This window comes from Rhamphochromis sp. 'chilingali' (assembly GCF_963969265.1).
Source record: "Rhamphochromis sp. 'chilingali' genome assembly, chromosome: 11".
NCBI classification, from domain to species: Eukaryota; Metazoa; Chordata; class Actinopteri; order Cichliformes; family Cichlidae; genus Rhamphochromis; species Rhamphochromis sp. 'chilingali'.
Window position 1 is genome coordinate 3153203 of NC_137938.1, and position 144179 is coordinate 3297381.

Below are 144179 nucleotides of genomic sequence, written 5' to 3' on the forward strand. Positions count from 1 at the left end.
ACGGCAGGAGAAACAGCCGTGAAAAACCCCCACAGCAAGACCTCCTCCATGACCAGACACCCGAGGCTTGCTGATGAAGAAATAGCTGTGTGGGCAAAGTTCAATGAGGGACAAATAGTCTAAGTCACTCTGCCAGGGCTCAGTCAGAAATAAATAATGATTTTTTGGGGGGAAAATATCAAATAATTCAGCAAGAAAGATTTATTAGTCATGGATAGGCTATGGCCACACCCTCTAACAGATCATTACATGAAGGAACCTTTTAAAAAAACAAGCGCGCTCATGCTCTTACGTGCTGCACAATAATGTTTAATATTTAGTATTTACTGTTATATTCCCATAGATTATCGTGATGTTGTTTATTATATTGCTCTCTTTTTTCCTTGTTTTCTCTTTTTTCTTTCTCAACAGGTGATTTCTCCCCTTTCTTTCCCCCAGTCAAGTCTGTCCCGTGTAGTAAGTGAAAATAAAATAAAATAAACAATAAAAGCAAAGGTGAATCATATAGACCAGGGTTCCCCAATCCCAGTCCACGAGGGCCGGTGTCCTGCAGGTTTTAGATCTCACCCTGGGTCAACACACCTGAATCACATGATGAGTTTATTACCAGGCCTCTGGAGAACTTCAGGACACGTTGAGGAGGTGATTTATCCATTTAAATCAGCTGTGATGGATCAAGAAGACATCTAAAACCTGCAGGGACACCGGCCCTCGTGGACTGAGATTGGGGACCCCTGATATAGACCAATACAGCAAGGCTGGGATGGTCCATTTGGTAAAGTAAATCCGTTGGGCATCTTTCTTTGCCTTTAGACAATAATTCTGATGGCAAAAGAACCAAACGGGACAGGCAGTCTCGTCATGCATTGAAAAGCACCAGGGTGTGCGCGGTAGAAGCCTTATTATTAGCAGGATCTCGAGTTAGGGGGTGCAATTACTCAGGGTTTGGGCCAATTCCACTCACCGCATGATCCCAGAGACCCGAGCCCTGTGTATCCAAGCAGGGGCGTGAAAGACAAATTCCCCTCCATGAAAATTTTCTGAGTACAGGAAACAAGACACCTCGATGTTGCGTACCAGCCACACCCCGCTGCCAGAACAGCCTGAGGTTCACATGGACACCTGCTCTTCTCCCTCGTGGTCTGAGGACACTGCTGAGGTCGCCGGACAAGGATCCAGCCACCGGCAGAGGATGGAAAATGCCGACACAAGAGGATGAGGCCCATCATTGAAGATAAGTTAGATAACAGCGTCTATCATTGATACGGAGCGCAAACAATAGACCAGGACAAACGTAAACACCGGTGCCATCACTCTTATGACCACGTTTTTAAGACTAAGAACTAGGAAACATTTACAGATATGCAAAGAAACTTCTTGGGACACTCACAGCCAACTGGATGCGATTTACACTTTTGATTGATTTCAGCCAGTCACACAGAACGACCATTGCCTGCTGCTTAGCTGATGGCACATTTGAAACTGACGACTCTCACTGGTGGACTCAGTTTTCCTCTCTAAATCTCTTGTATTTATGGGTTTAAAACGTGTTTTCATAACTTGCCTCCCCCTCTCTCAAACAAACATATGGCATTGGCTGAAATGGATGTGCACACATTTTCAAGTTGGGTTTTTTCCCTCTCTCTTTTGTACTTTTTTGCAAAAGTGCTTTAGCTCACCCTCAATCTTTTAATTCCCCCCATGGCTGAAGAACCAGTCTTGTTCTTAAATGGCTACTCAGTTTACTGAATAAGATCAAAGGTCATAAGGGTCATGGTCTGTCGGTCCTCACCATCCAACCCTTTTTGCTATGTTTTGTTATGTTCTCTCCTGGATTCCTGCTTCCCTCTGTGTAACAAGGCAACCTTTTGTAGCTTGATTTACAGTGAAGATGGAGACTAAGACAAAGTATGGTGGAAGCAAGAGGTGTTTATTTGCCTACATATATCTAAACCATGACAGTCAATAGCAGGTCAAGCCTTCTAACAGCAATCACTCCTCTGTCTAATGACAGCCTTAAATACTCTCAGCTGTTAAGGACTAAACCATTATTTACTCTCAGGTGAGTTTACCAAATTCTAACATTCCACAAACATTGTACAGTACACAATCTCAATAAATGAAAATACACATACAGAGAGTGCAGAATTATTAGGCAAATGAGTATTTTGTCCACATCATCCTCTCCATGCATGTTGTCTTACTCCAAGCTGTATAGGCTCGAAAGCCTACTACCAATTAAGCATATTAGGTGATGTGCATCTCTGTAATGAGAAGGGGTGTGGTCTAATGACATCAACACCCTATATCAGGTGTGCATAATTATTAGGCAATGTCCTTTCCTTTGGCAAAATGGGTCAAAAGAAGGACTTGACAGGCTCAGAAAAGTCAAAAATAGTCAGATATCTTGCAGAGGGATGCAGCAGTCTCAAAATTGCAAAGCTTCTGAAGCGTGATCATCGACCAATCAAGCGTTTCATTCAAAATAGTCAACAGGGTCGCAAGAAGCGTGTGGAAAAACCAAGGCGCCAAATAACTGCCCATGAACTGAGAAAAGTCAAGCATGCAGCTGCCAAGATGCCACTTGCCACCAGTTTGGCCATTTTTCAGAGCTGCAACATCACTGGAGTGCCCAAAAGCACAAGGTGTGCAATACTCAGAGACATGGCCAAGGTAAGAAAGGCTGAAAGACGACCACCACTGAACAAGACACACAAGCTGAAACGTCAAGACTGGGCCAAGAAATATCTCAAGACTGGTTTTTCTAAGGTTTTATGGACTGATGAAATGAGAGTGAGTCTTGATGGGCCAGATGGATGGGCCCGTGGCTGGATTGGTAAAGGGCAGAGAGCTCCAGTCCCACTCTGACGCCAGCAAGGTGGAGGTGGAGTACTGGTTTGGGCTGGTATCATCAAAGATGAGCTTGTGGGGCCTTTTCGGGTTGAGGATGGAGTCAAGCTCAACTCCCAGTCCTACTGCCAGTTTCTGGAAGACACCTTCTTCAAGCAGTGGTACAGGAAGAAGTCTGCATCCTTCAAGAAAAACATGATTTTCATGCAGGACAATGCTCCATCACACGCGTCCAAGTACTCCACAGCGTGGCTGGCAAGAAAGGGTATAAAAGAAGAAAAACTAATGACATGGCCTCCTCGTTCACCTGATCTGAACCCCATTGAGAACCTGTGGTCCATCATCAAATGTGAGATTTACAAGGAGGGAAAACAGTACACCTCTCTGAACAGTGTCTGGGAGGCTGTGGTTGCTGCTGCACGCAATGTTGATGGTGAACAGATCAAAACACTGACAGAATCCATGGATGGCAGGCTTTTGAGTGTCCTTGCAAAGAAAGGTGGCCATATTGGTCGCTGATTTGTTTTTGTTTTGTTTTTGAATGTCAGAAATGTATATTTGTGAATGTGGAGATGTTATATTGGTTTCACTGGTAAAAATAAATAATTGAAATGGGTATATATTTGTTTTTTGTTAAGTTGCCTAATAATGATGCACAGTAATAGTCACCTGCACACACAGATATCCCCCTAAAATAGCTCAAACTAAAAACAAACTAAAAACTACTTCCAAAAACATTCAGCTTTGATATTAATGAGTTTTTTGTCTATATATTTGTCTACTTTTTCTATATAATCCATCATACAAAATGTAGACATACAAAAATACAAAAGTCCCTTTTTATAACTTGTTTTATTAGTTTTAATCTTTTAACTTTATGCATCAAGCAAAAATTTAATTATATGCAACATTCTCTGACTGGAAGAAATGTGTTTAACATTTAAACCTATTTTCTGCACATTCCAGCACATAAAATATATATTTTGTGTTTACACTCACTCACAAATAGATGCAAGTAAAACACAGCAGAAAATAAATAAAGTCAAAGACTTTCTGATGGCCTTGTGAGGATTATCACCACTTCTGGTTTAACTCTCCTTGCCTCTGATGGCCCTCAGGCTTTTATTCGAGGCTTTGTCTTGTCTCTCCTGACATCTTCAAGTCTTCCTGAAGCCTTTTTGCCATCAGTTTCAATCTGTATCCTTCTCACTAACTTCTCCTCCCCATATTCTCTTCACGTATTATGTCAGTCTGTCTTTAACGTTGAGCTGCAGCTAATGTCATGTGACTTATTTTTCTTAGAGTTGTTTCTCCCTGCCACGGTATGACTGGTCTTATTTTTTGGCGGAGGGACTCCACTTTGCTCTGTAGCTTCATCAGACTTCAATCAACAGCTACTTCCTTACTTACATCTTTTCCTTTCTTTTCAACTCTTATCAGTCACTCAATGTTTAAATTCTTAGTATTTTTTAAAAACTGCTTCTCAGGTGGGGTATCAGCCCCTAAATGATGCTCAGATCACACTTTTGGAATAGATGCTGCTATTTCTGCAACCAGATTTCCTCAATATTTAATGACTGAGCTGCTGGTCATCATCAAGCTATTTGTCGTACATCAGTTTTGACTCTGATGTCATATTTTTACCTCAAAAAAGTCCTGGTAAGCCATGACATGGAGCTGGTGGTGGTAACAAACTCTTTTCCATTTTTATCCACATTTCTGTTCGTCTTTACAAAAACTTTGTTCTCTAAACTTTGTATAATAGCCTCTCCTGGCCTCCAATTACCTCTGAGCCTTATTACAGGCTCTCTTCTTATCTCTCTTTATGGACTGATAGCTCTCAAGCCTTTGTTTCATTGCTGACTTCATTACTATACTCCAGTCATTGTCTTGCCCACCTTGTGTGAGCTAATCAGCTCCCATTCCATATACTTTAAATCTCACTGCTCTTCTGTCATCCTGCCTGTCAGACTCTCATTTGTGTAACCTTTGTCTCACCGCTTTCCCTCAGAGCTCCATCCAAGCCTCCATCTTCATCTCTGGGGGAGTCCCATCCTAAATCCTATCACTGCTGGGATCCTGTTGTGATTTGTCCTGCTAGAAGGTGAAGCTCCGTCCCAGTCTCAAGTCTTTCACAGACTCCAAGAGGTTTTCTTCCAAGATTGCCCTGTATTTGGCTCCATCCATCTTCCCATCAACTCTGACCAGCTTCCCCGTCCCTGCTGAAGAGAAGCCCCCCCAGAGCATGATGCTGCCACCACCATATTTGACAGTGGGGATGGTGTGTTCAGAGTGATGTGCAGTGTTAGTTTTCCGCCACACATAGCGTTTTGCATTTTGGCCAAAAAGTTCCATTTTGGTCTATTTAAGACAGCACAACTGATCAGATGAGAAGTCAGCTCACCTGATCAGTTGTGCTGCCGATGTGGGCTTTGCCTGGGCGGGGTTGGGTCTGGGCGTGGCAGTCCTTTTAATTTTTGATCCACTGAGTTTTGTAACTTACTTGGCCACTGGTAATATAAAGAAAAATCTTTATATTGGTATTCTGGTTTATTGCCGGTTTACAGGACGGTCCTTTGGGCCTTTGATGATCTTGAGTCTGCTTTCCCTACAAAAACAGAAGAAAAAAATATATTAAATCTTCAACAGTTATTAACAGTGGAAAATGTGAAGGCTAATTTCAACAAACTACTGAATTAAAATCAGTTCATTAATATAATATAGCACCAAATAACAACAACAGTCCCCTAAAGGCACTTTATATTGTAAAGTACCCTACAACAGGCTAAACCCATAGAGAAAGAAACAAAACAATAATTAGATGACCTGTTACTGAGCAAGCACTTGATGACAGTGGGAAGGAAAAAATCCCAGAAGAGGAGGAAAACAGGACAGAAGACACACTATGAAAGAGAACTCTGTTGTGATATTTTGATACCATGGTAGCATTTACAGGATATTGTTTTATAGTGATATTATACAGGAAAACTGTTACTCAATAAGGCCCATTTACTAGTTGTTTTTCTCTTTCTCTGTGACCCAAGAATTGATGTGTAAGAATCACAGGCTGGTACCTCAAGGTCGAAAACACCACAGAGATCACTTCCTTACTCCCATCCTCCCTTCTTTATCTCCTAGAAAAGAGCTTGTTAAAGGCCAGGTGGTTTGTTTCAGAATTCACTAATGAAAGAACTCTGTATTCTGTGTCTAGGAGTGTATTTTGCTGGGATAATCATAAATTGTAGCTGAACTGATAAACTATATACTTCTTTGCTCAGAAGGCAGGAAGACGCTTCCTTATTTGGTCTGTACCGGTCTGAACTGAGAACCTGCTGACACACAAACCTTTTTCCTCTATATAAACTGTTGTCTGATGAATAAACCTTTGAGTTGATTTTGGGAAAGCAACCTGAAGCAGTCTGTGTTTCCTTGTTCTCCCAAGCTACTCCCGGCGCTGTAACTAACCTGCTGAACGGCATACCTGAGTGTTACTTTGAATAATTTTGAATCTTATAGGGTAAAGACAAAACTCTGCTTATAGGTGCCCACGCCTCGGAGGAAACCCGATCCACGGAGAAACCCGGGACCGAGATTTCTTTCAACTTGGTGTCAGAAGTGGGATCCGCTGACAAAGGTAAATACGTGTCTTTTATATTTATATGGGACTGTATTATACCTTTCTCAGTGATCGATCCATAAAGAAACGGGATATGCTGATGAAGTTTTACTTAGTGGCCCAGATAAATGGGATACACTGACGACTTCCTTAGTCCCCGAATAAAGTAAATTAAAAGCAGAGAGACACAGGAAGTTGCCTGTTGTTTTGCGAGAAGTTGCTCGTTAAGTGAGAAGTTGCTTACCAAAAACAAAAAACAAAAATTGCTAGCAATAAAATTAAAGTAACCTCAGCTGTGCCTCAGCTAAAAATACTAACATAAATCCTTCAAGCGTGTAAACCCCTCTGGAAGTCACTGAACATGGGTCAGAATAATTCAAAGATCTCAGACAGATCCAGAAGAAAGTGAGAAACTAATGTATGCAAGAGTACCACCTGCCCCAGCACAGCAGGGAGGTTTCAGAGGACAGAAAGATAAGAGTAGAGATGTGTGTTTTTGCTGTGGAAAGATAGGACATTGGTCTAGGGCGTGTCAATTTGCAGCTTCCACTAGAGCACGCGCGCCTCAACCACAAAATGCAGGACAAGCTCCTGCCACTAGGCGTCAGCAGAGCTCTTCCAGTCAAGGTAACTGGCAACAAAGGGAAGCATGCAATAATGGCCCCACATCTAGGCTGGAGTCTTACAACCTGAATTTTAATCCACAAGGTAGACAAGCTAGAGGTGCAAATTTAGCTCAGTTTTCCAGCAGCCGCAGACACCCAGAGCAAAAATGAATTTGTGTATTTCATTTAACACAAAGGGTGAAATGTTTGCTGACACTGATAACAGCTTATGTTTTTTCTGCCCTATGCACCGACATCATGGAGAAGGAACAGCCTCTGTGTCAGCTGGACGCCTCAGCAGAGAATGAAAGCAACATCCTTTTTGTCCGGTACTCTATGTCACACACTGTGCCAAAAAAACGTGTACAGACGCCACTACCAGGTAATCCCACGACTGGGAGCCACACTTTTGTCTCTCTCACACTGTTCAACAACATGATAACTGCTCACACCAGTGATTTATTGACTGTACACCTTATCACGCACAGCTGAAACACAACAAGCCAGTATATGTCAAGCAATATCCCATTTCCGCCGAAAAAGCCGCAGCCCTTGATGTCATCATAGGAGATTTATTGATTACAGGAGTAATAAAGCCCACAGTATCTCCACATAACACTCCTGTCAATCCTGTGCCAAAGCCTAACAAACCTGGCGTATGGCGTTTCACACAAGACTTAAGGCAAATTAATGCAGTCATTATGCCTCTGCCACCTCTCAGACGTTCCCAGCATATTGACATCCATTCCATCCACAGCTATACATTTTACCGTGGTGGACCTGTGTTCCGCTTTTTTTCTCAGTGCCTGTGCATGAAGACACACAGCCGATATTTGCATTCACACATAGAAATAAGCAGTACACCTGGACACGTTTGCCACAAGGCATGGTAGATAGCCCTGCTGCTTTCTCAATGGTGGTCCGTGCTACCCTGGACAGCTTCACTCCTCCGGAGGGCTGTACTGGATGACCTCCTCCTCTGTGCTCCGAGTGAGGAATTATGTCAAACTGCTACACACATGCTTCTCCAGCACCTCCAACAGACTGGCCACAAAGCATCGGCAAAGAAAATGCAGTACTGTCAGACTTCTGTTCAATATTTGGGATTCACACTGTCTCACGGAAAACGTTCCATGACTGCAGACAGGGTCAAAGCTTTGACCTCCGTCCCTCGGCCCACTACACAGAAGGAAATGTTGTCCTTCCTGGGCATGGTGAACTATTGCAGACCGTGGATACCAGACTGTTCTTTTCATGACCACATTCTGCGTGACTGTTGTAAAAAAAGACAAGCCTCCTCGAATACTGTGATCCACAGAAATGACTGCCTCTTTCAATGCATTAAAAGGAGTGCTGACCTCCGCCACTCAAAGGTGCTGCCTGTGGTTGTTCAGGGGATGCCGGCCTGCCTGAGGGCGGTAGCAGCTTGCTCTATCATGATAAGGGACTGCGAGAAGCTCACACTCTCACATGACACTATTCTACACACCAATCACCAGGTCACGACCATTCTAGCAAACATAACTACACAACATATGACTGCACAACGTCGCTCAGGTTATGAAGCTACACTGACTTCAACAGCAAATCTCACTATAAAAGCAAACAGCACACCCAATTCGCCAGCACACTTACTCATTCGTATGCTGTGTTCTTCTGACCGACAGGATGGCTCAGACAGGCTTGATGTTCATGACTGCATGACACGTATACAGGAATCCACAGCACCACGTCCAGATTTAGAGCAAACACCAATCCCAGACTCAGCCACGGTTTATGTGGACGGGTCCTGTTCAAGGCCGAATGACAACTCATTTCTTTGTGGCTATTCAGTGGTAACAGTGCCTGACATCATACTAGAGGCTCACTCATTACCATTTCACTCAGCACAAAAAGCAGAGCTCATGGCTTTAATACGCGCCTGTGAGCTCCATGTGGATAAGCGTGTGACAATTTACGCAGACAGCCGTTATGCGTTTGGTGTCGTACATGACTTTGGCACATTGTGGAGACAGAGAGGATTTAGATCTGCTGACGGAAAATCAATTGCTAAATTCTGATTTTGTTCAAAGACTTTTTCAGGCTATACAGCTGCCATCGGCCGTTGCAGTCGTTAAAACGAAAGGACACAGTACAGCTGACACAGACGAAGCAACAGGTAATGCCCTAGCAGACGTGACTGCCAAGGCTGCAGCTGCATCACAGCTCCCACCTCCACAGGAAGTATTATCTGTGCCCCTACAGCTGCCACTTGTTACACTCCCAGACTATTTAGAAACAAATGTTGATTTAAACTTTATACAAGAGCAAGCCTCTGCATGTGATTACACCTATTGGGAGGATAATGACTGTACCTTAGATGACAGAGATGGCCTATACAAAATTTTGAGGGTTTGATTGCCCTCCCATATTCCCTGATGCCAGTCCTTGTCCGACATTTTCACTGTGTGAGTCATGTCGGACAAAGAGGGGTAATAGGGGCAATAAAACCAAGATTTGTAATTGAGAAAACATCACATGCAGTAAAAAGCATATTAGCAACCTGTCTAACATGTGCACGAACTAATGTAGGGAGACCAAAAGCGAAACATCAGCATTTATCACAACCAGATTTTCCATTTCATACATTATGACTCCATCCGCAGCAACCAAATTATCTCCATTTGAAATAATCATGGGAAGACCGTTTCCAACACCATGGTCAGCCTCCAGAGGGGCACCGCTATTGGAAGGGGACATAGACACTGCATTGTCCGACTATGTTCACAACCTGGTAGAAACACTGAATAATAACTATCAGAAAGTTTGTCTCTCTCAGCCTCTCCCCTCCACAGTTCCACCAGTGGAGACAAGGAGATGCGGTGTTGGTGAAGTCGCTAAAACCAAGGACACTCGGGGAGGCCGCGCGTTTTCCAGCCCCAGACTGTACTGGCAGTGACGAAGAACCAGCATCCTCACAGACGGACAACCTCAGTGGATTCATGCCAGCAGGGTTAAGACCAGCCCAACCAGACCATCTCAGGCGTCGGATCAAGCAGACGACGTCTCCGGCGAGCCAACGCCCGGATCCAATACACCTACACACACGCAATCACTGATTAACACACAACGCCTGAAAGAGCCAAGACTCAGAGAGCTCTTTGATGCTTCACCTGAACAACAACAAGGTACTCAAACATCCAGCAGGAACAGAAAACCAAAAGTACCACATGATGTCTAATCTGATAAAGCTAGACTCATTTCATCCTGATAATGGAGAAAATGAAATGCCCATTGTCATCATACGACGCTTATTCTATGTCTCTCGAACCTGGGACCAGGCCAGGAGACGACTGAAGAACTGTTTTTCTTATATATTTAGGTTATTTATCATATCTATCGCATTAACCTTAGGATTTTTCTTTGCTATTTTGTATTGTAAACTGCAACCATGTTCACATTTCTGCAGGTCATATTTTGCTGACAATACCTCGTGCTCTATTTTGCGAGACACCTACTTAATACGCTCCTCACAATCAGTAAATAGCAACATAGACGCCACTAATAAACCATTTTATGCGCCCCCTAGAGCAGGAGTTAACTCCTGGTATGAAAATGCCAGAACAGCCGCTCGTGATTTAGGAAACAGTAACTGTTATGTCTGTTCAAAGGCTAATCCAGAACAGGTTATAGTAGGATACCCCATATCCAGTTTCCCCCTCACTGAGGGACTAGAGAAAATTGGCAGAGATAATGCTCTCCTTAAAGACACTTTACAGTTGACTCTGAGCCCTCTCGACTGCTTACTTAGACACACACACCAACTAACCCTGAGACTCCATTAGGCGAATTATTGAAGTTATCTGATGACACCGCAGGGACCTGCGCCCCAATGAAACGCCCCAAGAATAGGTTAAAGCCCTCACTACCCCTAGGACAGATCCCTTTCCATTTTAATACTAGTATGATATGTCTGCACAGACTAAAGTTAACGGGCCCAGACACACACATAGATTATACAAAGGATAACTATACATTCTTCTCTGACTCCCCAGGTGCACGCTGTAATGAGACATGGCTAGCTGTCTCTGTGGCTGAAGTTGTATCATATCTGGAGGAACACACACACAGTTCAAGTTCGAGCGGAGAATCGATCATTGTTCCCCCAGAAGGTGTATTAAATGATACTGACTGGGGGGAGTTAGTTAAATCACACATGGTCACGCGCCTAACTAGACCAATCCCACATGCTTATTGGATGTGCAATAATACTCTTAGATTAGCTCTACCTGTTAATTGGACCGGTACCTGTGGTCTAGTAACTTTAGCCCAAGAACTACTAATACAACAAACCTCTGATCTGCCTGTATCCAGCAGACGTACAAAACGCTCCGCTTACTCACATAACGTTTACAGAGATGTTTGCTGTACTTTCATTCCCAATAATACCGCCCCTAACGATTCATTCACACAAGCTATGAATAGACTTGAAGCATTGCAGATAGAACTAAGAGCCAATGCAGGTCTCGGTCAGTGGCTAGACAAGTGGCTGCAGGACACGTTTGGAAAATGGAAGGAACTAATTGTAGCCTTTGTAACCGTTGCAGCATGTATTATTTTGTTTTCGATGATTATTGTCTGTTGTGTGATACCATGTATACGCTCTCAGAATTTTTGATATTAAGCTTGCTCGAAGGACCAGTTACATTTATGATTTGTTTTATGTTTATGATTTGTCTTTAGATTATGTTATTACATTCTGTCTTTATACTATGTTATCATTTCATGATAAAAGGAGGGAACTGTTGTGATATTTTGATACCATGGTAGCATTTACAGGATATTGTTTTATAGTGATATTATACAGGAAAACTGTTACTCAATAAGGCCCATTTACTAGTTGTTTTTCTCTTTCTCTGTGACCCAAGAATTAATGTGTAAGAATCACAGGATGGTACCTCAAGGTCGAAAACACCACAGAGATCACTTCCTTACTCCCATCCTCCCTTCTTTATCTCCTAGAAAAGAGCTTGTTAAAGGCCAGGTGGTTTGTTTCAGAATTCACTAATGAAAGAACTCTGTATTCTGTGTCTAGGAGTGTATTTCGCTGGAATGATCATAAATTGTAGCTGAACTGATAAACTATACAAAGGATACTTCTTTGCTCAGAGGGCAGGAAGACGCTTCCTTATTTGGTCTGTACCGGTCTGAACTGAGAACCTGCTGACACACAAACCTTTTTCCTCTATATAAACTGTTGTCTGATGAATAAACCTTTGAGTTGATTTTGGGAAAGCAACCTGAAGCAGTCTGTGTTTCCTTGTTCTCCCAAGCTACTCCCGGCGCTGTAACTAACCTGCTGAACGGCATACCTGAGTGTTACTTTGAATAATTTTGAATCTTATAGGGTAAAGACAAAACTCTGCTTATAGGTGCCCACGCCTCGGAGGAAACCCGATCCACGGAGAAACCCGGGACCGAGATTTCTTTCAAACTCTATTAAATTTTCCAATATTAGAGACTACATTACCCACCATGCCTTTCACGTATGATTCAAAGGTGCTTAAAGACACCCTGTCACTCACACTTTGATGGTTCAGGTCTGACTCAGGTGACTCCTGCTCAGGTGATGTGGCTAAATGAAGTTGAGCCAGTCTTTCTTCCAGACAGCTCACTGTACCTGCAAACACAAATCACTAACCATCAGCAAACCCAACACTTTACTCTCAGCTACTACTTTATAACACTGTTTTTCTGCATTCAAACTCACCAAATCGATCGATAATTCAGCACGGACCATCTGCAGCCTGTCTCATTTGCTTTCAAAGTGAAAGACCTAGCTAATGCGTGATAGTGGTCCGATGCCTGGAAGGCAGGACTAATATTGCTTCTAAACAAATGAAACTATTAACACCAAATGTGATCCACTCTCTAACTTTAGAGAGAGGATCAGAGAGAGAATCACATTTCGCTTTTCAAAATAAATATTTTTTCAAAATAAAAGGGTGAAAATGCATTTATACAAATAAAAAGATTTGTACAAATCATTTATACGAATAAAAAGAGCCGTTTGACGATAAAGTTCAAGTCCTCACTCGAAGAAAACTGAGGAAGGGTCTTGGAAATCTGGACCAGGGTGCCTAGGGTCCTAAGGCTGTAGGTTATATACTATTAATTAAAACTTTCCAATCACCAACTTCTCACTGTTTCTCGATGCTGACTGATTCCTACAGCAAACTGTACAACACCAAAATCAAGATGTTTTTGATAGATGATGTACTCAGTGTTGAAGGGGGCTATGTGAATGGGAAGGTTACTGCCAAATGACCTGTACAAAGCTCATGCAGGGTCAACCTAAGAAATGACATGGGGCTGCCTCGCCTTGGAGTTGACTTTGGACTTCTGAAATCCAAGAAGTCCAACAAATCTTGATATTAATCTTCCAAATGCAAAATTGAATATGAAACAACCCCAGATGAAGGGACATATCAGGCCCAAGGGTTAGTGCTCCAAAGGTGGAACTCAACATGCCCAAAGTAACAATGCACAGCAGCATCTGAGATCTTCAGGTCATAGTATTGATGATCCTTCATTGTATTTCCAAACACCCTCACGATCTCCGGAGAACCGCCTCTTCCTCGTCCCTGTCGTTGGTCCAGGCTTGTGAGGGCGGGGGGACAGCGCTCCACGCTGACATTGGCACATATGATGCGTCTTCAAGCCAGTTTTCAAACGTGGAGGAATCGTGGATGAATCTCGGGAGTCAGAAGATCGCCCAGAGTCAGGGTTCACACGAAGGATATCAGTGTGCTGGATTGAGGGCTTATGTATTGTGTTGGGCGTAATAAAGCGCCGTTACTCAGACATCACATTCACACCGCCCTTTTCTTTGATGTTGAATAGTGACCACTGTGAAAAGTTCTAATGTACATAAAGTTTGTCTTTTTCTCAATCTAATTGTTTTTTCATAAAAACATGATTATTGAACAATGAACAAAATGAGATTAAATATTTTATTTGAACAAGCAGACAGGCACCAACAGAGCCGTGTGAATAATCACCACATAACGCAAGATATGCAGCTTTAAAAAGGTTGCCTGTTGTCCTTTTTGCCACTTTTCCAGGTATCTTTATATCCACATCAAGTTTCATGTTTTTTTTTAATGTTTATCTTTAGTTTCCCCGGTTTGGGTTATTGTTTAGCTTCACCTTTGCCTTTGTTTTTTAATCTTTTATCATCCTCAATAAATGGCTTACGGAGCCCCGCAGGGGACATGGGAGAAAAAAAAATTAAGACGGACTTTTGCGAAATCTCGCAAAACTTTTGCGAGATCTCGCAAAAGTTTTAGCCGCCAGCTCGAAGCCGACCGGGAGGTCGAGGCACGATGTGCCAGGAAAGCGGTGTTCCTCCCGGCTGTAGTAGGTCTCGACCTCCCGTTAGCTTCGAGATGGTGGGTGTCAGATCTCCGAAAACGTCGGAGCACTTTTGCAAATATGCGATGTCTTGTAAACCGAGCAGATATCTGACGTTTACACAACTACATTCACGCCTCAAAATATCTTAAAAGTGTATTTTGTGACCCAGAAAGAGTAATATTACAACTAAGTAGCTGCCGCCATTGTTGGAATTCAACTTTTGCGAGATCTCGCAAAAGTTTTGCAAGATCCCGAGTTTGTTTTGCGAGATCTCGCAAAGGTCCGTCTTAATTTTTTTTCTCCCATGTCCCCTGCGGGGCTCCGTAATGGCTCGCTTTCTGTTAACATTTACGTTTTTTTTCCATGTTCCTTGGTGTCTGCATTTTGGGTCCACTCCTCAAAATCATACAGAGTGCTGCTGCTACTGTGACAGATCACACAGCAAATTCAAAAGTGTTAAATGTTTTGGTGTTAATAGTCTCCTTGCAAAAGTAGAGTTAATTTTACTCTAAGCAGAGTCACATTCTTTTAATGTAACTCTGAGGTGTAAAATGATAGTAGTTAAAATCGAGTGTTAAAAATGAGTGTTTCTATGTCAAATCTGGAGGCGTTACAATGGAAACATTAACTCTTGACCTCTTAACTCTGAACTCCTACAGGGGCTATGACACCAACAGAGTAAATTCACAGACTCCGCCCCCAGCACGGCTCCAATCGAAGCTGAAGTGAAGCCGTTTCAGAACATTTTGCTCTACATATTTGAGTTGTTTGCCATGCTTGGTAAGTCATTTTTCAAAGATTGTTTCAATTGTTATTAGCTTTTACTTCTGTGGCTCTTTGGAGTTGAGACAAAGCTGTGTGGAAGGCATTAGCCATGTTGCTCGCTGATAGCATAATATTCTGTTTTAGCTAGCTGAAAGGTATTGTTTGCGGGCAAATACCACAGCCTTGAAAAAAGCTTGCATGTGAATTTTCAGTCAAACTTTTGGTCAAATACGCCTAAAACAATGTCTAGAATGTGAAATGTTGGTATAATGGTGCTACTTGAAGCCTGAAAACGATCGCCCATAAAAAAAAACCGAGCAAACAGCAGTAGCAGGTGTCCTGACTGGATTCTACGTTAGCATAGATCCCTCCAGAGTTTTGTGCCACACGGTTTAGGTAAAAATTAAAAAGGTTGAGGTTTTACATTTAGTTCAGTATTACCTGTTGCCTGTGTCCTTGTCTTTTGGGAAAATACTTTACACAAGTAATGGCTCAAAGAGGATTCCTTTTTTTTTCTGTGCTGCAATTGTTTACTGGATTATTTGTGCCATTAATTAGTGTCAACTAATTTTTATTCAATCTCCGCACAGGATATGCTTGTGAAGATGGAATATGGGGGAGAGCAGAAGTGCGTTGAAGTTCCACAAAGGGATGAATGAAGGACATGCATATTGTATTGAAGAAATAAGTGATGAGATGCTGTTATTTGCATTTACCATGTCAGACCTTTTGACAAACAAAATTCTAATGAAAGTGAGAACATGTATACTGTTACATCTTTCAGAAAATGTTTTGAAATTGTGGTGCACAGTTCAGAATAAATGTTTTTCAAAAACCATTGCATCTTTTTAGTAAATGTTTATTTCCAAAAGAAATTTCTAGAAGTTCAGAACAGTAAAATTCCCGCTTTTTAGAATGAATCAGAAGATAACTCTTACGTAGTTAAACTAAAATACTCTTTGAGAGTTAATATATAAACTCTTAACACCAAGTGTTAAATTATCAACTCCAGACAGATTTGGTGTTTAACACTAAATCAGAGTTAACGTACCAACTCTCCAAAAAGAGTTAAATTAACACTCTCTGGTGTGGACCCATATAGACACTTTAATAGTGTTGAAATCAAATCCGACAGTGTTAATTTGGACATGCTGGATTTGCTGTGCAGGGAGGGGCAGGCATCTGCCGGCACCAGTTTGGGTGAGAGAAGGAAGACAGAACAAAAGACATGCTGTGAGAGCCAGAGATGAATAAATAGTATGATGAAGTGTACCCAGAGGTTGCCCTTTGTTCAAAATTAAAGTCTACAAATCAATGACATCACACTGGCCCATGTTTATATACAGTCTATGATTACATGTCATTGGGATCTTAGAGCTGCCGTATGCAAAGCTGCAGCTTTAGAATTTAGGTTCTAATCCTTTTTTTCTTCCTTTGCTTTTCTCAGCCATATGTTTTTTTTTCTCCCTTCATTTCCTCTTATTGTCCCTTTACATACTCTTTGCCTCGCTCCAGTCTATTGCCAGAATAGCACACCGAGCTTCAAGGAGAGTGAAATGAACGCCATCGCCATCACCTCTCTCTTTCTAGTCCCCGTCAGGACTCTTGCTGCAACATTTTGGATTAACTGAAGTCTTTTCAAGGTGTTTTTAGGACATCCTGATAATAATGAATTACAGTAGTTCAGTCTAGAAGTAACATATGCATGAACTAGTTCTTCAGCATCACTCTGAGACAGGATAAAGCAGTGCTACATACTTGTTTAATATGTGCATTAAAGCACATTTCCTGGTCAAAAATGACTCAGTTTCCTCACAGTGTTACTGGAGGCCGAGGTAATGCCTATATGATTGGCCTATAATTAGCTAAGACTGCTGGGTCTAGAGATGCTTTTTGAGTAAAGGTTTAACTACTGCCAGCTTGAAGGCCTGTGGTACACAGCTGATTATTAGATATAGGTTGATTATATTTAAGAGTGAAGCATTAATTAATGCCTCTCCGTGAATCGCTACCTTATCGTGGTGGAGGGGTTTGTGTGTCCCAGGGATCCCAGGGGCTATGTTGTCTGGGGACCTTTGCCCCCTGGTAGGGTCTCCCATGGCAAATTGGTCTTGGGTGAGGGACCAGACAAAGAGTGACTCAGAAGACCCTTATGAGAAAAACATCGAGGGAACAGTTTACCCTGCCCGGGATAGGGTTACCGGGGCCCCGCCCTGGAACCAGGCCTGGGGAGGGTGCCCGAGGGCGAGCGTCTGGTGGCCGGGCCTTAGTCCATGGGGCCTGGCCGGGCACAGCCCGAAAAGAGGACATGGGTCCATCCTCCCGCAGGCCCACCACCCGCAGGAGGTGCCATAGGGGTTGGGTGCATTGTGTGCCGGGCGGCGGCCAGGAGCAGAGGCCCTGGTGGACTGATCCCCGGCTGCCAAGGCTGGCAATTGGGACATGGAATGTCACCTCTCTGGTGGGGAAGGAGCCTGAGTTAGTGCGTGAGGTTGAGAGGTACCGGCTAGATATAGTCGGGCTCACCTCTACACATGGCTTGGGCTCTGGAACCAGTCTCCTGGAGAGGGGCTGGACTCTGTCTCAGGCTGGAGTTGCCCCTGCTGAGAGGCGGCGGGCTGGGGTGGGTATTCTAATATCCCCTCGGCTTGCTGCCGGTACGTTGGGGTTCTTCCCGGTGGATGAGAGGATTTGCTCCCTGCGCCTTAGGGTCGGGGAACGGGTCCTGACTGTCATCTGCACTTATGCACCGAGTGGCAGTTCAGAGTACCCAGCCTTCTTAGAGTCCCTGGGTGGGGTGCTGGAAGGTGCTTCACCTGGAGACTCTGTTGTCCTGCTGGGAGACTTCAATGCTCACGTGGGTAACGACAGCGAGACCTGGAGGGGCGTGATTGGGAGGAACGGACTCCCTGATCTGAACCCGAGCGGTGTTTTGTTATTGGACTTCTGTGTAACTCACAGTTTGGCCATAACGAACACCTTGTTCGAACATAAGAGTGTCCATAAGTGCACGTGGCACCAGGACGCTCTAGGCCGCAGGTCGATGATCGATTTTTTAATCGTATCACCAGACCTGCGACCATATGTTCTGGACACTCGGGTAAAGAGAGGGGCTGAACTGTCAACTGATCACCACCTGGTGGTGAGTTGGATCAGGTGGCGGGGGAGGACGCTGGACAGACCCGGTGCACCTAAACGTGTTGCGAGGGTGTGCTGGGAACGTCTAGCAGAGGCCCCAGTCCGCGAGATCTTTAACGCACACCTCCGGCAGAGCTTTAAAAGCATTCCGAGGGAGACTGGGGACATTGAGTCCGAATGGACCATGTTCAGCATCTCCATTGCCGAAGCTGCTGCATTGAGCTGCGGCCGCAAGGTGGTTGGTGCCTGCCGTGGTGGTAATCCCCGAACCAAATGGTGGACACCAGAGGTGAAGGGAGCCACCAGGCTGAAGAGGGAGTCCTATCGGGCTTGGTTAGCCTGTGGGACTCCGGAGGCAGCCAACAGGTATCGACAGGCCAAGCGGAATGCGGCTCGGGCAGTGGCTGAAGCAAAAACTCGGGTGTGGGAAGAGTTCGGAGAGGCCATGGAAAAAGACTTTCGGACTGCCTCGAAGAGATTCTGGCAAACCGTCAGGCGTCTCAGGAGGGGAAAGCGGTGCTCTACCTGCACTGTGTATAGTGCTGGCGGAGCGCTGCTGACGTCGACTGAGAAAATTGTCAGGCGGTGGAAGGAATACTTCGAGGACCTCCTTAATCCCACTGACACGTCTTTCGAGGAGGAAGCAGAGTCTGGGGATGAGGGGAATGACCCGCCAATTTCCGGGGGCGAGGTCACTGAGGCAGTTAAACAACTCCTTGGTGGCAGAGCCCCTGGTGTTGATGAGGTCCGCCCCGAGTTCCTGAAGGCTCTGGACGTTGTAGGGCTGTCCTGGTTGACACGCCTCTGCAATGTTGCGTGGAGATCAGGGGCAGTACCTGTGGACTGGCAGACCGGGGTGGTGGTCCCCATCTTTAAGAAAGGGGACCGGAGGGTGTGTTCCAACTACAGGGGGATCACACTCCTCAGCCTCCCTGGGAAAGTCTATGCCAGGGTGCTGGAAAGGAGAGTTCGTCCGCTAGTCGAACCTCGGATACAGGAGGAACAATGCGGTTTCCGTCCTGGTCGCGGAACACTGGACCAGCTCTTCATCCTCTCCAGGATACTTGAGGGTGCATGGGAGTTTGCCCAACCAGTCTACATGTGTTTTGTGGACTTGGAGAAGGCATTCAACCGTGTCCCTCGGGGTGTCCTGTGGAAGGTGTTGCGGGAGTATGGGGTGTCTGGCCCATTGCTACGGGCCATTCGATCCCTATACAACCGTTGCAAGAGCTTGGTTCGCATTGCCAGCAATAAGTCAGACTCGTTCCCGGTGGGTGATGGGCTCCGTTAGGACTGCCCTTTGTCACCGATTCTGTTCATAATTTTTATGGACAGGATTTCTAGGCGCAGCCAAGTGGTGGAGGGCTTTCACTTCGGTGGCCTCAGAATCTCATCTCTGCTTTTCGCGGATGATGTGGTTCTGTTGGCTTCATCGGGTGAAGGCCTCCAGCTCGCACTGGAACGGTTCGCAGCCGAGTGTGAAGCAGCGGGAATGAGGATCAGCACCTCCAAATCTGAGTTCATGGTTCTCAGCCGGAAAAGGGTGGAGTGCCCACTCCGGGTCGGGGATGAGTTCCTGCCCCAAGTGGAGGAGTTCAAGTATCTCAGGGTCTTGTTCGCGAGTGATGGCCGCGACCCGGCCCCGGATAAAGCGGATGAAGATGGATGGATGGCATTAATAATGGCAGGACTTCTTTGAGCAGTCTTGTAGGAATGGGGTCTAAAAGACACGATGATGATACGATGAAAGTAATTAGTGAAGTTAACTCAGAAAGATCAATTGGAGAAAAAGACTCTAAATGAATGTCAATGATACTGAAAGTAGCTGTAGATAATGTTACATCTGTGGGATGATTATGGGTCATTTTTTCTCTAATCGTTAAAATTTTATTTGTGAAGAAGTTCATGAAGTCATCACTAGTTAACATTAAAGGGATGGTTGGCTCAACAGTGCTCTGACACTTTGTTTGTCTGGCTACAGTGCTGAAGAGAAACTTAGGGTTGTTCTTATGTTCTTCAATCAGTGATGAATATTAAGATGTTCTAGCTTTACGGGGGTCTTTTTAAAATTTTAATCTGAATTTCCAGCTGAGATGGACAAGGCTCACCATCAGGCTTTCAAATAAATTAAAACTCTGTATTGATCTTTGTTTAATTAATAATGTGCTTCAAAGGCTCTGATAGTTAGTATGACTCAGGGGTGTTAATTCATTTAAACTTACATAATTATCCTGCTGTAACCAGGTTTCAGTAAGGCAGAGTAAATCGATTTGTTGATCAATTATTAAGTCAAGGTGCTGTTGAGGACACTGTATTGTTCGTTCTTTCTTTCTTTCTTTCTTTCTTTCTTTCTTTCTTTTATTTTTTTACATTTAAGCAGTGTTGGGTAAGTTACTTTAAATTAGTAACTTAGTTACATTACTAGTTACTTCCATCAAAAGTAACTCAGTTACTTCAAGTTACTCGTTACTTTCAAAGTAACTAGTTACTAGGGAAAGTAACTTTTACTCAGACTTCTCTTGTTAATGTGTTGCTAACTGGATACCCAGCAAGAGTGCCAGTCTTCTAGCTTGCTTACTTGCCACAAGTACACTGTGCCACCTACCAACAGAAAGGAAAAGATAATGTGCATATTTCCACGAGAGAAATCCCACGCCTGGACCGTCATTGACTGCTGCCATGATTCTAGCCTACGTCACAGAGTCATGTGCGCCTTTTACATCCAACACAAAAACTGCAGTCGTGGTGCTTTCGATTGTACTCAGAACTCAGAAATTCTGCCTTCTGAATAGGAAGATGTAGGTAACAGCAGACTGCAGATAAGCTGCATACAGAGCTGGACTGGGACAAAAAATCAGCCCGGGCATTTTGACTAGAGACCGACCCACCATTATAGCAAAAATCATAAAGCCTTTGAATGAAAACAAACACTGTTGTGAGAGTGATGTACACTGTTCTGATGGTATATATGCATCAATCTATCAATCGTTTGTTGAAAGATTCAGATAATTATTTATTAAAAGCTAGACATTTGAAATGAGAATAAGAAAATATTTCTTTGTGCCCCCCTCTCCCTGTTAATGCCCTACCTGGCCCCCTGGCAACACTTTGCTAGACCCGCCCCTGCACAGTTACCAGCTGTCTGCTACCTAAAAAAGGATCCTGGTGTTATTTGTCTCTCAGAAACAGTTCATAACTTCCCTTCAACTCATTCATGTCACCTAAAAGGTAAACCTGTTTCTCCATCACCTGTTCAGCTCTGATGATCCAGTAAGGACATCTCCTGGTTTCATCTTCATGTTTCCAAACCGACATCATGACCAGCAGCTTTGCAGCTGTGGCTCCAGCAAACATCAGCTGATACTAGAAATTAATATTAAATAAATTCTGACAACAGCTGATCAAGCTTAAACGTGCTGCTGTTGTTTAGCGCTACATCCGCTGGTTTCCTCTTTCTGGCGCAAAGTGGACGATAAATAAACAAGAGAGAAAAGCCGATCAGCTGATCATTGATAAGTTTCATGATTGAAGTAGAAACAGGAGAGAGAGGGTGAGAGGATGAGAGAAGAAGAGGCAGCTGTGCAGTGTAACGACAGAATAACTCCAGCTTTGTGCCTTTTTCATTGTAGCTGAAGTCCGGGACAAACTGTTCCTTTTCACCTCAATACGAAACGCGTAATAATTTCTCTGAATACGAGACGATTCCGTTTTTTACGGGTATGAACAAAATAAAGTTCCACATCAGTAACATAGCACCACCCAGCTGTATAGAAACTCCGTCATGCTAGCTAGCACGCAGTACGAAAAAGTCAGAATAACGAAAATAAACTCCACCTAAACTTGGTTCATATCTGACACAGATGGACTGCAGGTCATAACTTCTTACCTGAAGTTCAGTTCACACTTGGACCGGCGGCCGCTTCGGGTCTCTCCTCCTCCTGCATCCCCTTTCCCTCCTCCACCTGCTGGCCTCCACCACTTGCTAATGTTACTGAATCTGTGGGAGCTCCGCGATAGCCACCACACGAAGTAACGAGTAACGACCCTATCTAAATCCCAGTAACGACTAACGCGTTCCTGGTTTTGGCATAATAACTAGTTACCGTGCTCGTTACCACAATAATAACGTAGTTACTGTAACGCGGTACTTAATAACGCGTTAGTCCCAACACTGCATTTAACAGTGGCCTCCCATGGACGAACGTGATAGAGCCTGCCTGAAACTAGGAGAAAAATTGAAACGGGAGCGGCATTCAGGGAGGGAAACGTGGGTGTACGGGGCCTGTGAAATGCGACCCAGGGGTACTCTGGGACCCCCGGGGTCCGGAGCTGCCCCGAAGGGGAGCACAAGGGTTAAGTCATGTTTTTGCTGGTTTTTAGTTTGTTTTTTTGTGTTTGGGAGCTGACACAGTCTCAGTGGAGATGGGGTGTTATGGGGATAACAGGAGGAGAGAAGCTGCAGAGGTGTGTGAGACTGCAACTGATTGGGGAGGGGACCAGAGAAAACTACAGAGTCTGACATTGTTTTGGCAAAGTTATACACTGATTCAATATTGATTTTAGTGACATCTGATTGATGTAACCGGGTGTCATTATTGCTGATGTGAATTATACTTTTACTGAATTCAGGTTTACCCTCAGTGTCGCCTGCTCTGGCCCCTGGAAGACAATTGACTATGGTTGCTGCTGTCTTCACGTGTCTCAGAACGGAATCAGCAATTACCAGAGTTTGATCCCTGGCGGGTGTGTCGCCGAGTGGAGGAAACAGTTAGACACATGAACATGTTGGTGGTGTTCCAGGACTTCTGTTTAAGACTATGCTCCCTCCTCACCGTCACCCAGCCATCATGTTTTCCCGTCTGCTCAGGATAACCTGCTGGGGGACAGTTAGCAGGGCCTACGCCACCTTCCACTGCTCCTGCTACAGGGGCCTGACCAGCTACAGGGTTTTCAAGGGTGGGATTTCGAGTGTCCAATTCAGCGATCCAGGCCTCCAGAGCTGCATAAAGGCTACATTTATTACAAGTATCATTACTGCTCATTTAAAAAAACAGAAAGCATAACTCTTCTCCAGAGTCGGAGCAGTCTTCCACAATAATTGGGTTTGACATATCAGGTTAAATAAAGACTGCTGAGGAGCAAGCATGGCTTGGGCCCATCTCAGAGCTCACCCTTGCAGCAGGATAACCATGAAAGAAATTTTGCACAGTCTGAGGAATAAATTCTCCTTTGTTGATGAAACACTAGGAAACACTGTGAGGAAACCTCCGTTCTTTTCACTGGTAAAAACTTCAGGGGCCTCTCCAGAGGTACAACCTCCCTGAGCTGTGCTGCTGACCATGCCCATCGTTTTATGACCACAGTATACTCATTTTATAACAGATGTGAATCCAGCAGATTATCTTTGGCATGTGGTGGACCAGGAGATTTGCAACATGGATGCACAGCCGACAAATCTGAAGCAACTGTGTGATGCTATCATGTCAATATGAAACTGAATCTGTGAGGAATGTTTCCAGGTCTTTGTTGAATCTGTGCCACAAAGAATTAAGGCAGTTCTGAAGGTGAAAGAAGGTCCAAAACAGTACTGGCAACTAATGAAGTGGCCAGTGACTGTATTTAGTGTCTAGATGTTTTTTCAGTATTTTATTCACTTAATAGCAGGACAGAATACCACATGACTGTGGCCTTGTGTTATACCCTCTCTGCTGCAGTGATGCTGCAGACAAACACAAACATCGTGATCAGACTTTTAAGAAGAGCCTCTTGAAGATGAAGGTCTGTGTCTCTTGACCTAAACACATAATCCAGTTAAATCTGATTTATGTTCATCAATGCCCCTCACACTGTAACTTAAAGTAATAAATTGGTTACTGATTAATTACAGAAGTATATTTGTGAGCTTAAAGATGTAAGCCTTGGACCATCGAGATGAAATGTGGTTGGGAAACGTAACAAGCATTAATAAAACTTCATCAGTAGCTCAAGCAAGACCTCAAAACCTTTGCTCACCACATGTGGTTAGCAGACTGTGGTTGAACCATGCAGCCTAACAACATGCAGTAAATTGCAGGTTAAAGCAGTTTGCTTACACGTTGTTAAACGAGGGAAGGGAACTAATGTGGCTGTCACATTACCCTTTTGTCCCATTTCATCCCAGAACTCGATTAAATTGCTGCTCACTTTCTACAGTACTTAAAACTGATCAGTAGGACCTGAAACTGCAAACATTCAAACATTCAGGCCAAGTAAGAATCAGCGGGTGCACGTATTAATCTTCTAAAAGTTTCTGACCAGGAGGTTAAACTCATACAAATTAGCTTCACCCAGGCTCATGAAAACATTTTCCTGCTTACAGATAGCAGATCATTTGTGTCAGTAAGGTTTATATTTGAGCTTCTTGTTCACACAGAACAATTTTTCTTCATTTTTTAACGATTACCAAAGTCTGTGAATCCCCAAATTGTGCAGTTGTTCTATTTGCTCCCCCTGAGGTCACTTTCACCATGTGACAAAAACAACGCCCCGCTGTACACACTCAGGCCACCAGCAACTTTCTAAATCCTCAATAAAAAGCTGACGGGTTGCAATGATGTTCCAAATAACTTATTAAGAAAACAACTAAAGAGACAGAAACTATTATGAAAACTGGTTTATTTTATATCTCCTAGTTTGAAGTGAAGCAATAAAAACATGTATAAAACATCACAAACTGTAATATTTTACAAATGCTTATGTCCTGCTGATCCAATGGAGACATCTTCCAGTGACAGTCTTCATCCGTGTGTGTGTGAGGAGGATCCTAAACCCACCGACACAGAAGTGCATGTTCACAACTCCCTCTGTGCAGGCGGGGTCAGGTGGTGCTGTGGCCAGTCAGGCATGAAGTGCTGAGAGTGGATCTTTGGTCCTCTGTGCAGCTCTGTCCACTCTCAGCTTCCCTGCAAAGCAATAACACAAGAAAGACGTAATTTTAACACAAAACAGCATTTCCATAGTAGGCAGCTGCAGCATGTTGTTAAAAAGCTATTTTAAACTCAACATATACACACAATAAATAAACTTAGACCTACAGTCCTGTAGGACGATGATTTACACCAGCTTTTGGAAGGATTTAGTCTTCAAGACAGTTTGTAGCCAATGTGAGGTGATAACTTACATGGCTGGAACACAGCACCACTCTCCCGTTTGTCATTTGCTCATCCATCCTTCTCATCGGGTTGGGGTAAGGCTGTCTTCTGGGTGGAGCATCTCTCTGTGTTAGCGCCGTCTAGAATGCTGGGAGGACAAGTGTAAAGCACCTGAAGACAAAAAGACAAAGACAAAAGGATGAATTCACAGATCACAGAGTTGTTCAATTTACTTTTCTTCTGTTATGTGTTTTTACCTTACCTCTGATCCCTGAGCCACAGGCTATACCTTATGTATAAACAAGAGACTACAGTCAGTTCACGACATCATTTTTAAACCTTTTCTACTTATTTGTGTTGACATTAAGTACGGACTTACCTTTGTCCTGCATGGTGAGCTAGAGCTTGAGAAAAAATATGCAAGTCATTTCAACAGTTACCTGTGATATTAACAAAAATAGAAGTAACAACACCTAAAACACTACCTTACAGTCACACAGGCAATGTCACATATTAAGAAAAAAACAATACATTTCACATGTGTTAGTTAATATTCTTTAAAAGTCAGATATTCTTAGTTAGCTGTGTTACAAACATCACTAGACACAAAGGCTTAACTTAAACATTACAAAGTTAATTAAAAAGTAAAGCATATTTACAAGAAGCTGTCCTCAAAGCAAGAAAGTGTCTTACAAACACTGCAAGACGCAAAGACCAACTTAAACGTTTAAAGTTTAAAAACAAGTTCTAACATTACCTATTCAGTCACTGTCATCAAGTGAAAGGTTAAAAGGCCTTTCCCAGAAGCGTCTGACACCAAAAGAACCTGATGATGTTGAAGGGCCACAGAACGTGTCATCACTTACCTTGCACCTCTTCAGTGCAGATGTCTTCTCTGCTTCTCTTTGCTGAGGAGGTGAGAACTGAGGTTGAAGGAGAAGCTTCGTGAGAAGAGGGGGAGGATGAGAGAAGGATATACTCACCATAACTGACACTCTGGGTATCAGTGTCCTGTTCTTCATCAGAAGAGATGGTTCTCGGGAGACTGTCATCCAGGATCCTGATGACTTCAGGAAGGCCTTCTTCTGCAGGACGTTCAACCACGTAGTCAAGACGACATGTGAGGAAACAAGTTTAAAATAACATTAGGAATGTGATAAACACCAAGTGCTAAAGGAACAGAGCTACATCTGTTAGTTTCAGCAGATGATGAGAGAAAAGCATTTTAGGCTACATTTATGTCAGACTGAATGACACAAGTTTGACTTCATTTGACCTTGAAGGAGAGGTCAGAGGTCAGATGTAATGGGATATTTTAAATCTTTACACAGTATCTTTATATATTGACCACAGACTCCACACTTTTAAGAATCATAGCTTCTAAATTATAAAGGTTTTTGTTCATTTTTGACCAATAATAAAGTTAACCTTGAAGAAGATGTAAGCTAAATTTACATAACCCCACTCTACACCCCTACAAAGTTTGATCAGGGTTAATTCAATTTTTTTCAGCTATGATGTTTACAAAAAAATAACAGGCAAGCAAAAGTTACTAAAAACATAACCTCCTTGGCAGAAGTAAAAATTGCAAACACACAAAGCTGTGCAGGTATGTCTCAAAACCATGGTCAAGCAAAAAAACAAACAACTAAAAACTCTTAACACAAAATCTGCATTATTAGGAATGTGCACAAGGACTGTATCTGCCATAAGGACAGATACATTGAATCTTTTTACCACATGCTATCCCTGTGTAATACAATATATCTGTCTGCTATATAATAAGATATATTATAAAGTAATACCATAACATAAGGTCTTAATACCATTATTACTACTATACTATGATTACTGTTTTCATATTCTTTTTTATATTCTTTTATTTTTATTATTTTTTATCATCACGTTTTGTAGCAGGGAAAAAGTTATAGTTTATTTCAATAAAGCCTTTGATCCGGAGAAGAACAGGATGTTAGGAGAAGACCGGGATCTGGTGTGTTTACACCTGTGTGTTCTGACGTCATGACATCCTGAAGATGCTGTTACCACAGAGACTGATTTTGGAGCATTTTACAAATTTTTGTCCATTAAGCTATTTTTAACCATTCACGTGATACAACTATATAAATGGAGCTCACCGCAGTGTAATTTACAGTTAATTCATGATCATTTACACTTACTGCCTTTGTCAGCCTTTATGCAGCATGTATACTAACCACGTAGGTATAGGTATACCAGGAAATAAACACAGATATTAGAAAGCAGCAAATCACTCAAGCAAACATCTGGTGACTAACATTAGCATATAGCTCATGCTAATATTACATCTTCACATTTTTCTTTTCAAAGCTAACAATAACTTAGCGTTCTCGCTACTCCCCATGCTTTTAAACAGTTATATGTTAGCAATGACAACATTTAACAAATGTTTTTAAAATGCTAGCCATGCTAATTAGCCTTAGTAATTGCTTGAGGTCTTGTTTCCAGGTCTAGCGGTCATAAGCGAGCCAGCCTTTGGCACGAAAATCAATCTTGTAAAGCTCACTATTAAACTGACAAAAAGCCTTAGAACCTAGAAACTATGATACTTACAACTTTGCTATGTTTGTGTCATAACATATAGCAAGACCCCATAACAATAACTGACCTTTGACCTCTTCTCAAGATTAATCTTATGGTTAAAGAAATAATGCTATATAGAGCTAATGTAACACTATGTTTTTACTGCCATTGTTTGACAACATATAAGCATAAAGGAAATGGGGATTCTAAATATCAGGTTATTATGACTTCATTAGGTTGACCCCGAAGGAAATTGGGTTAAGGCTGCCGACCTTTGCCAGCGCCGACTTGCCCTCCAACCATACATACATTACACAAACATCACATGGGGAAGACAGGTCAGAGAGGTATAACAATGGAAAATGCACAGCATGAGGAGAGACGAGGAGAAAAAATAACTCCCCCCAGACTGAGCTCCAACAGGGAGATCAGTTTGAGAACAGAAAAAAACACCTCTGCACATGTGTGAACATATGTGGCTTAAGTAAGAAAGTAGCCGCTTCTGTCTTCTGTCTAATTTAACTATTTTTTTTTAAATAAATTATTATTATTAACAAACAGGAAAAATGTAAGTAAATACATTTTCTTTTGGCAATTCACCGATCCAGTAAAAGAAAATTAAGTTGCGTGGACAACAACGTGCCCAATAACAGCTTATGTCTTAATGTGATTAACTTGAGCACAGCCTTTTTGCTAAAATAAATGTACAGGTTTCATCTAACTTACCTCTACATGGTTGCGCAGGTTTGATGTGGAATTTCTAAAAGCTGCTAACTCGGTCTCTCTGGCAAACACAGCTTGCACTGCATAATAAAGCTGCTGCCTTTCTTGCACTTGAAGCCGAAATGGTCCCTTAAACACGGCCAGGGGTTCACATCGGTTTCCTCGAGTTCAGGGTCAGCAGAATTCGACGGGGTTTCTTTTTTCGCTGGATCCGTACCACCGATGTCAGACTCATCTTTATTGTGACCCAACGCCAATTTGTTCTACTACCCATCATTCCCTGCAGTATTTCCGAAGCGCAATGTTGGTTTTTTTTGTTTGTTCTTTTAATTTACTCAGTAACTGGTGTGATTGAAAATGTAGTGAAGTACAATACTTTTTAAAAAAATATACTTAAGTAAAAGTAAAATTACCGACTTGAAAAATGACTTTAAAAAGTACAAATACACAAAAAAAACTACTCAATTACAGTAACGCAAGTAAATGTAATTCGTTACTTTCCACCATTGGTGATTGGCCACACCTGAAGACCACGACACACCTGCAGCTGATCAGCCTGATCGGAGGAGCTACTTGAGGATGTGGTGGAGCTCTCTCCGACGCGGGATCATTGCGTGGCTTCACGTTAGTCTCTTGACCAGTTGCCTAGTTTAAGTCTGTTGCATTATGGTGTGTCTGACGGCTGCCTCTCTTTTATGTTCCCAGGAGTAGTGGGGAGACGAGAGGACAGCGAGCACGGGGTGCTCATCACGGAGAAGCGGAGACAGGAACACTAGCACTGGGAAAAGGACACGTCACGGGAGTCGGGAGTGCACAGAGGATTTATTGTTATTTTCCTTATCACTGTAAACAAACGCACTGCTTATTCACAGAGCTCCGCACCTGGGTGCTCCTCCCTCACACCCCCACGGTTTGCCCTGCCAGGTTTTCCCTGGCAAACTGTGACAACAACACTGTCCAATAGAGACACATGAATGAAATGCAGTGTCAATAAAAACACAGATTTTTTTTCATATTCTTCAATGATATTTATTTAAAAATGTAATATTTTTACATCTGAATAAACTTTTGGGCATTACGCTGACTGATGGATGGACAATGAATGCTTCCTCATCCTTCTTGTCATGCACCGTGGAAGTGTCTGAGGAGCTTTTCCACTTGGATTCTGTGTCCACACTTCACAGGTGGAGTTTCCAGCCTCTCACCTGGGCCTCATCTGCAAACAATCAGCAGGAGGGCTTCTTAAACCGGCGCTGCCTGCTACTCCTCGCCAGTTTGTTCTGCCATCTCCAGTGGTAACTAAGCTTCACCTCTGCTCCAGTTCTCACTTGCTCCTTCCCTGTGTTTAACCTTGTTTCCCCTGTGTTTAGATCTCTTCTGCAAGCATACTCATCCTACCCTCAAACTCCCTTACTCGTCCAGCAACAACTTCTCCCTCTGTTGCAGAATTCCCGTTGGATTGTTCCATCAGGAGCCAGATGATCAGTCTCTCGATAGCTTTTCCTCTGGTTCCTGCTCTCTGCTGACACTCCTAGCTCGAGCCACGTTCTCCATTCCCTCTCTTTAAACAAAGTCTCATAAATAGTTTAACCATGTGCATTGAATCTGCATTTGGGTCTAAGCCTTCTATGGAGGGAAGAAATCATCACAGTGACATCTATTCCATTTTCAATTCAATTCAATTTTATTTATACAGCGCCAAATCACGGCAACAATCACCTCAAGACGCTTTATATTGTAAGGTATACTTACAAAGAAAAACCCAACAATCACATGACCCCCTATGAGCAGCACTTTGGCGACAGTGGGAAGGAAAAACTCCCTTTTAACAGGAAGAAACCTCCGGCAGAACCAGGCTCAGGGAGGGGCGGGGCCATCTGCTGTGATTGGTTGGGGTGAGAGAAGGAAGACAGGATAAAGACATGCTGTGGAAGAGAGACAGAGGTTAATAACAAGTAAGATTCAGCAGAGGTCTGTTTACACATAGTGGGTGAAGAAGAAACACCCAGTGCATCATGGGAATCCCCCAGCAGCCTAATGCTGGGCATACACTGTGCAATTTTTGGCCCATTTTGAGACGATTTTTCAGTCATGTGACTGTTTTGGGGATCGGCCCGAGTTAATCATGTGTTGTGCGTCGTATACATGGGGTAACGAGACGCGATTAACACCTCCCAATCAACAATCGTTTGGTCGTAAGAAAATCAAACCTGTTTGAAATCCTGTCGGCCGTTGTGAGGGTGTCACCGCAGCACGCACAAACACAGAAATGAAAGTGAAAGGATGGAGCTACACGGATGTGATCTGGACACAAGCGATGGAGGTTTGTAGAACTTTGGCAAGCTCGTCCGAACCTTTTCGATGTGGCCTCACAAAATTATGGACTGATTCTTATACAGCGCTTTTCTACTCTCCCGGAGTACTCAAAGCACTCTATACAACACGCCTCATTCACACCCATTCTCACAAACACTGTCTCTATACTTAGTGCTTTCTAACTACATTCACACTCCAATGGATGTATCAGAAAGCAACTTGGGGTTAGTATCTTGCTCAAGGATACTTGACGTGCTGACTGGAGGAGCCAGGGATCGAACCACCAACCTTCTGATCAGTAGGTGACCTGCTCTACCTCCTGAGCTACAGCCACCCCAATTATCACGACCGCAACAACCGTGAAAATAGTGTAAAATTTTGTGTCATAACCTTCATGCTATGGACGCACAGTGTGAGCACTCAGGTCGCACAGAGCAGCGGGCCGTATAGTGTGAGACCCAGCATTGTGACCTACTACTCACCTCTGAGTCAATCGTACAGTCTGAGCAGGAGCTGAATAACGCGACTGTACAAATTGCACAGTGTATACCCAGCTTATTGCAGCATAACTGAGGGAGGAATCAGGGTCACCTGAGTAGGCCATCAGCCTACTAAAAGGACAGAGAAAAAACCCATCGAAATAGTGAGTCGTCATCACAGGTGCTGGTGGACTCATTTGAACACCTCCGAAATTTGCAAACATGCAAGTATTCCTCTTCTTCCTCAAAATCCTCTTGGGAACGCTTCCTCGAGCCTCCAGTTTCATGGTTGTCAAGCTCTTCCTGCGCATCTTCAAAACGTTCATCACTACTGCTCTCAGAGTGATCGTACACAGTTGAGCTGGTCCCTGAATCAGAGTTTGCAAGCCTGGAATTTTTGCTATCACGCTCTTCTTCATCTACATCTTCCTCTCTGGACCTTTTCGTGGATCCACCAGCCAGCGGCCCTTCTTCTGTTACCTGCTGATTGATGTCCTCATCAGCAATATTACCAAAACAGCCCTCGCCATCAGTGTCACAAGCAGAAAAGAAGTCAGAGTCATCATCAGAAAACTCCTCGCTCCATCTGATTCTTTTGTTTGGTTCCACATCTTCTTCATACAGCTCTCTAGACCTCCTCCTGGATACACCCGGCTGAGGATCCTCTTCTGGGATGTACTGGTGAACATCCACACAGTCTTCAAATGCCTCATCAGAATCCTCATTTTCAACACCAACAACAACAACAACAGCATTGTGATCATCATGCAGTTCATTGTTGTCAACATTGGCATTATTGTCTCTCACATTAATATTTTGAATGTTGACATTGTCATTGTCAAAGTCAGTGTCAGTGTAATCATCATATCGTTCCTCTAATAATCTAATAGCTCATTCAGCCTCCAAAAAATTATAGAGAGCAAAATAAAGATTGTTCAGGAAGCCAAAGAGTCCACCTGTCACGACTGGGGCCGCAGCCGTGTGAAGTGTAGAAAGGAGGACTCAAATGCAGCACTTATTCAGATGTGAGGGTGATTTATTAAGAATACTGAACATAAAGTGGGGATGGCAAAACAGGACTAAGGATAAACTAAACTGGGAGAAACTAAACCAAAGAGTAGCAAACTGGACACGCAGGGAGGACACGCAGGGGATTCACGGAGAAATGCAGAGTACGCAGGGTGACACAGAGGATGAACACAGACGACGCGACAAGGAACAGAGGCAAACACACACTATAAATACACAGAGGGACACTGGGAAATCACACACAGGTGGGAGACACAGCTGGACCTGATTAACCTGACGAGACAGGGGAACACTAACACCAGGGACCAACAGAGGGAGCACAAACCCAGAAACCCAGTATCTAAAATCCCAAAACACAAACCATCCCAAAACAGCCCACACAGAATAATGAAAATAATAACAATAAATACACCAAACACAAAATCACTGAGTCACGGACTCAGGATCATGACACCACCAATAGGTTCATAAGCTGGTTCCTGATCTCCACTTGGAAACATTTCTGGGTTAACCTGTCGGCCTGTAAGATCATTTAATCTTTTAATGAGCATTCATAAATATCTGCTGAAAATCCGTTTTTCATCAATTCCAGGACTGAGTACATGTGCTTATACCATTACGGTTATTTTGTGATCCATCTCCTGTCCTCCAATAGCCAAACCCATCTGTTCTCTGATTGGATAGTTAAATTTGTGATTGACATGACATTGGCCAATCAGATGAAAGAAGAAAAATAGGGTCAAATTTCATAGCTGTACCTTGAAACTTGAGTGCAGAGCAGTGTTGCCAACTTAGCGACTTTGTCGCTATATTTAGCGACTTTTTTTCTAAAAAGCGACTAGCGACAAATCTGGCGACTTTTTCTGGTGTTATTGGAGACTTATTTATGACGACTTTTTGACGTGAAAGCGAGTATCGCTTTTACTCTCAACAAGCAGCGGGTGCTGCCGTGGGTACCTCGCCCCTTCCAAAGCGCTCACGGGCGGAGGATAGTCCTCCCCCCGCTGCTATCAGGGCAGGAGATGTTCACACCTATGCGTCCGAACTGCAAATGAATCGCGCATGAGCGAAGCCGCTGCTCCCGCACTGACTATAACGCAGTCAGTTCTTCTTTTACTGTTGTGCTGTTTTGTGGATCACAAGGTTTAAAACTACTTATAAACACACACACAGTAACTCCACCAGAGTGCCCATTTCGGGTCACTTTTGCCGGTCCAAGCCCGGATAAAGGAGCAGGGTTGGAATTGTGACATTAAAAAATCAATAATTGCTAAAATAAATTTAATTTGTAGTTCTAAATAAATTCTAACTGCATTTAGGACGTTCTTTACTCACTTTGTCTCTTTCATGATGTTATTTCTCTCTCCAACAACATAGGTTACAATTATATTAGCTGGACCAATTATGCAAATTAGGCGATGACGTCATTTAGCGACTTCTAGCGACTTTTAGGACAGCCAATAGCGATTTTCCTTACTGAGGAGTTGGCAACACTGGTGCAGAGTTTCACACGTATTTTTTGGCTAAGTCCACACAGAAATCTTTTTACACATACAAATCCTGATTTACAAGTACAAAATATTTATGACCACAATTTGAGCCCATACAATGTCCAAAGATTGAGCGGTGACCCCGACATCCTCGCGCTTAAATCCGCGCAGACAGCCTCATACTGGAGGACAGACCTGTGCAGGACGGCGGCCCTCTCCTGGTCTGTGACGTTTCCACCAGCCGCCCTCGCCCGGTAGTTCCCGTTTTATGGCGTCGTCGGTTTTTTGACTCGGTACATGCTCTCTCTCATCCGGGGGTCCGGGCCTCTGTTAAACTGGTCAGCTCTAAGTTTGTTGGCCGGGCCTTCACAAATCGGTGAAGGAATGGGCGGCGTGCATTCCCTGCCAGCTCGCGAAGGTTCATAAACACACCAAGGCACCCCTGGAGCAGTTCTTCATCATCATTCATGTACAAGTTGATCCGGTGGGTCCTCTGCCGCAGTCACACGGTTTTACGCACCTTTTAACTATTGTTGACCGCACCACCCGGTGCAGTCCCCCTGGCGTATACTACCTATACTACCGTTTTTGTCAACCTGGGTCTCGCGTTTCGCCCCCCCCCCCCCCCGTGGACATTACCTCAGACAGAGGCCCCCAGTTCGTTTTAGAGCTTTGGTCAGCTATGGACTGGGGGCCAAGGTCCACCACACAACCGCATACAACCCGTAAGCTAATGTGAGCGGTTCCACAGGTCGCCCCCCAGGAGCATCCCCCCAACCCCTTTCCTGCGCGCCTACACCAGCCTCGTTCACAGGATGGACCTTCCTCTGCCAGTTCTCTCCCTCACAGGTTCAGTTGTTCTGGCCGTTTGCTTAGGCCCACACTGAGACCTCTCCTGTCATCTTTACACACCTCCACAATATTATTATAATTTATTATAATTATTACCATAAGTTAGAAATTGTTGATGAATCACTGAGGATGTTACTCTTGAACTGCAGAATAATTTACCAATTCTATTCAGAATCACAGTCCAGAATGCTCACATATAATTCATCACATTAATCCTGACACACTGCTCTCTCTTCCACCAGCTACCTTTACATGTTAAAAGTATGATGGAAGCAGGAGTAAGGCGAGTCGGCTCACAGTCAGGGTGTGTTTTCCTCCTCTCAGACTGTGCGCGCAGGTGACGATGAGTAACGGCGGCCACATGGGGGCGCTTTATCAACCTGCTGTGGTGGGTAGCTTGGTCAAAATAGTGTTTCCGATGTGACTTCGCTGTGATAGGCAGATGTCTGAACGCACTTTTCCTTTACTAAATATTTATTTTTATTGGGCGATCCGAGTTTACTGAAAAACACGAGGAGGCAGAGAGGAGAACGCCCAGGACCAACCACGCGCCTGAGAGGACGGCGACAGTGATAGTTGTAGTTAATCAAATTAGCAGGCCTGTTATAAAAGAAGCCCCATTTCAACTTCAGCTGATATGCAATACAATACATTGGTCATAGTGTTGACTCTTATTCAAGTTGTAACACATTTATTTCATTTTAAAGATTTTAAACAGGGGCTTATTTACACATGGATTTATGGATTTATGCATTCATTCATAGATACACTTACACGACGTGTGCAAGGTGTACCACCACCCCGTCACCTCTCCTCCAGCAATTGGATAAGAGAATTAAAAATAGAGAGAGATGGGTGGACATACTAACGTGCAGGACTCCACAGCTTTAGCGGGACCTTGAACGCAGCACGCATAGGTTGAGAAACCCCGTGAAGAAATGACGCATCCATTCACAGCGCTTTTACTTCCTGCATCTGTGGCTACAGCTGATGCTTTCTAAGGGGCGCGGCACAGGCACTAACTGTAGCCTAATGGCTGTCGTGCATTTTAACAGAAGCTTTAGTTTTCTTTTCTAACCCGGCTGTAACTTTGGTGTGGACCCAGCACAATGGTAGGATTGATTTATGGTTCTGTACCTACGATACCGTCCAGTACGGGTAACTCTTCTGTGGGCTGCAATGAACTTCGGAGACATCATTTTTTCTTATTGGCACCTTTCAGGTGCTCTTTAACAGGGTCAGCACGGCTGAGGGAAGAGAGGTAGAGGCTAAGCGTTCATGCCAGTTACGGACTCTTCTTCACTAGGTTTGTATTTCCGTAAACAAAACGGAGCCATTCCAGGATTGAGGGTAAAAGCGGGAAAATACGCCCGAATGTTGTGTTACTTTGTGACTAAAGGTGGGAAAGATATTTGTAGCACGAACTTCGGAAGTGATAAATCTGTAAACCGCGTTTGGCGAGCTGCAGGTCAGACAAGTTCTTGCCAGCCTTTGTGTGTTTACAGTATTTGTGAAATGCAGCCACCGGTACTCATGCACTCAGTGTTTCAGACCGAGCTCAGAGATGCAGGCTGCTCACGTGTGGTCAGAATCGGAAAGTTACCTCGCAAACGGTAACCTCCAGGGAACGGCCCCGTGCACGCGCACACACATTTTTAAAAACCTTTTTGCGTTTACGTGTGGACGAGGAATACAGAGTTCATCACACACCGTCAGAGGTATGTGCCTTTTTCCACGCCACGCTGTGTGCACGTTATTGTTTACATGGGATGAACTGCAGAATAGCAGATAGAGACAAAATACTGTTAATCTGACTGTCTGCAGGTTTACACGCAGTTACTGTCCCTCCATTTACAAAGGCAGAGGCGTCACGGTGGGATTATTTTACGTGTAGTTGTTTTTTCCTGTGTAATAATATTCAACATTGCATCAATACATTTTTCAAAAAATCCTCTCTGTGCAAAATGGGTTTAAAAGAAAGGAGCCAATAAAACAGTCCTTACATTCACACAAAGGTTCGGCTGAAAGCACGAACGAGACCCTGCTGTTTGTACTCGAGCAATTTTGTAACTAAATTGTCATCAGTTTCAAATGATAAGAAGTGAACCTGTGTGAGTCCTGTTGCTCACTTTGTTCATTTGATTTAGCAAAAATCGTGTCACAGTGGTTACATGGTTAGCGCGTGTTCCAAACACGAAGGGTGATGACAGGGTTCAAGAAATATCTGGGATGGCTGTGTCAGGAAGGACATCAGGTGTGACCATCTGTGTCATGTGCAAGTCACAAAGGTGACCCCCTTGAGAATAAGGAAGGAGAAGAAAGAAACTTACCATGTGATGTTGAAATGCTGTCAGCAGTGTCGTTTCTGATCTTTTGTTCCACAGAGCTGACTGTTGTCCTGTAAATATGGATCAGATAAAAGAAGCCAGGGTGCCGTGCTCCAGCCTCCTCACCTACCACAGAGAGCTGCTCGTGACCAGGCTGAGGAGCATTCAGTGCATCCTGGACAACCTGTTCACCTGTGGCTTCTTCTGTCAGGAGGATGTTGAGATTGTTCAGCAAACTGCCACCAAGGCTGATCAGGTAGAAAAAAGAAGATCCCAGACAAAAACTGTGCTCAAAAATCTCTGAATACGACTCCTGACTGCCTCTCCGAGGAGGTGATGTTTGTGATAGTGTCTGCATGTGTGCGTGTCATCACTCTGTGTGTAAACGTGACAGCTTGAAAAGTTTGGATTGTGTGTTTGTAAAACTCTGTGGAGGGTGAGGTCATGCTAACGACCCACGTCAGCTATCGTCCATCAAGGTCTTCAAGGTCAACTTAGTAATTCATTGGTGGACAGCTATCATTCCTACAGGTGTTGTGTGTTTTGTGAATATATCGAAAGTACTGTATAAAATGACATTTGACCTCTGACCTCTCCTTTAAGGTCAGTAGATTGCATACATACTTCACAATTTAAAAACTTTAAATATAAATTTGAATTTCTTTCATGATTTTTTTTTTCTTTTTCTTTTTTTTTTTAGGTGCGCAAAGTCCTGGAGCTGGTCCAGTGCAAAGGGGAGGAGGCCTGTGAATATTTCATCTTCATAATTTATAAAGTATGTGATGCATACATAGACCTGCAGCCATGGCTGGAAGAGATCAACTACAACCCAAGTGAAGATGTAGCAGTGATGAAGGTGGTTAACACTGATCCAAGTAGGTGTCATTATCTTTGACCTCTTTCATACTTTACAGCTCTCACATCTGTAAGAAGTCAGTCTGCTGTTACCAGTTGAGCCGTTATGGTAGAATATAAGAATCTATAACAAGAGTAACAGTATATTTTCTACATGATTATACAGAAAGTGTAGTTATATTTCAAACTGTAATTGTAGAAACCAGCGAGGTTTTTTTGAGTGACTGAAGTTATATGTAGAGTATGTGGGTGTTTTAAATGAATAACGACAGTAACCATCAGGCTGATGCAGCAGGATTAAAGGAGTCCCTGAATGTTATTGACTTAAAGCTGTTTTATTTGTTATTTTTTACTTGAACTTGTAGAACTTTTGTTTGTGAGAGCATGAAACATGCGCAGCCTTACCACCTCCTCAAGTCTCAGAATATCTTAAAAGCACTTGAAAAGCAAAATATGTTCAGTATGCAAAGGTCTTAAATGTTAATAGTGATGCCACAATTTCAGTGCACATTTCTGCCCACTTCACAGATTTAAATGATGTAACATGCACTGTAAAAGTAAATGATTTAGCTGGACATGAGACAAACGTTGTAAAGCAGCTCTGTCAGCCCTCACAGTTTATTTCTGTGTGGATAAAACAGGGTAACAGATACAGTAAGATAAGCTAGAGTAACTAACGCAGTGGTTAAAGCCAGTATCTAAGAAACAACTAATAACAGAAGGCAACCTGCACTCTGTCGCAAAACAATATTTGATACAAAATATCCAGACAGCCATTTTTTAGGTGGGCACACTATTCTTTATGATTTCTTTTCACATTATTAAACACATTTGGACACATTTGTAACATTTTACCTTATTATTCATTTGAACTGATATCAGTTATGTTTAACTTTTGTTTGTATACTTTCAGGCTTTTGGTCTAAATTTCATGTAAGTTTAACTAAATGTAATTAAGCCACACAAAAGCTTCCCTACCTGGAACCAGTCAACGTCACGCTGCAATTCTCCCTTAAATCATGTGATGACCAATAAAACACGGTGCACCGAAATCATAAAGAACACACTTTTTTTTCTCTTTAGAAACCCAGAAGAAATCCCGCGTCTGTAGCTACAGATAACACACACACGCACGCACGCACGCGCGCACGCACACACACGCACGCACACACGCGCGCACACACACGCACGCACGCGCGCACGCACACACACAGCAGCGTTGCAAGATGAGCAGTCAGTCTTTATTTAAACGTTTGGAGCTATTTACACTGAATATTCCACTTTTGGAGCTTTCTCACACTGGGCCAGTTGCTCTTGTGTTTTCTTATTTAATCTGATACGTTTTTCTTGCTATTTTTGGTCATTTATGAAACAGCTGAGCAGTGGCGGCACTCGGGTTGTAAACACTCCACTCCCTCAGTTCTCTCTGCTTCACTTTTTTTGTAGTTCTTACAAAGAGCAACACCTCCTTATAAAACTCTAGATTTCCCCCATGCTTATGTGTTCTCTACCCTGTAAAAACGTGAACACATGGAAAATTGAATAGCTATGTTAGTGCGCATAATTCTTTTTTGCCTTTCTAGAGGAGTTTTGTCTTCTACAGTTAGATTAGAAGATCATAGTGGTATTGTAAAGCGCTTTGGGTGCCTAGAAAAGCGCTATATAAATCCAATCTATTATTATTATTATTATTATTATTATTATAGTATTGCTGTGCTGGGATACCTGCTGTTATTGTGGTAGTGTTGTGAGTTACAGTGCATTTGGAAAGTATTCACAGTGCTTCACTGTGCAATGCTGTCTCAGAGACCTGATGATTCGTTCACTGGACTTCATGGCTGCCACTGACATGCTTATACAGACAGCCGTGTGCCAAACCATGCCCAATCAGCTGAATTTACCACGGTGGAAACAGGATGCACCCGAGTGTCATGGAAAAAGTTACACATGTCAAGTTTTGTTTTTTATTTTCAATACATTTGCACCAGTTCTGAGTTTTTTCAGTCATTATGGACTACTGTGTTCAGGAATTTGAGCTGAACTTGACTGGAATTTACTTCGTTATCAGGCTGTAACATGGCAGCATGTGGAACCAGTGAAGTGCTGTGAATCCGGCACAGATGCACTGATCTAGATCTGTTTAAGAATGAGTTTGATCAAAGCTTTGACACTTTTTAATGTGCACTAAGTCAGCAGATACTGTGAGAAGTTAAGACATGACATGAGCCGGGACACCAGCTTCATCATGTCCTATGGCCAGCAAGAGGAGACGCGGCTGGAGGACCTCTACACTGACACTGTGATGGAACTGCTAAATGACTGCAATGAAAGCCTGGGCTTCTTAGAGAGTGTGGACCAGCTCCTGGGAGATCACGCAGCTTTCAACCCCCAAGGTGAAATCATCTACGTAATGGGGGATGCTGGTGTGGGAAAATCCATCCTTCTGCAGAAGCTCCAGAACCTCTGGTCCATAAAAGAGTTGCAGATGGATGCAGTCTTCTTCTTTAAGTTTCGCTGTAGGACGTTCAGCACCTTCAAGGACGCAGAACAAATCTCTCTCAGAGACCTTTTGTTCAAACACAACTGCTACCCAGATCACGATCCAGACAATGAAGTGTTTGATTACATCCTGCGCTTCCCAGAGAAAGTCGTTTTTACCTTTGACGGCTACGATGAGATTCAGGAGGACCTCGACCTGATGAACCTGCCTGAGGTGGTTTCACCGGAGGATAAGGCCAACCCGCTCCAGCTGCTTATCAGCTTGCTCTGTGGGAAATTACTCAAGGGCTCTCAAAAAGTGCTGACGGCCCGGACAGGGATTGAGATCCAAAGCAGGGTGATCAGAAAGAAGGTGGCTCTGCGTGGGTTCTCCCCAGATCACCTGAAGACTTACACTGATTTGCACTTTAAGGAGCAGGAGCACAGAGAGCTGGTGTCCATTCAGCTGGATGCCAGCCCCCACCTCTGTGGGCTGTGCTCCACCCCGCTGTTCTGCTGGATTGTATTTAAGAGCTTTGGACACCTGCACACAATGCACGACAGCTTTCATCTGCCCGAAACCTGCATCACGCTCACCGACATCTTCCTCCTGCTGTCCGAAGTGTTCCTCAGTCGCTCTGCTACACCTGCTCCGTCTTTGCTGAAGAAAAGCACCCGCTGCACCTCGGAGACGTTCAAAGCAGGGCTCAGGCCTCTTGCTGTGTTTGCCAAGCTGGCGCTGCAGGGAATGGAGAGAGGCAGCTTCATTTCCAGCCAAGAGGAGATCAGTGAGTGTGGTGTGATGGAGCAAGATCTGACTCTCGGCTTTCTCAGACCTGTTAGTGAGGAGGGTGCCAGCGGGAGCTCCGCTACCTTTGAGTTCCTCCACATCACCCTTCAGTCTTTCCTGGCGGCTTTTGCTCTGGTGTTGGACGAGCAGGCTGCTGCCAGCTCCATCCTCAAGTTCTTCACAGAGTGCAGCAGGAGAAGGAAGGTGTCTTGTCTGCCTCTTGATTCCTGCATAAGTAGCTCTTCAAAGCCCAGCGAAAAGAAGCCGTTTGCAACCAACGAACACCTGCAGTTCACTAATCTGTTCCTGTGCGGCCTGCTGTCCAAGAGTCAAAGAGGCTTGATGGGACATCTGGTGTCTCCCGTCTTACTGAAGAAGAAACGGGCCCTGCTGAAGTCGTACCTTTCCACTAGTGTCAAGTTGCACCTGCGTGGCTTACCCCACTACGACGGCCAGGAAGGCAAGAAAGTTCACGTCTTGCCCAACTTCCTGTGGATGCTGAGGTGCATATTCGAGACGGGAAGCAAAGACATTGCTCAGATGACGGCGAAAGGCATCACGGCCGGCTTCATCAAGCTGGGTTACTGTAACGTGTACTCAGGTGACTGCACCGCCCTGAACTTTGTGCTGCAGCACCGTCAGAAAGTCCTGGGGCTCGACATGGATAACAACAACATCAGTGACTATGGGGTGAAGCAGCTCAAGCCTTCCTTTTGCAAGATGACCGTAGTGAGGTGAGTACGGCCGTGCTTTCAAACACCTGCTTCGTTTAACTCTGAGCTCTAATACAACTGTTCCCCTGCAGACTGTGTGTGAATCACCTGTCCGACAGCAGCATCGAGATTCTTGCAGAGGAGCTGTGCAAACACAAAGTTGTGGAGGTTTTGGGGTGAGTAAACGTTGTAAAGCCAGTCATTGTCGTAACAACAGACTATATCAGGGTGCTGGATGTGATTACATCAACATTTGGGAGCGACTGATCTGATTTTTGGATCAGATTGGGATCGGTGACACCTCAGTAGCACCCAGGGGCCCAGTCTGTTCAGTTCAGTTTTCCATTGTGTATGTTCACTCCTTCACACTTCAGCAGCAGTGCACTGTTTGCTAATGATGTGGAAGTGCTAACACAGCATGGAGGAATCTGAGAGTAAAGGCTCAGCACTGTCTGCTCTCACTCAGCATTCAAACTCTCTCTGATCCAGTTATCTGGGTGGTAGTTGTATAAAGTTATAAACTGATTTGTGTCATTGAGCGAAATAAGTAAGTCAGAATTCAGGTGACCCTGAATCCTCCCTTAGTTATGCTGCAATAGACGTAGGCTGCCGGGAATTCCCATGATGCATTGAGTTTTTCCTTTCCAGTCACCTTTCTCACTCACTATGTGTTCACAGACCTCTCTGCATTGAATCATATCTGTTATTAACCTCTGTCTCTCTTCCACAGCATGTCTTTTATCCTGTCTTCCTTCTCTCACCCCAACCAATCACAGCAGATGGCCCCGCCCCTCCCTGAGCCTGGTTCTGCCGGAGGTTTCTTCCTGTTAAAAGGGAGTTTTTCCTTCCCACTGTCACCAAAGTGCTGCTCATAGGGGGTCATATGATTGTTGGGTTTTTCTCTGTATCTATGAAGCACCTTGAGGCGACTTTTGTTGTGATTTGGCGCTATATAAATAAAATTGAATTGAATTGAATAGAAACGCTCTGTGCTCGACACGTCTTGTTTCACATTGCCAAGGTTCAGAAATGTTACTAAACAACGGGTTGGCTCACTGTGCCTGCAACGGTCTGTAGGTTTTGCTGTTGTGACAGGATTTGTTCAGTGATACATTTTTTCCTTTTAGGATCCACTTCCATGTTCTGCGTTGAGCAGGCCACAGTGAATAAATATCCTTGGTTTGGTTTGTAGGCTCTGAGCTCATCACTCCAGCCACGTGTGGCACATACAACAACAACAACGTTATTTATAGAGCACATTTAAAAACCAACGCTATACCAAAGTGCTTAACAAAAAAGACAGAAAATAGAACATAAATATTATAAGACCAACAAAGTACCAAATATGCTAACAGGTCAGTGTCACTGATACAGGAATAGCATGAAATGCAAATCAAATAAAAACATAGCAAAAGCACAAAAAAAGATATGTATAAAAGAGAAATAGAGTAAGTCAAGAAATCAGATAGGCAAGGTTAAATAAATAGGTTTCTAACCGTGATTTAAATGATTGGATAGCAGTAGGTTACTCCACAAATCAGGTGCAGCCAAGACAAACGCACGGTCAGCTCTAGACTTCAGCCGAGATCTTGGCTGCACCAAGAGTAACTGAGTAGATCATCTTAGTGCTCTAACAGGAATATACAATCGAAGGAGTTCAGTAAGGTAGCTCAGCACTGTGTTGTTGATCATTTTAAAGTAAGCAGCAGTATTTTAATTTAGATTTAATGGGTAGCCAGTGCAGGTTAGCTAGAACAGGCGTAACAGAGGCAAACCTCCCAGCTCCAGTCTGAAGGCGTGCCGCCGCATTTTTGAACAGTTTGCAGTCTGTGAAGAAGAGCAGACTGAAGACCGAAATAAAGGGAATTGCAGTAATCCAGCCCAAAGGCCTGAATAAGCTTTTCCAAGTCTTTATGCGGAACGTAATGCCTAGTCTTGGAGATGAGACGCAATTGGTAGAAACTAGATCTACAGCAGACACTTGTTTATCAAATTTAAAAGAGCTGTGCAGCAACTCGCTCAAATTGCTAACAGTAGATCCAGGCGGATGGTGGAGGGGTTGACGCTGATGCAGGCAGCAGCAGCACTGCTGACGTTTCTGAGGCAGTTAGAAAACTGCTCAGTTTGGGCTGGAGTGTTTGGTGTCAGCGAGGACGTTGGTGTTTATATAGACACATATACTTTTACAAACAACTATGGATGTCTTACAGTGTTTGGAATAATGTTTTCATCTTATCTTCTGTAATTCTTTTTATTTGAGGATACTATCCCTCTGTTCAGCACTCCGCCGACACTTGATGTCCTTTAAATGTGCTATAATGCACCGCAGCTTCAGTTGCCTGCATGAAGCAGCTCGCTATGTTATTCCACTTTCTCCAAAACCTGTCTGAATCACTTTTTAAAAAACCAAAAACACACAGTGATTTATATTTTTACATTTGTGTCCTCAGGCTTTACAACAATAACATCACAGATGTTGGAGCCAGGCTTGTTGCTCAGATCATCGAAGAATGCCCCAAACTGCGAGTTCTCAAGTAAGTTAAACATATCTCCATTTGGGGAAAAAACCAACATACCTTACTAACATTACTAACCTTGAATACTTGGACATTACTTTGTAGGATTGGTAAAAACAAGATCACCAGTGTTGGTGGGAGGCATCTGGCCAACGCCATAAAGAAGAGCTCGTCAATATTCGACGTTGGGTAAGAATTCAGTGTTCATCCAGGAAATTCAGCAAAGTGCTGAGGCGTAAGAAACAAAGTAAAAATGCAGCTTTAATGGTGACAGAGGAAGTTTCTAGCATTTATTCTGAGCGTTTGGGTGACTGAAACCAGATGTGACAAAGAGAGAAATCCCACCGAGAGGCATTTTTAGCTGTGTTGTTTAGCCCAGCTGCAAACATTTGAGGAAGGACTTGGTAACAAGGTGCCTGATCAGGCTTTCTGTGCATTTTTGCAGGATGTGGGGCAACAGTCTCGGCGATGAGGGAGCAGAAGCATTTGGAGAAGCTTTGAGGAACCACCCGAGCCTCACCAACCTCAGGTAGGAAGTTATAAAAACGGCACAAAAATAAAAACGCCCATTCAGACTTACTGATTAAAATCTTTACTCTTTTTTTGTCTTCTAGTCTGTCGGCCAATTGCATTACATCCAGAGGTGGGCGGGGCCTGGCTGAAGCACTGAAAGAGAACACGGCACTCAGGATATTCTGGTACGTGCAGTCTGTATTATCTCAGTCGACATCAGTAATGTAGGAGAGCTGGGATGCGCCACCTGAACTCGCAGCGCAGCGCTTAAATGCATGGTTGACCTTATGGATGTGGAGCTACGTCACAGTCAATGCTGCCTCTCCAGAGTGACTACAGTCTCAGGGCTGTGTGCCATTACTGTTTGTGCTTTTTAGGTTGGTGGAGAATGAAATGACCGATGATGCAGCTCCACACCTGGCTGACATGATTCAGGCAAACACTGGTCTGACCCACCTGTGGTGAGGACAACACAGCATCAGTCTGCACCCTGTTTACACAGCATGGATCGGAGCTCTTACACAGCTCAGTGTCCTTTGTAAGTCACTGCTTGTTGGTCTGCAGGTTAATCAGCAACCGGTTCACTGTGGAAGGGATCAGGCAGCTCGCTGAGGCCCTCGCTCACAACAAAGCACTCAAAGAGATATGGTGAGCATCAGTTCAAATTGACATCTTGGTCTTTTATTCTCCCCTCAAGGTTATGTCAGACCAAGCAGAGGGTGGGTGATTATTTGAAGTCCAACTTATTCCGGACACAAACTTAAGCTAGTTAGGGACTGATCGGTAACTGTGAGGCTGTTGAATGCTCTGCTATCACTTCCAACATGAACGAAGACAGGAAACTAAACAGCAGTGATGTTTGCAGGGTTACTGAAGTTGGGCTAGCTCAGACCTTCCCAAAGTGTGGGGCCCGCCCCCTAGGGGGGGCGCAGAGCCATTGCAGGGGGGGCGCGGTGTGAAAAGGGGAAAAAAAACAAACAAGGCTTGGACACTGCTAGCACAGGCGCCCACAGAAACGCAAAGCAGGAGATGAAACGTCGCTGAATATGTTTCCAAACCAACTTCATTCTGAGCCAAAGACTAGAAAACATGGTGAAGCAAATCTTCCCTTTGGCTTCACCTGCACAGGTGCTGAGGTAGGTCTCCCTGCAGGACTGGTTTCCCTGCGTCGGGAGCAGCGCTTCAAATCACGGACAAACAGGATCCCACATTCTTGATCTTTAGTTCACAAACACTTGTTGTAATGACTAACTGCTCCTGACATGTTGGAGATGTTTGCTCTTTATACAGTAAAGTTAGAGCAGGATGCAAATAATATCAGGCTGATCCTGCTACGATTTGTTCCCTCGGTTCAAATCACAGACAAACAGGATCCCACAGCTGTTTATGTTTTTAAACCCATTTTGCACAGAGAGGATTTTTTTGATTTGATAGCAATGTTGAATATTATTACACAAAAAAAACAACTACACGTAAAATAATCCCACCGTGACGCCTCTGCCTTTGTAAACAGAGGGACAGTAACTGCGTGTAAACCTGCAGACAGTCAGATTAACAGTATTTTGTCTCTATCTGCTATTCTGCAGTTCATCCCATGTAAACAATAACGTGGACACAGCATGACGTGGAAAAAGGCACATACCTCTGACGGTGTGTGATGAACTCTGTATTCCTCGTCCACACGTAAACGCAAAAAAGGAGTTTTAAAAAATCTCAGTTTTCGGTGATTGGAAACGCCGTTTAGGTGGATGAAACAGCTGCGTGTTCAAAAATACCCGTGTAGGTGCGGACGCAGCGTAACAGAGTTAGTAGTTTATTTTATTACTACCTGTAATTTATTGCAGATTATTGTATTTGCTTAATTGTTTACTAAATGTTTGAGGAGTGAAATAAACCGCAGTGGAGCAAAACATTTTTCATGTAAAACAAAGGGGGGCCCAGCAAAAAAAGTTTGGGAACCACTGACTTAAAGATTGGATATCCCACCTGCTGTGATGGTTTAATGCGGTACAGATGTTTTTATTATCATTACGTCACATCCTGTTTATGACAGTTAAGATAAATAATATTCTTATAAGAAATAAAATTGTCTCATGTACACACTACTGTACTTTAATGCGGGTCATAAGGGTGGTACGTTAGAATTTATCAGGTGGTACTCATTGTGAAAAGTTTGAGAACCACTGATCTGATCATCAGGCGCCTCTACTGTAAGGTAGACCCTACAGTAATGGACTAGTGCGTAAATAGGCTCAAAGGGTGTAGCTCTGCTGATGGCCCTTATTTCTCTGTTGAAACCGACAGCGAGCGAATAAAATAGAGGAATGAAGCTGTCCCAAGTCATTTCAGGTTCAGTAAAAAAACAGGAAATTTCTGCTTTCTGTATTACTGAGGAGGAAGGAAAAACATCATTCAGATGTTCAGCGGAGACAGAATTTATTGATTCGTCAGTAAAAGGTCTATTGAGATATTACCGATGATGAATGAAAGAAAAACACAGCATAATCTAAAGTGTCGGGCCAGTACGTGCCAACAGAAGTAACTGGTGGTGGGGACGTGTTGATCTCCTCGATCTGGAGCTGAGCTGGATCCACATTGGACCCAGACTAGCAGGGAGATGCCCTCTACAACACTAGGTCCAGCTTCTCCCCGTCACCCGTCTTTGACAGCATCCACAGAGTGAATTGCAGGTTACGTGGGGCCGTCGTTAACGTTGTCCCTGTGAATGCATGACTGGAGTCTGATTGTATTTCTGCAGCGTGAAAGGAAACCGGCTCTCTGAAGAGGAAGAGCAGCAGTTTGTGTCGGAGAAGCGGCTGCGGTTCCACTGACTGGGCACCTCACATGACGCATGCACGGAGCTGAGTGAAGGAGGAAGTGCGCTCGGTCCGTGTGCTGGTGTCAGCAAACAGTTTCACCCGATGCTGCGGGGATAAAGTCGCACCACCTCCATTGTCTGTGTTTTTATCTATTTAATATTCTTAAGCGAAAAACCCAGAATGTTTCTTTTTGAAATCTCTGAACGACATCACCGTGTTTCATTTTGGGGACTTTCCCCTAAAATTTCAACAAGTGTTTCACAGTTTTCCACAAAAGTTAGGAAGTGGGAGCTTAAACAAGAAGTATACAGCATGCTGACTTCCTCACATGCACACCTTGTTTTGAGTGTACTGTAAATGCTCTTTTATATTCATCTTACTGTTACACAAATGCTGTTTTTCACTTGATGGTGTTTCAAAGGTCTCGAACTCTTTCCTGTGTTCCTGCATAGATGTGACCTAAAGTGTTAAAAGTGTTACAAGAATAAATAAGTGGAGCCCAAACACTCCTGAGTGGCAAATGTGTGAATGCGGTTCCTGTGTCGAACACGGGCGAAGACTTTGATTCGACTGTTTCAGACGTGGCCAACACGTCAGTATATCACTACCAACGTGTTTTACACATGGCCTCAAGTCCTTGTGTTGGAATGTTTGTGCGTGTTTGTTTAGGAAGAAAACAAAGCAAAATGCTTCATTGTGGTCGATTCAGTTAAAAAACATTGTCCAAGCAGCCGTCTGATTGGTCCAGGTAATCTTTAATAAACAAACAGGCAGCGTGGTCGTTTCAGAGAGCCGGAGCTCCTTACACACAGGTGCCTTGATGTGCTGTTCAGTATGAACATTAACCCAGGCTGCTAGCTGCTTGGACCCCACAGGCTAACAGACCTACATGCTGTGAAATCCTGTTTCTATGGATGCACATACAGAAATATTCAAGCTTGCTATGATTCTTTTGTTGTACAGATTGTTTGTCGGGGCTCAGACCCCACAGTTTGCAGATAAAAAGCATGCTGGGACTGTTTCTCTCGGTGCACACTATCAAACACAGCAGCAACCAGCAGCTCTCAGAGCCTCTCGTTTGATCTTTGAGTGATTTCTTCTTTTTCTTATTGGTTTATTTGTCTCAGCTTTCTGCCACTTACCTGAGTTCAGGTATAAACACACCACACCTTCCCTCAGCAGGCTGTAGTCTGCACCACCACTTACTGTTATTTAGCTTCAGGTTCGTTCTCCTCCCTCGCTCACCATGTGTGGTTTCAAAATGAGAAGATGATGATGATGATGATGGCCAAAATGCTGGGAGCGTCATGAACCCAGCACATTTACCTTGTGCTTCTTCAGACAGTAGAGACCTAATAACTGGATAAAGTCTGAGGCAGGACCGTCTCATATATTCACATTAGAACTGTTTTATTCTTTGGAATAAGCAAAGGTCCAGTATTGATCAGCCTCCATGTGCCTACAGTAATAAGTGCCAGATTTTCTTTTCTTTCTTTCCAGCGAGTTGCAGGCTGTGCAGGGGATTTCTGCCTGCCAGTGCAAACAGGGGAAGCCCCATCGTGATGACCCAAGTTACACAATAATGCAAAAAGCCATTGGAGAACTGAGAATCTGAGGCTGGTCACTGAAAGAGTTCACCCAGCTCCCATCATGGTGTGGACTGTCATTTAGCATCTAATGGGGCGTCACTGCAACTAATAACACCTGTCATTAGTTTAACTTTATTAATCACTCTGTAAGACAGATTTACAGGGCTCTGATTGGATGGCGTTCGGCTGACGTTAGGGTAGATCCTGGCTACAGCCTGGGCTGTGACACACCTCCGTCAGTGTAAATGTATCTAACCATGCAATGAATCCCTCACATATGTTCATACATGAAAGAAGAAGACGACGTACGTCAACATTATGTCTCAGTTCATCTATACGATCTTTATTGTGGCCTCTTAAAAATTTTGGAACTTTTCTCTTATTTAATTATCTGTGGAGGTCTTTCTGAAACGTCAGAAAACAGCCACAGAGTCTGAATCGAGATTAAAGTGTCATCAGAGTATGAAAGGTCACTGACACTGGGTGACTTCGAGTGACGATGGGTGAAATGACAGCTGGTGACTTTGACTCCTCAGCTTGCTCTTGTACCAGCTGTAAAGCAACGCCAGGCGTGTTTACGCGTGGGTCTGTGGGCTCTGATCAGGAACGAGCCTCCCGTGACATTTACAGGAGCTGTAGTCTTTGGATGTGTGCTGATGTAACCAAAGTCCCGTACTGAGCTCAGATATAACGTCATCTCCTGAGGAAGACCGCGCCACGTGGCAGAAAGCTCTGGAAATGTTTTGCTACAGAGTTGCAACTATAATTTAACTGCACTCGTAACATGCTCTCATTTAACGCCAGCCTTTCCCGTAAAAGTTCAAGGATTCAGCGTGGTGTCAGAGCCACTGTGGTATTAGAGGTGTCTGTGTTATTGCAAAATGATGGCAATACAAAAACCCACACGGACAGGAGAGTGAAACGTCAAAGTCATCTTTTAAGGCCAGATTTGTTGCACATTTCCTCATAAATTCACAGACAGAAATGAAAAGACAGGCGGACCTGCTCACAGGAATCAGCTGCATGATCAGTCAGGGGAAAGTGGTTGTAATCTCTTGCAGAATTCAGATCAGAGAGAGAGATGACGGTACAGTCAAAGCCCCGTGAGATGTCCATCAAGCAGCCACGTGGTCGCTCTGTCGCTACAAACGCACCGATCCTGCCTCCACGCACTGTGCGAAGGGAGCGTGTCACCGGGCTCGGTTAATCTCCGTGTGGCCGTCCGATTTCCAGAATACAGTGTGACGATTCAGCAGTCATGAGTGCGCCGGGGTGGATCCCAAAACTCCAAACGCCCACCAGAGAACCACACTAGCTTCAATACATTCAACAACGACTCCCAGCTGACTCACGAGACGTGTGTGTGTTCAGTGAGGGACCGTGTGAAAATGGTCAGTGAGAGGAGGGGCTACAGGGGTCGGCGTGTTCTGCACTTCTGTCATTTGCTCATGAAAACTTTTAATGATGTAAAAAGTTTACATTTCACAGAGTCCAGTGTTTCATCTTAAAAAACGTCATACTTTCACAGAATACACCCCCCAACACACACATTACATGTCATGGAAGACACGGTGAACGCAGCAAGAGTCACAATAAAAAGCAAAGTTAGCATGATCATAAAAACATCATTATAAAATCTTTTCAGCCATTGAATCATTTTTGGGAGATACAAAAACCAAACAAACTGCTGCCTGTGATTCTTTTTACATATTTATATAAGCACAAAATGAATGTTGACTTCGCACAAATCAGTGAGCGTTTGAGGAATGTGTAGGAAAGCAATAATAAAACGTAAACCATGGTTATTCTATTAAAACCATTTTCCCTCCCTCCGCACCGCCATCATTTTCTCACGGTCTCTAAGATCACAGACGACACAGGAACCTTTCATGTCCTGCTTTCATGATAAAAATCTCAAAAATAACGTCAAGCACATCAAGATCATAAGTGAGAGCGCACTGCCTCCCAGTGGTGGAGAGCAGCAACTACAGAAACTGCAAAACAAAAAGGATCCTGTCTCTACAGACTAGAAGGCACACATCTAAACAGACATGTTTCTGTCTCCCATTATTCTCATATTTAAAACAATATATTAATGTTTGATTTCAAACACTTTACTATGTAAATAAGTTCAATTACCAAAATGACAAATCTTAAAAAAACCTCGGGTTCGTAGCCAGTCTCCACCTCCATAACACGATGCAGCTTCTGCATGATTTCAAGCATAAAAAGAAAATCCCAAATATCACTTATAACTGCATATTGTTCATTTAATGATGATAATTACAAGATGAGAAACTAGTCACAGAAGCCTGGAGGTCACTGAGTGGCTGCCTGGTGTTGCGAGAGAAAAACGTGTGTTCTCTGATTGGTGGGTGAGTGGTAGTGGTAGTCAGTGGTCACAGAGAGGTACAGGCTGCTGCTGTGGTCACTCGCAGTTTGTATGGAGGTCGCTGACTTGTCTTCAGACATTCACTAACGACTTACCGATCATCTAAAGGTGGCCACGGCAATCTGCTCGCAACCAGAGCAACTGGAAGGAGGTTTTTGGTGTAGCATCCTCTTTGCAACCCCCAGCAAACGCTCACAGACTGACTGCGCAATCAGGAAGGGGTGCATTTAGTCTTCACAGGCAAAAGAGACTGAGGGAAAAGGATGACAAGTTTCAGGTGTTTTGGAGCTTTGGGATCCACACAAGCCCTGGATCAGTAGATGGGTTTGAACTTAGCTCGTCCTCCAAGGCTGAGCGTGAGCTTGTTGGTGAAATCAGTATCAGGGACTTGACTGGTTCCTCAGCGAGGTCTTCAGGCACACCTAACCCCAAACAGACAGGTCCAGTTAGTCCCTCCAGTTCTGTTTAGCTTACGTTCCCTCAGCCTCAGCACCTGGACTGCTGCATTTGCCAGGATCGAGATCAAGTTGCTGACTCCCAGTGTGACGGTCAGTGCCTGAAAAAGCTTCACAGAGCTCACTGCTTTCCTGGGACCTTTATAGTCCTGCAGCTCCTCACAAGTAAACTGTCTCAGTCTGGTGCAACACTGTACCGTGAGGGCTCGGTTTACCTGCAGCTGCTACGGTTATGATGCAGAAATGAACACGAGCTGACAGAAGTGATAAAAAAAAACTGAAGCTCATTTTTACAGGAAGGAACACAAAGCTAAAAACTGAAGGTCTTGAAAGGTTTTCCCACATTGTCTCGTTACCAGATCCCGTCCATGATGGAACGAGACATTATTTATGTCCAGACATATTCTGTTCACGTGCTCTTTACCCTGGTGTTGAATAAGCAGGTTCATGCAGGTTCTGCAGCATGCACTGGAGCCGTTTGCAGCCACGTGTACGGCAGCCTGGATGTTATACCTCAAGATCCTGGTGCTTTGTTGGAAAACTACAGACTGACATCTGCTGGTGGGGACAAAGTATTTCAGGTCCTGATGAAGTTGGGTCTGGTCTGTGGAGGTGAACGTGATGTCTGAAAGTGAAGCTCCAGCTTTACTAGCAGAGGGTTAAAATCTCCATCCATCCATTTTCTTAACCACGTATCCAAAAGTCGGGCTGTAGCCTTTTCCAGCCAGGAATGTGGGCTAACTTGAGGGAAAGAAGAGACTCGGACGGGGAAGAACTGCTCCCCGTGTGGACGCTGCTGAAGTCGGATAAGCAGTTAAAAAACAGGATGGGTGGATTTTTAATTTAGTCTCATTTTGCCACATGCTGTCGTGTCCCATTGTTCTGGCATGCACAACACTTATCGTGTCAGAGAAGTAGCAGCAATGTGCTGCAGTGGGTTTAGGCTGGTGAGTGATGGACTGGGCTCCTGTACCTGTGTGGGCGGGGTCTAAAAAGCACTGATGACTGAGTGTTTGACAGTAGTCACAGTTGACTGGCACCGTTTTTGCAGCAGCACTGTTTCTCCTGCTCGGGTAGAATGGCAGTTGTGGTAAGATGGTCCTGGTGGTGGTGGGGGTTGTAGGGCGTTGGGTGGAGGACAGCCGGCTCGGCCGTAGTCTGGACTCCCCTCTGTCCTGGCTGCTGCGTGCCGAGCGTCGCTACAACAAGGCACTGGGAGACACTGATGCTGACGGAGGAGGGGAGGGGGCGAGTCGGAGCGCGTCAGCCAACAGTCTCCCTCCTCCTCCTCCATACTGGTGTACTGGTGTATACTGGTGATGCCCCGAGCGTCAGGGCTGGAGGAGTCTGTCAACTCTGATGCTGAGTGTAGATGTGCAACTTAAACATAAAACACACAAGTTTGTATCCCTGAAGATTGCTTAAATGACATTTGGCACACTGTGGTACTACATTATTGGGTGGGTGGGTTGTGGGAGGAAGGGTGCTAACTGATCACAGTGGTCATAGAGTCCAGCAGAGTCCCTGAATCCAGGGATTTCATTTTTGCAGATCCCTCTGGGGACGTCTCATGTTCCTGAAATCACAGAAAAGAACCAGATGCTGACATTTAAAAAATACCATCTTTACGTCTGTGGATGTGGATTTTACCTGTGCAATGAAAGCTTTAATCCGATGGATGCTCAGGACAGGACCTGTTCACCTCAAACCACTCGTCGATACAGCTGCAGGAGAGAAAACAAGATGGGAGGAGTCAGTGAGACAGCGTGAGAAGAGCGATGCTGCCCGAGTCATTCCGCCACGATGCACCTCATCAGACTTTACACCTACGGCTATTTTCACTTGTTCGTGTGGTACAAAGCATTGTTAACACTGGAACATTTACCCGTGCACCTTCTCCCTGGCATTAATAAAGTAAACCTCGTAGAGCTCATGAAGTCCATTTTGCTGCGTCTGGCGACACCTGCTGGTGTGCAGTAGTCTCGTCACATGTACATGTAGTGGACCGTGTTGGACTTGACCCACTCAGGCTACAGAAAGCACACGTGTTTCCTCTTTCAGAGCACCACAGTGGGGTCTGATGTAATGTATCGAAAATGAAAGAACAAAGCAGTTAAACACTTTCCTCCTTCAAATGATTGGAATTCAAAACATTATTATTAACTATCAGCAAACATGCTTTACATACTTACAATATCCTCATGTATTTATGTATGTAGAGCCACACTTTAAAAGGAACCAAACAGCTGTGTCCAGTTCATTACAAACACAGATAGCATTCATATGAAAAACAGCTGAAACAAACTTCCTGTTGGATAGTGAAGCCTCAAAACCTCAGGCTGACGGTTTTCACCACTGCTCTTGGTGCCTTGAAGTCTGATGCAACCCTCGCATTTCATTAGCCAATGAGCGCTCCCCGGTTTATCCTGCTTTCTGACTATAACTTACAAAATGAACCTCATGTTTTCTACAATCTGACCTCAAACTACCAGCCGAGACCATAAAGTCACCTGGGCAGTGTTTGCTGAGGTCAAACTCGGAGAAGGAGTCACCCATCGCTGGCCTTTAAAGCATTTTAGCATTCATAGGTCAGACTTGTCCATCTTTTAAATACAGTCTTTGCCTGAAACTACTGAAAGCTCAAAGGTGAAGTAATGTTCAGTGGTGTGGGTGCCGTCATATCAAAGGATGTCTGTGTCTGCTGGTCTACACTTTAAGTTTGTAGCATCTCTGAAAGGGCAGCAGCCAGAAAAGGCCAGATTCATGTTCAGTTATTAAAGAAGGACTAAAATTACCACGTGGCTATAAAACTGCAGCCAAGACATGATAAAGTGTGGGGTTGATTTTAAAACAGTGAGCTGATACCAGCTGACAGGCCAGTTCAGTAAATACTGAAGGTAATATCAATAAATCCACTTTAAGCCCAATCTAGGCCCTCTGTGAAATAACGTGACAGCGCCACAGTGTGCATGACTCAAGTGCTCGTCCCTCGCTGTCAGCATGACTGTTCTTTTTAACCCTGAACCTCATTTTTGCATCAGTTTAAACTGACACTGCTGCTTCCTCTTTCTGTTATAGCCGTGTTTGCGTGCTGCTCTCATTTCATGATGAGTGACAAGAGCCACACACCACTATGCAAAACACATCCCTCCTCTGAAGCTCGCTTAGGCTTCAGCAGTCAAATCAAGTGGGTATCTTCCAAAGTTAGGAGTGCTCGCTCTTCTGTTTTACCGCCTCTCTGACTGATCTCAGCACAGGAACACTTTTAGGGAGGGAACTAAAGAGGGTTTGTTCATTGCAGCCAGATATGAGCGTGAGACTGGAATCGGTAAGATCAATAAGAACATCCCAGCATTTCTTTGCCTAATCTTCACAAGTCGTCACTGTGATGGAAATGCAGACAGTGAAGTGGCTGAAGCAAGCTTGTATTTCCTTAAAAAGACCTCCTGGGACTGAACTGTGTCGCTAAGGCCACACCTCAGCTGGGACCACTATACTGCTACTGTACTATTAGATGAAAAGGAAAACAAACGAGGTTCTAACCCTTTATGGTAGATGCAGAGGCAGGGCAGGCGAGCGATGGTGTCTCCCTGTTGCAGCTCCTCCAGGCAGATGGCACATTCTCCTGCATCCCGAGGCAGGACATCCTCTGGAACACACACACACACACACACACACACACACACACACACACACACACACACACACACACACACACACACACACACACACACGATTGGGATTATAGGATGACTCATAACACAACACACAGCCTCTGTTGGCAAAACAGAGCTGCAGTAAAATCTAGTGTGTTTAAACCAAAGTGACCATGTGATCTTTCTTAATTAGTGGTTGCGTGAGTGTAAAAGCAGAGACGGCGTGCAGGTTTCTGTTGTACTGTACGTTAGTATTACAGCGCACCCACACATGTCCATACTGGTTTTGACAGTTCAACAATTATATTTACATAAAAAAAGGTCATCCTGACAAAACTGTTCAGAGATACCGACAGTGGGGACACATTTCAGTGTTTCTGTTTACTAGGTGTGCACGGTGCTACTCTTATATCTCAGTCAGGACCGTTGTGTTTTGGGAAACGCAGCTCTGTCCTGTCCTCCCTGTAAGAAGATCTCAGCACAGAACACAGCAGGCATCAGCGGTAATGATATTATTACTGACAGCATTGAAAGAGGTGGAGCTGGGCTGCAAAGTGGCTTGCAGATATGCAACAACTCCTGGTAGGCTAAAACGGCTTAAAAAGCCCAACCTGTGTGAGGTTCACGCAGGAGGGGATCAGCTGATATGGGCAGGCTCTGGGATCAGCTGATCTGCCGGGACTGCGTGGAGCTCGACTTCATGACCTGTTTGAACTGAAGCGTTGCCTGATTTATATAACGTACAAACGCATCGTCCATGAGGTCACTCCATGTATTCCTTTAAAACTTTTAAGATCTTGACACAAGAAATACGGGAACGCAAACACATGAGAAGGGTTTTTGGTGGCAATCAGAGGCAACGTGATTAGGATGTGTGTTGCAGGCTGTTCTGGATGATCGTGATGTGTAGAGAGCTAAAGTCATACTGTTCAAGCAGCTGAAATTTCTAGATTTCCCTGAATGCAGCACGACTTTGTCAGAAGCATTTAAATCTTTATCTATCAGTGTTTCCACACTCAGTTTTGTACTGTGGGTAGGAGGCTGCCGGATAGCCTCCACCTCTGCTCAGGTTACTGTGTGTGTGTTCATGCTATGAATAGCATGGGTCCGGCTCTAGAGTGGAACTCAGCATGTGCACCATTAAACCCATCACCTGCAGCAAAACACGCAGTCATTAGGATTGGCCTTATGTAACAGTGGATTAACCCACATAGGCCTGCAAAAGCCTGTTATTATGGGCAGCAGCACATGGCATCCAGCTCAGCTGAGGGCAAAAGCATCTTTAACACACTGACAGTCTGGGCCGGGCAGCCAGTCAGTGAGAGGTTTGTAATACTCATGCAGATGATGTTTGCTTCAGCTGCAGAGGGCCTCTGTCCTGCCCCATCCGTGAGGCCGCTGTCTGTCTGTGCATCCACATGTATGTTTGTCAATTCTGCATACGCACGCAAAAGAGTGTGGGCGAGCATGAGAAACTAAAATCAAAATGCTGGTAGCTGTCAGTTCTCCCTCTCAGACTCCTGGCAGATGACCTTATTGAATCAATGTGAAAATCCTAGAGGATGAGATGATGTCTTTTTGAGTTGTCGGACATCCTGCATTTTCAGACAACTGATATTTGAACTCGTTTAGTAGATGCAACTATGGTTTCAATGTGAAAATCCCACGTCACCTTGTTCCTAAGTTATGATGTTCACAAAGATGGTTTCCACCCAATGAGCTCACATTAATACCCCACCAGGCCTTTACAGGTGAGGGGCAAAATCTGCACACCGTGTCGAATCAAAACCAGTAATCTGTTGTTACCATGCCCCTGGGACTGTGATGCACACGACCCCAAAACAGCTGCCCTTCATGTCATATTCCATTTACTGCTGATAGAGCAGGGCGATGTAACCAAAAATATTTATCACGATATACATTTGAAAATTTGTGATGACGATATAAGTGACGATATAATTGACACAAAATACTTTACAACTCCACAACTTTATTAGTGCAAAATCCATCACTGTATTTTCACTTAAACAAGCAGCTGTTTTTTATGTGCATTAAAGTTATATAAAAATGTAACAGTGCAAATGCAAACTCCTCACTGACAGTTCAACCAAAAGGCATTTCCAGTGGAAACTGGCCGACATATCCTCAGCATAACCATGTATAATATCCACAAAACTTAAAGAGCTTATACACACACAATACGGTAATATTATGTTGAAGCACAGTACGTATCACTCCGCGAGGCTCCGCCTACGATAGCCGTAATGCTCCGACAATCCATCAAGCGGTGCGGCTTCGTAGCTCAGCAAAGTCGTACTGAAACATCTGACAGATTTTCGAGCGCCGTGCACATAAAATGGTTTCGAGGTCAGTAAACACAACCAGAGTTCATACATAAGGCACACGGGATTATAAGGGGGCTCTGTTGATTTTCAGAAAAATCAAAGGATTGATTTTAAGTGCGCCGTATTTTCCAAACAACGCGGTAATAACGACGGCCCGCTAGCATGCGCTACCAAAAATAGTGCTTTGTTGTGTGTCTGACGGACGAAAGCTAAACCAGTTCCACACCAGTGAAGCTGCAGCATTTTTACAAACCAGTTCTGGTTCATGGTTTCATTCAACGATCCGCTTTCGACCTTCTCATTCGCCGCCATGCTTTTTCCGCCATGTGCGTATGAAAACAAAGGCACTGCGCATGCGCGTTTTACCCATATTCTATCGCCATATTTCATTTTCTTATCGTTGCCCAACATTATACCGGTGTTACCGTGAACGGTATGATATGGCCCAGCCCTAACTGCAGACATACCCTTTGCAAAGAAGTCAAAACGTTCCTTCCAGCTCTTCCTCCTCCAGCATTAACGTCTTTAACTGCAGAACTGTCTATTGTCTTAATATTGGTTTGCACACTAGGATGAACCACAGACTGTATCTAAAGGTTGGAGGCAGCCACCGTGCTATTACCAAGGGGAAATCTCTAGAGCTAAAACATGAGCCGTCGCAGACACAGAACACAGCGCAGTTCCTTTAGTGCCACTCAAGAGTGGCTCCTACAGAGAGTGGGTCTCCACAGGGTTAAAATGCATTAAAAAGCATTAGGGCAAAACAGCTAAAACAAGACACGAAAAACACTTTAGCCTCCGAGGATAGTTTCCCCCTCTAACATGCACAAGATCCCCAGTTTGAGACTGTGAGGAAACACAAACCCAGATAAACAAGAGAGCTGTGTGAGGAAGGGCACGCAGAGTAAAATCTGTGCCAAATCAAATACGCAGATCCATCCGCCGTGGCAAGGCCTTGGACAAGAGGAGGTGATCAACAGAGCAGCTTTCACTGCACCTCTGAGCTGCAGCTTCTGTCTGTCGGGAGTTTAGAACGAGCAGCTAGCGACAGGGATATGTGCCAAACATAACATCACGATATTTCAGAGGATTCTCACAATAAATTTGGGTGTTATTAATTCGACAGCATAAACACAACAGGCTGCCTTGAAATATTTGATAAAAACTTAAAAAATATATATGACACATGTAACTTTTAGTGGAATAGTTTATTCAGCAGTGTATTCAAGTATGAAAATAAAAATTCTCCCTCTGTTCTTTGAATTGAAAAAGTCAGCATAAAACATAAATAGTATTACAAAATAAAATCCATCCATCTTCTGCTTATCCGCACCGGGTCACGGGGGCAGCAGCCTAAGCAGAGAAGCTCAGACCTCCCTCTCTCCAGCCAACTCCTCCAGCTTGTCCGGGGGAACACCACGGTGTTCCCAGGCCATCTCTGCAGCGTGCCCTGGGTCTGCCCCGGGGCATCCTCCCTGTGGGACCTGGAGGCATCCTAGTCAGAGGCCCGAACCACCGGTTCCTACAAAATAAAATCCACTACCGAATCTAAAATGTGTGATCCTCGGGAAAGTAGCTGGTCTCACGGTTTGAGGCGCACAGCTCCCACCTGCTGTTAATATAGTGCACAGTCAGACTGAGGTATAGTGTTCTGTTCTGTACCTGCTTTGATATCCAAAATCATTTCCCAAACAGGGAAGTAGCTGCTCTTTTGGGGTTTAAATCTTCGTCTGTAACGCTTCCAGACAGATTTGCCTTCACCTTCACAACTTAAATAACTTTGTGCTGCATGACCCACGTGAGCGCAATCCACTGCTTAATGGGGTGACGTGTTTATGCCATGAAACAGCACATGATGATAGAAGTATATGATGTGAATAATATCATATGGCCCATGCCTACGAGCACTTTCTCTGACAGCGTCATCAGTCTGTCTCACAGCAGGTTAGAAACCAGGACCGAGGTCAACGGAGCATCGCCGGCTTCAGCCAAGCCGCACCTGTCATCTTATAAACATGCAACAGCTGCTGTGCTTGTGCGTCCATGTCTCGAAGCAGCGCCACATACATTTAGGGAGCACAGGTCTGTGTGCATGTGTGTGAAAATAAATAGCAGTTCAAGGCCAAACCCCAGCGTGCAGTGACACGAGGCCTTCACCTTTACTCTGTCTCTGCTGTGCTGCTGCTTTCACAAAGACACACTCACAGCATCAGAGAACAGACTGGTTACACTATCGTTACCTGCACCTGCTCGTGTGTGTTTGTGAGTGTGTGTGACATAATGAAGGGTTGTCCTTGAGCGACCAAAAGCAAACAACTGAAAGGAATATAAACATGCTGATTACAGATCTTCACAGTCATGTGACTGTGTGTGAGTGTGTGGTAGGAGTGGAAAGACCTGAACGGCTTATTATTTTCCTAGAAAGGCCACAAACAGCAGGGAGCGGCTGTGATCACTGAGACAAAACCACACAGGGTAATAAGAAACATGGCAAGCTTAGCAGAGCTGCTTTGCTTTTCTTTACTTTTTGATACACGTGTAATGTCACAACATTAAAATATTCCCTGCTCAGGCTTTAGACCGTGCCTATCACACTGTGATCATTTTAACATCGTATAAAAATGTCATAATAGAATATCACTGCTATAGCAACACCATGCATTTACTTTCCCCTGTCGGTGCAACGAGACAAGCTTGGGCATGTCTGAAAGCAAGAGCCATGTTAGTGCCTAAAAAGGCAGCTTGTTGTGACTCTATGCAGCGATCTCCTAAACGCACCAGGCGATGCCACCAGCTAACAGAAAACAGCAGTGAGCAACAACCAGGCCCCGTCTCACAGTATCCCAGTAGATCACCTCGCAGCTTCATCACCATTTTTCTGGCACCTTCCACTGGAAAAAGATCCCAGTGGAGAGATTATATATCTTATCTGGCCTGGGAATGCTTCGAGATCTCCATTTCCTGAGAGCGAGTGATCGTCTGGAATACCCTGCTGCATTTTGAACCCAACTTTGGATCAATGGAAGAAGACGGGTGCATGGACGCATGGCTGTAGGAACAAAGACAGATCGTGTTCATTGTTTGCATTCCTGCGTTAGCTGACAGTGTTCTCCATATTGCAGCAGTCTGCTCAGACAGGGACCATCACATGACTGAGAGACAGGAAGACAGAGAGGAATCAGTCCCAGCAGAACAGGAAGTGGGCTTACTCAAAGAGGAACTCAACTTGGCCTGAAAGCACTCAGCTGAAAGGGAAACACCGAGCAGTGTTGGTATGAGCTGAAATGTGTTCAGACTTAGAGAGAGAAGAAGTGAGAAACAGGCCTTTGTCAAACAAAGACATGGCATGAACACACCAGAGATGCTGCTGCACTACGCTCACTGCGCTTGATGCATGTTAAACGTCACTACTGTCAGGATCCTGAATCAGGAAATGAAAGTGGGTCATCCATGCTGTGAAACGAGTACGAGATGAGGTTTTGTTGTGTGTAAGAAGAATGCTCTTATAAAACAGACACGATCCCTGCTGCTCTCACTACACTTAGGCGTTAGGGCTGGGACAGACTTGCTCACGACCACGATGCACATGCATACAGCCAGGGCGGCAGATCACAGAACAGTCTGCGTGATTAACTTCTGATTTTGCATGAAACAAAAATAACTCAGAAGTCTCAATCAAGTCAAATCTCAGCCAAACCGATTTACTCAGGAACAAATAAAAGACTGAAAAAAGCCAAACAATAACATTTTTAAGTTATCTAAGTGACTCATATATCGTGTTTAACCTGAGTAGCAAAAGACGGCGGTGGGTTGTGTTCACAAAAATTATTTAATATGAAGGCAATAGCAGAGTGTTACAGGCATCGCCCTAAAGCATGTAGCCTGATGGGCGGTGTAGTCCGTGCTGCAGGGAGGATGGACTGCCATACCCGTGATGTGTCTGTGAGCGAGGAGGGAGAGAAAGGAAAAGTAGGAGCTGTCACGGAGCAGAAACGGGAGCTGGAAGCATGTAAATATAATAATAACCACTGCAGCCAAGAAGAGAGCCTGACGAGCCCAGTTGTAAGTAAGCTGTTAAGACTCGGCTGTACGCTGTGTTCATGTTTTCCTCTGAAACAATAAGTTTGGTTGCAGCAGCCTTTCAACGCCTCTCTCTGTCTCTCGCTAGCAAAGTTGAGCCAGACAACAAAGTAAAGCTAGTTTTCAGCTACGAGCCGACATGAACCCGACGTATCAGCCAGAGGTCCCCATACTACGGTTCGGAGCCGCGGACCTGTTTTATATACGCGCTGAATAGTTTCTATACGAGATCGCTGCAAAAAGTGCAGCCTTACCTAATGTCCACCTACTGTTACTCATTTATATTAAGATTTAAACATCTAGTTGGTGTTGGTGTGGAGAGTAACCTTCAGTAATACTAATAGATCACACAGCAATAGTACATTCATGTAGCTGTAAAAAGCATGATAATATGTTAAGTAATCCAAAGTATTCAGAATACGTTACTCTTGTTGAGTAACGTAACGGAATACGTTACAAAATACATTTTAGGGCATGTAATCTGTAATCTGTAGTCTCTCAAAGTATAATAGGGCTGTGCGATATGACTAAAGTCTCATATCCCGATATGAGACATCTATCGCCCGATAACGATATAAATCACAGAAATGTAACATTTTCTGTAAACTCTGTGAATCTCGGGCAGCTCGACCTGCGTGAAGTGTTTCCAGCTGTGCGTCATGTAGCTGGAGTCGAGTTTTAACCGATGCATGAAACGATACATTTTTAGACATAAGTTGTAACGGCGCCATTTCTTTGTGAGTATTTATTACACGGCGTGCTGCGGGGGAAAGCCTGTTCTAACGTTTGAGTCTAAGGTTTATTTTTTAGCACCTGGCGGCTCTTTTTTAATTCTCATCCATAAATAATCTGCATCTTTCACGTGATTCGGTTTATTTTGAAAAGTCTCAGCAGGATCTTGAGCTTTATTGTGAAAGGTTTATGTGGAACATAAACATGCGGACACGCGATGGTGTTACCGTCGTGGTTGCTAACCACAACACATAAAAAACAGGCGCTTGTCCGTCCGTGGTGTGGTTATATTAAATATAAGAGAAAGAGAGAACTTTAAGAAATTAATATAACCACTACAGTGACATCAAAACCATGAACAAATATTGCCGTAAACAGTTTATTTTGCGACACCACGAAACAAACAATGTGTAAAAAAGCTGAAGCGTAAAATGAAACGATAGACGTTTTTATATCGTCATCCGATATATATCGTTATATGGAACAGCCCTACAGTATAACATTTCATTTATGCAAATCATTGCATTTTGTTTTTATTGACATTTTAAACAGCACTGGCTTTGCATCATGGGGGGGGGGGCAGAGTTTTTTTTGTGGATTCCCATGATCCACTCCTATGGGTTTCTTTTTACTGGTATTTTTATAGTGCCTATCAACTCTTAGCTGTGCATGCTTCACTACAAGCCTCATTAGTGCCTTCTATGAAGCAGTCATGAAGCCATTCAGTTCTTAAGTTGTTATTTATTTAAGAACTTTCTATCTCTAATGGATGCATTGGGGTTCGGTATTTTGCCCAAGGACTTTTTGACATAATGACAGTAAATGGCCTGCATGGCCTGCATTTGTATAGCGCTTTTCTAGTCCATAGGACCCCAAAGCGCTTTACACTACATTCAGTCATTCACACACAGGCGATAGCGAGCTACATTGTAGCCACAGCCACCCTGGGGCGCACTGACAGAGGCGAGGCTGCCGGACACTGGAGCCACCGGGCCCTCTGACCACCACCAGTAGGCAAACAAGGTTAGTATCTTGCCCAAGGATATTTGGCATGCAGCCAGGAGGCAGCCTGGGATCGAACCACCGACCTTCTGGTTAGTGGCTGACCTGCTCTGCCACCTGAGCTACAGCCACCCCCAGTAAGACAGTAAGAGCTGACCTCCGACCTCCAAGCCACATATTATCATCGTTCCTCTTTATTTTGTATTCTGTTGCTGGGCTAACACACAGAGGCAAACACCATTCACAGTGGTTGTCAAATGGTGCTATATAAAAAAACTGAAGTGAACTAGAGGTTAAGTCAGTGGTTCCCAAACCTTTTTTGCTAGGCCCCCTTTTGTTTTACAAGAAAAATGTTCTTGTGCAGGTGAAGCCAAAGGGAAGATTTGCTTCATCATATTTTCTAGTCTTTGGCTTGGAAGGAAGTTGGTTTGGAAACATATTTGGCGATGCTTCATCTCCTGCTTTGCGTTTGTGTGGGAGCCCCGTCAAAAACCTGTCCATGATGCTAGCAGTGTCCAAGCATTTTACACAACCTAATGCGTTTTTTAAATTTTCATACCGTGCCCCCCCCTGCAATGGCTCTGCGCCCACCCTAGGGGGCGGGCCCCACACTTTGGGAACCTCTGGGTTAAGCGATTAAATGATCATTTAAATGTAGGCAATGCTGTTACATAAAGTGAGTTTTCATGTTTATTTTGGAACAGTAATAAGATCCTCTCAGCTCAGAAAACCAAATTAAGAAATCTATCAAAACAGATCACCATTTGCTGACAGTGGCAGCAGAGCACATCTGTCAAATCTGCAGGGAAACATGACTGCATCTCGTAGCTTCCTGTAACTTCACTGTGGGGAGTATTTTACAAGCCCATACTCATGTTTAGCAGAGGAAACAACGAAACATTTCCCCCAGCCACACTAACTGTGGCTGTGATATCCTTAAATACAGAAGAGATCTCTGCTAAATGCAAGGAGAAGCAGCCCTCAGGCAACCACAGCTATGTAGTTTGGGAAATATTACATGAAGATTATACTAAATTTCTCAGACTGCAGGAGGAAGAACCTGTTACATAAGCAGGGAGCTGACTGGCTAATTCATATAAAAGTTTTTTTTAACGTTATACTGATGATCATCTTGAGGATAATTATAAGCCTTCTGGAAGGAAGAGAGTGACGTTATTAAGCTCACATAACTTCAGTTAGGTTCTTTTAGTTATTTCAGTCTGACAGCTCTATTTTGGTTTGGTACAGTTAGTTTAATACACATTTATGTACATGATCATTAGACGTCAAAGCAAGAATCAGGCTGCAGGAACTCTTGTTTTTTTTTATCTATGGGGTGGAAAAGTGACATCTTATAAGCGGCCACCTCAGCTAGGCTTATGCACTTGAATTGTGAGAGGTAAGAAAACAGAATTCAGTTTACTGAATCTGCAGTCTACTGACATCTAGTGGTGACATTTTACGCACTGTAACTTTAAGAATCTCTGGATCTTATTCACGAGTGATGAGAAGCTAGTAGAGAGGTGTTGCATCAGCACGTGTAGCGTTCAGATAGCTGCTCTGCTCTGTGTTGGTACAGGGCACTGAAGATGATAACAGTGGGTGGATTATATTCTTAAACTTAGTTACAGTGCTTTCAGAAAGACATCTACTGTGATAAAGTCTACTCTCCACCGCTGTGTAATCAATTATTGTAAATGTAAATGTTATCAGGAAATGATCAGACAGGAGAGGGTTTTCAGGAAACACTGTTAAATGTTCAGTTTCTATGCCATATGTTAAAACAAGATCTAGAGTGTGATTAAAGTGGTGGGTGGGTTCTTTTACATTTTGAGAGAAGCCAATTGAGTCTAATAACAGATTAAATGCCATGTTGAGGCTGTCATTTTTAGCATCTACATGGATGTTAAAATCACCCACAATAATTATTTTATCTGAGCTGAGAACTAAATCAGATATAAAGTCTGAGAAATCAGACAGAAGCTCTGTGTAAGGCCCAGGTGGACGATAGATGATAACAAGTAAGACTGGTTTCTGAGTTTCACAGCTGGGGTGGACGAGGCTAAGCATCAGGCTTTCAAATGAATTAAAAGTCTGTCTGGGTCTTTGGTTGATTAATAGGCTGGTGTGAAAAATTGCTGCCACACCGCCCCCTCGGCCTGTGCTTCGAACACGAAGTTCACTTTTGTTGCTTATGGTCATTATAAGAGGCAGACAGTCAGGGCCGTGCAGAGAGGTTTAAAGGGGCGGGTGCTCAAAGTTAAAAAGGGGCACATTGAACCAGGCTGAATAACAACAACACACATTCATCAAGAATCTAATATGGGCAACAAGGCAAAGCAAACGTCGCCGATGTTTTACCTGATGGGTACATGGTAAATGGCCTGCATTTGTATAGCGCTTTTCTAGTCCTTAAGGGCCCCAAAGCGCTTTACACTACATTCGGTCATTCACACACACAGGCGATAGCAAGCTACATTGTAGCCACAGCTGCCCTGAGGCGCACTGACAGAGGCGAGGTTGCCGGACACTGGCGCCACCGGGCCCTCTGACCACCACCAGTAGGCAAACAAGGTTAGTATCTTGCCCAAGGATATTTGGCATGCAGCCAGGAGGCAGCCTGGGATCGAACCACCGACCTTCTGATTAGTGGCTGACCTGCTCTGCCACCTGAGCTACAGCCACAGTACAATGTTGCTGTTGAGGGGTTGCTGTGGATAGTGCTGGAGGGCAGGGCTGTGTTGATCTGAGACTGTAGACATTAAAAAGTCCATAGGAGAGATGGTAGCTGATTAAACAAGTGTCATGAGATAATAACAAAATGCAAAGATTGGTGACAGCGCTTGGAACCATAAGGACACAAAAAACTGTGAGAAATAATTTAGGCTCTGCCTGTGAATCACTCTTTGCTTCTCTTCTTCCTTCCATCCCATCATTTCATATATCACTCTCCACTTGCTGTCTATCTGAGAACAAGGCACAACTTGCTATTGCAATAAACTATAATTTAATCATCCACACCTAACAACTCCTGCACTTAATCTATAATAAAATGATGACAGAAAAATGTTATAGCCCTGCCTTTAGTAGCCTCACACAGCTCTGCTGTTTCCTCCTCATGTCTTTACCAGGCTTGTCTGCACAATATTATATCATGAGTAATATTTTTTTTAAAAATCCATCTAAATAAAACACACACATGCACGCACACACAGTGACATTTTAGACCTTCTTCAGAATACTGTATATACTGTGGGCATCACTGTGCTGATCCAGAATCCTTACATTATTATTTATTACTAGAGCTACAATAATAAAGCAATGAGGAGGGGGAAGTAATAAATATGAAATAATGTATTTATGATGATTCCATTTGTTTCACTATCCACTCTGTGCAGGGGCAAAGCTTATTACATGTTTAAACTGTAGAGATACAATCATTTTACTGCTGTAAAATCCACATTTTGTCTTATTTAAAATATAAATCTAATATAATCTGCTTCTTAATGTATGTTCTTTAAAATACAGAGTGTGTTTTTTAAAATATTATAATAATGCATAATTATGTGGACATGCATATTAGATCGTTTTTTAGTGAAATATAATCCCTCCAGAAAGGCAGGAAAAGCCCGGAAACTTCCTTTAAAACTAAATATGTTCCCTGAAACGGTGACAGAGCTACAGACCCATGACAGCCAGGTAGCTAGCAGCTATGACCAGCACTACCTGTGCAGTTAATAAAAGGACAGGTAATGTTTGTCGCGCTGTTGCACACACAGCACGCTCGTTTGTTTCAGTTCGTCAGTCCAACGTGTACGTAATAAGCTAATACTCCTGTGTGCTACACACTACAGTGTGCGCTGTACACCTACTTACTGGTTGTGTCGCATCAGTCTGTGTCTCTGAGTTAACTTGTGTTTCTCCTGCAGCTCCGGACCGCTAAAAATGCGCGTGCTCTTTGTGAGCTCGTTCCCGGCTCGTAACCAGCGCGTTCTGCCGTCGAGGGCGATCATTGGTTAAATGTGATCATGTGACTGATGCAAGCCAGATCCTTTTATTTAGCAAAACTGTGATTAATAGTTAAATATTATTGCTGAGGGGCACAGACAGGACTCCGCACGGACACACACATAAAAAAATAAATAAATTATTTTTAAAAAAGTTGCCTCAACAAAAGGGCACTTTGGGCACCCATCGGGAAAGGGGCGGGTGCTCAAGCCCCTCTAGCCCCCCCCTCTGCACGTGCTTGCAGACAGTAGAATGATCCGGTACGGTAAGTTGGCTGCTAAGTTGTCAAAAGGTGTTAGGCAGTGAGCGTGCTTTGTCAGTGTCACAGTCAGAGCCACTCCTTAGTCATTATATCTGCTGTCAAAACACCGAGACGGCTGATAACGCTCAGGTCAAGGCTTTAAAAACAGGTCTTCACTGACCAGCAGGTAAAATCATGGTGCCTACTTGCATCTTCTAAAATACTCATGAGGCCATAGATCATCTATTATACTGAGCTCTAGGTAGAAACAGAATGTGGCAGAGGCTGAAAAACTGGGCTCAGCCTCAGACGTTAAACGAGGAGCTCAAACACGCACAGGGAACTTGGACGTGGGAGTCATTTAACACACAGAATCTGCTGTAACTACACAACAAACAGGCATGGTTAAACTCAGTTCAAGGCACTTTTGTCTACTTTCAGATTTCCCCTTATTTTGCCTGTACATTGAAGGTAGCCATGAGATTCTATAAAATGGCCTAAACACTCACTGCAGAGCAAATACATGTTTTGATACGACGGTTTTGTGTGCTGAAACTCCAGTGTGAAATCCAAAAGGCTGCCTGCCCAGAAATGGGATGTGTCTACTAAGAACAAGGGTGTCCAACTCCAGGCCTCACAGGCCGGTGTCCTGCAGGTTTTAGATCTCACCCTGGGTCAGCACTCCTGAGTCAAAAGATTAGTTCATTCCCAGGCTTCTGGAGAACTTCAAGACATGTTGAGGAGGTGATTTAGCCATTTAGATCAGCTGTGTTGGATCAAGGACACATCTAAAACCTGCAGGACACCGGCCTGCGAGGCCTGGAGTTGGACACCCTTGTTCTTAGTAGACCCATCCCATTTCTGGGCAGGCAGCCTTTTGGATTTGTCCTTGATCCAACACAGCTGATCTAAATGGCTAAATCACCTCCTCAACATGTCTTGAAGTTCTCCAGAGGCCTGGTAATGAACTAATCTTTTGACTCAGGAGTGCTGACCCAAGGTGAGATCTAAAACCTGCAGGACACCGGCCCTTGAGGCCTGGAGTTGGACACCCCTGACTTAGACCCTTCATAACTGCTTGTTCTTCTTATCTAGGGGAATTTTGCATTCAGCTACAGCATACTTTCAAATGCTAGTATATGTTGTAAAGGCAATAAAGGAAGTCCTACCATTGTATGTCACTCTGGGTTTAGTTAAACACAACACAAGGTGAAGATCCATCTCATCTGAGGCCAAAAACTTGGAGCACACAGGGCACTTGAAGCCTGGAAGAGAGAAAGACACCAGCAGTGAGTAAAACATGGAAGGTGGAAGATGAGAAAAAACGAATGTGCAACAGCATTAAAGTGGCAAACACTGAGTCTTTTCTTCTCTCCTCACTCAGCACAAGTTGGTGATGTGTTGTTGCATTTCATTTCCACTTTGCCCAGTGCTGTGAAAGAGACTGCGAACACTCTTTTTCTGCCCAGACTGGGTAGAATGCATTGCTACAGCCAGTTCTTGACTTTACTGCAAAGAAACCTGCACTAGCAGAAGATTTCACCTAATAACGCATCATCAGACACGTTTCTGCACTAGATGACCAGTGTGTTAGAGCACACTGTGATGGTCGGTGCACCTGATTATTAAAGAGGGGGTTGTAATCTTTCAGCAGTGACATATAGTTTCATACATTTGATTTATTTCTGTGCACAGACTGCTAGTTTTCATTACATCACTGCTCCCACCCAGGATTTAGTCCAACCTAAATTATTGCACAGACATACAGACATCACTGTTAGACTTTTACAGATATTTAAAGGCCATCCTTTACAAACACAGTAATAATACTGAGTTGTGGGAGTGACCTGTTTTTTTCTTGTTATTGCTTTTCAGTTGCGGTACCAGAATGCTGCAGCATCATATTGTGGATGTATGAGTGCTTTTTATCTTTCTCTGAAAACAGAAACAAAGGTTTGATAAGACTGAAGTTTCCTGGCGCGAACACTAAAGCGGTAAGCTGAGAGGAACAGAAATGCTATTTAGAACTCAGGAGAAAAGCACAGTTACTGTAGGTGATAACTCAACAGATAAATGAGTCGCAAGAGCCACACATGTATTTCAGTAATAACCCCCACTTAATAATAATAATAATCATAATATTGATGGAACAAAACACTATTTGAAATAGCGAGGCCAATTGTTTGTTTGAGCCATGCACCGAAGACATTTGAGTGTGAGATTAAAGGATGTACACGAGGAAAGAGTTGCTTTGCGTCACTTTGTGTGATTGGGTGAATGAGGCATGTTGTATACAGTGCTTTGAGTAGAGTAGAAAAGCGCTTTATAAGAATCAGCCCATTTACGATACAAGATTGTTTAATTATTAAGTAGCCCTAAATATCTATTCTCAGTTTAAACTGTGGCTTTCACATGTGACGACGGCATTTGTAATTTGTAAAAAAAGGGCAGCAAGGTGAGAGAAAAGCTAAAGCTGTGCTGGACTTGCAGCCCTGCTCTGTTTCCCCCAGTGTGAATGTAACACCAACGGAAGTTCAACTGAAGATTGGCTAAACTTCTGTGTAATATCACATGGCACCATGAGATAAGATGGTGCAGAATCAAAGAAATGTTTCTTTATCCATGAAAGTGGTTACATGGTGGCTTGGCAAAAAGCCAAAGGCCAATTAGGAAATATATATAATTCCCCTCTTGCCCTCTTCAAGCTCGGGTCCTCTACCAGAGGCCTGGGAGTTTGGGGGTCCTGCGCAGTATCTTAGCTGTTCCTAGGACTGCGCTCTTCTGGACAGAGATCTCACATGTTATTCCAGGGATTTGCTGAAGCCACTCGCCCAGCCTGAGGGTCACTACCCCGAGTTCTCCGATTACCACGGGGACCACTGTCACCTTCATCCTCCACATCTTCTCGGGTTCTTCTGTCAGCCCTTGGTATACAGGACTTTCCTAACTCTCTGCAGGTATTTGGTGGTTGCAGCTTTCCTAGCAGCCTGTTCGTGGTTCCCATTTGCCTGTGGGATTCCCAGGTACTTGTAGCTGTCCTCAGTGTCTGCAATGTTGCCTTCTGGTAGTTCGATCCCCTCACTTCTGCCTACCTTTCCTCGCTTTGTTACCATCCAACTACACTTCTCCAGTGTGAATGACATCCAATGCCATTGCTGTAGGTCCTAGTGGTGTGCATGCGGGAATCGATGTCTCGGGTATGGGCAGCTTGCAGGTTCCCTTAGTACTGCCTTGCTCTTGGCCTCTAGTCTCCTTCTCCGTGGGGGGTACTCCTCCTTGTGGCTGTTCATCTTGTAGCCATTCATCACTGCTGCCATAGTGTAGATCAGCTGATTAGTCTCAGTGATGGTCGCAGTAAGGATTGTCCGTGATGCTGCATTCACATCTTCTAGTAGACCTTCAGAGAGTACGTCACGTAGCCTTGGTAATTGGCTACGGAGGGTCCAGGCTTCCAGCTTCGCCATGAGCCTATCTTTCAGTACTTGGGACTTGGTACCCAATCTCGAGTGGGGGTGATATTATCACTCCCCCTAACCTGATGTCCTTGCTCCCCCTTGCTGTAGCATTTGTGTTGCCCCTCAATGATCTGAATGTTGGAACACAGTGTTTTGCGGTCGGTCTCTGGGCACAGAGGATTCCAGAGTTGATGGGATTATTTTTATGTGGTGTATACAAATGCCAGGTGACTTCTGCTGCAATCAAACTTCCCCTCTGGGACAAATAAATGTCATTTATGTGCAATATGTGAACTGTATAGCAGTGACAGCAGTGTTTACACACAGACAGCCATGGATTCAATCACTAAATGTATTAATAAATGATTAATCAGAGACAGTTGGAGGCAGATAATTACATAAATTATGCTGCATACTGTACATCACACTCCCCACATCCAGTAATTATCCCTTTGTTCCGACGTCCATCACAATCTTGCTGTCACAATCTCAGCGGAGACAGCAAATTCTGCAGTTTCCTGTCACATTGCAGATTTCCTCCTCCACTATCCATCAGCAGTTCTGCAGCAGGGGGCAGAGTGTGACATATCACAGCCAGGTGTGTGTGTGTTTGGAGCTTCCTACAATGTTAAAATCTGTGCAAAGGATAAATGGATTAAGGCAGGCAAAAAAGAACACTGTTTGCCTGACCTCACAACACATGCACAGTGTCATCTTTTAAGACCTGCTGGCCATATGCTGACAATTAGGCATGTACAGTCTAGGTGTGTCTATCTGAAATGGAGAAATGCGGATGGATCCAGCTCTGCACGGCTCCACCGCTCATTCTGAAAAATGCTCAAAGCCCGAGCTGAGCCCTCCCTGTGAGGCTGCGATGACTCATCCGCTACTCTATATGGGCTGCTCTCTCCACTACATTAAATTGCTGCACATGTCCTCGTGCGTGTCTTTCTGAGGTCATACCTGCTGTTGGTCGCATTAAAACTCTCAAACAATATGCCTCCTAGTATGAGGCGCACACACTGAAATAATGACATGAGTGTTATTTATAACCCCGTCCGATCTGCATCTTTTACTTTCCTGTAAAGTGCTGCAGTCAACAAAGTCACATGATGTGAAACATCTGTTTCCTCCAGATAGGAAGTTTGAAATTTCTGAATTCCCCAAAACAAACCAGAAGAGAAGTAGAATTTACATATATATATGTATATATGAAAAATCATCATCATCAAAGGGTGTAAAACAGCTCTAACACGTTGTTTCTGCATGCTGCTCCTGCTTAAAGCCACAGCACAACACTGCTGTAATACGGATGCCTGTAAATGTTAGTTTGTATGCTTTTTTCTTTCACTATCGTACGATATGTTTGGGGAAACTGTTCGACTGCTTTCTCTGATGAAACCCTCAAACTTCAGCTACTTTTCCTCTTTAGTTCAAATAAGACTGGATGACTTTGATCTTGAACACCCCCCCCCACCCACCCACCCACTGTGAAATATTTTACAGTGGACCCATTAGGCTTTACCTTTTTTGTTACTTTCACAGAGGTGGATGTTCATATTAAACATGGCAACATTTCAAATAATAAAGCCAGTGTACAATAATCCCTGTGAGCTCAGGCTTCACTGTTTTTTCTACTCTTGACTCTCTGTGATGTCAGAGAGAGGATAGCCTTAATCAGCTTTGTGTATCTTCTGTTATAAAGTCCTGATCTGTTACTAGTGTTTATTTAAAAGGTTGCATTTGTCACTGTGAGGAAGCTGCTTTATATTTAAGGCAACATCAGGCTTGACAGAAAAAATGCTCAAATAACTTTAAATAAATCCACCCAAGAGTCTTTATTTTCTGAATTTGTGCATTTACCTTATTGACTTAATAGATTTGCTCTTGTGTTATCACAGCTCAGTGTTTCTCCTGTAGCTGCTCTCCCTCATGTATGTGAGGTGAAATATGCCAGGTGAGGTCAAAAACCGACCAAATGTTAAGTTACACTGGCTGCAGTTAAGGTGTTGTCAGAGCTTTGCAGTTGTGTCATTTGACTTGACCACAAACATACAGTGGCTTGCAAAAGTATTGGGCCCCCTTGAACTTTCCCACATTTTGTCTCATTACAGCCACAAACATGAATCAATTTTATTGGAATTCCACGTGAAAGACCAACACAAAGTGGTGCACACGTGAGAAGTGGAACGAAAATCAGACATGATTCCAAACATTTTTTACAAATAAATAACTGCAAAGTGGGGTGTGTGTAATTATTCAGCCCCCTGAGTCAATACCTTTTGCTGCAGTTCCAGCTGCCAGTCTTTTAGGGTCTGTCTCTACCAGCTTTGCACATCTACAGACTGTAGATGTGCAAATCTTTGCCCATTCTTCTTTGCAAATCAGCTCCAGCTCAGTCAGATTAGATGGACAGTGTTTGTGAACAGCCGTTTTCAGATCTTGCCACAGATTCTCGATTGGATTTAGATCTGGACTTTGACTGGGCCATTCTAACACATGGATGTGTTTTGTTTTAAACCATCCCATTGTTTCCTGGCTTTATGTTTAGGGTCGTTGTCCTGCTGGAAGGTGAACCTCCGCCCCGCTCTCAAGTCTTTCGCAGACTCCAAGAGGTTTTCTTCCAAGACTGCCCTGTATTTGGCTCCATCCATCTTCCATCAACTCTGACCAGCTTCCCTGTCCCTGCTGAAGAGAAGCCCCCCAGAGCACGATGCTGCCACCACCATATCTGACAGTGGGGATGGTTCAGAGTGATGTGCAGTGTTAGTTTTCCACACATAGCGTTTTGCATTTTAGTCTCATCTGACCAGAGCAGCTTCTTCCACATGTTTGCTGTGTCCCCCACATGGCTTGTGGCAAACTGCAAACGGGACTTCTTATGGTTTTCTGTTAACAATGGCTTTCTTCTTGCCACTCTTCCATAAAGGCCAACTTTGTGCAGTGCACGACTAATAGTTGTCCTATGGACAGATTCCCCCACCTGAGCTGTAGATCTCTGCAGCTCGTCCAGAGTCACCATGGGCCTCTTGGCTGCATTTCTGATCAGCGCTCTCCTTGTTCGGCCTGTGAGTTTAGGTGGACGGCCTTGTCTTGGTAGGTTTACAGTTGTGCCATACTCCTTCCATTTCTGAATGATGGCTTGAACAGTGCTCCGTGGGATGTTCAAGGCTTGGGAAATCTTTTTGTAGCCTAAGCCTGCTTTAGATTTCTCAATAACTTTATCCCTGACCTGTCTGCTGTGTTCTTTGGACTTCATGGTGTTATTGCTCCCAATATTCTCTTAGACAACCTCTGAGGCATCACAGAGCAGCTGTATTTGTACTGACATTAGATTACACACAGGTGCACCGTTTAGTCATTAGCACTCATCAGGCAACGTCTATGTGCAACTGACTGCACTCAGACTAAAGAGGGCTGAATAATTACGCACACCCCACTTTGCAGTTATTTATTTGTAAAAAATGTTTGGAATCATGTGTGATTTTCGTTCCACTTCTCACGTGTACACCACTTTGTGTTGGTCTTTCATGTGGAATTCCAATAACATTGATTCATGTTTGTGGCTGTAATGAGACAAAATGTGGGAAAGTTCAAGGGGGCCGAATACTTTTGCAAGGCGCTGTATAAAGTAAAAGCTGTTATTTTCTGCTGATCCTTATCTATTAGCTTCCTTCCCACTAACAACTGCTGTGTGACATTATGGTGGGCATTCCAGCTGTGACCCCTGAAGCTGTTGTTTTGTTTGTTGGCACAGGCCAATCAAAAAACTAAGTTTTAAGGGGAGAGAAGCTCAAACTGCTTTTTTGAGGCAGGGAATGAATTCTGCGGTTTTATTACTGTACGTGGAAATGAACTGTCTCCTTTTATTATTTCATTATATGGACAATGCTCCTGTGGACACATTTGCAAAGAGGACATGTAAAGGCATATAACGCTACCTATGATACAACTTTCAAACTTTTATGTGCATGTATATTTGTCCAACTAACCATCTAGCACTGCACGGCTCTCTTAAGCTCACCTGCCAAAGTCTTTCAATCAGGTTGAGGTCTGGCCTTTGACTGAGCCACTGTAACATCTTGATACCGTAGCTTGTTTGTGGATCACTGTCCTGCTGCCTAACCCAGTTTGGTCAAGCTTTAGCTTTTGGACAGATGGCCTCACATTTGGGTCTAGAAAAGTTTGGCATACAGTTGATGGTCAACTCACTGACTGCAAGTTGCCCAGGTCATAAATCCTTACCCCTGCACCACCATGGTGTACACCTGGTATGAGGGCTTTGTGTTGTTTGTTGTCTCTAATTGTGACGCTCTGCCTTATAACCAAATAGCTCAACACATAAAACTCATTGGTATAAAAAGATAAAAATATGAAATTGGGGTAATGACATTCATCCTTTCTTAGATCACCATATGTAAATATGAGCACTGGAAGTATCCTTGGGCAAGATGCTCTCTCATCCTCTCTCCAAGTTTTCTCTCAATCTTTTTCTCCAATGCATCCATCAGAGTATGAATGTGTATGAAGGTTAGCTAGAAAGGGCTTAAACAGAAAAATGAGGTAAGCTTAATAAACAGCTTTGGGTGCTCAGGTAGAGTAGGTCCATATCTATGTATTTTTTTACCCAGCATCTGAGCTGACAACTGTATACAAATATCTGTAATGGTCAACAGGTTAGCCTTTTTCACTGAAATAGTTATGAGTCTCATGGTATAAAAGAAAAGGTTAAATGGCAACAAAAGTCGCAGGCTCCTGCGCTTCATAATAAAGACATAAATGGTATCTAGTGACAGAGTTTTATTTGCAGAAACACAAAAAGAATCTGCTTTCCTGACGCACATAAAGGTAAATAAATGTAAAATAAAGGGCAACCTCTTTTACTTCACCATTCTCTGGGCTCACTGACACACCTACAAGAATAAAGCAAACAGGACTGATATTAATTAGCCTGTTAACCTGCTTAAATATTTTCAGGACACACCACTGTAAATAATGTATTTATATTTGTAAATGTCCACATTTGGTGTTCAGTGAATTAAAATTAGCAGGTTGAAAAGGGCTAAAAGCAGTATGTTAAAATGCATCAGATAAAACTGGGTTTGTGCCTTACTCACGTCGTCCTTGCTGGTTTTAGTTGCCACTACATGAGCTCACCTCATGTCATATCATTTGGAGAAGGACCTGCTCTAGCTGTTTCTCACATTTTGTGTGTTTCTTGGTGTTAGGTTGTGTGAATTTGATGAATACAGTGTTACAGATGACACTAGCTCATTGTTTTTAACAACTGTTAGTTTTGCTGTGCTCACCGTTCTTTTGATAGAAATTTGTTAACAGCCAACTTCCCTCAGTTGCTTTATTTCATATGATTTTGCTTTCTTAGAGAAAGACATGAGTCACAGTGCACATCAGCATGTCGGCTAGAATAAATTCATAACACCTAAACGCCAGTCCAGCTCCGGATGGACTAAACCAACCTGGGTAAAAATGAGTGTCTCCACTACTTCTTGGAATTAAAGTTCATTTACACGACTGATTTATTGCGGAAACTTCATTATGACACTAATTACTTTGAAATGAAAAATGAAAACAAACCCAAATTTTTCATTCTAGGCTTGCAAGGGCCCTTCCCACCATTGGGGCCCCGGGTAATCAGTTCCACTTTTGTCGCCACTTTAATGTTACGAAGGTTAATGTTATGAGGGCTTGTGGTGAGTGAGGGAGCAGACTGGACTGAAGTCCAAAGACTACCATGAAAAGCTGCGAGCCAGCAGCTTCTTGGCTACAGACTCAAAACTTCACGCACTGTTACCCAGAATGCTTCACACTTTTGACTATATAAGCACCATATCTTTGTTCCCATCTAATCTGCTGTTTGGAGAGCATCCCTGAGCCCTGTGTTCATTACCCACTGTCCTTAACTCGGCTCTCCTGTAGTCCCTGTGTCAGCACATCTTGCACACCATGCTATTAAAAGGGATTTATGAATCGGCATTTTATTGATCACTTCACTGATTGTCCAACCGGTGTGGCTGCACTTCAGTAGCCCAGCTCATTGTACACAAACGCCTTCCATGAATCCATCAGCATATGCATGAACACCACTGCTCACAATCCTTTTAATATTAACGTCAGGTTTTCCAGAGCTAGGCAGATTCTTAAGCTGAGAACTGGCAGGGATAAGAAACTGGTAATCAATCATGACCAAGTAAATCCCCTTTGTCTTTTTTCACTGCTCTTCTTTGCCACCTGAACTGACAGTTTGGGGAATGAGGCCAGCATACAGATTCATAAATACATAGAACCTAAGGCTCGTGAACCAAGGCCAGAGAAAAGGTCTGCACTCGATAGTTTGATTTGGATCCACTGAGGTGTTGTACACAGGCAAGATTACAAAAATGGTTTGTTTAAACACTTATGGGCCCGGCTGTACAACACAGAGACCGCTCTCTAACATCACTCTGTGATCACAAGCAGCCTGAATTCCACAGAGATTACAAACTTTAAATTAGCTTTTTTTTTTGATTTTTGCTTTTTATGGACACAGTTGCAAAACTGTTTGACTGCACCATGAATTTTGGTGATTTAACTTGCACAGAAAGTGCATTTCAAGGAACGAGCAGCAATTACAAAAACAAAAAGGAAGGAAACAATATTAGCCTTGTGAGCTCCTTCATGCTGTTAACATTAATACGGATCTAGTTGCACTGACATATGATAATCACCTGCTGTTTTGCCCATCTCCTCATTGCAGTAACCATCCTCAGTAATGGAAACATACTTGACTGAAATAATACTTCTGCATGAATCAATAATGAAATAACTGAATGAGGAACTTACGCCGGCTCCAAGTAACAAAGTAGCTACAGGCAGTCTGCATAAGACAGGCTTTGATTCTCTCTTGGCCAACAAATACTCAGATCGTTTGAAACCTTGGGTTTATGTCTGTGGAAGTTCTCAGTCATCCAGGTCATGATAGTATAAGCGCTTGGAAAGAAGACATTTCATCTTTCATCCCAGCAGCTTTTTCCGTTCTAAAACCAAATGGTGGAGAGTCCCTGTTATATAAGGGAACTGTCCTTAACAGGGTCATTAACCCATATTGATCATGTACCACCTGCACCAGGGTCATCGATCACCTGAGAGGTGAAATGTCTTGAAGAAAATACAGTCGTTCCCTTAGACTTCGGGGTTTAGGTATTTAAAACATGCAGAACACTAAAAATAAATTGATGTGATCGGGGAGTCTAAATGTTTCAAAGTATGTAAGTGGATCTAGATAAAATGCAAGGGAGTCCTCCTGAGACAGAAAGCTGTGAGGGAGCAGAGCTGTACTGATGCTGGACACCACTGAGGGTCATTCTTTTGATAGTTGGGCTGAAGAATTGTTGACCCATTGATGTATATATAGTTCATGTTACTGGCACTTTCACTCCAAGGCAGAGGGTAAAAAAGGAAGTGACTGGAATAAAAAGAATATAGAGAAGAGTGGGCAGGAGAGAGCAGCAACAACAGGGGTATAAATAAACATGCTTGCTGAGGAAAGAGCTGGATGTAGTGGAGACGATGCGAGGCAGTGCTCCTGTCTAACGCAGCACTGCCTTCTTGTTACGTCAGCCTGAGTCTTTCTGTCCTCCCCTCAGTAAATATTAGTATCACACGCAAACACAGAGCACGAGGAGGACTTGGCGTCGGGTCACCGTGTAAAACCGTGGTCAGGTTCTTTTTGCTCAACTATTGTTGACTTGATTTGGCTAGCTTTGACGATAGCAAGCAAACTAGAGTTAGCCAGCTAGCTGGATTACGCTAGATGAATCTGGCAGAGTTAGTTGGTTAGTTAGAGTTAGCAGATTGAAAATGGCCAACTACGTTGCCAGATCGGCCCTGGAAGTTTGGATGAACTAGCTGAGCTTTAATACCGTATGTTGTTATGTGAGATAGCTTCTGTGTTGGCTTACACGCTGCATTGAGCTAACATCAGCCAGCAGACAGACGGGTCAGAACACTGAAACTGTTGTCACAATGAAACAACTAAATAAAGTTCTCTAAACCAGGAGATTTTGTGTCATAAAGAACCATTACATGTATGTGAAACAGCAAAAAAGAAGCTCTTTAGAGGTCAGCATCGTAATAAAAGTAAGTGACTGCTTCATAGATGGAGTACTGAATGGCTGCACTTATTTCCCATCTTGTGAATACATGCAGTATTTGCGAGCACCTGAGACTGTCTTATCTGTCACAAACACACCACCACTACCATAAACCTCTGTGGGCTTTAAGGGGCTTTCCGCTGTTTCCACTTACAAGTCAAAGTGTGAGGAAAGGTTTCAGCAGGTGCTGTGTGCTGTTAATCATCTGCCCTCTGAGATCAGCAGATGGACTGCCCTCAGAATAACAGCATGAGGGGGGGTTAAAAGAACAACACAAAACCGTGGCAAACACTGTCTCTTTATGCTTCACATGTGGAAGGAGTATGAGGGGAGAACCGTGTGTACTAGAAGAACAAGACGGTTAAAAGCCACTTTCATTTTCTCTGTGATTTCCCTTCACACACTATCAGATGCAGTATAGACTGTATAAATCATGAGCAGTAAGATATAAGATCATCTTCACTGTCACTGTTGCAGGAGCAACGAAAAACTGTTCAGCCACATAAATCCAAAATGTAGACCAAGTAGGGCTGCCACGATTAGTCGACTAGTCACGATTACGTCGACTATCAAAATCGTCAACGATTAATTTAATAGTCGACACGTCGTTTGAAGCTGAGAGTGTAATAACGGACTGAAACAGAAGATGGCAGCACTGCATGTACAAGGATGCCAGCTGCCGTTAAACACCAAAGAAGAAGAAACTGTGTCCCAGAATTCATAGCGCGGCCCATCGCAGCCCAGCTCAGTTTCCAACAATGGTGGCAGTTGGTTAGTTTTAATATTACTCTTATTATTCTTTCTGGGTCACAAAATAAACGTTTAACATATTTTCAGCCGAGAATGTAGCTGTGTAAACCTCAAATATCTGCTCTGTTTATCAGGACACCACATATTTTCAAAAGCGCTCCGACGTTTTCGGAGGCGTCTGCTACCCACCAGCTCGATAGTTAGCCGGGGGCTAGGCTCACTAGAGCCGGTGACAACACCGGACTCCCGGCAAATCGTTTTCAAACCCACCGCCGTCTTTCGCTATTCAGGTTAAACATGATATATGAGTCACTTAGATAACTTAAAAATGTTGTTTGGCTTTTTTCAGTGTTTTATTTGTTCCTGAGTAAATCGGTTTGGATGAGATTAAAGTTTTTACACAGCTGAATAAACGTCAAGCAGACAGCTGATTATCAGAAGTGTGAGAATCTACTCCGGTGTCCTGTTATATTTTAGACAGCAAGGAGCAGACGGCTGAGTTTATTAAACTCCACCGAAACAATCTGCAAATTTCATTAAAATTTAATAAACTATCATCTTGTCTTTATTTTTAGTTAGCACCTGAAACACTTAAAGCTGTAAGCTAATGATAGTTATATAAGAGCAGATGCTGCTGGTGCAATAAGCTGTACGTTTTACGTTGAATGGATGATGATCTGATTAGTCGACTAATCGCAAAAATAATCACCGACTAGTCGACTATCAAAACAATCGTTTGTGGCAGCCATAAGACCAAGAACAATATAACACAGTGCAAAGTGGAGTCGGTGGAGTGTACACTACCTGCTCTACTACAGTCACAATGTTCCCAGGTCCACCACGGATATGTTTCTGAGAAATCACTGCCACTCCAAAGAGAACTCGAAGGACAATGAACCTCTGATTTGCATTTATCGAGTAGCCAGAAACGTCACCCTAAGTTAACATTCAGTATTTAGAGGACTATGCATCAGCTTAGAGATTACAGGTTGTTCAACTACTCAAGGTGAAAGGACAACACTGTGAAGCAGTACACCCATATCAACGATCTTCAGTGAAACACTCGTACCAGTATTATAAATATATTCCTCTAATCTATCCACACTGCACAGCTGTGCACAGATGTGGCAGTTTCACACACATGATGTTGCATATTTCTCCTGTTTGTACAATAAAATCTATTTTCCACGTGTTGGACTTTAAAGTTAAATGTGTGGTTCTTTTATGTGTGTTTAATAAAGGCTGGCAAACACTGCAAATACTCTAAGCTCTGGAACCGTGGATGGTTGTGCTGACAGAATAGGCTGTTAATGACAACGAAACAAGTTTTATTCCATGTTGAACCATAGCCTTGATTAATGTGATTAGTCACCTGAGTTTATTTATTATTAAATATTAACATGGCTGCTGTAAAACAGATCTAGTGGCTGGTCACAGATGTACTGCTGACATGCAGTGATATGAAAACGTTTCTTTGCTTTACTGAAGGAAAAAGTTGAATTTACTTGGGTCGTAGACTATGGATCATGAAAATGAAACAAACAAACAAAGACATTACTACTCTGGTCAATCTGTGATAATATTGCAGGTTGATAACACAGCAGAGACATCAAATATATTATCCTGGTTGAAGAATAAACCTATTCTTAGTGAAACAATAAGTCCGATTATTAAGGTCATCACTTTATAGTTAAATAGATGACAAAGTAAATGATTCTGTTTGTCAAAGACTCCACTGTGAAATAACAGGGCATAGGGTTACATTCATCATAACAGTTTCCTTTCAGTTTCTCTTTATGTGCAGTTTGCCTCTCTGAGTAAAATAAAACAAAGAGTCTGTGTGCATGATGCGACTCAAATGTGGCTGTTCTGGGGTTTTTGGCCTTTAAGTGCTCGTCTTCATGCAGCAGGAGGTACGTTGAGGCACAATGGGCAGAGATTGCAGGATCGGCACCTGTCCAGCTGACACCTGCCTATTTATCGAATAAGATGGCGAGGAGGTGCAGAATCTCTGCAGGAAGAAGAGGCTCGGACATTTACAAAATATACTGATGTGGGGTTTGGTCACGCTACCATGCTGCTGTGGAAAAAAATGTCTTGCTATTGCAAATGTTTGAAGATTTCAAGAAAAGTTAACCTGCCTAAGCTGAATGACAGAATGAGGCGTGTTTTCTGAAACTCTTTGTGTGTTCATGCAGAGCAGCAAGTCCTCTGCCCGTTACAGTGTGACTAGAATCATTGGAAAGTGTTCTGAATGGTGGAGACGTTTACACCCAAACTACAAAAATGTTCCAAGTTTGTTCAGGAGAAACTGAGTAACATAGCTCTTTATCCCACTGTGGTTGCTCTTTCTAGGTACAAAGTTCTTCATGTAGGCCAGCTTTAAACACCGAGCGGTTAGCAGCTGCTAATCCCAGTGACTAAAGTATTTCCAGCATTTCTAACTAGAGAATTTAGGAAAGGCAATACATTGCTCCAAAGTACCCCAGCTCTGCAGCCAGAACTATGCTGTATTTGGAGATATTTAAATATTTTCAGTCAGGTAATGAGTTTTGCTGTTCAACACAACCAAATGCCAGGATGCAAATAGTCACTGAAACGTATAAAAAAAGCAGAACTCCACACAGAATTCAAGGTCGGTGAGAAATCAGCTGCGTGCAGAACAAAGGTTACAAAGTCTAATGTTAGTTTGTCCAGTAGTTCTTCACAGAGGTCACAGCTTGAAGCCAGCCAGACGAAACCTTATGTGACATCTCACAAGAATCCAGCTGCTTTCTAAGTATATGGTACTAAGCTAACGGTATAGATTTCTGGTACTATGAAACCCTTTTTGTGAACGATATGACTAACAATCAAATCATGTCAATAATAATAATATGTAATTTTATATGTAATTGTAGCACAAACTTGCTCTGACTCTTCATTTTGAAGCCTTAACATTACTGTTTTGGCTTCTGCTTGATTTTTGGATCCAGAAGTTCCCATATTTACACCAGAAGGGGGGAAAGTGCCAAGTTATCAGCTAACAGTCACAAGGACAGTCCCTTCTAAAAATGAGACCGTTATGACTCTTATCATTGTGGAGATTACAAATTATACAAAATCACTTCAACATGAGATGATACCTTAAACTTCCAGATGTTTATTTCATCAAGGTTTCAGTTCAAGAGTCTCCTGGATAAGAGTGTGGAGAAACTCCTCGTCCTGTGGACATTTTACAGCGTAAAGGTCAGCAGGAAACCCAATCCAAGCTTCACAACACCTTTTTACAAACCTGTGGCTGACGTCACATCCATGCAGTTAATCACCAAAACACATCTGCTGCTGTATTCAGATGAAGGCGCAGATTAAGAAAGCAGGTTAAGTAGCTGATAGCTTATCTCTTCAAGGTAGATTTCTGCTAACCTGGACTGACTTGACCACAGAACTGAGCCCCTGTGATGTGTAATCATCTGAACCTTCATGCTGACATGTTAAACATTTCTCCAGAAAGACACAATATTATCAATCTCGGGAGCAGAGAGTGTGTAGGACTTAGATCACCGTGTCCTTGTGCATGAATAATGACAGCAAGGATGGAAAAAGATGACTGTCAGGGACTGGTCTGTGTCTGCAGGGGTTTCTCTGTCAGCTCCAATCTGGCTTTAGGTCTTTGCAGAAAACAGATGAGCAACAAATGGCCTGACTCTCTTTGTCATGGTGCGGCCATGAACACTGAGGCAAGTGAGGTCTGCAGTTTGGATGATGTTCTGGGGTCTTTTGTGAACCACTGTTCCATGTTTTTGGCATTTGTAGAGAACGGCTCCCACTGTGGTTCACTGGAGTCCCACAGCTTTAGAAACGACTCTGTAACCTTTTCAGTAATGAATCCTACCACTACTTCATTAGATCTGTGTAGTTTTTACATGGATCGAACCTGGTGGGAAACAATGTCTAAATCTAAGCAGGTAGTGAAAGCCACAGTTCAAAGCACACAGTACCTGATGGGAGGCAGTTCAGGGTCTCCTGGCCAAAGGGCTTATTGTCCTCTTTAGGACAACAAGACCTTCATCCCTCTGCAGCTAAAGATGTCCCAGCAAGTGCATCAGGCCACTGACAGCAAAGGAGACTTTGTGTACAACAGCAAGACAGGAGGCTTCTGTCAACACTAATCATTGCTAGTTCCCAGAATAAGAATGTGATGTCCTATTAGAGGGATTTCTTCAGGTAACCTATTTACAGACAGAGTCAGCAGCATTGTGAGTGGACATCAGCTGGATCGTAAGCACATCTGAAAATATTAAGTAAACCCGAAATGAAATGACTTCATTAGGAATCACCAAACATCAAAGAATCTTAGATTGATTGAAAGCACCTCCTCCTCACAGTCGTCACGGCAACCTCTGATTTCTGTCATGTTTAGCTTCTGTGAACTTTAACTACAAACAAATCAAAAAACAGTTTGATCACATTTTATAACCACTGATCTTACCGGTCAGAATGTGACTAAAGTGACTCTCAGTGTTGCACAGGAGCGCAGAGATACTGTGCTGTTTAACCAGGTCACACAGGGACAGATCAAATCAAATCACAAATCAAATCAAATCACTTTTTATTGTCACATCACATGTGCAGGCACACTGGCACAGCACATGCGAGTGAAATTCTTGTGTGCGAGCCCCACAAGCAACAGAGATGTGCAAACACAACAACACAAACGAGCAAAATACAAGAATGGCCAACCTGAAACTAATAAATATATGTACAATATATAATAGTGTATGCATTTCTGGATGTGTATACTAAATATTTTCCTACGTGTGTGTGTGTGTGTGTGTGTGTGTATACACATTTTTACAAATTAAATAGTAAAAAAATAAAATAAAATAATAATAATAATAATAAAATATATAAAATATACAGAGTTGAATATGTGCAAAACAAGTGGCATTTATATACAGTGTGGAGTGCATAATGTTAAAGTTCCAGTAGTGAAGCTGAGGTGTCTATGACGTGTTCAGCAGTCTGATGGCCTGGTGGAAGAAGCTGTCTCTCAGTCTGCTGGTACGGGACCGGATGCTGCAGAACCTCCTTCCTGATGGAAGCAGTCTGAACAGTTTATGGCTGGGGTGACTGGAGTCCTTGATGATCCTCCCCGCTTTCCTCAGGCAGCGCTTCCTGTAGATGTCTTGGAGGGAGGGAAGCTCACCTCCAATTATCCGTTCAGAGCACCGCACTACTCGCTGGAGAGCTTTGCAGTTGTAGGCGGTGCTGTTGCCGTACCAGGTGGTAATGCATCCAGTGAGGATGCTCTCAATGGCACAGTGATAGAAGGTCCTGAGGATGCGGGGGCTCATGCCGAATCTTTTCAGTCTCCTGAGAAAGAAGAGGCGCTGCTGCGCCTTCTTCACTGTTTTGTTTGTGTGTACTGACCACGTAAGATCTTCAGCCAGGTGTACGCCAAGGAACCGGAAGCTGCTCACTCTCTCCACAGCAGCGCCGTTGATGGTGATGGGGGTGTGTACTTCTCTGCACCTCCGGAAGTCCACTATCAACTCCTTTGTCTTTGCGACGTTGAGGGTGAGATGGTTGTCTTGACACCAGTGGGTCAGGGCGCTGACCTCCTCCCTGTAAGCCGTCTCATCACCATTGGTGATAAGACCCACCACTGTAGTGTCGTCCGCAAACTTCACAATGATGTTGGAGTTGTTAGTGGCTGTGCAGTCGTAGGTGTAGAGTGAGTACAGGAGAGGGCTCAGTACACACCCCTGTGGAGCACCAGTGTTCAGTGTGATGGGGGATGAGGTGATGCTGCCCAGTCTGACCACCTGGCGTCTGTCAGACAGGAAGCTAAGGATCCAGCTGCAGAGGGAGCTGCTCAGTCCTAGATCCTGCAGTTTCCTGTCCAGCTTCGAGGGAACGATGGTATTGAATGCTGAGCTGTAATCTACAAACAGCATCCTCACATACGTGTCTCTCTTCTCCAGGTGTGACAGGGCAGTATGTAGTGTCAGGGCTATGGCATCATCAGTGGACCTGTTGTGGCGGTATGCAAACTGTAGAGGGTCCAGTGAGTCGGGTAGTGCAGAGCAGATGAAGTCCCTGACCAGCTTCTCGAAGCATTTGCTTACGATGGGGGTCAGGGCTACAGGTCGCCAGTCGTTCAATGAGGAGATGGTGGAGGATTTGGGTACAGGGACGATGGTGGCCATTTTGAAGCAGGCTGGGACTACAGACAGAGAGAGGGAAAGGTTGAAGATGTGCGTGAACACTCCAGCCAGCTGAGCCGCGCATGACCTGAGGACGCGGCCGGGAATCCCGTCCGGACCAGTAGCTTTGCGTGCGTTCACCTTCCTGAAGCACTTCCGCACATCCTCCTCAGACACAGTGTGCGCACTGACGTCATCCGCGGTGCGCACACTGTCCGGTCTCATGGTGTTCGCTGTTGCTGCATGTGCTGTTTGCAGTCGGGCCTGCTGTAACAATGCACCTGTTTCATTTTAGCACTTGTTGTGGATTCACAGCTACAAAGTCGTCCCTGCTCTACTTAATATCTAGAAAGACCAAAGTTTCTTCTTTAAAATGTTATAAAAATCAGCCTGTGTTGATATGCAGAGATCTGACTAATGTGTCTTGCGGTTGTTAGACCAAATTTAAAAGACAAAGTGAATCATTTATCGGAACAATGCTGCAGAGGTGAGACTGGCTCTTATAGGTTTTTGCAGACATACAAATGCACTGTGGACAGTAGCTGGCATTTCTATTGTTGTAAAGAGACAGGTAGAGAAGCAAAGAATTTACAACCCCGTGCAATATTTAAGACCTTTGACCCCACTATAATTGCTTTTCACTGGCATACAGGAAGAAGCAGGAGAATAGCCGAGTTGGAGATGGGATATCTTTGATTGCCCACATAAAAGTCTCTCAAAGGTCCTAAAATCCAATTTCTCCACCTGGTCACAGTCCAGTCAGTATCTGCATGAAGCTAGAGATTGGTACAATTCAGAACTGTGCCTCTCTGCTGCCAAGCATGTTATCAAACTGATTGAGAGTTATAGCCACACTATAATCAATAGGTGGCCATTTCCTTCATGAGTTTACAGCTTGCACATAGTGAGAGAAATTCTACAGATGCCTCAAACTATATAGGTACGCACTACGACTATGTCAGGATGTCTCTGGACACACTGAGTGCAACCACTTTCAGCAATAAGGTGTTTTTCTCTAATTTGATATAATGTCGAGTTCTGGACCTTTCTATGGCAGCCTTACTGCACACAAGCGAGTGCACTCCTAGTGCCAGTCCTAAGCCCGGATAAATGGGAAGGGTTGTGCCAGTAAGGGTGTAAAACAATGGCCAGTGCGGATCATAAAGAATGACATTTCAACATTGGATTGGTTTGAGCCCAGGTTTACAACAACCGCCTCTGGTGCTGTTGGTTTACAGGTTAACGGTGGAAACTGTGCTACTGTTGGCAGACAGGGAAGGGATAGTGGATATACTGGCCAAAGGATACTGAAGATGCAGCTATGAGACAGGAGGAAACGAGGAGGACCACAGCAGACGTTCATGTTTGTAGTAAGAAAGGACGTGCAGAGGTTTAGTGTGACAGAAGAGGATGCTAGGGACAGAGTGAGATGAGACAGCTGAGCCGGTCTGAAGAGAACAGCCAAAAGAAGAACAAGTAGCAGCAGCCTAATGATGGCGTGGAACAACTGTCCAGAACTGCTGTAGAGATGGAGCATACCTGGTGGCTTCTTTCTCTGTCTTTGCTGCTTCAGGAACTCTTACACACAAGAAGGGAACCTGAAGCCATGCACATATAAACGCCCTCCTGTATCGAGTCTGTGTCGACCAACAATGGACCTGTGCTAAGAACAACAACAAAACTCAACACAAAAAGGAGCATTGCAAAAGTGTGTGAGCATGTATGTGTGTGTGTGTTTGGGGGTGCGTTTGTGTGACCTCCTGCTCACCAAAAGGGTCATAAAGGCAGGAAGTTTACTAAACAAGAAAACAGAAGCCTCACATAGCTGTGCCTGTAATAAAACACTACAGCCTCCCCACCATTCTACAGACTGGGGTTTGAACCAAGACTTACAAATTTAAGTAACACAATGACAACATTTAACAATTTCAACCTAACAGTGGTAAAATCACACCAATAGTCACCTCAAGGCAGGTTATATTGTAAGACTCAACAATACAGAGAAAATCAGACGACCCCTACGAGCAAACACTCGGTGAAAGTGGGATGAACAGAACCAGGTTCAGGGTGGGGCAGCCGTGCTGCAATAGCTCTGACAGACAGGATAATAGTTTCTAATGATTGATAACATCAGCCTGCCAATAAATCTGTCGGGCTCTAAAAGTTCATGCTCAGGATACTCAGACGAGTAAGGCTAATGCTATTAAGGTGAAGTAAAAGTCCGACAAGGTGCCCGTGCTGGTGGTGACAGAGGATGGGGGGAAACATGTTGTGGGGACAGGAGAATACACCCAATACATCAAAACAAAGACTCTGAGACATGTTAGTGAAGTGGAATAACAGGAGCTTTGTAGTTGGAGGAGAATGACAGAGGACAAAATGGGCAATGCAATCCGTGTAGGTCACAAGTAGTATCTCATATTTCACGGCTCTGTGTAGCTGAAATATGAATATTGTTATTTTTTTACTCCCATAAAACCTGCATCTGCATCAGCCCCAAAATGCCACAAACCAGCGCATTAAATGCCACTGACAGATGCTGCTGGTGTGTCAGATATCAATGTGTTCTTTGGCCGTACACAAGTAATACTGGACGTTATACAGACTTAACACACAGACAACCACAAAACAAACAACCACAGCCATGATTCTAGTTTAAGGTACTCTGCATATTGTTAAATGAAATGTGTGTAAATGTGTGTGAGGCATCCTGTTTGATGAAAACTGTACATGTATATGAACTATATGCAGAAATTTACAAACTGACATCAGGAAAAATAAAATGCTCAAATTGTAAAGATTATGACTTTGATATTTATTATTCATGTATCAGCTGTTTAGTCATTTTATGGTAAAATGGATTCTGTCGTTATATTTTGGTATCGTTTTTGAGTTGAGAAGAATAAAAGGATATTTCACATTAAACACACGAGTCATGTTGTGTACTAAGCACAGATTAATTTAAGGATTTTTGAGCAAAGGGTGCATTAGGTTGTAACTGTAATGTATATTTAAAGAGTTACAGTGAAAGGAAACAGCTGTAAATGGTAGTATTCACATTTTACTATTACAGAAAGGTCCGTTAATGGTACAGAAAACATGTTAAAATTAAAGGGACTATCTGTAAGCAGCACAGACCAACATGCTGCCAGTCTACAGAATTTTCTGTTTTAGCATTTAAAAGTCTGTAAAATGGCCTGCATTTGTATAGCGCTGTACTCCTGGCAGAAAGTTACAGGACTTTTGAAAAATATTTTGTAAAAACAAATATTTTTTTCTTTCTTTTCTTTTTGCAGTGAGGATTTTAATATATAACTGAATCAGCCGCACAGAAGTTCTCAGTCAGTAGTTGTGCTGTGGTTTGTGAAAAATGACCGCTGCTCGTTGGAATCGAGAACCTTACATGCACTGGATAGTTTGAGCCATATCATCTGTGACAATACACATTTTTAAATAGCATAGAAATGTCAAATTATTATGTCATATGGCTTTGCACTCCCTAGTGCGCTCAACAACAACACAAGTCTGGGCATGTCTGAGAGCCAAGTATCAGCTTGAGTACCTAAAAGGGAGCGATCAACAGCCTCCAACAAAGCCCAGCAAAACATGCAAAGTATTTTACCTTTAGGTGGAAACAACAAACACGTTTGACCACTTCAGGCAAAAACACAGTGACGAGTAAAACCAGGATACAAAGGAGACACTAGCAGCTGGTGAGATGCAACCAAAATGTAAACACATGACCAAACACCGCTGGAACCCTCGCTAGCTGCGCTCCATATCACAGGAGGAGCAAAGGGTGGATGGAAATGACTGACAAACAGGACTTTAAGCAGCTGGTTAAGAAGCTTCACCCAAGACAACATCCCAGGTAGAAACCCATTTTTAGTGTTATTATGAGACAATATTGTGCAGATCCTGCAAAAATAGAAGATTATTTTATTTTAGCTATTGTTAAATGTTAAGCAGCTACTGCTGCTGGCACCTGGTTCAATCAGACTCAAATTTCAGATTAAAGTGCAATCACTAAAAGTAGCTTATTGGGAAAAAAAGGATGCACATAAAGGCTGCTCTCTGGGAGCGTCAATAAAACGTGTGCTTCAACTGAGACCAGGCTGGAATATGCAGATTTGCTGGTAGGTGTTTCAGCTGGGATCCACTCTAATCTCTTTTCCACTAGAACCTCCTCAGCTGTTATGGCCGCTTTCCATTAAAACTGAGTAGCTCATGTGTGCGTGAGGTCATCATAGCAATGTGTCCAAAAGCCTGTGATGAGGCTGTGCGATATGACTAAAGTCTCATATCCCGATATAAGACATCTATCGCCCAATAACGATATAAATCACAGAAATGTAACATTTTCTGTAAACTCTGTGAATCTCGGGCAGCTCGACCTGCGTGAAGTGTTTCCAGCTGTGCGTCGTGTAGCTGAGTCGAGTGTTGTAACCGATGCATGAAACGATACATTTTTAGACATAAGTTGTAACGGCGCCGTTTCTTTGTGAGTATTTATTACACGGCGTGCTGCGGGGAAAAGCCTGTTCTAACGTTTGAGTCTAAGCTTTATTTTTTAGCACCTGGCAGCTCTTTTTTAATTCTCATCCATAAATAATCTGCATCTTTCACGTGATTGGGTTTATTTTGAAAAGTCTCAACAGGATCTTGAGCTTTATTGTGAAAGGTTTACGTGGAAATGGTTTTACCGTCATTGTTGCTAACGACAACGCATAAAAACAGGCTCTTGTCCGTCTGTAGTGTGGTTTTATTAAATATAAGAGAAAGAGAGAACTTTAAGAAATTAATAATAACCACAGTGACATCAAAACCATGAACAAATGTTGCCGTAAACAGTTTATTTTGCGACACCACGAAACAAACGGTAGCGTAAAATGAAACGACAGACGTTTTTATATCGTCATCTGATATATATCGTTATATCAAACAGCCCTAGCCTGTGACATCTTTGTATGCAACACAAACACACAACAAAGCAGGAGCTCGAGGCGATGGTATACCTGCTGCTTGGACACAGTGTTGACTTTCTGCAGCTGTTTCCCTTGTTGCCGGGATTCAAAAATGGCGGTTCTGATTTCTGTAAAGAAGTCACTCTCATGAATCATCGACTGACGCTGCGTACTGGCCAATCGGTGGCATGCAGTCTCTTGAGGTCACATTTCTGGATCGCCTTGGAACCCCAGCTGAGTAGGCTGGTACTACCACCTAATGCAAACCCTGAAAAAACTGAGTTGAGCTGAGCAGAGCAGGTACTGAAAAAAAAAAAGAGCATACATGGCAGCTTTTATCTGCTTGCTTGGATTGGCAGAAAGAGGCTCCATTACTGACTGATCCCACTTTAAAGGTTTTCTGCAGGAACACAAATAATGTCAGAATGCTGCGTGGTGTTTGTAATCGGGGCAGGAAACAGCCACTTAAATTCACAAACTATTACACCACACAGTCTGGGACAAAAAACAAACACGGGTCACTACACAACAGCTAACTTCTACCTCCATAGCACAAGTATTCACAAAGTGCAATTCCATACAACATCTAGGCAATGTCGTACTCTAGTCCTCACCCCGACGGCTTTTAGGGGTGAATATGCTATTCAGGCAAATGCCAATTAGCAAAGATGTTATGAATGCAGCTTGCTAACCAAGATTGACAGCATTATCAAATTTAATTTTTAATATCTAATCTCACCCACTGGCCCAACAGTGACATTCAAAAATACAGGGGCCAAAACCATCGGCTCGTTTCATAGTGCCACGGCAGCTATGTCCATCTTTTATATACAGTCTGTGGTTCTGACACTAAGAAACAAACACATCCGTTTGTGTTTGAGACAAACAGCATGAATGTGTTATGCTGCTCATCAGACCACGTTATTTAAAGCTCTCTTCCTCATTTGCATTACATTTCTGTCAGCGTTGCATACTCTTCAGCAAAAACAGACTCTTCCACACTGTTTTTGGCTTGAGTGTGGCAAAGCTGCTCTGCTGCATATCCACCAGTCTGTTCTTTAAATGAAGATCCAGCACCTTTAATAAAGCCATCACGCCACCTGCTAACACAGCCTGCAGACAAGTTTAAATGTGTGTGCATGTGTGTGCACACTACTGATCCATGCATGCGGCCATCATAGAAGAAGGATACTGAACGAGCCAAGTTAATTATTACACTCCTGTCTGCTGACTCACACTCGCACTAACAACCTGTGCACACAACCTGACACGTGTGTGTGGTGCTCGGTGCATGAATGTGTTTGTTTTAGTAAACACGCTCACATGCACTCACATACAGCGCCAAAATAATAAAGACTAAAGGTACTACGAAAAATGTACCGAAATGGTAAACGTTTGGTTCACAGGTTTTACAGATACTGTACCGTTTGTTTCGCTCCTCCCGCTCACAGACAAATTCAAGTAGGAAGTCGGTGGGAAGGCGGGTTGGCTCAGACTCATTTAAAATGAGCCAAGCCTGTGCAGAAAGCAATGATCACCACAGTGTGTGTGCTGTTTTTCTTTCTCTTCGACTCTCTTCTATTTTGAACTAAAACCTGCGAGTCCAAATAAATCAGTTCAAATTCTCTGATACATGAACATGTTCTCCCTGTGGATGATAATGAGGGAGTTCTTTCTTTAACAGGTTCAATCTGCTCCTGTGATGTAGGTCTGATTGCTGCTCTGAATGAACTGCAGGTAAACACCACAGCATGTTATGCAAAGCCCACATGTCATCCACTCACATCATGCAACAATCACCTCCTCTTTCCTAATAACTGAAATATACGATCGCAGTCTGAAGCACTGATGCAGACACAGCTGGTAGTAGGTGTAGGTAGAGGTGGTGAGACAGCCTCCAAGTTCTATCACGATCACCAGCTTGCTGGCGTATCCTCCTGGTTGGACCTGACAGCGATTCCACCTCAGTGGATGAAACAAGTTTCCATCTTTAACGTGAACAATTTTCTTCCATATTGTGCACAAATCTTTGTGCTTTGTTGGAAGTTCTTGGAGTAGTTTAATAATTCATCAGAGCCGCTGCTGACTGACATGCATGGACTTGTCTGCTATCTGTTTGTGTTTGTGCATCCAGAGAACGTAAACACATGGTCACTCTGTAATTAATATATTGATAAGAAACTTTTATATCATGTAAAAGTTTATATTCAGTATTATGGATGAAATGATATGGAACAGCGCTAACTTGCAGTAGAAATTTCAATGCAGACACGACAGGTTTCAAAGAAGTGTTTCTCTGCTTCCTGCCATGAAATCTCCCAGTCTTTGCACCACTACAGGAAGGATGTGTACTATTCTTCCAGAGGATGTTCCTCCATTTGGTCTTTTCATGAAGAGCACTGTCAAACACAATGACCAAAACATCCTGATTCAGTTCATTCAGTACCCTGGCATTATGACTCTCAGCATTTCCATCCTCAGCACATTGGTCAATGGATGGAGAGACAGAGTGGCATGCTGTCTTGAGGAGAAAAAGCCTTTGTCAAAGCTAAAGCTTAGAATGGTGAAACACACTGGTGCTATGTGTCAAAAGTTGAGGGAGTCTCATGTAAAAAGATATGCTTCTTGTATTACTACGAATGTGTGAAGTTGCAGTGTTTTATCTCTTGGTTTATTTGATAATAATTTATGCATATAGATATGTTTCATACCTTGTAAACATTTGATAGCTCCCATTCACTAACAGATCGGCAACTTAAAGAAGATGGAAACGTATAATCTGTGAACCCTCTCCTCGTATTTATCTGTTTAATGCAGACTTTTCCAACGGTAACATTAATATTATCGTTCATGTTTAGATACAAAATCATCCATCATGTTATCCACCTGCTGCTTACAGTCTCAGGTAAATTCTTGGATCCAGTGTTTAAAAACAGCCTCGACTATAACTGCTGTCTCTTTAAATATTATTGCAACACACTTTTAATATGCTTATAATGTGATTACTAACTCTACTATTAATCAGATTAAATAATAATCAATAATATTATTATTAAATAGAGTCTGATAGGTGGAACCACCTTGTGGGTGGATCAGCTGACAGCAGGTTTACCAGCATTAGTGTAAATGTCAGTGACAAATGTGCCAACGCCAGGCTTTCAGACAGTAACGTGTCCACAGGAGGGGTTGTTTTCTGACACTGTCAAATTCAGTTGCTCAGTTTTTCCTCTTTCAAATCAAATAAAAACATTGATTTACATTAAAGGCTGTTATAATCAGATTGTTTAAAGTGAGTCTGATCATTTCCACCTCCATATTTTTTTACTTGGACTACACTAAAACGCTTGGCCTTTAGTCTGAAATAGCAGGATTGTTACTGACCCGTCCAGATCCAAAATACACACTGTACCTTTGTACTGGTAGCAGTGTAAACATTCTCTAGATGTTGAAGTGCAGATTTGTTTCATTCAGTTTGATTTATATAGTGTCAAATCAAAACAAGGGTTGCTTCAAAGTACTTTATACTGTAAGGTAAAGACTCTACAACTAGGGCTGAGCCATATCATACCGTTCACGGTAATACCAGTACAATGTTAGGCAACAATAAGAAAATAAAATATCGCAATAGAATATGAGTAAAACGCGCATGTTTTCATACGCACATGGCCGAAAAAGCATGGCGGCAACGGAGAATGAGAAGGGGGAAAGCCGATCGTTGAGTGAAACGGATGAACCAGAATTAGTTTGTAAAAATGGTGCAGCTCCAGTGATGTGGAACTGGTTTGGTGTTTGTCCATCAGATACACAACAAAGCACTTTTTTTTTTGTACAATATGCAAGCAGGCCGTCGTTATTGCCGTATTTGTCGGACTAAGGTGCTCGTAAATCTGGGTCCAAGACTCTGTCCGCTTCATGTCCCAAAGTCAAACGAACACTGCAGCATCACAGTGTTGCTGCTTTACCAGGTGTAACTATGAAGTTTAACATCCAGGCATCCATGAAAACAGAATTTATTACATTTAACGGAGTTAGAAGTTAGCAGGAAGTTAGCGGAAGTTAGCTTGCTAGTTTTGCTAGTTACCTAAGCATGATATTGCATGTTCTGACTGAGAGATTTCTGAAAAAATTCAAACGTACAGCTCTGCTATCACTTCCAACATAAATGAAGACAGGAAACTAAACAGCAGTGACGTTTGTAGGGATACTGAAGTTGGGCTAGCTGGTATATAATGATGTGCTACGTGATCGCTAGCGACACAGCTATGTTAGCATAGCATAAACAGTGAAGCTGCAGGATGAATGCTAACTTTTTTCCACTCGATAAAAGTTAACATGAAGGTTCCTGATAGTTAGAGACAAATGCAATCGCATGGCAGGATGCTGTAAACGGACCAAACTTCAGTCAGGAGAACAACTGAGATAATCCATCCACAATACGAGGTTAGTCATTAATATACTGCAACAACATGGGAATAGAGCAGCTGTGATAGAATCCAGCATTAATGAATCAATGGCACAGAAGTGGAGGAAGCAAGAAGAATGAGTTTAATAAAGTTTGATTTATCTGACTGCTTTGTTTCTTGTGCCTTATAATCCCGTGCACCTTATGGTCTGAAAAATACGTATTTGACTTTTTTATTTGGCACACTGCAGTTTAATGTTGCAAAGCACCTCTTTTTAACGTCAGTGGATATTATACATGGTTATGCTCAGGACATGTTCTTCCATCCCGTATAGTCAAGGATTGTTTTAATGCAATTGGACCTTGTTTATTGTCCATATTGAACTTTTCCTTGCTTTCTGGCTATGTACCTTCAGCTTTCAAACATGCTATAATTCAACCTGTTCTAAAAAAAAGGAACCTTGATCATAGTGATTTTGCCAACTATAGACCGATTTCTAAGCTTCCCTTCCTGGCTAAAATTCTTGAGAAGGTGGTCCTGCTTCAATTGCAGACCTTCCTGGATGAGAATAATATAAATGATAAATTTCAATCGGCCTTCAAACAACATCACAGCACTGAATCAGCGCTGCTTCGTGTTTTCAATGATCTTTTACTAATGGCTGACAATGGACGCCCCTCTGTCCTAGTGCTATTGGATCTTTCATCGGCATTTGACATGGTTGACCACAACATCCTATTGGCGAGACTAGAGCACACTGTAGGCATTAAGGGCGCTGCCTTGGATTGGTTTAAATCTTACCTCTCCAATCGGCTCTCTTCGGTACATTTGGCCACATCCTCTTCTTCGGCTGTACCTGTTTGCTGTGGTGTCCCCCAGGGATCTGTGTTAGGCCCTACCCTTTTCTCATTGTACATGCTTCCCTTAAGTGCTATCTTTGAGAAATACCACATTGCTTTTCACTATTATGCGGATGATATCCAGATCTATTTTGAGTTAAACGATGATCTTGCTCTGTCTTTGAATAGCTTTCGAGAATGCATGTGTGAGGTCAAGAAATGGCTTTTGGCAAATACTCTTATCCTTAATGATAAGAAAACCGAAATTATGATTTTTGGTAGTAATGCCCTTCGTGCCAAACTTCGGGATGCCTTTGGTTTTCTCACTAGTTCTTTCTCTGACACTGTTAGGAATCTGGGTGTCTTATTTGACAGCTCATTTAAACTTGATAAACAAGTGTCTGCTGTTGTCAGATCCAGTTTTTACCAGCTTCGCCTTATTTCTAAGACCAGGCACTATATCCCGTATAAAGACCTAGAAAAGCTCATCCACGCCTTTGTAACGTCAAGGCTTGATTACTGCAATTCACTTTATTGTGGTCTCCACTCTTGCCTTTTACATAGATTACAGACAGTTCAGAATGCTGCAGCACGCATTCTAACTAAAACCAAGAAGTTTGCCCACATTACTCCTGTCCTTGCTGATCTGCACTGGTTGCCTGTCAAATATCGTATTCAATTTAAAATTTTGTTGTTTACTTTTAAAATTACCAATAACACTGCACCAAGCTATCTTAAGGAACTTTTAAACCCATATGCTCCTGCTAGGGCTTTAAGGTCATCCTCACAGTTACTGTTGGTTCAGCCCAGATCTCGACTGAAATCTAGAGGTGATCGATCGTTTGCTCTAGTTGCACCGGAGCTGTGGAACAATCTCCCGATTGGCATCCGGGCGTCTGATTCTATTCATTCTTTTAAATCACAGCTAAAAACATATCTTTTTAAACTTGCCTTTTCTACCAGTTAAATGCTGGCTTGCTTGCAGTGACCTATTGACCTATTTGGCTGCCCACTGCTTCACTGAGTGAATGGGTTAAATGCAGAGAGCAATTTCCCCACGGGGCTCAATAAAGTACAATAATGTACACACTTTCTTCTTCTTCTTCTTCTTCTTCTATTGTATTGTATTGTATTAAATTCTCTGCTATCTTTCCATTATTGGTGTCTTTTATCATGGTGGTACAGTCTTACCTTGCTATAACCTATGTGCTGCAGTTTACTCTTATTGGTGGCTTTTATCTGTGAACATAATCCGTTACTCTTATGTATTTGATGTTAATGTGTGAACTGTTTTATTTTTTATTGTTTTATGTAAAGCACTTTGGTATGCCCAAGGCTTTTAAATGTGCTCTATAAATAAAGATTGTTGTTGTTATGCTCAGGACATGTCAGCCCATTTCTACTGGAAATGCCTTTTGGTTAAACTTTCAGTAAGGAATTTGCATTCGCACTGTTAAATGTTTATAAAGCTTTAATTGACATAAAAAACAGCTGCTTGTTTAAGTGAAAATAAATGGATGGTTTTTTTGCGCTAGTAAAGTTGTGGAATTGTATTTTGTCTCGCATCAATTACATCGTCAGTTATATCGTTATCGCAAAGTTTCAAATATATATCGTGATAAAATTTTTGGCCATATCGCCCTGCTCTATCTACAATAATACTGAGTAAATGCCCACCTCCTATGAACAAGCACCTGGCAACAGTGGGAAGAAAAAACTCCCTTTTAACAGGAAAAACCTCCAGAAGAACCACTCAGGGAGGGGCGGGGCCATCTGCTGTGATCAGCTGAGGGGAATAAACAGCACAAAAGACACACTGTGGAAAAGTGTCAGAGATGAATAATAATGATAAAATGCAAAGTGTTGCACAAACACAGAGAGTGGAAAGCAACAGTTGCACCTGGATCAAACGATACCTGCGAGTTTTATCACATCGGTTTTTCCCTCCGTTTCAGAGGTGATAAGAATGAAACCAATGAAATGTTGGCATGCTTCAGCTTCTACAAACTGTCAGGGTCCAACAAGTTGCAGTGTTGTTTTTGCCCTCCGGGGCTCAGCGCTCATTATGTGACTCACCAGCCGAATCATCTGAACACTTCTGAGCAGCACACCACAAACATCTGTTTCACAGACAGGATCTATTTTGACTGTTAAACATACAGAGAGCGTTTCACACACCTTCACAGCAGCAATGATTTAAGCTGCATGAACTTAACATGCATTGATCTGCTTATATCACTGACGTTAAACTTTCCGGCTCTCAGTGTCAACCACGTTATTACTTCCTCCTTGGCCTTTTTCAGTCCAACATTTCTGACCTCACACACACAAGACGACAAGCCAGCATGTGGTGAGTAGTCCTGAGGCAGAGGTCTTTTATCAGAGCATTTGCAGCCGGAGCCCCCGGGCCTGCCTGAGGACACGAGACCGGCTGAGTCTGGGACTTCTTTTAAATATCTTCTTAAAAGGTACTTTTATCAGACAGATGAATGATTTTATTTTACTTGAGGTTATTTTCGCCTGGATTGGTTTGATCTGTCTTAACATCTTCAGATTCTGTGAGCGTGCTTAAGCTATAGATTATAAAATGATCAGATCAAGGCATAAAACCTGTCACTGTTCTGACAGACAGCAAACACAACAGCAAACGCTAGTAAATAAATATAAAAATGATGCCTTCTGGAAACTGTCCAGCCTGAACCGCCTGCTGCTAAATACTCTCCAGGAGAAGGGCAATGCATCTCAAATGGCTCTATTGTCTTCCCCGAATGAACTCAGCGTTTCTGTCTTCCTTCTGTGAACAGACACAAGCACACACACTCACTGTGCTCGTGCTGGATGATGTGCTGCGCCATGCGAATCGTTTTCACCGAGAGCATCACCCAGCCGATCCTCACCTGCGCTGACGATCAGCTCCCAGACCGACTCCCTCTGTGCCACATGCCGAGCTGTGTATCTGACCTCTGCCCCAGTTCCCCGATCAATCTCAGGTCACGAAGCATTAGAGCGCTTGAAGATTAGTCACTACAGCCCTCACAGCAGATCAATGAAACCAAGAAGAGCACATTCACAAGGAGGCTCGCGCTGTTTATCTTAGCACTTGGCTCAAATGAGTCATCATCACCATCACACATTATTTGTTATTAAAGCCAGCAGGAGCCGCTCACTCAGGGGCCAGCATCTTCATCGCTGTCTGTGTCTAATTCATAGCGCTGCTTTGAAGCTAAGCTAGGCTGTGGATCGCTTTTTGATCATTTTTCTATTATCACTGTAACAACGTCGAGCTTAGAATAAGGCGCCGTTTTACTTCATAAAACCATTAACGCTGACACTGTTCAGAGAACTGCAGTCAGCTTTCTAACTTGTGCTCAGTCAAAACTGTGACACAAACACAAGACTGTTCAGAAACATATTTGGCAGTGAAGTTACAGCTGGGTGACCAACTTCCTCCATGTTGGCCCTTACAGTAAAAGGAAATGCTAGCTGCACAGTTTGATGTGTGCCACGGATCACATTAACTAGTCTTAACAAGTCGTTTGGGGAGCTGGTCAGATCACCGCAGACAGTTTAGAAGGTGAACACAGAAATGCCAAAAAGCAGCACTTTTTTAATGGCCACACAGTCAAATACCTGTGGTTTAACAGCACTGCTGAGAAAACAGTGGTTGGCCGTGACCTTTGGAAACACCTTCCAGAGCCTCAAACTTTGATTTTGTATCATTCTGAATAAAAAGTTGTGATATTTTTGTAGAGCTGGGCAGAACATAAACGAGTAAATAAATAACTGCAATCACGGGCATAACTTCATGGCTATTACAAATGTTAGGCAAATATGTTTATGGTTTGTGTGTCTGTGTGCTTCATGTGTCTGACAGAAAGAGAAGAAGACACCCAACGTATCGGAATACTGAAATGCTATCGCTCTTAAAACCCCTGTATTAGTCTGGCCCAACATCGCCAGCTTTAACCAGCATTCCCAACCCTGGTCCAAAACACCCATGACTGACATGTAATCAGCCAATAAATGTCCACCCCTCCCTCCTCACATGGCAAGCAGCTTTAGGCTTCCTAACTGGACATCACTAACCAGTGGGTGACATCTTGATGGCTACACACATACTTAGCTAGTCTGCAGGTATCTGCTGATGGTTTCTAATGTTAGCTGATAATGGGAGGATTTAGTTGGCAGGCTTCACATTCACAGGCACCACTGACAATACTGGGTAACGACTTGTGACTGACACACAATAAGCCCATTTCTGATAATTCTTCCTCACTCTAATGACGACCACTTAATGTTCCACCTGACCGTAACTTTTGGATTCACCTGTTCATCGCATATTGGAATCAAACCTTTGAATGCATCTTTTTCATTCATTACAAACATTCAATACTGAAGACTCAACAGTAACACCAGAGGAACAGTTTGTAACATCAATGCAGCTCAATTAATGTCATCATTTATTATTATTAGGGCAAATTATTGCTCCTGTCACTTATAATTCAAAGATAACTGCGTAGCGGCTTTACCAAGACAGATGTGGGCATTTATTTGAGTCTTGCTTCTAGAGCGACTGCAAAAGTAACCAAACAAACATGTTTTATTTGAGCTTCACATTCACTTAAACCTGCTCCACGTTTAGTCTGATCATTTTTCTTGGAAGGAGCTGACCTCTGGTTTTCGTTAATCTTGTAAAGTTTCGATGAGGTAACGAACACGGTGTGTGTTCATCGCCTCTGCGATCATTTGACTCTCCCTCGGATTGAGGAGCACCTTGGCATAACGCTAACTGGCCCATATCAGTTATGCTTCGTGTAGTACCAGCTGACTGTAATACTACGTTTCTAGCGATCAATGAACCCTGTTTGATTACCACTGCCCCCCGTCCTAACCTCTCCGCTGTACCCTGCTGTAAACAGCCGTGCGTCAGCGTCACCGCAGCAGCGGAGCGGCTCTGCGCTCTTACCTCCGAACAGATGAGGCGAAAGGTGTGCTGGTAATGATCCAATCAACAGCCGGGGAACTTCTTGCCCTCCGCCCGAGCGCTCCCTGTCCGCCGCCTCCTCTGGGCTGCTGCCGCCGGACTCCGGGGAGCTGTAGCCCCCGCCGCTGTTGGGAATGTTAATGCCAGAGTGGGGTCTTAAACTCGAGCCCCCAACAGACCTGGCCCTGGCTCCGATCTGCTGGCTGGTGCTGGGTCCGGAGGCTCCGGACGCACCGTGGTACCTCGCCCCCCGGGCGGCAGTCCTGCCAGCGCTGCTGCCGGACGTGCTGGAGGGCAGGTCCGAGCCGGAGTAGGCTCTGGTCCGTCCGTTAGCAGCTGGGTTAGCAGTGGGGCTGCTCTGCTTTGCCCCCATGTTAACCTCTGATTCGGCTATGAAATATTAACGAGGCGCTGTGCGAGCTCGCTGCGGGACAGTACGCCAGATTCCCGCCCGAGGCAGATGGCTTTACAGGACACAGGTCCTGGAAGAAGAGAAAAGCACACCAAACTCCGCGTCGCTACGATACCATCGAGAATCGACAACTGCCAGTTGGTGAAAAGTTAAAGCGGCCGCGCGTGACCAAAGCTGGGGATGTGCGGAAAAGTTTAGCAGACGTCACCATTGTATTCCGTCAGTAACGGTTCTAGAGGCTGAGCTGCAGGTGAGAACGTGGGTCCTTCCTTGTGCGCTGAGCCGCTCCTGGTGACCCGCTGTGCTCCGGCCGCTGGGTCGTCCTCAGTACCCCCTCCGCCATGGCTCCCGAGCCGCGTGAAGCAGTGAAGAGTGGCGCTCCTCACACCCCCCTGCCTCACAACACATTGCTCAGTAGAAGGAAGTGATGGAGGAGAAAGTCCTGCACTGAACCGTTTTAGCGGCGGCGGCAAGGAGACTTGCTGCGCAGGCTAGCTGCCAAGCTAGGCAGGCTCACGGGGACTTCCGCCCAGAAGTTTCAAAATAAAGCCTCTGCCGAGTTTAACTCCCCACTGCACATCACAGAGGCACCAGGCACCAAAGCCTCTTTAGCAGTAGTTTAATGTTATTAAATAGCCACAAAGTGGCAATTTATGCATTTAAATAAGTAAGCACAAATAATAATATACATTTCAGGTATCTCAAATAAAAGTACTTCTTATTCAGAATCACACAAGTTATGTTATAATGACTGATTAGTTAATGTAAAACTCTAATGTTGATTTTACATGCTGTATGTACTTCTGAGTAGCGTTATCTGTAACACTATAGACTGAGTGTATCAAAAAGAATCATCCGATTTCAAGAGGTGCTTACATACAGAACTTACAACGTCCGCAAGCGCTCGATGTATCCCCCTCTGGACACACAGCATATGTCCAAACTTAGAACTTTTGAGAACATGTCAGGAGTCACTGCAGCCACCGCTGTTGTTATGCTACCTACCGGCAACCACGTGAAACTCACAGATCCCCTCTTTCTCAAAGAACATATTTAGATTCATCAGTGGAATTAAAGTTATATTTCACAACTGGTCCTTTCCATCCTCATCTCTTGGTTTGGGGCAAACTAACAGGAACTCACTAGAAGCAGAGAATCCTGAAGTTCATCAGAGATGACGGCAGATGATGGCATTTTTTCAGAGATAGAGTCAGAGTGCAACAAAATGAGAGTTTTGCCTACTTTTGTAACCTGCTTAAATGGGCATGTGGCACGTGTCAGTGATATAGCAGTTTTTTTAAAGTGACCCCTTTGGGGTTAACATATTCTTATTCAAATGAAAGTTTAGATAATGCTTAAAACAGGTTTGTTTCTAGAAAAACTGCAAGAGTAACCAATACCCCCAGGTTTTATCCAAGCTTTGTATTTATTTTTAAGTATTTACTTTGAAGATGAACACTAATAGAGTGATACTTGGAAAAAAAATAAAACAAATATTTCTGCTTGAAATGTTACTTTCCTCATTATCTATTTCCAAGTTTCTTATGTTTATGACTCAGTAATTCAGTTAAATAAGCCAGGGTTGTATTTTATTAGACTGAATTCCAGACAAAGACATGAATTTTGATATGTGGCAAGTTGAAGCGTTTACTGTTTATTTCACACTGAGCCTTGTTTTCACACCAAACAACTCATCTTCATGTCATTTGCAATGTGTGCTATAATGCAGAGAAAGTAAAATATGTGACGTAGCTCTAAAGCATATACTCGCCTTTCCAGCACGTCACACATAAAGCCTGAAAGACCCTTAAATTACATTACATTACAATCTAGTTAGTAACATACAACATATTAAGCACACATTTAATGTGAATATAGTGTTGCCTTCTGTAAGAGTCATGTACACTCTGCACTTACAGTTTCACATCACATAATGAAATTGTTGTGATTTCTGCCTGATGCCTGACCCTTCATTGATCCTGGATGAAGGGGCGTAGCTGCCTTTTGTGTCAGGTGTGCACTAGGCCTGATCAGATTCACCCAACTAGATCACTGGGACTCCATAATCTGGTTTTAGAACTGAAGAATCCTCTTCAATGAGAGGTGAAATGTGTTCACAAGTGAAAGGAAGCCCGGTTTACAACATTCAGAAAATAAGTGCTACAGTTTTGGTGAGTGAAATTCTAGAATTTTACTGGCCGGTTACTTAAGCTGCATCCACATTGGAAGTGATGAGACACTTGGTGGTTCTTTGTGTCCGGGGATGGGCGTCCAGGTACACACCGGCTCACTCCTTGGCGGCCACTTATCGGGGCCTGGAGCCTGGGGCTCGCTCGGGCCACTTCGGAGGTGGGGTGCCCCCGGCCCATCGGCCTGGGGCTCGGTCACTCAGGCACGGCTGGCTGCCGGCGGAGCTCACGGGCGCGTCACTGCAACTCCCCCTGGCTTCTGCTCCGCGGCTGCTGAGTGAGCCCTCATCTGGGGCTCTCCTCAGCTCTTTCTGGGACAGTGGCGCGGCTGCCCCTCTGTTGGTCTTCCTTGGTCTCTTGTGTTCTGGGGGCCTCTGGATGTCTGGAGTTTTGATCTCCTCCATACCTGCTTCATGCCCTGGAGGACGGGGCTGTGGCCCCCCCACATCTGTTGATCTTATGTGCTGCACAATAATGTTTAACATTTAGTATTTACTGTCATATTCCCATATATCATTGTGATGTTGTTTATTCTATTACTCTTGTTCTCTTCTGCTTGCTTTCTTTTTTCTTTCTCAGCAGGTGATCCAGGTGATCGATATATGCATTTTTTTTTCTGCCCATTCTGTTGGTTTTTGTCTTTTGCCCTTCTCCCCCGTCCCTCTTCTCAGCTGTTTCTCTTTCCCTCTTTCTTTCTCCCCTGCTTTCCTCCAGTCAAGTCTGTCCCATGTTCAGTAAGTGAAAATAAAATAAACAATAAAAGGTGAATCAAATGGACCATTACGGCAAGGCTGGGATGGTCAATTTGGTAAAGTAAATCCGTTGGGCATCTTTCTTTGCCTTTAGACAACAATTCTGATGCAAAAGAGCCAAACGGGACAGGCAAAACAAAAAAAAAAAAAGGAAGTGATGAGACAATAAAAATAAAAGCTTCAGCAAAATAACTGCAGGTAAAGGGAATAAAGTGGCACCAAAGAAGCCAACTTTTCCCAGCTTTCAGGTGTGTGATTGAAGCAACTACGAATGAGGGTGACATACACCGCTGATCGACATATGACCTGGTAGTAAATACATTAGAAGGTTACCTAGGCAACCGGAGCCTGGGAACTCTGTAAGCGACTGAGGGATGTGTGTCTGTGTGAGGCGTCCACACAGGTTTTGGGTGCAGCTTGTGAACTAAGATTGGCAGTGTTAAATAAACTTAGTTTGGTACCCTATTGTCTAAACAGGGTCACAGCAGTCACACGACATGCTGTCAGCCAAACCATGAATGATAATGATTTCAAATCTAGAGGTCACAGTCATGTGAGTGATGTCATGGTGGCTACATTGATCTTTTGTCCCACATGATTTCACCTGCAGACTTTAAAAGACGTGACCTTGTGAAATCATGACAGGGAACCCATTCCTCTTTTGATGTGACTGTGTGTTAGACAATTTTACCTGTTTTATTGTTGTAATTTTGAATGTGGATGTTAGTGTTTATGTTGTATCACTGACTTCTCCTGAGGCTTTTTCATCGTGGCCTTTCTCAGCTTCCACAGCTGACCGGGAGTGGCATTTTGGCACAGCACACAGACACATACCAGTGAAATTAGATGCAAGGAGCAGGACACTATACAGCATCCTCTAAATAACCACGAAGGATCTCTGTTGGGTGGTTGATGGAAAAAACGGTTGTTGTTTGAGTCTCTTTCTATTGTAGGGTCTTTGTCTTATAGTACAAAGTGCCTTGAGGTGACTGATGTTGTAAATTCGGAGGTTATAGTTCTATGAGAGTATAACTGTTAGTGTGTGTGTAGATAAAATTGAAATACACTGCTAAAAAATCACAACAACAAAAAAGAAGGGGACACTTGAATAATCTTAGCTTTTAGTTTGATTTTGAATCCGGCCCTAAAGGGACTGAAGCTCATCTGATGTGTGATTTAACTGTTTTTTTTCTAGCAGTATATACTCAGTCTCAGGTAATTCTACCTGGATACACTATTTGCAGTTCTTCTGGCTAGTTTGAATGAAATAATATTGATTGTACTTACTTTGAGTTATCAGTATTTTTTTGCCTGGATATTAAGAAGTAAAGTGGTGCATCTTTGATTTTCCTAAGCAGAGAACATTTATCTAATGGCAGGTGCAAAGACTAAAAGTTCATGTTTGACTTAATGTGGCTAAGCTGTGCTCATTATTTCCCTTTGTGTGTTTGCTAGAAACACGCCTAAGCTGAGACTCATGTAGTGATTAAAATGCATTTTTACTATAATTTCAAGCTAATTTGACAAATCCCTTCTGCACATGCCAAATAAAAAAGTCAGAAGCTATAAGGCGTTCTTCTTTTATTATTGCTGTTGTTGTTGTGATCGTTATTTCTAAGGTTATTTTACATGTTTAAATGTTCTTAAGAAAAGTTAACTTATCAAATTCTAAAGACATATTTGCAGCATTATTATACAGTGTGCAAGTCTGCCCAATATACTACAGTATGTGATGTTGTGCATGTGTGCTATCTGCTGAGCTATCAGCTGTCAATTAAAGAGATTAAATCAGCCAGCTGAGACTGAATCTTCTGCTTTAGTGAAATAATACAGCACACACGTCATAGCAGTGTCATCTTTGCTTAAGACTTTATGTATTAGTCGGTACATGTACTAAACATTTCCCATATTACAGTGTAGACAGTCACACGACACTATGACACTTCCACAGAATAAGAACTACAGAACTGTTTATTCTGTTCAGCCTAGGCATAACACACGGAAGTGGTGCTTTTATTTTGAAAACCAATGAGCTTGTTTTGGGTCTGACGGCGTAAACAAAAGAAGGCTTTAATAAATTCAGGACTAACACGTCGGGCGACGTCAGCAGCAGCGCAGCAACGTCATTAACAACCTGAGAGTGTCGTGGTACATTTATGGTCTTCCTTGTGAATCCCTCGCTCACGTTTGCAGCAGCATGCAGGTGGTGTTTGCCACTGAGACGCTTTTTCTGTAATTAGCTTGCTTCATGTCCGCCCTCACAGCTCTCACTGTACAGATACAATTAGACTGTGGTCATAGCGCAGAAACAGTCGTGTGTCATACAATTTAAGTTATTTGCCAGGAATTACCTGCAGATGTTCAGGAACGTAAACCTGCGGAAGCAAAGTGAAAACACAAAGATTCAAGAGCAGGCAGATATATAAGTTCATACAGGCTCCTTTAAAAATGCAGTAGACTATTTATTATTTACATTCAAATAATTTATAGCACAGGAGTGTCAAACACATGACCCACAGGCTAAAGAAATGAACAAAAACACTTCTGTTCCTGGTGTGGTCAAGCTAGCATTACTACAGTGGAGTAAGTTTGTTTTTTGTACTTCTTGATTTTAATAGTTTGAATCACAAAAATGAAAACAGAAATAAAATGAATACCATACACTCTTACATTGTGCTTGCACAGATTAAGCTGGGCTGTACAGTGAGTTTGATACTCTTGGTTTAAAGGAACCTTCAGGTTATTTTGACATGGCAGTAGATATGGTGGCTCTTGGTCTTGCTGAATTTTGCACCGAGAAAGCAATCAGTCCCTCTGTTTCATTTCAGATCAACCCTGCGAACCTTAAAAGCCACGCTGAATGGAAACAAACCAGAATTATCTGTTGACTTCCTGTCTTTGAGATGATTGGTGATCAGGGTGCATGCATGCAACAGTGTTTTGGATAAAACTACATTCTGTTTGTTGACATTTGATTCGGCGCCGGACGTTAACATTTACCACGAATGACTAAGTGTAGTTCGTTCAAGCTGCATGGTGACATGATCGTGTGATGGTAAGTGATGTTGGCTCATTGCAGGAAGGTCGGCCGGGGTCCTTCTGTGTGGCGTTTCCATTTTCTCCTCTTGGGTTCTCTGGCTTCATCACAATTCAAAGACATATGTGTTCGGCTAGTTGGTGCTAGTATGGCTGTGGGTGTGAGTGGTTGTCTCTGTGTGTTCGCCCTGAGACAGTCTGGGAACCTGTTCAGGGTGTACCCTGCCACGCTCCCTGTTACAGCTGTCAGGATTGTGGATGGTCGTGTTTATATTGTGACACTTTGTTCTCTTCAGCCTGTTTCTTCATGGCGTTTCTCAGCTTCCGTGCAGAACTGACAGCGCACAGACACATACCAGTGACATTAGAGCAGGAAGGAGAGGAATGGCACAAACTATACATCCTCTAAACAACCATAAAGGATCTCTGTTGGGTGGTCGATGGAAAAAAGGTTGTTGTTTGGCAGTGTATAGTTCTATTGCACTATAACTGACTGTGTGTAGATAAAATTGAAATGAATTGAAACATGCTGTTAAGACACCAAAAAAAGGGAATGATCTTAACTTTGACTTTTCATATGATTTTGATTCCAGACAGTTGATTCTGGTTTCCACTGAAATGGAGCAACAAATGTTGAGTCTCGGGTAATTCTACCAGGATACAGCGTTTGCAGTTGTTCTGATTGGTTTCAGTTGAACTGAAAGCAGAAGAGCTGTGCAAAGATTCGACTTCCCTTCAAGTGCTTGTTTTGTGTGGTTAACAGTGCTGCGGTTTGTTTTCGAGAGACCTAAACCACCAAATGAATGTAAATGTAATGGTGGCGAGTGCATCTTCTGAAAACACATTAGGGGCGATTTGTTGAGGTTTTCTGAAAGCCTCGAGTGTCGAATATGCTTCTGCCCACAACAGCGGTCTCTTTATGCACAGAGCATGGAAGGTGAGTCATGTTTTCAACCTCAACCGCATTAATCCTCTTAATCAATAGGCCGGACCGACGGTTGATCAGTGGCCACAGCATCCATCTCCACCTGCATAATGAAGAGGAGGATGAGGAAGTGTAGCAGCCATGCAGCAAATTGCCGTAATGGGATTGTTTCCATAAACTTTCAAGGTGGTAGTATTATTGTGCTCCAAGCTAAACGTGTTAAAAATGTTATGGATCAAGCATGCCTATGCACATATGCACACCATGTTCCATTTATGAATCACACTCCATATAGAAATATGCACACGTGGATTACATCCCATTCTTTACCTGATAATGCACCAGATTAATGTTGATGCACACTGCAGTGATGCATTATGTGGTACTGTACAAATTAGACTGTATATAGAAGGTGGGTGTCGCTTATGTAAAGCTAAATTGGAAGTGTGTTAAACCTGCAGTATTTCTATTGGCCAGCATGGTTGTAGAGGGATGTACAGCCCTCAGTTCTCTGGATCTATGACCTCAGAAATACTTTGCTGATGAGTTCAGGGGTTCAAGTCTTGGTGATTAAACCTTAAAATTGATTTTACAGGATAAAGCGAGTTGTATTTAGAGGTGGACACAGCTGTGGACCGATGGTGATTTTTCGTTTTTATGGGCCAATGTTTTTGTTTTGGTATAAACAATGAAAGGTGGTGGATTGGCCAATTGGTCGTGATCGACATGGGATGCACCCTCCCTCTTGCTTGGGCAATGCTCTGAAAGCTGTCGTATCACAGACAAACAGAAGAAGAAAACGAGGTGAAAAGGAACAGTTTGTCCCGGACTTCAACTAGAATGGAAAAAGACACAAAGCTGGAGTTATTCTCTGTCTTTGCTGCACAGCTGCCTCTTCTCCTCTCATTCTCTGCCCCTTCCCTCTCCTGTTGCTACTCAATCATGAAACTGATCAGTGATCAGCTGATCGGCTTTTCTCTCTTGTTTGTTTATCGCCCACTTTGTGCCAGAAAGAGGAAACCAGCTGATGTCGCGCTAAACAACAGCAGCAGGTTTGATCAGCTGTTGTTAGAATTTATTTAATATTAATTTCTAGTATCAGCTGATGTTTGCTGGAGCCACAGCTGTAAAGCTGCTGGTCATGATGCTGGTTTGGATATGTGGTGAGAGGGAAACATGAAGATGAAACCAGGAGATGTCCTTACTGAACCATCAGAGCTGAACAGGTGATGGAGAAACAGGTTTACCTTTTAGGTGACATGAATGAGTTGAAGGGAAGTTATGAACTGTTTCTGAGAGACAAATAACACCAGGATCCTTTTTTAGGTAGCTGACAGCTGGTAACTGTGCAGGGGCGGGTCTAGCAAATATATCAAATATTATCTGAAACTTAAAACCAAAGTGTTTATCTGTAAAATGTGTAAAATGTATAGAAATCATACATATACCAACAAGACTGTACATCACTGTCACAACAGTGTTTGTTATCATTCAAAGGCTTTATGGCTTTAATACCTGGTGGGCCGGTCTCTGGTCAAAATGCCCGGGCCGATGTTTTGTCCCAGTGCAGCCCTGGAGGTGGGTCTACCTTCAGATTAAGAAAGTTGCTGCTGTATCATCGTTCCTGGTTTCTAACCACCAAAATGTCAAAGGACTCAACTCAAGGCTTCCTCACGAAAGTTATTTTGTAACTGAAGGCATGAAACAGCATGTGTGATCACCTGTACCACTGATAGACTAGTTACAAAGTCTAGGCTTCAATAAAAACACTTGTTGGAATATTGAGACCATCACATTTTTGCTTTATCAGTGGACTAATTGGCTAATTTTCTCTTTCAGTGATTTTAACAGGTGCAAATACAAATGGCAATGCAATGGAAGGACTGCTACCAGTAGGGAAGTTTCTGGAAAAGAGTTTTCCTTGAAAGAATGGTTGAAAACCTCCATCCTTTCTCATTTTAGAATGAGTCAGGGTCTGGTTTGCACTCCCAAAGGACACTTTTACATCGGACCAGACAAACAGGATACAAAGCTGTTGTGTAAACAGGTTTCTTTCAGTGTATAAAGTGACAATAAGCAGTATTTCAGCCTGACCTTTTCCAAGAAAACAACAATAGAGGTGGAAGGTTTCAGGATTCCAATAATGGCTGTATTGTGTTAAAACTGCCGTTTTTTATTTGGTTCTTATTATGCAGAAACAGAAAATTCTCAAGAGTTCACAAACTTTTAGGGTAGAATGTGTCACGTTGGTACAGTGATGTTCAGCTGTAGCATTTGCTAATCTAAGGTTTCCCTTACTTACAGACCAAGGCGTTTCACAGTAACAGTAAAAGCCTTCCCTCCCCAAATGTCCAGGGCTGCCACCATCACCAGCAGCAAACCTCCTGGAAACTGTTCTGGAGTCAGTCATCCTGTTTTGTTACTTCCATATATGAATGTGATGCTGTGCCTACATGATCCAGTACAGCTGTCACAACACTTTTATTCCTCTCTGTATATTCTAACCCACACCTTAAACACACACACACACATGTTTTAATACTTAACAAATATGCACTTTTTTAAAGAGTATACATGCATTAATAGAGTGCAGCATCCATGCTGAATGGAAAAATCATGGCCTAATGGTGTGTGAATGGAGCCGTGGAATTCAAATATTTGCGTCTCCACTGATGATAAGCATTTGGAACAGAAAGAAAAGTAGGATCAAGGTATCAGGAAGACATTAAATAACCCAGCGTTTCATCATATGGAGCGGCGTGGAAGCGGGTTTCTGTGAATCCTCACATCCGTGTGATCCTATCCGCTCTTTGACTGAACCGAGCAGCAACGCTTCGAGATCGTGAAGCGAGTGCAGATACCTCTTTTCAAATCTTTCACCTAATCAGGAACAGAGCGCAACTTTACTGAGGCAGGAATTTCAAGTTGCATCACACAACAGCACAACATTGCATCATTCATGCATCACACAATGGAAGCCTTTGTCTCCGCTGGGAGTTAAAGTGAAATCTGTGCTGTATTGTGATTCTTATTGTTGATGTTCCTAGAATAAAACTGAGCAGGCACTTTTCTATTACTTACCCCTGCTGGCCTAAAGAAGACACTGCAGCTCACCCAGCAGCAGTACTTCTAATCCTTTACCTGATCAAATCTCACCTCATTTAAACTCTTACCAGGGAATGAAAGCGTTCACGCTGGCAATTAGATGCAATTTGTTTGTGATAATTTGGAGATTTACTGTGATAAATGGGTGAAAACTGAAAATCTGTTACTGCCTAAAAACACAGGATTTCACTTTAAACAGAAATTCACATTCAGTGTTTACATTCAGAGTCCAGGCAGAACTTCATGGATTTGAAACAATTGCTCCAAAACAGCGATTGAGCTGCAAAATGACAAAATGAGCTCACTTTGATGGAGGAAATCCGACCAGTTGAGTTGAATCCACTATTGCAAAGATTGCAGATGATATTGGCTTATTAACACACACTGACTCCAATGAATTACAACATTTTGCAAGCAATTTCCTGCAACTTTTTGGTCCACTCCACAACAGCCTGCAATCTAACGTGAAAATAATTCAGTTCAGTCACCGGACAACCACATTTTTTTCCCAGTTTCAAGAAGGTTGCTGTCTTATTTATACTTTAGCCATAAAGTAGACAAAGGCTTTGGTGCTTCCAGGTTCGGCTGGGATTTGTTTCATACTGACAGTCAAAGTGGAAAAAAGATAAACCTGCACTTCAAATTGTTGAGGGTGAAGTCAGCACATAGTGCTACCACTTATTTCACTCCTGTGTTTCTGTGAAAACTTGCAATTTTGATTTTATATATGAATCCCCACTCCTGTGTCACCACAGCATCAAACTGATGTGAACCAAAGCGGAGCTAAAGGTTGGGTTATATAATCGAAATACTCTAAATCGATTCATGTCACCTTTGAGTTAAAAGAAAAAAAGGAAGCACATTTTCTTTTCTTCTTTTCTGTTTTTGACAGTTGTAATCCAAAGTATTAAGACAGGTACCCTCTCCACCACCCGTACCCATGTCTTCTCCTGCAGCTGCGTCCTCTCACAGGTCCAGCCTGAGGACAAAGTCTCAGACAGGAAGAAAAACATCCTCCAGGCTCCAGCCAGTAATCGTGGAGACAATGCCAGAGAGAGCAGACAACACCTGAATGCAGCTCATCCAGCCAGTGTGGAAATATCTCCTCGAGGCTATGAGAATCTCCTGAGCACAGTCAGTGGAAATGTGCGTGCTATACTTTAAGTCACCACCAGGTGGCAGTGTTGCTTTAATTAAAACAAGCTCGAAGACTGGCACGAAACAAAAGAATGCCTCTGTCTGTGTTTAGCCATGCCCCAGTGACAAAGTACAGTAGCACACCAGTTACTGCTAAGCATCTGTCACCGTGGTGATGGTGTTATTGTGTGCAGCAGCGAGAGTCAAACACAACGCACACGGTGCATGGCTTCCACTCAAATCAACAAAACGGCTGTGCGGTCACTATTATTCTAAAATGATTTCACGTCCATATTCATGGAAAACTGAATCTTAAACCTACAAATGAAAGTAGTGCAACAGCATCATATGACATTCACTACAGAGCATGTTGGCAGCATGGTGATGAGCACTGCTGCCTCACAGCAAGAAGCTCCCGAGTTTGATTCCACCCCTGGCCAGGGGGAGTTTGCATGCTCTCCCTGTGTTTGTGTGGGTTCTCTCCAGGTGCTTCCTCCCACAGTCCACAGACATGCAGTTAGTGGGCTGTGTGCTTAATTGGTCACTCCACATTGCTAAATTGTGAGTGTGAATGGCCGTCTGTCTCTATGTGTTACCCTGCAACAGACCGGTGACCAAGTCTGTCAATGCCAGGATGCACCCTGCCTCTGGGATAGGCTCCAGCCCCCCGCCTCCCCACAACCCTGACAAGCACAAGCAGAAGAGAATGGATGGATACACATTTCTGAGGTTTTGATAAGGCTTTTAGCCAGACAACCTATCTGTCCTTTTCTTTTAGGCTACACTTGCATTAATGTGCCCTTCAGTTTCTAGTTGTTTCAGGAGACCAGTTTGGGTAAGAGGCTGGGTAATATTAAAGCTCTTTTGAAAATAAATAGTTCCCGACTTTGGAATAAATAAAATGTACCTTATCATATCTTATGTATGCGTCCGCGTTTATATCTCCAAGCTGACTGTTGTTGTGATTTAGCACTATATAAATAAATCTGACAATGACACACATGCATGGTTATAATATATATACAAATAAATAAATTGTTTTTGCCTTTATGTGTTATTCATTTTTTCCTTTTTCTAAACTCTCTTAAAAACAATTTCATTTTGGGGTTTCTTCTTTGGACTCATGCTAAATAAGCAGTTTCACAAGATACAACATGTTATCCTGCAAATTATGTTTCTTACATATAATTGTTTTTTGAATAATATGCTAACGGCAAAAACAACATTTAAAAATGTGTAAAAAATCGAACATGTCCTGGTAATATCAGCTGGTACATAATCTCACTCTACATAATCTCAAGACTATGAATGAACACGTATGAAATTATGTAGTAAACAAAAACTTGTGAAATAACTCAGAACATGTTCTATATTTTAGATTCTTCCACGTAGCCGCCCTTTGCTTTGATTGCTGCTGCACACACTCTTCATTCTCTCCATGAGCTTCATGAGGTCGTCACCTGAGACAGTTTTCCAACAGTCTTGAAGGAGTTCCCAGAGAAGCCGAGCACTTGTTGGTCCTTTTGCCTTCACTCTGCGCTCCATCTCATCCCAAACCATCTCCATTCTGTTTAGGTCAGGTGACTGTGGAGGCCAGGCCATGGTGCAGCACTCCATCACTCTCCTTGTTGGTGAAACAGCCCTTACACGGCCTGACGGTGTGTTTGGGGTCATTGTCCTGTTGAAAAATAAATGCGGGTCCAACTAAACACAAACGGGTTGGGATGGCCTGATGCTGCAGGATGCTGTGGTAGCCATGCTGGTTCAGTGTGCCTCCAATTTTGAATAAATCCCCATCAGTGTCACCAGCAGAGCACCCCCACACCATCACACCTCCTCCTCCATGCTTCACCTTGGGAGCCATGCATGTAGAGACCATCGTTCACCTTGTCTGTGTCGCACAAAGACACAGTGAGAGGAACCAAAGATCTCAAATTTGGACTCAGACCAAAGCACAGATTTTCTAATGTCCATCCTTCTGTTTCTTGGCCCAAACAAATCTCTTCTGCTTGTTGCTTTTCCTTAGTCGTGGTTTCTTAGCATCTGATTGACCATAAAGGCCTGATTCACACAGTCTCCTCTGAACAGCTGATGTAGAGATGTGTCTGCTACTGGAGCTCTGTGTGGCATCTATCTGGGCTCTAATCTGAGCTTGCGGTTTCTGAGGCTGGTGACTCGGATGAATGCATCCTCAGCAGCAGAGGCGACTCTTGATCTTTTTGTGGGGCGCTCCTCATGTGAGACAGTTTCATTGTAGCACTTGTTGGTTTTTGCGACTGCACTTGGGGACACATTTAAAGTTTTAGGAATTTTCCAGACTGACCGACCCTCAGCTCTCAATGTAATGTCAGACTGTCATTTCTCTTTACTTAGCTGGTTGGTTCTTGCCATAAAATGAATTCTGACAGGCACACTTGTGACGTGAAACCATTCCAGTGGTATAGCAGGTATAAAAGTAGGTATAAAGTGTTATAGCATCGCATTGCTACAGACACTGCTCCAGTGCAGTCTGATCCCTCACACTGTTCTTCCCTAACTTATAAGCAACACTTGAGCCCTCTGCCCCTTGACTGCATTTAGAAAATCTGTCCATGAAAAAATGAACAGAACCAGTAAAAAGGGTGAAGTCCAGTACCACAGGACACGCCAAGACCAAAATGTCATCTCCAAGTCCACAGAGCACATGCAGACCGGTTGGACAAACTTCCTGTATCCTCAAGTATTCACGAGAGGATAAAGAGCTGGTCCAAGATTAAAACCAGATTATTCCTCCTTTTCCTCAGAGGCATGTTAAACTTCTTCCATCTACATATTTGCTGGGGTCCGTTTGGGGTCTTGTTTGCAGAGACTTTAGATGAAAATGCACCAAATGTGCATGAGCCCCGCGAGGCCTTCAGGTGCACTTCAGCTAGACTTCATTAATATTAACAAAATGACTGCTGGTCTTTTGTGCCTGCAGCTGCATATGCAAGTGAGTGCGCTTAATGTGCAGAGTCTTGTTCCCAGTACTCTGGTATAGCTCAACACGAGCAGGTAGATCTGGAATGCATTTGCCTTCTCAGTGAGATTTTGTCACATTGCTTTCTTTCTGGCTCTTGTGTTCAGATTCACTCACCTTTGTGTACATTTTGAGAGTGACATGTACTGACCCCTTCATTCCTTTGGTCCTCACCTCTAAACCGATAATGACTGATGGATCGGATAAGGGACAAAGAAAATCATCAAATTAATCCTATTGATAGAATAATGATGATTTGGGCTTATTTTTCTCAGAACCTGAGGAACTTGAACTCATTGAGTCAACTATGAACTCAAGTACCTGTATAACATGCGTCCAACAGCTAAAGCTTGGCTGAAACATTGTCGTGCAACACGATGATGGTAATGAGCTCAGCAGTAAATCTGTAACAGAACTGCTAAAGAACAAAAAAGAATGAAACTTCGTTTTTAAAGAGTCCTGTGAAAACTGTATTTTTTGATTGAACCTCAAACCGCGGTCGCACAAACTTCTTGATCTCTCTCTCGTTTTCACTCTTATGTTCAACATTTGCTGAATACTTGTTGGGAAGATGGTTTTGCTCTTACATAACTTGCTGCCATCAATTTTGATTCATATCGTTTCTCTTTGCCTGTTTCTTATGAGCTTTGGTCGACACCTGACATGCAAGCTGTGAGGAGGTGGTCCCACAGAACTATCATGACCATAAATACCAGCAGGGCAGAGTAAAGCTGCTGCACATATCCATGCTCTGAATTACTAGATGTTAGACCCAAAGCAATATACTCTTTCTTAAAATTTTCCAACAGACTAGCTAAACCACAAGTGGACACAGCAATGATTGGGTGTGTCGATTGATCAGCTGCTCCTGGGTCTCACTTAAAAAAAGAAAAACTATATACCAATAATCAATATCCGGTCGTAAAGTCTGACGTCACTAGCCGTGTCTGGACCTAAACTCCGCTGCAGGTCCATATATCAAACGATCACTGTGGCATTACTGAGAGTTGAAAAACTGTCTAAAGTCTTTCATCTTTAATAAAATGATCAGCGTTCTGCTCTACCAGGTGTAACAATTGAGTTTAACATCCAGGCATCCATGACAACGGAATTTATGACATTTAACGGAGTTAGAAGTTAGCAGGAAGTTAGCTCGCTAGCTTCTATCTAAATACAATATAGCATGTCCTGACTGCGGGGTTTTGGAAACAAATTCAAACGTACAGCTCTGCTATCACTTCCAGCATAAATGAAGACAGAGAACTAAACAGCAGTGACGTTTGTAGGGTTACTGAAGTTTGGCTAGCTGGTATATAATGATGTGCTACGTGACCGCTAGCGACACAGCTATGTTAGCATAATATAAACAAGCTAACTTTTTTTCCACTCGATAAAAGTTAACGTGAGTGTTCTCGGTGGTCAGGAACAAATGTAATCGCATGGCAGGATGCTGTAAAAGGACCAAACTTCAGCCAGGAGAACAATACGAGGTTAGTCATTCATATACTGCTGCGTGGGCTGGGCTGTAGTTACATCCTAAGGTTTTAAAAACTGAGCTTAAATAAATGATTAGCGGTAATAAAAGCCGAGGGAGGTCAACAGGGATCACTGACTGTTTTAGGAGCTTTTTGAGATTAAATAGAAGAAAATACATAACATTAAACATGTTAACAACACAAAAGCCATATTAAACGCAGACTACTTTAGGCCCGGAAGTAGGATTCGTCACGTCATCACTTAATGACCGGATTATGTTTCTTGGCGAGGACCAATCAGCTGCCAGATACAGCTGCAGGAATCTGGTGACCAGAGTGGAGCAGCTATGTCCGGCTATCTGAAATGACCACTGATTGACCCTCGGTAATAAAGCAACGCCGCCTCTGTGCACGCCGCTCCGATCGCTCTGCATTCCAGACAAAAACTTGAAAAGAAGGGAAAAAAATGCACTTAATTAATTGCCTGACATATTATCCAGTCTTTCTTCCAGCCAATTTGGTGGGAGATGTCAATCAGGTGGATTAGGCTTGTTTTTCTCTTAGCCTTGTGCTGACAGTGGAAAATGATTAAAAGGAGAGATTACGTGACAGCAAATTTGTGTTGATATCATTAAACTTTCATCACGGACTGGGTTTAAAGCTCTAAATTGCTTATTAACTCAGCTTTTTGTGGCTGTTCGCCTATCAACACTTCAAATGAGCCAGATATCAGAGCAGCTTCTCCCCCCACCAAACCCATCAGACTAGCTGCTCTTATTCTATAGTGGATGCATCCTTTGTATGATGACGAGCGGGAAAATATGGTCACGCTGAGAAAGATTGAGTATGTTATTTATTCAGGTCAAGGTGCAGCTAACTCTTCTCCTTTCATGTTTAAGTCATTTCTCCACCCTGTGCTGGGTTATTTCAAACTTTGAAGCATAAGATATGAAAAAAAAGTTTGCAGATCTTCCTTCGTTGCTGCTCTGTTGCACCATAATCTTTCTGAAGGTCAGTGAACCTCCGGGTCTGTGATACAGATATCACAGCAGATCCACTTTTCCTTTAGTGGGGTGATGGAGCCGCCTGTGAATCAATAACACTGTGTGTGTTACATCAATAAGATCAAATAACAGTGCGCGCGCACACACACACACACACACACACACACACACACACACACGTTTCTGACATAGTTTGGCAGATGTGTTACAATATAAAGAATATGAGCACTTTCAAATTATTTAAACTCCATATTTATTTTGAAAGGTTACAAAAAGCAGAAATCCTGAACCAGAAATTTGATTGTTCAGTGTTTACGGCTGAGTTGCGTCACTTCTTCTTTGAGCAATACTGCAAGTATTTTAGAACTGAGGAGACCAATTGCTGCAGTTTTGTAATCCAAATGTTTCCCATTCGTGCTTCAAACAGGATCGCTCAGCAGGCGAGGAGCTACTTTGTCACAGCCTGTGATAAAACACCAGTGGGTGATGGTTTGGACTACAGACACCTTCTACAGAGCTATTAGCATTATCCTGATGAAATAAGCAAGACCTTCCCTTTAAAGATGAAGAGGTTATCTGGATGGGAGTATAATGTTGCTCCAAAATGTCATATTCACTATGACTTTTCTTCATATTTCACACATTGCCGAATCTTCTGGGTTTATTGCACTAAGGTGTTACGGTTCGACGTGGGGGACTCAAGCGCAGGACTCCAGAATCTGCTGTACACGAGAATTTATTTACAGAATCCACCAGGTGTATATACAGGAAGTGCAGGGCAGTGCTATATACAACAAAGTGAGGGACGGGGCCCCGGGGAAATCCAAAGGGGTAGTCACTCGTTCTCCAACTCTCCACACTCACGGCCGCAGATCCACTCTTCACACAAAGATTCACACAGGGAAGATATCCAGGAGGTCTGTAGACGAGGAAACGAGATTTACTTACAAAGTTCACAATAGACTCTTGACTTAGCTGTGCTGTAGTTTGACTCTCACTGACACGTGGCAGACAACGATCCAGCGAAGACCAGCAGTCTCCTCCTGGCTTAAATGCCGATCGCCTTGATGGGCATCAGGTGTGTTCCCCTTCCGTGGGCGTGGGCCGAGGGCGTGAACCCACAATGAGTTCTGCCCCGGCGACAGAGAGGAGGAGAGAGAAAGCGAGAGGGAGAAAAAGGTAGAAATGGCCGATCAGCGTCCCGCTGATCCCCCAGGCCGTGACATAAGGAGGTCAATCATCGCATCAGACTCCTCACCAGCAACGTCAGACCGCCTGCTAAGAATCTCGATATTATGTTTTGACCAGTATTTGAATTTTAGATCTGTCATGTCTGGCGAGGCAGAGGGCATGGCGTGAGGAGATTGAGGATCCAAATGCAGGCACACGGAGACGAGGGTGGATGATAACCAGAAACGAGCCTTTAATGCCGGCTGTGCAAAACCTACAAACAGGAGGAACTGAGGAAACTGACCGAAGCGTAGACTGGGAAAACTAAAATTATAACCTGGAGACCATAAGCAAGGGACGAGGAACCAGGAAACAGGGAAAAGTAGGGGCAGCACGGAGGAAGACACGCAGACGGTCCGACGAGGGAGGCGGAGAAGCACACACTATGAATACACAGCTGTGACTAATCAGACATAATGAGACAGCAAAACTCAAAACACTGAACACAGGACATGAGACTATCAAAGTAAAACAGGAAATACACAAACATGGAAACATGGATGATGAGAGGTAACACGAGGGACACAAGGGAGGCACAGAAACAGCTAGAAATCATAACCAATAACCAGAACTTAACTAAAGTGATGAATTATTTAATATTCATTGCTTTAGTTAAGTTTAGACTCCATGACAGAACCTAACATCTCACTGCTCATCCAGCTTCATCCCCATCATCTAATTAATCAACTGGCAGCAGCTGATTGAATTTGGACATGTAGACATGGATGCTGAAGTTCAGTTCAGGACAAAAATGTCTTGCTGATGTCAGAGGTTAGAAGAGACTGTCCAGAATGCTTTGAGCTGATAAGAGGGCAACAGTAACTCATATATAACCACGTGCTGCAACCCTTTGTGAGCACAGTGTAGACATTTTCTGATAGCTGCTTGTAGCAGGATAATGCACCGTCACAAAGCTCAGATTATTCATTTCAAGTGACTGGACATCATCTAGTTCACAAAGGTATATCTCTGTATAAGTATATTACAAAAAAACACCAATTATATATCTGCCTGAAAGGAAAACTAGGATATGGAATATATAAGCTAAAAACAAGCCCTGGGTAACACACCCAACAATCGTCCCCTTTAATGTGAAAAGAAGAGCACGGCAGCTTTGTGAGAGTGAGATGGGATGTGAGAGTTTCCCATGCTTTGCAGCTTCCTCTCAAGGATTCTGGTTTAGCTTGAAATTTTATCTCCAAATGTCACAAACACAGCTATTATCCACTGCGCTCCGTGTCCTCGCCCACTTTCAGCTTGTTCCAAAAGCCGGTTTGTAGCATGAAATTCAAAAACGAGTGGATACTTTCCTGAGCAACTCCAACATTTCATAGCTAACATCTTGGTTTAATTTGCAACCGCAAAGTTTGCAAATTAAATTCTTGGTTTTGATATATGTTAAACTGCTTTTTGGATAGAAGGTCTTTTTATTTATATACACGAGTTTTTCTCTGGTATCTTACAGGCTGGAAAAATCTAATTGTTAGCAAAAAAACAAACAAACCTGTTAGCAGCCTTGTAAGAAAAAAGCAACGTCAGCATTTTGCATCACATCTGACTGGACTTTAATGACACTCGCAGACATGCTTTTAACTTTTGTAATGTACTGGAGCTTTTTCCCAGCTGATCTGAGGAATCGAGTTTTGAAATATATTTTCTGTTGCAGTTTTAGAGTAGTACGATTTAGAAAAAGAAAGTCAGTCAGAAATAAAATATATACATGTGAGACCATGACAGGCATGACCTCAGTTCCACATATATACTTAGACATACATAAATATACATTCCTATTTATTTATTTATTCATGCTGCATTTTGAATTTTACATTGTGCTTTCAAAATCTGACAGAATTGTACAAAAATAAAGTATTCATGAAACGATCACACTAGGTGGTGGAGGAGAAGCTTGTTGCTGATGGGAGAAGTGATGTGCCGCCTACGGTATGAAAGCCTATTGCTACCATAGACTGGATGTAAAGGTGGATGTCATCCTTGGGTTTCTGGAGCCACTTTGAAACTTCAGCCTCAGGAGTTTCGCTGCCCCCATGAGAGCTTTTGGAGCCAGAGGAGACCATATTTAGACTGGAGGGCCGACTGCTGAGATATCAGCTGGCAAACCTCATCCATAAGTGTTTTGTTATGATAAAAAGACTGATTAAAGGTTAGAATTTCATCCACCAAAAGTGAAACACGGACGTCTTGGTTGATGTGATCATAACAGGTAAAATCCTCCAGAATGCACCAACAGCACAGAGACGCCCGTTTTAGTGGGAGTGAGGCCCAGCAGACAGCGATCAGCTGCAACTCCCAGTGACAGCACCTGGTGAAGTAAAGCCCTCTGACTGACAGACTTTGAGCCTTACCGATCAGGAAACAAAGACAAAATACTACCCATACAAATGTTATGAACGGCAGCCTATCAACAAAGGCCAGAATCATGTTTGGGCCAAGCTGGAAACATTTACTTTGGCATTTTAACAAGTCTGCAAAGACTGACGTCCTTTTGGCCATTAGAGGTACTGCAGATTTACACACCTGAGCACAGCCTCCTTCCTAAACGTGGTTCCTTTCATTATAAGTTTCATGTTTAGCTTTCGCCTTATGCTCCTCCTCTGTATGTTCATTGTACTGATCCAGCCTCACCAGGTCCACCAGTGCTGGGATTATTACAAATGTCACTGTACCATGTCTTTGTTTTCTTTTTCAGAAGTCACCTGAGCTGTCTGCAGGTATGAGCATGTGTTAAACACAGTCCTTCTGAATCCATATGAAAAACATCATTTTATTGTTTCCCATAGGAGAAAAAAATCTTAGATTAAGCATCTGCTTCCTAATGTGTCTGAAAACAGACAGCATTAAACATCAAACTAACACACAGTGAATAGCAGCGTAGGCACATTAATAAACCCCTACAGGTCCTGTAGGCTAGTTTCTATGACGACCTAATTGAAACACTTGTATGCATAACGTATACGTTTGTGTCTATAATGGTGCTAAATATAAACTAAATTGAAAACAACATGATGGCAGTGAAAGAGAAAAAATGAAGTCTTTATAAGGTTAGAATTACAGCCAGGCTAAACTGCTGCACGGAGCCAACGTGAACTGCCTTTAATTTCATTCATGTTATCCGAACTTTCCTAACTTGCAATTAACTCTGTATGGGAACACACAGTGTTTGGTGAGCTAAGCCTGCAGGCTGTCCATCCTACACCATGGGAACATCTCTCTGCCTTTGTTTGGACTGTCAACACATCATGTCATAATTTACTTATGACATGAGTTCCTCTGCACAGAAGTTCCCCTGGTGTAGGCTACAGGCCCCAGCACTCACACACACACAGAAACACTATCACAGCTGGAGGTGGGAAAACCTGCAGGTTCATCCTGAGGAACATAATACAACACCAGGGACAGGAACGGAAACTGCGCTCCCGTAGAGCCACTATTGTCCTCTGAAACATGAGAGAGAGCAATGGGGAGCGTTCATGAGAACAGCAGTGATACACAGCTCTGAGGTTAACAGTGATCACTAATTACATCTCACTAACAGAACAAGGCTGGACGACTGAGCTCCATGTGGAACCTAGATTACTTTCACATTTAGCAGAAAAGCACATCAGACTCACGACAGCACCCGAATGAAAGCATCGACGTGTGTGCAGTGAACTCGCTCACTGTGTTCATGTGATCACATGTATCATTACTGTTGCCACAGTTTTGCTTTCATTCACTTTTCACTCTTGTTCACTTTGTATCAGTGAACCTACCATAATTCATTTTTACACTTTTTCCTCATTTCCTGAGCTCGGTGTGTAAAATATGCATCTGCACAACAACCACGCCTACCCCTTTTCCTATATATATATATAGAGAGAGAATATGCACACCTTTGACGTAATTCCCACGCTTCAAAATATTTCTTGTTAATCTTTTGCAAACACACAGTTTAACCAGTTTATGTTGCAGGTAGGGTAAGAGGTGGGGTACACTTTGGCCAATCAGCAGCCGAACGCTGATGATTTCGTAGTTAAATGCTCTGCTGGGATTCACTGGTTCCTGGCATTATTGTGGCTGCCACTGTGACATGTACCACCAGGGACATGTTTATGGGGTAGGCTACAGTGGACGTTGCCCAGTTAGCCACTGGCAGGTGAGCGTGGGAACGGTAAGTCAGCAGGTAGGTTGAATCCGTTTGCATCCATTGGCAGCTTTTGTTTTGGGACCCTACTTGTAGTTTTCCATATGGATGAAGCAAAGTACGCAACACCAAAAGCAAACAGTTACACAAACAAACATTTCAGCTTCAGCTTATGACACACACTCAACTTGTGTCGCCCACATTAACCTCACAGTCTGTACGTTGACTTTCTCCCACAGTGATTCTGAAATGTGCACACCGCTGTCTGTCTCTGTGTTAGCCTTTGAAAGACTGATGACCTGTCCAGGACTGTCCCAGCTTACCTTTTGTCCTACGTCAGCTGTCACTGTGTCTGCACATTAGGCCCAAGATTTCCAATGATAGTGAAGAGGGTAGCTGGATAATGATTTAGGGGGAAATGCTGTGTTATTTATTTATTTTCGATAAACCACAGAGTTCTGAAAGCCACCGCAGTGAATACTGGAAAGTCCAGTTGTTGCTATTTGAGTCACTTCCTGGCTGTTGTTGTGCAAAGCCAAGACTCCCAATCTGTAACGTGCTGCATCACATACAGAAAGTTTGCGCAGGTTTTCAGTCAAACATTTATTATATTATTTCTACTAGGTCAGCTGGTATGAAAACTATAAATCGGACTCAGCTTCCAACTTCATGCTGCTAACATGGTCATTCCTGACATGGCGTGTTCTTGGGGTCAAAGTCTGAATGCTTGTTGCATTTCAGAATAAAAGGAGATGAGAGGAAATGTGCGAGTTTACAGCACAAAACACTGAAGGTATAATAATAAGTTACTGCAAGCTGTTCGTGTGACTACATCACAAATCTAAATCCATACGTGTATGTTTCTCACTCTGTGTTGCAGCACATCGCAGTGAGAACAATTCCACAGTTTCTGGCTGTGAAGCTGTCGTGTGACAGTTCTGCAATGTATTATGGATGCAGTGAAAACACCTGCTAAAGGCAAGTATGTATGTGTGTTTAGTGTCAGCGATCAGTGGGAGAAAAGTGAGCACTGCTTTTTCTGTGACAGAGATTGGCTGAGGGCAGGAACTTTGCCAAGTGTGCCCTGTCTCATTTACATGCATAGATGGCATGGCATTAGCATAGTAACAGCCCCCCCAAAAAAGCTCAGAGAACTAACGGGAGATATTTGGCAGCTGATACTCAGGGCCCAATTACAATCGTTCGCCTGCATTCTCCTTTACTCAGGGGCTTTCTCATCTCACAGCCCTGCGCTCTGCTCGGCACAGTTGGCCTATCTTCAAACTGTCAGCCTGTTTAGAGCTGGAGATTGGTGTGTGTGTCTGTGTGTGTCTGTGGATGTGTGTGTGTGAGAGAGTGAAGAAACAGACTAGCTCTGCACTAATGAGGACAGGGACAGAGACAGCTAGAATCCTCTCTGCTGCCTTGCCTGCAGGATGGAGGAATGTAAATAAGCTCTCCATATTCTGACTAAACAGGCGCGCTGGAGTCCTGGAAGCTGTTCCTTCGAGGAGGCGAAGAAACAGGTTGGACCTATCATGTAGAACCAGCCTTCAGTTCATGCAAACTGCTCACTGCTTCCAATGACCAACAGAATGAAGCGCAACAGCCCAACAGACGGTCAAATGGGCTTGTTGAAACATAAAGACAAATGTTAACTAAAAGGGTCACATTATTTTGTCTAAATGTGTACCTGTTGATATCAATGACATTATTTTCATTTAGGTTATTTGCATGTTGTGTGTGGGCAAATATTTGAGTGTGTTGGAGGCACTTCCTCTCTTTTTTGTGATCAGTGTTGGGGTTCCTCAAAAAAAGTAATATATTACACTTTTAAGAACACTTTCCTTAAAAGTAATGCAGTACATTACTTAATCAGTACCAAGAGAAAGTATTTTGTTATAGTGCTTGTTACTTCTGTGTTTCTCCGTAAAATGACCTGAAACACATCATCTCATAATTACCATTTAACAACGTAAACCTATAGGCTACAGTCAGCACACCATCACAAATGCCTATACTGATGAGGACACATTATGCAGGATGATCTCTTAGTGTTTAGGTATGAACACAAAGCTGATCGCACAAAGCAAAGATGGAAACCAGCACAGAGAGATTCCTGTTAAAGGGGAGATTTTCTTTCCCTTTGTCACTAAGTGCTTGCTCATAACGGGTCGTCTGATTGTTGGGATTCTTGGGAACTGTGTGGTGAGTTAGTTAGTGTGTGTGTTACACCCTGAAAAGGGGCTGAAAAGGGGATAAGTCAATGGCAACGCTCAGACACGATGCTTCTCTTTCAGCAGCTTCATTGCTTCAGAAATATAAACATACATACAAAAGCATTAAACATCTTAACAACGATGTACAGTCTCTGTTAGTTGTAAGAGGATATATCTCAAGACTGTTTTCTTTCCTTTCCTTTAAGTTACAGATTAAATTGGATGTAAGAATTTACAAAAGCAGCTTATGAATCAATAAACAAACTTAGATCATTAAACTGAAATGTACAGAACATAAACAAAATATTCATATAAAAATACTAATAGGCATTTGTCCCGTCACACAAAATAAACATGTTCTTCGTCCAGATCAAATGCAAAACGCACACAATGTTTCAGACACAGTCTGGCACGATAATGCTCCATGCTAGCCACCAACAGAGCGCTTAGCTTAGCTTGCTGCTTATAGCGTATCCTAACAACACAGTTAACACAGATCATCTAAATATTCCTAGTATCCTCTTGGTACATTTGGAAACACAGTCAGTACAGCTCAACATACATATTTGTAAAGTCCAAAAGCAGAATTGCTCAATTCAGGGTTCATACACCTTTTTCAGGGTCAAATTCAAGCACTTTTTAAGCACTTTCAAGGTGCCTTTTTAAACTTTTCCAGCACATCCCCCCTCCCCGCCCCCCCCCAAAAAGAAGCATGCATGTTTCAATTCACATCACCTCAGTAAGACCATGTGAAAATGAAGACAAATCATCCAAGGTGAACTTAAACACCTTTGTTTAAGGAAACGGTCGCCTTATATACATCGTGTATAAACTCAAAATGCACATTTCACTTAAAAATTAAGATGTGAAAATGTGAACAAATCAACTTGTTAGAGATATTCATCTCCTGTTGACCCCCCCCAAAAAAGAATAAATAAGTCTTCTCATCAGATATTGATGCTTCTTTCCTGTGTGACAAAAAATAGGAGACAGATGTTTGTTTGTTTTTTAAGTTAATTCCCAATAAAACTGTTTTACTGGTAACTACATTGCTGTCTGTATTATTGCTGAAGTCCTAAACGTCACCTTTAAAGTGTTTGTGCTACAAACATCATGCACAGTCAGACAGGCATGGAGAACAGCACTGACTGGGAGGCTTTGAACAGATCACATAGTTCAGTTCAACATATAAGACTTTAAGAATGCACAAGCATCCACTTAAAATCTATTTAATTTATCATCTGTGATATTATTATGTACAAATCCAGTGTATTTTGTTCATCTCCCTTAAATAAACAGGCAGCCCTAAAGTATGAAATATTCATGTACAAATACACATATTAATGTGTGTACTGTCTGAGTGTGAGCTTGAAGACATTTATAATGTTTAAGTAGTTTAATGTGTCGGTGCTGACCAGAAACACATTTTGAATGAAAGCCGGGGAGCTTTGGTAGCACAGAAACAAGTGGCTATTCTTTGTGACCATATGGATCACTCATATTACCATTATTTCACCCAAAGGCACCAAGTTAATACTCAAAAAAGCTGCAGCTATACACACAAATATAAACAGTACTTGGTGACAACTTTGCTTTTAGCCTCTAACCCTCTGGTGTCCAGGGTATAATTGGCTGTTTTTGACTACTTTTGATTTGGCCTCTATTTCACCTTTAAAAACTGTTTATCTTGCCAATCTGTTATTTACTCATTTTGACAAACTGTATCAGCACAATTTATCTAAATTCAGACAAAATTTAAAATACGAGTAGAAAGTGATATTTTTGACTGTAAAAACCACAAGCATGTTTAACGAATCATTTTCACCGTTGCTTTTTTGCAGCAACTATGACATTCACTAGTAGAACTGACACACAAAACAAAACAACAACTACAAACTAACTACACAAGACAACACACTAACTTGAGACTCCAAACACGGTAAACCTCACAAATCTCTCACGTATCAAAACTCTCTCTCTCTCTCTCGCCGGTCACTCCTAAAACTTCCCCCTCTTCCCAAGCAACCAGATGCCACATGTTGCCATATAATTTTTTGATTGGTCGACATGGTACATTTTTCCACCAATAGTGAAGGAGTGTTTTTTCTTTTTCTTTTTTCACTCACAAGCAAAGCGTGTTTGCTAGCGCTCTCCTTAGAAAACGGCGTTTTAACCGTTTCTTCCCAGAGTAAACACCACTGTTTTATTAAAAACAAAAAACGTCGGTTTTACGTGGCCTATCTACGGGGCCCGCAGGGGACATGGGAGAAAAAAAAATTAAGACGGACTTTTGCGAGATCTAGCAAAAGTTTTGCGAGATCTCGCAAAACTTTTAGCCACATTCTTCGGACGCCTGCTCGAAGCCGACCGGGAGGTCGAGGCACGATGTGCCGGGAAAGCGGTGTTCCTCCCGGCTGTAGTAGGTCTCGACCTCCCGTTAGCTTCGAGCTAATGGGAAGAATGCGGCTAAAACTTTTGCGAGATCTCGCAAAACTTTTGCGAGATCTCGCAAAAGTCCGTCTTAATTTTTTTTTCTCCCATGTCCCCTGCGGGGCTCCGTACCTATCAACACAATTTAAAAACTGTTACATAGTTTGAAGTCTGCACGTTCAACCCAAGTTGAAACGGAGACTCTGGGTCCGTCAACCCCAGAGGGTTAACCAGAAAGCCTTAAGTTGGCTAGTTATGTATCGGGCTAATGTTTAAAGCTTTCACTTGAGTAAATTAACCCATATCACTGCTAAGTAATGTTAGCTAAGTTCACAGCATATTCCATAATAGCGTTGCCATACTGCATCACACTCAGTGCACTTTAATCATTTCTCCAGCCAGTTTGATAGCAAAATAATAATCCTAATTTTAAAAAAATAGCATGTGTAATGTTGAAAACAAGCAGTTCTTTGAATCTTTGGGCTGAAGGAAGGACAATACTCGGTGTATATATGCTCAATCAACAATCATTTATTTCGGTACAAATCACAATAAGAGCATTACAACGTCCGGACGGGAGAGATGCTACCAGAGGGTCAGGCACATGTCTCAAAATGGTGACGGGTTGCTCAGCTTTTTATAGTCTCTAGTGGCCCCCAGCTAGTCGTAAAAGCCAAAACATCACATTTTTTCTCTGTTACAGCGCCTAAGTTATGACCTCGGCAGTTGTTTCTCTGCTTTCTGTAAGGTGGGGGTGTGGAATGTGGTCTATCTATCTCCCCTGTCTTTAGACACAGAGTCTCCTGCTTACAACCTTCTCTCCATGATTCAACAATTAAGCATGTCAAGAAAACAGTGTAACACATTCCCAGCAGATCAAGGATACAGAGTGATGCACATTTATCTAATGAACTAATATGTGAATATGTTCTGTTAACTCAAAAGTATAATGAGAACTAAACTACATACAGATCACACACTCTATTTTAAAGGGTATAATATGATCTACAGCAGTATTCTAATTTAACTACTTTGATTACATATATAAGGTAACATATAATAACAGAATAATATCACAGTAACGTACACGTACTGGAAAATTATTTACTATGACTCACCTATCATGCGACTGGAGAGCGCAAACTCCGCATTTGTCGTTTTCCATCAAACACTCATTAAAACGGCGACCTACAGGTATGTTAGTGCACTCATCACCAACTGGCTGAGGGCCTCAGGGCAAAAGAGAAAAGGGATTCCTGTAAACAGCTGTCCCTCGTTTATCGCGGGTGTTATGTCCTAAAAATAACCAGCGATAGGTGAAATCAAGAAGCCAATTTTAGTTTTTGACGTTGCAAAACGTTTGGTGGACATCGTGGACATACAGTACTGCACTTCAGAGTCACACTGTTAGTGATCGATGCAGCGATTCTGTACTGTACAGGAGAGACGTCACGGAGGAGATCGTCTGCAGCGATCAGGACGCAGGACACAATGTGACGTAAAAATAAGCATGCAAACTTGCACTAAAAAATCTGAAACAGCGAGGGGAAAGGTGAACCGCGTTATAGCGAGGGACCGCTGTAATTTTGAAGGTAAGTCACAACATACCCTTCCTACATACTAATGTATAGAAACCGTTACCAGCAATCATTCATTTTTGTGTGGTTTTCACAGTTTGTTAACATGCTGTGTAGGTGTGTACTTGACTAGCTGATCTCGACATAACGGGAAACATCTGGTTTGACTGTTCTTCACCTGTAGTTTGAATGCTGAACATTTGCCTGTTTAGATCATGAGACCAGTCACTACACAGAGATGTGCTTCTGAATGTGGACGATGTGTCTTCTGCTGCAGTGATGCAGTTCTGCTTGTGTTGAGTGATGTAAACAACTGATCGATCTAAACGCTTTAAACGTCAAAATTGATCATTAGATTTTTTATGACACAGCAGTGGTGAGTGTTCCCACCTTCTGCTCTTTGTAACTTAACGCCATCTTTCCGTTTTCGAGTTCTGGACATGATGTTGGAGGATATCTTCGCAGTAGCGATTGACCGCAAAGTAAAGCTACCGGAAATGCACAACCCCACATCCGGTCTCAAAACAGGAAGTTAGTATTGTCTCGTGCACGGGGTCGAATGAGGCATCGTGGCCAGAGCTCCCTCTTCTGGCAACGGCAGGCATAACTAATCAATCATGATCACTAAATCACATGGATTATTCCCCAGGCTCGACAAGTAGACCACAGATTGAATTTTACACAGGTTGTAGTCACATTAAGGATTGTTATCCGGTTGAACATAGTCATGAACTCTGTTAACTATTTTAGCCGGTGTTACATTACGTCTCTTAATGGGACTTCTTTTACCCTTGTTTATACATTTACATATTTGAAATAAATTGAATAATACATTGGGTAACTTTTAACCACAACTTTTTACTCCATTATGAACTTCAACTAATAATCAATCTATCACATATGAACCCGTCACCTGATTTATTTTTATATTAAATTCAGTGTAAACCTCATCTCATGTAGTCCTACAGCTATCTCAAACAGCTAGAGAGATTTTGAAGGGCTGTAAGCAACATATTGATTGAACGTGTTTGGCATACTGTAGCACAATCACAATCACAAAACATTAGATCTCCTCCACCCGAGCATCTGACTGCAGATGGAATTCGAGCAAGCAGCAGGGTGGTGCTGTGGGGTAAGTCAGAATCCGCTTGTCTGGGTCACATGCTGTATCTTCTTCATCTCCATTTGAACAGCACGAAGAGCTCCCTGCAGCTCTACTGAGTAGAGAAATGACTGAGTCACCTGGGATCTCAGTAAAGAACAGAGAGAGAAGCTCCCAGAGGGCTGCAGGTCAATATCATAACACACAACTGCTCCTATTTACACACGATTGCCTGAAGGCTACAACCAACTGACCTAGAAAGAGAAAGCTGGAACAAAAGACTGGAAAAAACATACTGAGTGGTATACCACTGCTCTATTTTAATTAAACCGTGAGCTAGTGTAAAAGCAAGCGCACGCCCACTGGACAATTAATGTTCAGTGTTTTGTCGAGCAGAGGCTCACATGCAGGCGTGGATTAAAAAAGTGAAAGAAGTCACCTGTTCTTTTTGTCACAGTTTGCCCTTCTTTGTGTCTGCGGTGCAGCCATATTTAACCATATTATTTAATACAGATAGCCAGGACATTTCAGTGTATTTAACACCTCACATGAATATACTGTACATGTGGTGAAATCTCATAGTTTTGCAGCTCTCCATTACAATGAATGTAAAACAATACCTGACTTAAATCTGTCGTTCACTGTCTGTGGGCTGAGCTGCATTGTTTTTATTTTGGCTTGTAATTTCAGATCTCTTCCTCTTTACAAGTCGTGTTCTGACACAACTGAATACATCGAAGTCTCTAGGTTGAGGATCGGGTTGTCAGCTTCATTAAATAGGGTTAGGGTTAGGGTTAGGGGGAAAAACTGTTGTTGCAAATCTTCAGTTTTATTTTGGTAATTTCCCAACGCAGCAGTGGTCATCTGTTAGATTACTCTGGGAGTTTCAAACCAAACTTCTCATTTTAATGGATTTTCATTTTTTTAGACAAAAAGTACAAATGTTGGATTAACTATTAGATATTAGCCATTAAACATGGCCACTTTATATTGTAAGATAGACCCCACAATAATACATACAACAATCATATGACCCCCTATGAGCAAGCACTTTGGGGACAGTGGGAAGGAAAAACTCCACGTGCTTTGGTCTTGCCTACCTAAAAGGCAGGATTGCATAGAGTCCTATGTAAGCTTTATTCTTTACATGACTTTATATGGAATTTTTACTGCTTTGGCATAACAAGAGGAAAATCTCCTAACAGAAGAGATGCAAGGCCATTTAGCATGTGGCTAAATGCACCATAAGCTAGCTCAACCTCAAGTGGTGTGATGGTGATTAAGAGGATGTCACGACATTTTTCCAATAGTTCTCTAATCCCATATGGAAAAGAAATAGAAAAAACTTATAAAAGACTTGCATCAGATGTGGCCTACTTCATATAGTGAATCATAGAAGGCTGATATGCTTTACTCATGAAAGTGGCCACTTTCATATGTTGTTTTAGTATCCAAAACATACTAGTTTCATTTATATAATTTTTCAAGGGATCTTATATCTGTTTTCACTCTTATATGCTTTTCATACAAGTTTCACACAAGGCAGATACAAACTTTATAAGATTTATAGATATCTTTTCCTGCGGGATGTCAGAGGACATTTCTGAACAATGCCTAATAATATATTTAATTAAATGATAACAAAGCTGCTCTTCTTTTAAACTACAAGGATACAGACCAATATCTTTTAGGTACCAGAGCATAAATACACGTGAAATAAATATTTATTTAAAGATTTTCTTTTCTGTTTAATGTGCATACAGACTGTTGCTTAATATGATTAAGTTAGTTCAGAAATGTTTAACAGCCTTCAGGTCATTTTAACGCTGACCAACAAAGTGATTGATCTTGTGGAATCCTTGGCCCATCTTCAAGTGATCTCACGTTGTGTTTTTGGTTTCTCACTTCCATCTTTGCCATGTGGTGCTAATACACACACTCTGGTATGTTATAAATCAGTGGCGTTAACCATCATCCCACAAGACAGGCACAAAAAAGCTTATAAGCCCATATACTCTATCTGCTGTATGCGGATTGGAGTTCTATGCATTTATAGTAAAAATCAGTGATTAATATGTAAACAGAGTTTCCAGTAAATTGCTGCATTTTTCCTTTGGCCTGCCCCACATACAAATTACAGAAACAAGAGGACGTTTAGTCTTCCACTGCTGTCTAAAGATCACTGGTATGATTAGGAACAGATCATATTTTATCTAGAGCTGGGCTTTGGCCTCTCTCTGTCACATATGTTCATAATTAGCCGAGAGACGAAAGTCCGGCTGTGGTCAGCCTATGGGGAGGGAAACCGCGAGTTCATGATCTTTAACGGATTAAAGCTGCATCTTGGGAGAAGTGTATATGTGTGTCTGTGTGTGTGTCTGTGTGTGTATATATGTGTGTCTGTGTGTGTCTGTGCATTTGTGACAGAGAGAGAGTGAGACAAGGAAGCTCCCATCTGTTTCTACATCAGAATTTTAGGTCTTACAGTCTATACTGCACCTCATCACAGAGGGTATAATTTAAAAGACACACACACACACACACACACACTACAGTTTTTTACAGCCACTAGGACACATGTCTCAATACTTAGGTCACTTTTGCAAAACTCTTCACACAATCCTCCTAACTGACCGTCAGCTTGGCAAAGCAGTTCATTTCACATTCAAAATGCACTACAACTACCAAAACACTTCATTCAGGTCTCAAATAAACTCATTCTTCCAGAACACTAGCAAAGGTTGACAGCCGACAAACACACTTTGTCACCCACAAAACAATGACCTAAAAAACACTAACAACATGTAGCATTACACAGTGTTTCCTTGTGTAAAACAAGGACACATCTCTGTTTATAATTTCAATATATGTTACTGGAATGAATCAGACATCATGCAGAATTCGTTAATATTTGTTTATGTATTTTTATGTTTTTGCACTAAGTAATCCCAAAATACAAGAATTTGTATACACACCATCCACTGATACACATACAATAGTAATGCTAATCTACTCGGTCTTCTCCATTTGGCCACAGGTTCTCATCCACATCACATCTTATGTCATCTAGGGCAACACACCTAGGAAAGAATCCCCTGGCATGCCTGATCCATCCCTGGCAATCTTCTGCTGATATCTGCAGGCATCCAGCATTCGTTGCATCCAGGAGGGACATTTGATCATGTGGATGATGGTCGTAAACCTTCCACCGCCATGAGGAAAAGAATTCCTCTATGGGGTTGAGGAATGGAGAGTAAGGTGGGAGGAAAAGAGACTCCATTCTGGGATGGGCTGCAAACCACTCGGTGACTGCACGGGAGTGATGAAATGCCACATTGTCCCATACAGTTATAAATGTTGGCCGATTCCTTCTCTCCGCATCCCTTTCCTCACCTAGCACAACCCTTCCATAGAGATCATGCAGGAACGCAAGGAGCCGTTCAGTGTTGTATGGCCCAATCAGTGGTCTGTGTAGCAGCAGTCCATCAGTGGATGTTGCTGCGCACATTGTGATGTTGGCACCCCTCTGGCCCGGGACATTCACGGTGGCTCTCTTCCCAATCACATTCCTCCCTCGTCGCCGTGCTTTGGCCAAGTTGAAACCTGCCTCATCCACAAAGATGAAAATGTGGTGTGTTTGCCTGCCTTCAATCTCCATGACTCTCTAACATAAATCCACAGGGCAACATAAGCTGTTACAGTAGTAAATTTGTAAAAGTTGTCTGTGTGTGTTTGGTTTTGTTCAAAAACAGATCTGTATCGTGATCTTACCTGGACATACTGGTTCCTGAGTTGCTTGACATGTTCAGAGTTCCTCTCAAAAGGCACAGTGTGCAACTGCTTCATCCTGACCTGATGTTTTTTCAGGACTCTAGAAATTGTTGTTACGCTTACACTGTGAATATTTGCGAAAGTAACGTTGTCTGCCAAGACTCTTTGTCTAATTTCAGTGAGTTTTATCCCATTGTTTCTGATGACCATATCAACAATGGCAGTTTCCTGCACATCAGTGAACATCCGTCCTCTCCCTCCTGTGTGAGGTAACCGTTGAGTCCTAAGCAGAAATGCAACAACAATTACACAAAAGCTTATTTACTTCTGAAATGTGCAAATGCCCCTGCAGAATACAAGTTACCTGTTGGTTTGCCAGAAAACTCTAACAATAGATGCCACTGTAGAGCGTTGCAGATTTGGCTGCACTCTCTGACCAGCCTCTCATTGAGTGACCATGATTTACTACATGATCAATTACAGTAGCTCTGATCTCATCTGAGACTACAGCTCTTGATCTTCCTCTTATTCTTCTTCCACCACGCATACGTATTCCTCACCCCCTCCCGGCCACTCTTCTTCCTCTTTCAGCCACTTCTCCATTTCTGGCTGGGTCCATGTTTACATCACAAAACAAACCTATTCAGCAGTCGTCTCCTTTTGTAATGAAATTGAAGGAGTGACACCTGTGTAGATGTTCATCTACAATGAGGATCAGCTGTGGCTGGTTAAACTGCATTTTTAGATTTAAAATATGTTTCAATAAAATATTGCTGTTGAATTTTGCTGTCTTATTAAGTTTTGCATTGTGTTATTGTTTTGACCATAAGTTTAACAGTTTTGAAAACAGTATGTAAGCACATGCAAAATGTCCTGTACGTACAAAGATTTTTGGCAGTTGTTGTGTCTGAGTGAGAAGATGATTCATGAAATTTGAGAGATGAAGTCATTGAATGCATTTTGTGCCCAAACAATGATAACTGGTCCTCAGTTTAGCCCACATAGACTTCTGTCGTGCTCACTGTGTGAGGAAGTTTGCAAAAGTGACCTAAGTATTGAGAAATGTGTCCTAGCGTCTGTAAAAAACTGTAATCTAAAGGAGTACTGGGATGTTAAGGTGTTGGGCTACTGTTTCCTTGAGTTGTCTTTTTATTTTGCTTCACATTGTTTCAATAATGGACACACAACACCACACTATCACAGCACCCTGCTCTTCAATCCTAGTCCTTGGAAAGAATCATGGTTGGTTACTCAAGAGAATGCGCTTTGCTCCTCCAATAGAAATGCAGCTTGAGGGATCAGTGCTTGTTACAGGCGTACTTGAGCTCAGACAGATCACGATCGAGTCCTGAAAATGAAGAGATGCCAAAAACTGCAGTTCCCGGAGTGGCCACTTGAGGCTGGCTCCACGAGTGAGTGAACCATGTGGTTCATGAAATAACCATGTTGACAGTGTCATGGTGATCTGAAACAAATCAGCCTGTGATGCTATGGCACCTTCCATTTACACAGGTCATCTTAACACAGTGAAGGGCAGAATGCGATGAAGTTAGAGCCCAGAACCTTCTTACAGTAAGTGCTGACCGCTACACCACTCTTGGTTCAGACCAAATATTCAGTTTTTCTGTTTTTACTACAAGTGAAGGCTACACTAGCCCAGCCCTACACTGATACTTTCTTGTAAAACACTGCCACCTATTGATTAAAATCTAAATAAATCTTAGCACATGACCCCATTATTGTCATTAAACAATGCTACGATAACCTCTTAGTTTCATGTTCATACGGGAGCCATCAGGGTGAAATATTAATTACTTGGGCACCAAGTGCAGAATTTCATTGAAAGTCATGACAATGAATTTAAGTTGGCTGAGTATCGGCTAAAAACCGACATATGATTAGTAACATGAATCCCTGATTTGAAGCCTTTGTGGGCTACCTCAGAGAATACCCTTATGTGTTTTTGTTGGTGCCATAAAAGTTTTCTTTTATCATTAAAAATTTAATTTTGATCTTAATCCACATCATAAAACTTTTAAAGTCCACCAGACGCAGGATTAGGGCTACTATTTAAGATTGTCCAGTTCAGATCATCAAGTGGAAAATCTTTCAAACCCAAAATGTGAGAGACTTCATTTGTCTCTTCATTGTGCTGTATGTTGCAGATTTAAACCTTTAGATTGACCCAGTGGGTTGTGTAATATTAGCAGATATGAGGCAAACATGAAATTACAGCCGTGGGTGTATCTGATCCCAGTGCAGATTAAATTTCTAGTGTCAGGGTTTGCGTGAACAGCCCAAATAAATGAAAAATTTGATATCACTTTGTTTCTTGTTTAACATATGTAGTTGGTGTTTTGGAAGGGAACACGTGGTATCAATTTTCTACAGCCTGCAAGAGGGTGACTGAAATGCATCCTGTCTGCGTTGGTGACACGGAGCTGCATTGTTGAGCTAAAACAGATGAAGGAAAAGCCTCCTCGATGTAATGCAAGGCTGGTTTGTGTTGCAACCCTGAAGGTCCAGAGTCAGAACTGACAGTGGCCATCAGAAGACAGAGGAGTGCCTGCAGGGATGCAGCCGTCTGGGATTACTGGGTGAGAGAGTCAGCGTATCATATTGCCATTTTCTTGCTGCTTTCCTTATTACTTTCTCCAAACCAGAGCTGCTTCAACAGGAAACACTGAGGTCTCTGACTCGTATCTGTTTCAAAAAAGTATTAGACTGAAGTTTCATATGAAAAACTTCAGATGGCCTGGTTTCTTTAACTGTGTTAGTTTACTGCTGAGAGACTTTCAGCTCAAAGATTGGGCTATTAGAGTTGGAAGGACTTGGAACTTTGAAAGTCACCGACAAAGCAGAAGAAATGAGAGGAAGGAAAACTAGTTTTGACCTCCTGATTTCTTCTTTGTGTGCGTATCTCATACTAAACATAAAAACGGCAGCTTTGGTTAACACAAGAAACAAGTTTAAAATGATAACTATGTATTGAAGAAAGACAGGGTATCTAATACCACCTGGGCCTGTGTGAAGAGTGTAAATCTAAGAAGCAATCCAAACTGCACTGTGACCCGGTTGCAGCTGGGCAAGACACCAAGGCCTGATTACAGCCAGCCTTGTTCAGGCAAATGCTCATGAAATTGAACATTTACATAAACATAAAGTTGCTGCAAAACATTCAGAAGAAATTCCAGAGGAGATGTTTGAATCAGTGTGCGAAGGATTATGAAACTCTTTCTAAGGCTTCGGGAATCCACAGATCCACACTGTGATACATTAGCTACAAATGGGAAAGATGGTGAATAAGACAGCAGGCACCATCCACAAGTCCTCAGAGTGCATGATCATTCATCAAGCAAGAAGACTGAAGAAAAGACTGGTCTCGGCTGGAAGAGTGGAGAGGTGAAAGCCGCTGCTAACAAACAACAGTAAGGATCTTTTTACTGCTTTCATGACTCTCAAACATTGTTGAGACTCTTCTATGGAAAGATGAGTTAAGGTTGAACTGTTTGAAAGACAGAAGCAGAGTCCCATTAGACCTAAAGTCAACCGTGGAAGTGTAACGTTGCAGGGTCTAGTCTTTATTAAGTCTTTACTAAAGCTTAAAAACAACCGAGTTATGCAACTACAAGGTGCAGCTAAGAGTAAGTCTGCTGCTAAATGTGGACCTAACAGTTCAGAGTAAAACTACAGACTGAGTGTGTCGTGAAAAAAACGACACAAAACTCTGACAGAGTTGACATCAAACGACGATGAACCGGTCCTGATGTCTACAAACAAGAAAAGGAAGAAATTGAGATTTCTCACTTCTCACCAGGAGGCAGCAGCAGGGAGGAGTTGAAGCTGGATCACGACTGCTTTCGCAACATCAGTGGGGCAGTTCAAGTTCTTGTTAGGAGATTTGAGACCACATCTGAGCAAGTAGAGCAGGGGTGTCCATCTCCAGGCTTCGAGGGCCGGGGTCCTACACGTTTTAGATGTCACCCTGGGTCAACACACCTGAATCAAATGATTAGTTCATTACCAGGCCTCTGGAGAACTACAAGACATGTTGAGGAGGTGATTTAGCCATTTAAATCAGCTGTGTTGGATCAAAGTCACATGTAAAACCTGCAGGACACCGGCCCTCGAGGCCTGGAGTTCGATACCTTTGAGGCAAAGGAATCATTTTAGGAAACCGACTGAGATATCGTAACGTCTAGCTGTATATCTGAAGGAAAACAGGATTAGTTTATTTGCATGTGCAGAGTACCAGTGCACGCTCTGAGCCACAGCGCACGTGTTGCCAGATGCAGTGGTCTGATTGGTCACATCTGTTTCTCCACCAAACTGGAACAAAGTCGGAAAGAACAAATGCCCCAAATTTTTACAGTGAAGTGAGGCGGTCAGTGTGAACAGCTGCATTAAAAGTTGATGAGTTTAAAAAATATTTTTAATCACTGCAACTCCCCCTGACTTCTGCTCCGCGGCTGCTGGGCGAGCCCTCATCTGGGACTCTCCTCAGCTCTTACTGGAACAGTGGCGCGGCTGCCCCTCTGTTGGTCTTCCATGGTCTCTTGTGTTCTGGGGGCCTCTGGATGTCTGGAGTTTTGATCTCCTCCATACCCGCTTCACACCCTGGAGGACGGGGCTGTGGCCCCCCCACACTCCCTAGCAGATCATTACATGGAGAAACCTTTGGAATGCAAGCATGCTGATCCACACAGGTATGCACACATGGGTATTCACAGACGCGGACTAAAGCTTTCTTGGCTGCTGCCTCAAAGCACACTGTGCGCTGTCTATCTTGCGTGCTGCACAATATCGTTTATTATTTAGTAAATATTGATATCTATGACTAGCTAGTTTATTGTGATGGTGCTTTGTTTTTTTGTTTTCTCTATTATTATGTTACTCTTTGTTGTTTGCTGTCTCCTCTGTTTGTTTTTTTTGTTTGTTTGTTTTTTTTCTCCATACAGGTGACCCAGGAGTTCTTTTTTTTTTTTCTCTCTCTTCCCCCCCCTTCTCACCGTCTCTTCTCCCCTTTGGTTTTCTTTCTTTCTCTCCCCCTCTTTCTCTCATTCATTCCCCCTGTCCTATTTATTAAAAAAAAAAAAAAAAAAAAAGACAAAGGATGAACTGAAGCTCTGCCATCACGTAATGTCGCATACTGCTGTTTCTGATGTCATTTAGGAAAAAAAAAAAAAAAAAAAAAAAAAAAATATATATATATATATTTTTAATACAAGATTTGCATAGAGAGGTTTTCTTGTGTCTGCGGTTTTTGTTGGAACATAGAGCTTAGTTGTATTTCTGTGTGCGAGTTAGAGCTAGCACAGATCTACATATAGACCCCTGGGTGACTCCACAGTTGAATACTGACAGAGGAGAGGAATGGTCAGTAGCACAAAAGCAAAAAGAATGTATGATTTGACTTGAATGATCCCAGTGTTGCATCCTTTCCAAATTTTATAGGCCACCGTATCAGATGCTGCAGGTCAACAATGGCACCGGCTCCAGCGTGAGCAGTTCGAACATCATTCGTCACACTGATGAGCGAAGCCCTGAGAAAGATGTTTGAAACAAGACTGAAAACGTTCATCGATGCTGTTGTGCCATTCGTAATGCTTCAAGTTTTGCTGTAAAGGGTGATTTTGAAACTTTGGTGAAACTTCTAAACCGTGTTGACCAGCTGAGCTGACGCCTGCTGCAGCTGATGGTAAATGAGCCACTCTGACCGTCACCCTGCTTCCTGCACTCTTTCCATTCAGTGAGTTGGGCGAGGGTGCCGGCTTTCGCTGTCTAGCACAAACCTGAAGCTACTTCAACTTTCCGGGTAATTTACAAGCTTTACCCCAGTTCCCCCTTTCTGACTGCAGAGCTTTGAATTAATTAACTACTCTGAACCTATATTGGCTTTTATGAAACGCTCTTACGAGATTTCAACATCCTCTTTGAAACAAGAAGCGCTGGGATTTCAGTCGGGAACGCTATGATCCGGAAGAAGACGACTCAGTAGGAAAAGCAATTTACTCACGACCAGTCACAGCAGTGTGTGGCAGATCACAGCTTTGTTTATTAGGACCTTTCTTTTTGGAAACACAAAATGATACACATAGCATTTTTAATGTCTCGAGACAAACACTGGTGAGGCCGGCGCACACAGGCTGAGCTGACAGGAATCCAACATCTTAGGCTCTTACTCTGCATGTAATTGCACACTTCTTGAAGACCCTCCAACTTTGTTTGTGTGAGAACTGGCCGAGTGTGCTCTCGCAGGCTGCTAATGAGCAGACATGGGGATATGGTGCTAATACTGACTATGTGGAGCGACACACACATTTGTCTCCTCTCTCTGGGCTACCTATCAGAGGCACCGAGTAATGTAAATAGCAGGAAACCTGCTGTGTTTTGTAACTTGCCAGTGAAGCCTCATGTTTAACCACAGCCAAAGAACAGGTGGTACATCGCAGCCAGCAAAAGTAGTTATGGTAACATTAGATAAGACGCATGCTGTGAGTTTCTGTATGATGGGTGCAAATTTGCAGTCTTTTCTAATTATCACAATGTGGCCGAGCCCAGGGGGAACCAGCAGAGAGGATGCAGATGACAGCAGGAAATGCATAATAAGCCAGTGAGTGTGTCCAGGATTTAGAGGTTCAAATGTAGCTGTGCAAACGTTTTCATTTAGCCTTTCAATCAACACTTGCCACTTCACCGCTCTTCTGTCTGCTAAAGTGATTGTAATAGTATCTGGTCCACATTGACTTCTACTCACCAAATGTAAAGGTAAAGTCATCCTGTTATCTCAGGTGAGGTTGACACAAAAGTGGTGTAGATGCTTCCTACAGTGAATAGCGTGTAACATTGTAGCAATACTGATGTTTTGGAGCAGTGATAACATTAATGACATAAATGTGACAGTGAATTAAACTGCCTGTAAGAATGTGAAGCTGCATGCTAATGCTTGAAAAGGCTCCAAAGTGCTGAATAAACCGAGTGACCAAATATTACCTTCCTTTCACTCCACTGCTGGATGAATTCTTTTTTTATTTAAACCAGCCATATTGTGTGGGTTCTGCACACAAGCACAGGAATCCTCCAGTGCAGACCACCCTGCACAGACCACGAGACCACTAATATAATAACCATTTGTATGGCTCTGCTTTCTTTTAGCTTGTATAATCTACTCCAAACAACAAGTGCAAGTGTGATGCCAAATATTTATACCAAAGTATGATAGCCCCACAAATCCGCTCAGCAGTGATCTAAAACTTAGCAGACACACTAAAACACAAAAGCTGATTCGATGTGAAACCACAGCAGGGCTGAAAAGCAGTTTTGTAAATAGGTATCTATAGAGCAAAATAAAACGTCTGCTTTAGTAAGTAACAGCAGATGCTTGGATCGACTGTAACGGCAAAACAGTGTCTCAAAATCTGATTTGTGTTTCGGGTATCACGTTTGTTAGCATGACTTCATAAAAACACTTCAGTCAAGGTAATATTTTACCATTGTTTGGTATCAAAACTATCTTAAAGTGTGTTTGGGTACCCCCACTTTGCACTGTGGCGAGCTGCAGTTGATGGCACAGGAGAAAACATACTGTAACTTTATGACATCACAGTAGTTTCTGATGTGAAACCTGATGAAACTAAAACATTTTCACCCACAACAAAAGAATAAACATGAAGTTTCAGGTTGTAACCTTTCACTTAGTCGGTCACTAAGATGGATTTAGTGTCTCTCTGCAGCAGCGACACTTGGCATCTGACAAACACGACACATTATGCTATGTGATGAGCACACGTTGGGTCTTTATGTTTATTTGCTTTGAATTTTTGGTCTGTGACTTAAACAGCACATTCTGTAAGTTTGAAATCTCATCCAGAATGATGTGCTACATTATCAAGGATCACAGGGAATATTTTATCCCCTACCTCCCCCTGTAAAGTTAATTCCATCCAAATAGGGCTTAAGACGTGTAATAACTATGCCAAAAGCCTGCGAATAAAGAGGGTGAGGAGTGTGAGGAAAAGCCCAGTGTAGCTCATTAACTTGACTTCTTCTTCTTCTTCTTCTTCACTAAAGCAGGTCTTCCTGCTCAGTAATCAGACTTTAGACTTTCCAGCCCTGTGCTCACTGTGCTCAGAGAGCTTCCAGTTTTCTGGAGCTGCAGGGCTCAGTTCACCTTGACAGGCCAGCTCCAGAGAGAAGATCTGGGTTCAGAGCTGAGGAGGCAAACACTGCAAAGGTGTGGAAGACAGAGGGCCAATGAGTTGAAAGAGCTGGAGAGGAGGGGTAAAATAAAGAGGTGGAGTGAAGCTTTGGCTTCCATTTGACAGCTGGCAGGCTTATGAGAAATACAATACACCGATGGGAAGACCACAGAGGGGAAGGGATATGTGAATGGTACAAGATGAAGTTTAATGAGTGTGAGCGGGGCGGGTTTGTTTGAACAAGACTTGTATGCTCGTGTAAAAAATATGCACACGCAATAAGC

General features: G+C 43.0%; 2 protein-coding genes and 2 long non-coding RNA genes across 5 annotated transcripts; 1 reads left to right on the forward strand and 3 right to left on the reverse strand.

Annotated features, from left to right (window-relative positions):
• Nucleotides 1-25552: 25552 nt before the first annotated feature.
• On the reverse strand, nucleotides 25553-25938 carry LOC308405642. Its single transcript, XR_013973372.1, has 3 exons — nucleotides 25879-25938; nucleotides 25762-25788; nucleotides 25553-25670 (listed from the first exon to the last, which is right to left on the reverse strand). It is a non-coding gene; the product is annotated as an uncharacterized lncRNA (long non-coding RNA).
• A 9940-nt stretch (nucleotides 25939-35878) lies between these two features.
• On the forward strand, nucleotides 35879-48475 carry nod1 (nucleotide-binding oligomerization domain containing 1). 2 transcript variants are annotated; one of them, XM_080895581.1, is made up of 13 exons: nucleotides 35879-36062; nucleotides 36173-36256; nucleotides 37335-37533; nucleotides 37978-38152; nucleotides 40322-42134; nucleotides 42206-42289; nucleotides 44564-44647; nucleotides 44735-44818; nucleotides 45075-45158; nucleotides 45244-45327; nucleotides 45520-45603; nucleotides 45707-45790; nucleotides 47901-48475. In XM_080895581.1, exons 3-13 carry the CDS (start codon nucleotides 37357-37359, stop codon nucleotides 47971-47973), a joined length of 2826 nt encoding a protein of 941 aa, XP_080751707.1. In that variant the 5' UTR covers nucleotides 35879-36062; nucleotides 36173-36256; nucleotides 37335-37356; the 3' UTR covers nucleotides 47974-48475. The 2 variants fall into 2 exon arrangements, with proteins under 2 accessions (XP_080751707.1, XP_080751708.1); XM_080895582.1 differs by lacking the exons at nucleotides 35879-36062; nucleotides 36173-36256 and adding an exon at nucleotides 36310-36668.
• Nucleotides 48476-49964: 1489 nt separating this feature from the next.
• Nucleotides 49965-102587, reverse strand: znrf2b (zinc and ring finger 2b). The gene is made up of 5 exons (XM_080895774.1): nucleotides 102177-102587; nucleotides 69631-69726; nucleotides 55941-56046; nucleotides 54048-54121; nucleotides 49965-53973 (listed from the first exon to the last, which is right to left on the reverse strand). Exons 1-4 carry the CDS (start codon nucleotides 102565-102567, stop codon nucleotides 54064-54066), a joined length of 651 nt encoding a protein of 216 aa, XP_080751900.1. The 5' UTR covers nucleotides 102568-102587; the 3' UTR covers nucleotides 49965-53973; nucleotides 54048-54063.
• A 32283-nt stretch (nucleotides 102588-134870) lies between these two features.
• LOC308405564 lies at nucleotides 134871-136537 on the reverse strand. The gene is made up of 3 exons (XR_013973359.1): nucleotides 136062-136537; nucleotides 135698-135980; nucleotides 134871-135529 (listed from the first exon to the last, which is right to left on the reverse strand). It is a non-coding gene; the product is annotated as an uncharacterized lncRNA (long non-coding RNA).
• Between the last annotated feature and the right edge of the window lie 7642 nt (nucleotides 136538-144179).

Coding starts and splice junctions, on each gene's coding strand:
- nod1 (XM_080895581.1), top strand. CDS start 37,357: ATGGATCAGATAAAAGAAGCCAGGGTGCCGTGCTCCAGCCTCCTCACC. Junction 45,604..45,706: donor ACTGGTCTGACCCACCTGTG/GTGAGGACAACA, acceptor GTTGGTCTGCAG/GTTAATCAGCAACCGGTTCA. Junction 45,791..47,900: donor AAAGCACTCAAAGAGATATG/GTGAGCATCAGT, acceptor GTATTTCTGCAG/CGTGAAAGGAAACCGGCTCT.
- znrf2b (XM_080895774.1), bottom strand. CDS start 102,567: ATGGGGGCAAAGCAGAGCAGCCCCACTGCTAACCCAGCTGCTAACGGA. Junction 69,727..102,176: donor TTCGCCTCATCTGTTCGGAG/GTAAGAGCGCAG, acceptor TCTCTCTTCCAG/GCTTCAAGTGCCCTGTGTGC. Junction 54,122..55,940: donor CTCTGCATCTACCATAAAGG/GTTAGAACCTCG, acceptor TCTCTCCTGCAG/CTGTATCGACGAGTGGTTTG.